This window comes from Sparus aurata, chromosome 18 (genome assembly GCF_900880675.1).
Source record: "Sparus aurata chromosome 18, fSpaAur1.1, whole genome shotgun sequence".
NCBI classification, from domain to species: Eukaryota; Metazoa; Chordata; class Actinopteri; order Spariformes; family Sparidae; genus Sparus; species Sparus aurata.
In genome coordinates this window covers 6,229,853-6,358,798 of record NC_044204.1, presented here as the reverse complement: position 1 = coordinate 6,358,798, position 128,946 = coordinate 6,229,853, and the positions used below count along the sequence as shown (strand labels likewise).

Below are 128,946 nucleotides of genomic sequence, written 5' to 3'. Positions count from 1 at the left end.
CTCCTCTTCTTTTGTATCTCTTTGATGGAATGGAGTCAAACATGGTGCATTACTGCCACCAACTGTGTAATACATTTAGAAATTTAGTGTCAGGAAAGTAACAGAACAGTAACAGAAAACATTTTACCATGTGCACCTTTTTTGAAGTTGCAGTATGTAAATCGTCCCCTCAGAAGCTTTTGGTGTCTTGAAAGACTGAACTTATTAATTCGAAGGAGGAGAGTTAAAACGTATGCATCAGGGCTGTAATTATGTTTCTACAAGCCATCAGTGCTCTGGGAAGTAGATGTGAGAAACTGATGAAGGACGGTCCCTCCCCTGTCACTTGTTCACTGCATAAATTTGAATACGGAGCCTCTTTTACTCATTGTGATGCCCAAATCTGAAAACTCAGAATTTGTTTTCATCTTTGGAATTCATTACAGTAACTGCTGCTGACAACCACAGACTCCTCATTCATTTTGATTTTCAGTCTTAAAATGGTACTTTGTGGATCACCTGCGGATAGAGTTTAGATTAAACAAAAACAAATCACCAACAAGGAAGAGGATTTAAAGACAGGAGAAAGAAGGATAGTCATGGGAAATGTAATTAAAATCTAGACTTTGATTTGATGTCAATTCATCAGTTTTATGAGGTTTGGTATGTTCGTCTCAACGAAGAAGTATATATAACAGCTGAAATGTAAATACAAATTTTGCCTTTTATTTCTTGAAAAAAGAAAAAATGTTGGGCAAAAGCACATGCAAGAACATCCACTCCACTATTTAAACATCATCTTCTCATCACCACCTGAGTTTATCAAGTTTTAAGAGTTTATTTGTTTATTAGGGCGGATACCTCGACCAAACGCTTAAAGTCCCCTTTAATTCACTCAAACCTAATCTGGTATCAAACTCTGTAGCCCTGCATCAATCAAACTTTTAGCTATAAGTGTTTTTAAGGTCACCAGATCTAGAATCCAGATCAGACTGTACTCACTCATACTTACTGTGAAATTAACATAAATGTGAAAGTGAGAAAAATAATCCTGGATCCTCCACAACAGTTAATCCAGACTATTCTTCTGGGCTGAGACCCACACAGTTGACCACGCGACTCCTCCTCACCTGCGTCTCATCAACCTAACCATTCGAGTCTCATCAAACCACCTGTGCCTCATTAATTAAACCATCTATTCACCCTGATTCAATTCTCCATTGTCTTCTCAAAGGATCACCGGCAACCCATCCTTTGACATCGACATCCCATGGCAAAAAGATCCCCCAGAACAGGAGCCCAGCCACGCCGACCAAGACGTGCGCCCATCATGACGTTACCCCACTGTCAGTCTCAACCTCCCTGGTTTGTAGACTAACCAGCCGATCCACACCCCACTCAAACCCTCCCTCTTCATCCACCAACCTCGACCCCTTTCCCTCACCCAACAAGCCTGACCCCCTTTTCTTATACTCTCCAAAACCTTCTACCAATTTAAATAAACTACCTTAACGTTAAATTGTGGCGTGGTCTTGGTAGTGAAGTAGTAGTTTTTGTGTAAGTGTGAAGTTATTTATTCTCATGTTTTGAACAATGAAACTTGCTTGATGTTATACCATGCTGAAATAAAGTAACATGTCCCCCTTGTTGTTTTTTCTGAGAATCATTACTGCTGTTGCCCTTAGCTTTGTCATTAACATGCGACTCAATTTTTTGCGTGCCTCCAGAAAATTATTTTTGATGATGAAATTCAATATCATTAATGTGTGATAGCCATTCGACTCATGACTTGAACCAGTAGTTGACTAGAACGATCATTAGTCAGGGCGTGAGGCTTAAAACAGTTTTTTTTTGTGCATTAGAGTGTGTATTTCACAAACTATTCACTATCTAAACTATTTTGAAGAAGTTAGATGTGACAGATGTTAGGACTCAGCCAGTCAATGTGAGCAGTTCCAAAGTGTAGAGCATTATAATGGTACATTCTCTACATCAGACTAATACTGTGCAATATTGACTTGAATTTGAGGGGCAATAAACATTAACATGAATATACGGGCACAGAATCACAATGTATTATTTTAAGCCTAATCAGTGAGTCCTATTAAAGAATGCTTGCAATATTGGTTTCAATCAAACATGAAATTAAATATGGTGCATTTAGAATGAAGATATTACTGCAGTAAATTAGAGTTTTAATTTCATCACTGAATGAATTGAATTTTTTTTGTGAACATATTACACAAAATTGCAATACAAAGCAGGTTGAAAGAGAAATGGGGATGGAGACAGAGACCATAACAGCAATCCACTTTAACTTTATTGGTAAATAATTCTGAAGCAAAATTGAGCTTCGCGCTGACGCTGTTTGCTTTCCATCAAATTAAGTTTTTGAAGTTTTACTTGCTGAGTCCCGTGCTGGTTTATTGATGACAGAAATTAAAATCATGCGATTAACTCACCAGGCAAATGTAGGCTGCATCAGCCATCAGGAAAATTCAATCAAGAAGTTTCAAAGTTTAGTCCATCATGCTGTACGTGTACTGTTTAAACCACTTTGGAATTAATGTGCCCTTATTACTGACTACAATCTGTAAGATGGCCATGTTTAAAATGGCCACTGTTGCCTGTCTTGTCCTGTTGTGTGTCTGAATTCAGCCCTCATTTGACCTGCTCAGCCCTGGCAGGATGAAAATAACTATAGAGGGAGATAAAGAAAAGCTCATTTCCATCGCTGACTGTGATTTCTGTTTCACTTGTCTTGTCAGCTGGAGGTGAATTTAAGAGGCGGAAACCCATAAATCAATCCACCTGGGAGTGCACCTCAGGACAATGCTTTCACGGCACGCTGCAGTCACAATGCTAAATTGGCTGAATAAGGACAAAAGCTCGAAGAAGATTTAATACCGTTCATGTAGCCTGGGGTAGAGAACAATGCAGATGACACAAGCTTGCGCAGAGCAAAATCCCTCGCAGTGAATGTTAGTCAATATCTAAGACTTTCACTTTCATGGTGCCTTCTGTGATAACAAGATAACAGGTCCTCACCTGCAGATGAAGCCATTTAAGAACCATAAGCATGGTGGTCCAACTCCAAGAGAAGCTGAAGAGGATTAGGGCCACATGTGAATTTCTTTTTAGTTTCTGAGAAAAAAGTCAGAATTCTGACTTTAATCTCAGAATTCTGAGAATAAAGTCAGAGGTCTGCACATGTAAATTTTTTTTGAGTTCTGACTTTATTCTCAGAATTCTGAGAAAAAAGTCAGAATTCTGAGAAAAAAGTCAGAATTCTGACTTTAATCTCAGAATTCTAACTTTTTTCTCAGAATTCTGACTTTAAAGTCAGAACTAAAAAAAAATTCACATGTGGCCCTAATCCTCTTCCGTACACCAGAGATAACGAAGGCGAAATTTTTTTCATAACTTTCCATCATCAAGGTCTGAGGATGATATTGACTGAATGTGAAGTCTGTGGCATTAAATTAAAGTACAGAGGCAGGAAAATGGTGCCAATTGGCGACAAAATCTCAACTGTGAATCAAAATTGCAGACTTCCTGTATGGGTCCAAGAGGGTTTTTTGTGCATCTGGTCATGATACATACACATACTGAATGTCGTGAATGTATGTGCATGTAGGAGGCGGGGCTTCAAGCTTGAAATCCTGTATGTAGCAGGGCTTCAAGCTATCAAGCTTCAAGCCATCTTGTCACTGAAAAGGCTCAGACCCTACATACAAAATGGGAAAAGCCATTAGGGGCACTACTGAGCTCTTGTGCCGCACCTGAGGGCAGTTGTGATATCAAATTAAAGTACTCATGAGTTTGAACCTACGTGCAAAATTTGGTGTGTCTGTGAACATCTTTAAGTCCTCTAAACAGTGTCAGCAAAATGAAATTCGGTGAACGGCATTCAAGATAGCCGAATTCCTGTTTGGGCAAAGAATTCCCCCAAATTAATTCCTCGCTATGTCGATGAGACCTATGAGTCCCGAAAATTTCATGAAGATCAAAGAAGGGTTTTGGTTAGATGACCTGGAGTTAGGGGGCGCTATGGAGTCCCCTGGCCACACCCACACCCAATTATGTTTTCACCAGATATGACATGTGTGCATGTGTCCCTAGGGCGGGCGCGCCACCCAGGTTGGGAACCACTGGCTTAGGCCACCAAACATGCACTTCTTGTTGGACACAAACATTTTGAACTTACAGAAACAATAGGGTCCTCACACTGAGTGCTCAGGCACTAAAGTTGCTGGTTATGTGACGTGGAAGCAGGCAATAGAAAAGAATTGGCCAATAAAAATCTTGAGGTGTCTGGATGGCAACACATTCTGATTTTTTAATTTACTTAGTGTAGGTTAAATGATGATTAATTGTTTCTCCCCATGTGAGTTAAAGAGTGCAGACAGAGTGAGGCTTACAGCTCCAGGGGTCCTGAAATAGTTTTTCAACTGGTGAGGGCTAAAGGTTAGCAGACGGCAGGCCATCATAAAGTACTAAAACCTGAGATTGGCCCCAGGCAAATGGTGGGAGATGCTCAAACGTTTATGTTCCCATAGAGGGATGGGGAGCCCATTTGGGTCATTTTGGGGACAAGACCTACAGTTGACCGCAGCCAGGTCAGATGAGTTAGGGGAGAAGAGTAGGGAAACAAGCCTACTCCTCTTTTAGGCTATTGGATAATATGCCAAAATGACCAATTAGAAGGAGTGGGTGTTTACTGGGAAAGGGGCTCTAAAGGCCGGTGCAAGGAAAGAAACGGGGGGTGACACTTGGGAAAACCTCCTAAGAGCAAAAGGCTGAGGTTTTGAGGGAGCAGAGGGCAGAGCATTTTTTGGCATTGTTTTGTCCACAGATTTGATACTATCAGAACACGGCTGATTCTGACCCGGATCCAAGGCGCTAGATTCTGTTTTAATAAAGATTGCTTCTTCATTCCACCCGCCTTGACTCCGCAGACTCCTTTTATGATCAAACTACATGCCGACACCTTAAAGAAGAGAAGCCCAGAAACCACAATCTAACAAGGAGTGTTATTGTGAAACTACTACATTTTTCCCTGTGGACCAGCATAGCTATTATACATTTTCATGTGAGACTGGGTTGGATTTTTAGCCATGTGTCACATCAGGAGGTGGAAGGGAAGATGATAGTCTTATTACAAGCCAACAAGGCTGCCAAACATTTGACTGCAGCTAGAGTCACACCGCTGGATATTTTGAAGGACACCTGGGGACATTTCCAGCCTTTTTAGTGCCATCATGGGTGTTTTTAAGGAGAGCTGCTAACATTTCCAGCTGTTTGAATAGCAAAAAAAATTTGATACATTTTTTATTATTTTTTAAACTTTATTTAACCTTTTATTTCATTTAGGGGAGATGAAATAGGCTTTTCAAGCCAAACCATAATGTTTTCCTAACCATTACCGAGTGTTTTTTGTGCCTAAACCTAACCAGAGCATAAGCAGAGCATTTTGACAACAGAGAAATGGAAAATTCAACCTGAACATATGTGAAGTTGCAACATAAAGAAAGGTTCAGTTTTAACTTAACCTTGGTTTTGCAGAAACTTGCTTGACTAACATTCATTCTAGTGATTTGGTTGCCTCTTGTACCTCTTATTTGAACAAAGTGAGCTCTTTTCATAAACAGACATCAGTGGCTCAGTACAATTACATTTGGATTGTACAGAGGCCATTTGGAAAACACAGAGTTAGGGTCTCGGAAGCTAACTCCGTGGAGGGCTATAACCAAACCCAGTGGCTCCAAAATGAAAACTTTGGGCGATCCACTGCCCACAAGATAAATTTTTTCATATAGCTACATTAAAATAATTTAGAGGTGCAGCATGAGGCAAAACCCGTTTTAAACACAAAAGCAGTAGACTATGTACCTGCAATGTCTGAAAATGTGCTTCCATGCATTTCCTAGAAATGCAAAACAAAAATACCTTTCTGGTCTCTGTATCTCAGCCCTGGGGCAAAAGACTGTAATTCTCATTTGAGGCCCAAGTTGGAAAGGTTAAAGAGCCTTTGCCTTAGTGGCACAGCCAGCAGGGAGATGGCAGCCCCGTGGTGAGAGTGGCTGCTGTTCTAAAGTGCTGTAACAGCAAGTCAAAATGGAGCTGCTGGACAGTGAAGATGCTTCAGCTGCTAAGCAGACAGCTGTGCTGGATTGGTAGTACTGTTAAACACTACTCACCCTCTTTGGGCAGATACCTGACACACGTCATTATTAACCAATCCTCTAATACTGTATGGTGTTATTAAAGCACACACTTGCGCTATAGACTCTGCTACACACAAGGAATTCGAATGTAAAATGAGATAAAAAAAAACAGACTTACTTTCTCTGAACTTTGATTTGTTGCTTATTTGAATTATTATTATTATTATTTCAAACGCGGACAAATGATTTAGTTCAGCCAACTCTTGTAAAAATGGATTTGTTTTAATTAATACAACCATCACTTCTTGTGAGTATACAAGCATTTTAATGTTTTTAGTTTATATTTTATATTTGCACTGTTCCTACTACTCCTACCTCTACTCCTACTACTACTACTCCTACTCCTACTACTACTACTAATAATAATGATAAATAAAGTTGTGGTTGGTGATAATATTAATGGTAAGCCTTCGAAGCACCAAGTAATCAACAACCACAAACAGGATCCAAGCTGCGACTACACAGATCCAAGACATCAATTCATTATATGCCTGTCACAAGAAAATAAAAGTCATCCTACCATGTTAGGTGAAATGCTTATTTCTCCACAGACCATCCTGAAGGTGCATATCACCAGCAGCAGCACAGCTGAATGCCTGACACCTTAAACTAGCTGCCATCTTGCCATTGTTTTGCTGGACATGTGTTGAAAGATATCATGTGAAAGTGAAGCAATCTGGCACTGCTAAATTTGAGGAAATTGTAATAAACAATCAGTCCGCTGAGTGGCTTTAAAATGACACCTTTCCACACTTTATAACAATATCAGAACAAATTTGGTTGCTCGAGCATTATATTGAACCTTTATTTTGCCTATAAGACACTTAACTAGGTGAACCTGTGGTGACATTTTGACATCATACAGAAATAGGTATTCAAGAAATACTTTTACTTGTTGTAAATGGCAAATAAAAAAACAAAACACAATTGCAATAACAGAAACACACAAGTGCAGCTTCGGTTAGATTAGTCTGATTGACTAATATTAACTAAATCATGTAATGCTAATGTTAATGCATACCTTGCTTCAACAAATCCTGATGTGAGAACATAAATACGGAAATATAAAGACACTATATAAAGAGTAATCAACATTACTCATAGTGATATTTAGTCTTAGTTAGCTAGAGCGAACTAGAGATGCACCGATCAGGATTTTTGGGGCCGATCACCGATCACCGATCACCAAAAGCAGCATCTGCCGATCCCGATAATGCCGATCACCGATCACAGCGTCAAATCCATACATTTTTCTATATTGTTGTCTTGTGTAACTTTCATATATTTAATTAATGATTCTTTTTAGTAAAGTATCATGAATTGACCACCGTTTTATTGCAGGCTGAGGCAATGTGCAATATTTCACACTCTAGAGACTCTCTTAGAGACAACTTGGACTCAGCTTACATAGAGTAACTGTAGCTTACTAGTGGGAATGCATGCAGTCAGGGTGGGAATTTTGTCATTTTAGGGGCAAGTCCATTTGGCCTTCACTTTTTTTTTCAGGGGCACCAAGGCAACATGACAGGGCACAAAGGCCACTGAGTAAAATGTGTTGATTTACCTTTCAGACTGATACCATAACATCCTAATTTATAATAAGACATGGATTGTGTATTAAAACATTTTTAAATACCAAAATCAAGTTAAAGTTACATTAGAAAGTAGTTTTTGTTAAGTAGGGTTAGGGTGAGGTGATTTTTGTGACACCACACTGAATATTAGTGTTATTGAATATTTCTCCCAATAGAAGTTCCCCAAAATTATGGCAAAGCACATTTTTTCCAAACAAAAAATTGTAGAATAACCAGCAGGAGACCACTGATGTGTGGAGTGATTTTGGTGACACTACACTCTGAATAAAAGTGAAGTTATTGAATATTTTTTGTAGTTTCTCTTTTCAGTGCTGCACTTTGTAGACGGTCCCTGCGCCCTCGTCTCACAGACGGCTGACCATAGAGACCAGTGTTAATGTCCAGACGCTCGTTTGGATGAAAATACGGTTGTAGCTCGTGGTCCTCCTTACTACGGTAGGAAAGAGCCGTCGGTTGTGTTTTAACAAGGTTTCACTTATCAGTTATTGATCCGGGAAGTTCGAATCTGTGAATATATTTCCAACTTTACCGGACTAAATCCTACCACATAAGTCAGTTACGTATCATGTCAAAACTGGCTGCGCTCGCTCGCTGTGCTGTAAGTTTCGTTCTTCTGTTTTAAGACGCTGCTGCTGTTTGAGAGGCTTTCATGTGAGATCATCGTGATGATGAGACTCCACCTGCGCGAACCGCGGACTCGCTGAAGTTACTGTGAGTGACTACTGTGCACTCAGGTGGCTTTAGTTCAAGGCAAGCTTGCTACACTGACCGGGCCAGGGGCACAGAGGCCACTGTGGCGCAGGGCAACGGCGGCCATGAAATTCCCTCCCTGCATGCAGTTAATGCACTGTCTTTATACTTAAACGTCATCAGATCGGCCTGATGTGATCTATTTTGAGAACTCCGATCAAAACCGATAGGGGCATTATCAGCCGATTGCGATCGGTTGCCGATCGATCGGTGCATCTCTACAGCAAACATTACACTTCTTAAATGAAAATAAACTTTGTGTAGGCATAATAGTCCATCTATCTCATTGTCAGATGCAGTTTGTGCTCATTTCCATTGTCATGTTGTGGCTTTTGCGTTTGTGAAGTTGCTGTATTTGTGTTGACACTTCTCAGCCACCATACTTTGCCCACAGATTTATGCCTGATATATGTGGTGTTTGTTTATACTTTGGCATCTTGCCTAGAATTACAAATAAAGCTCTGTGGGTTAAACAAGGTCTTACCCTCTTATAATAAGTTTACAAGTAGGGCAGGACCTTCAGATTTAAGAAGATGGGTGCTGTCAACTGTGGCCAAACTTTGTGATTGAGGCTAACAAGCCTGCCAGTGTACTTTTACATATAAAACTTGCCAGGCGCATCCTTAAATTAGGGTTAAAAATAAGCCCCAGCTTCAACACTGAGGACTCTGGTTCCATTCCCTCTCCCAACCCTTATTCTCCTCCGTTATTGCGCTCAGCAAGCTTTTCTGCCTTCGGGCCTTTCAGATGACAGTCGACACCGTGACCATTGATGTGGTGAAGCTAGCTGACTCCCTTGTTTTTTTAAGTGTCATGTGGAGGAGAGAGGGGTTTGAGTAGCCACCCAGACCAACTTAGGATATTATTGCTGGCCTCTGAAAGCCCATGAGACCGTGCAGTACTTTGTGAAAGTCTCTGACAAGCCGCTCAATCAAATCCCAGCATTCTTTGCTGAAGCCCATGAGGGCTAATTCTGATTTATCTGTTTTCACACCTCATTACTTTTTTATACTTCTATGCTCTGAGGAAGAGGACACTCATTTTTCCTTTCCTCTCGATAGCATTTTGATGGGTAGACAAAGAGGAAGCTAAAAAAGTCCATCTTATCCTGGAGGCTATGTCAATGAAGAATTCAGTATACTAAACACAGGTAAGAAGAAAAGTTCGGAGACATCTTGGGGCATGAAGATCTACCTCAGCAGCTTCTTAGCGCAGATGTCTCCTGGAGGTATGAGGTTACAGCAGAAGCTTGAAGTTCTGTATGTAACACATACAGTATCATGCTCGCGGCAATTTGAAAGGACGTTTAATTTCAGCTGAAATATGAGGTTCTATTTTTGGGCATTTTTTCTATTATTATTAGAACCCATATGTAGTCCTTCTCTCTTATGCAAGTCCAATTTGTCAGAATTATATAAAATACTGACGCTTTGGGATGGCAACACGATCCACAATCCCGTGCATCAGTATTTAATGAGTTGGGAATGAGACTCAAAATCATCTTTCTTAAAAGTTGGACCTTTAGAGGGCTCCATTTTGCACAGGGAGCATAATAGCTGGTAGTTGGCTAAATGTCATCGCTAGTTTCTAACCAAGGCCAATGTAATTTTAAAGCACAGCATCCATGTTGTGTAAATAGTCTGTGACCATCTGTGCGTTCATGGTCATTGCTGGCATTTTGTTATCTTGAGGCAGCAGAAAGCCGCTATACCACTTACCAACAGAAACATGCATGGTCTAGAGTCAATGCCACAGTATTTACTGTGCTATTTAAATGTTCAGTGTGTAGGATTTAGTAGCATCTAGTAGTGAGGTTGCAGATTGCAAAAAAACAAAATACCTTCACTTGCCGGTGGTGCTAGCTAAAAGCGTGACAAACGTGATAGTCCCTCTCCAGAGCCAGTGTTTGGTTAGTCCGTTCTAGGCTACTGTAGAAACATGACAATGCAACATGGCAGACTCTGTGGAAGAGGATCTGCTTCCTCTTTAGATATAAAGGTTCATTCTAAGCTCAAAAACCAAACAATTCTTAGTTTCTTAGTTTTCAGGTATACACCAATAAGTAAATAAACCTTATTAATATTATATTCCATTTCTATTCCATTTGGAGAATTTAAGAGGCAGAAACCCATGGCACACTGCACTACGACTATTTTTTCTTTCTTTGCTGAATAAAATGCACTCTTGTACATGCTGTGATGTTTTTAGACTTTCTATTTAGAAACAAGTAACAATGGCCAAAATGCTTTTGCAGCCCAGTTGCCAGGATATAATGGTAGCATTTAACGCTTCTGCAATTTCTGTAAGCATTTAACATCTCATCCAGGTCATGCTACTGTAATTTTAAGTGCTGTACTGAAGGCAACTGGACTACTTTCAGTTTCCCCTATTCTTCAGTTCTAACTAACTGGAGGGGAGTTGCAGGCTTTTAAATCCTGTGTGGGAGTGTCCTTACAGATATTGGTTGATTGGTTTAATCCATGTTATGCCCAAAACACACCAGTGATTCATTAAGATCACGAGTTGTACACGTCCATGACCACATCCTTGATGTACAGTAGAAACAGATACTGGCCTCAATTTGGAGCCAGTGGAAGACTTACAGAAACAGAAACTCAGGATATTGATCTAAACTCAAAAGGCTGTGATTGTATAATTTAGCATGCAATGAAAACTTCTGAAGCATTAAATTGAACCAAATGGTGGCCCAGATAAATCAATCAGGTCTTTTGCCATTAAAACTGTAAGGGGAGACAAAGATTGAATTTGAAATTAAGGATGTTACTGATGCATCACAGATTTGCACACTTACAGATGACCTGAACAGTGCACCATGACAACACTGTGTTGTCACTAAACAACAGCACTGCAGAAGTTTATGAAACAACAAAAGAAGTATGATCATTCCTAATTGGGAGGTCAAACTGCCTTATTGTCCTAAAGGTAGAAAATAAAACGTCATAGAACAGGTTTTTAATGCAAGTTGATTTCGCAAGTCCCAGTTTAAATTCATTGAGAAGGTCTGTATTATGTATCCCTACAGTATCGTTGCATAGCACAGTTTAAGGGCATACATTAGATGAGGTTATGAGGGGTGTAGTCATGGTCAGAGGCAGCCAATATAATTTGATGTGAAAACTCATACACACCCATCCATCTCGCCAACCTCGGCAACCTTTCACCTTTTATGGGTACAGTTCTACATTGGCATGAAACGACAGCACTGGAAATGAATCATGTCCTGCACTATGATCTCATATTTGGAAACTGGATCACGGATCACTGTACTCTTAATAGGATTTGTGTCAATAATTTTTAAATCCTGAGGTATGCTGGGGACTGCTTGGGACAGCACATAGTGTGACGAACCATTTTATTGAATGTCTTAACTGAAGGAGAGTACTTAATAATAGATGTCTTTCAGCCTCAGATCAACTCTAAGATAGTGAAGTTCCATGTATTTTTTAGGAAATCCATGTCCAAGTAGGGCTGCCAGCCAGAAGTATTTTGAGGTTTAAAAGCTTAATTATCATCAGCTCAATCTGGTGGCTAAATCTTCACCTGATTCTCTCAGGTTGACATTTGCACCAGACGTCGCATATCACATTTACATTACATGCTTGATTCATCAGGAGATGAGGGTTAAGGAGGTGGCGATATTATAAACCAACAAGGCTTCTCTGAAGTGAACGATTGGAGCAGAAACCGGAGCTGCATTGTTTTTGTTTTTTTCTCAAATTTTTTTCTGGGCTACATCACTTGTGGTGGTGTCAGTGTTTGCCCTGAGCAGGAGGGGGAGGGGCAGGGTTTATAGACACAGCGCACAGAGGGAGAGAGAGAGAGAGAGAGAGAGAGAGAGAGAGAGAGAGAGAGAGAGAGAGAGAGAGAGAGAACAGAACAGAACAGCCGCTACAGAGACAACATGCTGGAAAGGTGAGAAAATTAGTGACTGCAGGAAACGCAGTAAAATTTGGATGCATTTCTATCACATTGATAATACAAAGGCAGAGTGTGAAAGGTTAAAATCTCATATTGAGCAGGCTCTACAAATTACCTGCATGGGCACATTAGAACTGTGCATCCATCAGTGCAGTTGGAAGAAAAAAGACAAGCACGTGAACCTTCATTAGTAATGAAGGTGCAAGTTTGTCTGCTGCAACTGTTGCTGCTGCTGCAGTGTCTATAGTGTCATCCAGTACACCACCACAACCAGCTGCTTCTACAACCCAGAGCTCCATGAGACAATTTCTGCAAAAGGCTATGACCACAGTAAGACAGAACACACTTGATGAGGAATTGGCAAAAATGATTGCACGTGATTTCCACTCATTTTCAATCGTGGATGACAAAGGTTTCAGAAGTTTGACTCATGCTCTCAATCCATTGTATGTAATTCAAACAGGAACACTCTCTCCCACACAATTATCCCAAGCCTATATGACAGAGGATGTGCTGCACTGCAAGAGAGAGTAAAAAAAAACAAAGGGGTTTGCCTGAGTACTGACTGCTGGACATCCTTAACCACCACTTCCTACATGTCAGTTACATGCCACTTTGTTGACAATTACAAAATGGTGTCCTGTCTTCTCGATTGTTTTGAGTTCTGTGACAGACACACTTCTCTACTAGAGGGGGCCAAAAAGGAGGCGGAACTGCGTCAATTACTAAGGACACCATGTTCTCAAATGAAGTCTTTTTTAACAGCTATGTATCATTTGAGTACCATGCCTTTGTTTTTAGCAGTTTTTAAAAAATTAAAACAAGACTTACACCCCCGTGGAGAAATCCGGAAATCAAAAAACTGAAGAGAAACTGCAGGAGTGCTGAGAAGAGATGGAGAAAATCTAAGTTAACAGTTCACTACGAAATATTACATGGACACCTCAAAATCTACACTAATGCGGTCAAACAAGCAAGAATCTCCCACTTCCAAAAACTAATCAACGACCATAAAAACAGATTCCTCTTCTCCACAATTGACCTTTTAACAAACACAAATTTTAATAGATCCTCCAAAATACCAAATGACACCCTTTGCGAGGACTTTGCAGACCACTTCAGGAGCAAAATCAATGACATCAGATCAAGTCTTTTACCTCAAAAGATTTTAAATGTCGACACACCCAGATCATTGATTTTACCTGAGGAAACACTGGAGAGTTTTGCCCTGGTTGATGCAAGGACACTTGGTAGAGTCTTCTCCCAAGTGAAGCCCAAAACCTGCCTATAAGACCCAATTCCCACACCGTTTTTTAAAACATTTTGTGGATTCTTTGAGGATCAGCTGTTAAACATGGTGAATTGCTCTCTTCGGCATGTGTCTTCCCCACCTCCTTTAAAACGGCGGTGGTGAAGCCCCTTCTGAAGAAGAGCAATCGAGATCCCAACATTTAATAATTATCGGCCTGTATCCAACTTACCATTTTTAAGTAACTTGGAAAAACTTGTTTTTAAATCAAGTAAATGACTTTTTAATCGCAAACAACATTTAGAGAGGTGTCAGTCTGGTTTTGGGACGAACCACAGTACAGAGACAGCCCTTTTAAACATTTTATTCTCTGATCATTTTACATCATCAGGTAGCTTAGATAACCATAAACTCACAGTCTTGGTACTACTTGATCTAGCTGCCGCCTTCGATACAGTAGACCATCACATTTTATGAAATAGACTGAGGAACCTGGTCGGCCTCTCTGGTACTGTTCTAAACTGGTTTGTCTCTTACCTCACAGATCAACACTTCTTTAACAGTATGGATACATGTTCCTCAAGAACCCACAAAATAAAGTGTGGGGTTCCCCAAGGGTCAATTTTAGGTCCAACTCTTTTTAATCTTTACATGCTTCCCCTTGGGCACGTCATCAGGAGGCACGGCATCAGCTTTCATAGTTATGCTGACGATACACAACTGTACATCGCCGTGTTTCCTCATGAAACAGGGCCTGTTGATGTCCTTTTAAACTGCATTTTAGATATCAAGACATGGATGGCAGCAAATTTCCTACAGCTCAACCAGGACAAAACAGAGGTTTTAGTAATTGGTCCTGAAGGCTAGTCTTTAAGTGTCTTAACGGTCTGGGGCCTTCTTACCTATCTGACCTGCTTTTACTCTATCAGCCCCCACGGACCCTGAGGTCCTCCGGCACTGGTCTTTTAACCATACCACAGGTTAGTTAAAAAAAGCACGGGGAGGCGGCTTTCAGTTATTATGGCCCCCGACTGTGGAACAGCCTGCTGGAGAACATCAGGGACTGTTGAGGTTTTTAAAAAGAGGCTAAAGACCCACCTTTTTAACCAGGCTTTTAATTGATTTCTTTAATTCTTTTTAATTCCTTTTATGCTGTGATAGTCCTAGCATTTGTATCCTTTATCTTTTTTACCGTTTTAATCTGTTTTCTTGTTTTAGTCCCTCATTTGTATCTTTTATCCTATTTTACTGTTTTAGTCCTTCATGTTTTTAGCGTCTATGCTTTTTGCCCTATTTAACTGTTTAAGTCTGTCTGTTTTTAGTTCCAGTGTTTAATCTCTGTTGTGGTTTTTAATCTCTGTGAGGCACTTTGTGCTACTTTCTGTATGAAAAGTGCCATACAAATAAAGATTGATTGATTGACTTCTGAGAACTTAGCAGAGGAGCCGCTCAAAAAGGCAAAAGAGTGACACCATTTTATTTTTTCCCAAAATTATGTCTGCACAAGACTGTGAACATGAACATATTAAACTCAAACATACAACAAAAAACTGTGCATGCTGCTTGCTGTTGCAAGGCAACAGTGCGCTAATGCAAGATATTTAATGTCAACATTACCGTCGTCAACGGAGGTCCCAGTGGAGCTTGTTTGACCAGCAGCAACGCAAGCACCCTTACACGATATTACACTATTATTAATAACATTTTTAATTTATATAGTGCCTTTCAGGGTACCCAAGGACACTTACCAAAGTGAAACAAACAAAACAAAGAACAAATGGAGCGCCTGTCAGTCCGCACGGAGGGAATAGCACCATCCTTATAAACAGACTTGCGTCTGGAGGTCCCGTCCAACATCGCCGCAGCCGGGGGAGAGCACAGCAGCAGAGGAGAGCGACAAAGGAGCCAGGTGGTGAATAACCCCGAGGCTGTGGTGGAGGGAGGACCAACGGAGCAACGATGGACAGCCCACAGAGTATTGAGTACATCGGTTTGAAAGTTAGTATTGCTAGGCTAACAGCTGATCGACGGGGCTAACAGCTGATCAGGGGAGAAAGGTGAGTCCATGGAGTCAATTTTTCAGGTGTGCAGCCTTCAGAGTTAGTAGCACAGTCCCAGAGCTTGTAGGGACAACTTGGCTTTCTATCTCTAAAAGAAAAAGCAGTTTTGCTACGAATTGAGAAGCGGCGATATTTACGCTAGCATCGTCTCGCATCCAGGTTGATTGCACTGATCACACACGGCAGCATAGATCGCTTCTTCTTCTCCATGATGCTGCCTCGCGGTTGAAGGTCTGAGTCGTCAGAGAGTGTGACGCAAATGTACCGCGATGCAAAATTTCCTTGTGCAGGCAGGGAAATGAGAGAATCGTTAAGAAGAATTGATAACGCCGGAGGTGTACAATTCCGATGGAATTGGTCAGTTGGAACCGGATTCCCACCCCTAGTGCCAATGCAGCTAACAAAACTAAGGCGATTACAATCCTGAAATAGACCCTCCACCCATGTCTTGCACACACTTTTAACCTGTTTGTAAGAGATGCTCTGAAGGTAATGAAGGCGATAGTGGAATTCTTCCACAGGAGCACAACAGCCACAGAGAAGCTCAAATCTACCCAACGACAGATGGGCATGCCTGAGCTGAGGCTCAAACAGGAGTGTATTACAAGGTGGAACGTAACCTTTCATATGCTAAAACGGATTCCAAGGATGCAGTCATCTCTACCCTGGCTGTCATCAATGCACCTGTCAATCCTCTGAGCCAAGAGGAATGGAAGCTACTGCAGGAGGCATGCACTGTTCTGGAACCATTTCAGCAGGTCACAGTGGAGATCAGTGTAGACAGGTACAGTGTACAAATGTTATCACATTATTATTACTGTTATTATTATTATTATTATTATTATTAATAATACTATTAGTCAATTATTGTTATCATTTTTATTAGTTGTTGTTGTTTCATTATTGGTATGAAAAGCAGATTAGACATAAATGGAAATAAGAAACCAGAAATCACCATGCTTGACCCAAGATTCAAAAAAAGATTCCTTTATTGAAAACAGAGTGGCTGATGAAGCTCTTCAGAGAATAGCTGCAGCAGCAGCAAGATACATCGAGCTAACCCCACTGCCAGGGGGCCAAAAGGGAGAAGAGGCAACAGAGGATAAACAAGAGGAGTCACAAGCATCTGCTGTTTGGAGCAACTGGAGACACAACAAGAAGGAATCCTTCAGCAGATGCAATACTGAAAGTGAGATCTCGAGGAGCCTCTTTTCTAGAGAAGTGCAGTCCCACTGAGCTGGTGGGAGGCCTCAATCTACCCACGTCTTACACATGTGAAGGCATGGAGACTGTGCATTGTAGCAACATCAGTCCCCTCAGAGAGAGTCTTCTCCAAAACAGAGCAGATATTAACAGAGAAAAGAAGCAGGATCAACCCCTCAAAGCTGAGGCATTTGGTTTTTCTTAATGCCAGTCTTCACTAAAGACTAGCTAAAACCATTACCTGGATGCTGTTTTTTTCTTTTTGTTTTACACATTTTCATTTATATTTTGTTGTGTGATTCTCTAAGCTTCTCTATGCTGTTTCACTGTAAATAGCTAAAAGTTTCTAAATATCATACATGCAATCAGAGATTGGATCTTTTTGTCAAATTCAGATGGGTATTTGTTTTTGTACTTTAAAATATTTTTTTTGTAGTTCCATGTTGAGTATAATAAGCCATATAAATCATAAACATTTGATATAATGTACATTAGTAATTCATTTTGCACATAATTTTACATTATTTTTAAGAAATAAATACATTTAAGCAACAACAAATCTGAGGAGCCACTTGGGAGCTGAAATAGCCTCTTTTTAGTGAGCCGAGCCATAAAAAAACATTTTAAATCACTATTCCAAATAGCTGATTGCAGTTTGAGTCTGTGGCAACATTTTAAACTGTTTTCTTGGTGACCAAAATTGGTTATTTTTTTACAGGAAGTCGGTTCATGTTGTGACCGAACCAGGTATTTTTAGCCAAACTATGATATTTTTCCTAACCCTAACCAAGTGTTTTTTGTGCCTGAACCGAACCATTGCAAAATGACAGCATTGTGACAACAGAGAAATCGTCAATTGAAATAAACATAAAGTTGTAACAAAAAAAAACATTTTGAACTCATCTGTAGTTTGGCAGAAATGAATTTAGCTTAAATTTATTCTGGCTCTTGGATCAGTTTTGTGCCTAAACTGAATAAGACCCTAACCACAGCCTTACAACATTGAATTGAAAAAAAAACCTCAACAAATGTAAAGTTTCAACATATCCTTGGTTTGTAGAAACGTCCATTGCCAAAATGTATTCTCGTCGGCTAGGGTGCAACAAATAAAAAGTAGCCAAAAAGTTGGTAAAATAGCTTGATTGCAAAAGTTGACAAGGTTCAGATCTCAGGGACCCCATGGTGTCCAGGATCCTCATCTGGAAATAAAATGGCCCCTTTTTCCGTGGACCATCTTCTCTCAATACCTCATTCAAAAATGCAATTAACTGGGGTCATCATCCATGACTAGTAGTGTCAGTCAACAGTGCAGGTCTGCCACGATTAAATGAGTCCTCGAGGTGCCTCTGTGCTTTCACATCAAACAACTAATTGGGCACTTGAAAGGCAATGAAAAGACAATGTAAGTTGAATGCTGTCTCTCAGAAAGTGAATGTGCCTAATTGGAATGCAAAACAGAAGCCCCAGGAGAGCCATCTCCACCTGAGTGCCTTCCTGGTATATTTATTAACCTTTATCACATCAACAGATGATGAACATGAACTTCTCAGATGACCTTTCAGTGTTATCTGTTAACTATGCAGGAGGAAGTCGGGGGCAATAGTGTTCACCAGCAGCTTTCAGAACAGCTATACGAAGGTCACAAGTTGAATGTCAGAAAGTTTGAGAGTTCCCAGCTGCCTGTGTGTCAGGTGTGGATAATGGCATGTCAAAATTCCCCTTGCACGTCGTTGCAGCTTTTTGGTACCCAGCTCCAATTGATGAGACTCTGTGCGCTCCTCGTTGTGCGAATTAAAGGCGGGAAAGATTGATGCGTCGCTGTCCTTCATGTATCACTGCCTTGCATGCCTGAATGATGATCCTGCCCATCAAAAGCAGAGCTGGACAACAGAGCAGCTGCAGCCAATTTTTAAATGAGAGCGCTTCCTCTCTTGCTGAGTCTTTGATGCCTGAGCAACTTCTCTGTCAGTCTGATGAAACGTGTCAGACATACTTCAGTGAACTGAGGCGCTGCTGTTACCCTAATAAATGGGCATGACTGATTTTAGGGCAGACATGGACTATTTCAAATAGTATTCAGTTAAATGTTCAAAATCCTTCTACAATAATTGATTGCAGACAGTGAGGCCTCAGAGAGGTGAGCAGCAGTGGTGAGCGGCAGCCTTGAGATCACAGAATCATGCTCATGAATCCTGCTGACTTACAGATACATTTCTTCTTCCATAGGTACTGTCACGCTGTGCCATGAATAAGGCATTGCATTATCAATTAAAGTCATTCAACTTGTTTTTGTTTTGTTTTTTTAGCACATTTGTGTCACTCAAAATAGGTGTGATACACTGGATGTTTACTATATTTCAAGCCAATATGGTCCCCAGACAAACTCACCATCTTGTACAAGCATTGATACATAAACCCAGATATACAAGCCATTGCACTAACTATGAAATAAATTGTTTCATTGTCAAAAAAATGACTGTTACAATGTACCATTGCGACTTTGTGATCTGCCACCTCCATGGCTGGTTATTGCTCCATTAGCTAAAACTACTTGATTAAGGTTTGAAGAGGATGAAAACCATGAGACCTAAAAACTAGATTTGCAGCTGAAACAAGTTGTGAGAACAACACATCATCACATTTTAGGATGATGGCATAAACAAACATTTATTTTTAATCGTGTCAGTATTTACTTCCAGTATTTTTCTTGCATTTTTGTCCTAGTTAGCAGTCTTATCCACAGGCCATCCTTGTTAGGAAAAGGAATGTAAAGATTGACTGTGAAAGCATCTTATTACGCAGCAATATTTTAGGCAGCAACTTCTAGTGGCTCTAATGGCAGCAAAGGATGAAGTCAAAGTAGTATAAAGAGTGACAGGTCTGCAGATGGAGGACTGAGACAGATGATTGGGTTAACAGTAATGTAGTTAAATTATGTCAGGTACAATTGTAAGCAAAGTAACATTAATAACATAGTTATTTTAAAGCTAGGGTCTGTAATGTTGTTCAGAAACACATTTTGTTATACTGGGTGAAATGATCCTGCTATCCTGAGAGTAGTCAATACATTATGCATTCAGAAAAAGGAACGAAAATAATCGGACCTCTGTGGCAGCTGTAGGACTGAGAAAAATTTGACCTATCCGGGCTGGATGGCACGGATGGCACAGATCCGCCAGATGCACGGATTGGTCAGATTGATCACCCCGCTAAAAAGGCAAGGAAAATAAAGCCTGAGGCAGAAAAGGCTGCAACGAAAAAGGCTCTGGATAAAGAAAGAAGTCGGACCGAGTCAACATCGGTGTGGTGTTTGAGCGGTGGAGGCAACTGGGGTCATGTGAAGGGCCTGAAAAGTGATGCAGAGGTTGCTCTCTTTCTGTTGGACAGGTAATTATTTGTTTTGTTTCAGGGGGAAGTGTGTGAGGTTTGCCAACTTGGCTACGTTTGTAGTTCGTATTAGCCCAATGCTAACATTAGCTTCTTTGTGTGTTGTTTTTAGCCACGAGAACGGCTAATGAGTCGGCCCGATTTCCACTGGATAGGGGTCCGCTGCGTTGCGTCTCCGATCCGGTTTTGCTCCGCCTTCCGGCAATCCCCACCGGTTGCGGTTTGAGTCCGCAACAGCTGGCCTCACGATGTGTGCTGGTGTCAACACAGAGTGTTTTATTTTGAAAAGCAACCGGATATAGTTTGTTATTTTGGCGCTTGACTTCCTGTCTGCCCCCGTATTAAATTCAGCTGAATTGCTGCGTCTTGCTCCGGCATCTCCTTCTCCCTGCTCAGTCCCACTGCCAGATGCGCGTTCAAGTTTGTGGGGGCGTGGCTTTGGACGGAGCACTGACGCGGGGGGGGGGGGGGGGTGGAACTTAGAGGAGGTGCCACTTTCAAATCTTGCTAGCTCTCTTGCTAGCTCTCCAGGATTGTAGATCCTAGCTTTAAGCCAAACCACAATGTTTTCCTAAACCTAACCAAATAGATTTCTTGCCTAAACCTACACAAACTGCAACTGTAAGTGAAATGACTGTATACAGCTGGTACTCTTAATGGTCATGTTTTCTTGGGAAAATCACCCACTCATTCCCTACTCCCTAGTCACTACATAGTGAATCCAACATAGTGCACTATATAGTGAGCTCAATGGCAGAAAGAAAAACGGACTTTCGGACACTACTCCGGCACCGTTAATGACGTCACGACTGTCACGCAGTTGAAACATGAATTGAAACCTCCGTGAGTTCGTCCGCAGCGCAATGCATGATGGTAAATATTGGTTGGTTAGTGACCATCGGTTGTACACACCTTTTCACGATGCATTGTGGGATACTTTGAGTGCACTATATAGGGTATAATATTCCCCACTAGACATTCGGACAGCACTACAAAATGGCGCAGTCACTATGTAGTGCAGTATATTGGGAGTAGTGAGTGATTTCGGACACAGCCCATGTCTATCTTAGGAGTCATTATATCGGACCCATGCAGACCCAATGAGGACCAGTAAGAGCTGCTTTAAGCCTTTTTGTAACTGTATAGCAACATCATGCCGCCTCTCGTGATAGTAGTTTTCTACCAATGTTTGACTTATCAATTATTTTAATTATGTGACAAGGACAGTCAAATACGTATTTTAACATTTTACAAGTAGGTTTATGTGGAACCAAAAAAGATAATTTAGAACTAAGGAAACATAAATAGGGACCTGTCTAGACCTACAGTATAAAGCAATGACTTCATACCATTTAGTTGGCTGTGGGATACTTTTCATAAAAGAAGAAGAAGAGGACTAAATATTTTACAGCCCCCTCGAGGACTCTTCCACAATGAGACAACATATATTTTAAGAGCCTTGGAACATTAATTTCCCATTTTCCTCTCAATAATATCTCCCTGCCTGTGTTTCGAGTGAGCGTGCTCCATAGGGAATCAATTAAATTATGCATGGGGACAAATTGATACTCTGAGCTAAAGGTGGTCCTTATCATTAATTCACCCCCCCTTCATCCTGTTATGATTTAAATTAATAATTGAAAATTCAATACTGTCACTGTCACCCATCAACATCTCTTAGCCCTTCATTTTTAGGCATTATGGGACGTGATTGGCGAAGCAGCCTGAAAAGAGCGAAGGTTTAGATGGAGCCGCAGTTCGGCTCTTTTCTGTCTCATTACTGATTTTTTCAAATCGGATTTTTTAATTGCCACTGCACTACTATAGTGGACACACTGATCAAGTGATAGAATCTTCATTCAAAGAAATCCCATTAATGTTTTCAAGGCTTTTATTTTGTGTTTGCCTTATGGGGGGTTGCCAGCCTCATAATAATTAATTCTGTGCTTTTTTGATCCAGCACTTTATTTCAGATATACATCCCCACTTGTTTAATGCTAATTGTGGAATTGTGGAAATTATAGAGAAATATACAATATTGATCTCCCATCGGAAAAATAAAAATAGAAATACTGTTTGTTTCTCAGTACAGCTAGACAAACATTGGAACTTCCAAAAGAAGAATATTTAGTTCAGCCTTGCCAGATGGGGAAATATTAATGGTGATGAAGTAAATAATTTGTCTCAACTGACTTCTATTCTTCAGAGCTATAAAACAACAAAACCTTATTTTCATGTGGAACACCACACTGCTCTGAGTTTCTGTTGAACATCCTGCGATCATCAGTGTGTAAATGAGCCGGAACATCATCTGAATGTTTTGAAGCATCAAGGTTGGCATGTCACCTTGTTTTTTTTTTTGGGGGGGGGGCCAGAAGTGACCATTTGCATTGTACCAATACGATCTTTTTTCCCCCCGTCTTCCTTGGCATCGTTTCAAGAATATTTGCGTCCAAATGGATCCGTTGAAAATGACTCAACACGCTGTAGTTCATATTCTAGGCCTAAAGGTTGCATTTGAAATTCACCAAAAACAGGAAAGAAGAGATGGAGCATGTGCATCATGCTTGCGCAATATATACAAACAGACAGTAGAAGGAGAAACAGAACACAACAAGAATTTGGCGAAAAATGGCTCATCGGTTGTCCATAATCCTTTTTCGCAGTGGCAGAGGAGCACAATATTTTGCCCTAGTAGCCCTAATAGGCTCAATATCTGCTGCGGCACGAACACAAGCATGTAGTCCACCATTGTTGTTGTTGTTATTATGAGATGTCGCAGGGTTAAGAGGTCGGAGGCTAGAGGTCGAGGGGTGGGACGATGGCGTCATCGATTCGCAAAGTATGCAGATTCACCGTCCACACAAGAACGCAAGGGCAGCGTGTTCAGATTTTTCCAACCTGATACCAGGTTTCAAAACGATGCAAAACATGTGCGTTTACTCAAAAAAGCGTTTCCATGTGGATGGCCCCTTAGAGTATCCAACTAAGTAGTCAAGGACATGCCTGGTCGCAACTTGTTGAGACTCAGTCAGATCCAGTCGGGATATCCTCCCCAGCTCCACCCTCTCATCCAGGTATGGTCACTGCTAGATGGCAACAGTTGTATTGCCAGACTTAAGGCTTTAAATCAGTGTCTACAAACCAATGGGTTAGGACAAGGTGAGTTTGTGCTTAGTTGGAACGTAGATTGGTTGGTGGGAGATTTACCTTCCGGCTCAGATCTCTCTTTTCCAAGTTAATTCGCTACAATGTCTACATTACTGCTGATACTGATGCTTGGATAATTTAAGGTCTTACCTTGGTGCAAGACCACACTCCCAAATCTGATATAATTAATCCAACAATAATGTTTTACCCTAAAATAAGAGGGTAATACGTACATGTTTACTTCAAGACACGTTTTCAATACCTAACATTGTTATGATGCGTGACTTTTGTCTGTAGTTAGCATATACATTACATCTCAAAGATTGTTATAGATCTGAGATTTGTATTTACAACAGTGGTGTTGTAGTCAGAGGCTGTGGGGAAGCGCCAAATTGCACAAAATGCTAATTTCTACATAATGTTGCTTTAAACATGTGAACTATCCCTTAATTTTAAATGACATTTTTAAATCAAACACTACCTTTGTGTACGTTGAGGCAACAAAAGCCTGTTGGTAAAGTTTGGGGAAAGATAGTGATTTTGGTTAAATGTTGATGAAAAAAAAAGTATAATAAAAGTCTTTCGCCACTGCTGACTAGTCACTGACTTTTCTGAATCAACACAGACCTTAAAGTGAAACTCTCGCCAAAAAGCAACCAAGGCTTTATTTGTGATTGAATATGAGTCAAACCTTCATGTAAAAGCATAATTACGACGAAAGAGGCACTTTTAAGATTTACCGTACTTTCGTTTTCGGGCAAGCTAAATTTTCAAGTGCGGGGGCACTCGTACGCTAGCATCAAAATCGCTGTTTTTAAAACACTAAGAAGGCTTGTAGTATGACCAGGGTCTCTACACATGAACTCAAGCATTGAGAACATTGTTTGTGTACGCAGAGTTTACTTAACCCTCTAAGACCCACTGTTGTAATATTAAAACATTACCTTTAGCCATCCTAAAAAACAATCTGTTATATTTGTTCTTGTTTTTTACCACATTTACATAGTCATTGGGTCCTATTGTTCAGTCTCAAAATGCTATTGGATAGTACATTTGTTTATAAGTCCCGCCTCATGGCCATGAACTCGCACAACCTCTCATGGTTTCCTTCGGACAACATTGCTTTGTTTCATTGTACTAATTCATCAGATTCCAGTAAGTAAAAAGTTCTTTTATATTTTTGTTGTTATTACAACGTCTAGAACATGTACATATGTAGTTTTTGTAGAATAGATTCATCAAATTTCATTTAGAGCTTGTTATATATTTGTTGCAATATTACAACGTTGGGTGAATGTGGTAGTCAAAATAGCAGGCTTGTTGCAGTGGGAACAAACAAGTTGTGTTCCCTCCACTACACCACTGCCTGAAACAGAGTGTTTTTTTATACATGGAAAGTATACATACTACCCTTGTGTTGTGTTCTGGTCAAATTTGACAGATTTAAAAGTTTTATCTCTTAAAAATGTTGTTAATTTGATCAGACTGACCTGAAATTCCACGACTTTGTCCACAAAGAGGATAACAGACAATTCAGTTCTGGGAAAGGTGAACATTTTCCTGAATGTGGATGTAAGTGGGGGTATGCATGTTTTCCTTTTAGTATGATAATTAGAGAGCATTACAAGCAGTATTGTCATGTCAAGGCAGTATTGTGTGACTTAATGGCTGGTGATTGGGATGCACATTTCTTTTAGCATGATAAGTAGAGAGCATAGGCTAAGCCATTTACATTTACATTTAGGGCATTTAGCAGATGCTTTTGTCCAAAGCGACTTACAATAAGCAGACAGTATTGTCTGCCTGGAAAACATTGGGGAATTCATTACGTGGGAACAGCCAGGCAGGTGCGCCTGCCCAACTGTGACCTTGAAGACGAGAACAGCTTGAAGAAAAAGGGGAGAGGAAGCGATGATGTCAGAGTGGAGGACTCACAACATCTGTACTGTCAAATGGTCTGACAACAGGGCCATCACACTTGTGTCATCCTTTGCTGGACCTGAACCTGTGCAGAAGATTCAACGCTGGGACAAAGCCAGCCGAACCTACACTGAAGTTGAGAGGCCTTACATTGTTGGTGCCAACAACAAGTACATGGGAGTTGTGGATTTGTTGGACTCATTTACAGCCAAATAGAGGTCCCCCATCAAATCCCATCGCTGGTACATGTACATCTTCTGGCACACCATCATCCTCTCTCAAGACGTCTAGCAAAGAGACAATGAACAGGAGACAGTTTCCGGCACAGCGAGCATCCTCTCTCATCCTGGTGAACACGTCGCTCCAAACTCCAAAGAGAGGACGACCATCTTCAGGCAAAGGGAGCCAGCAACAGTGACAACAGGAAGCCCTCCGACTCCTCAGAAAAGACCATCCAAGAGAAGTGCACACCTCCCATTGGATGTACGCAAGGACCTAGTTGCGCATTTCCCAGTGAAGACAGGGAGAGGAAGATGCAGACACTGCACTAAAGGATACACTAACATGCAATGCAGCAAGTGTGATGTTCACCTTTGCTTTTCAGAGGACAAGAACTGTTTTTGGGAGTCAGCCATGAAAAGAAAAAAAGGAATGAAGAAGTCACTAGAAAAAGTAGAAAATGTTCAATAATTTTTTTTTTTTTATAATAATTCTTCTTAAAAATATGAATGTGTGATTATTATTAATGTTATATACCTTTATGGGGCTAAGTAAGCAATCAACCCTGCAAATGACCCTTAATTGTTCTGAATTGTTGTTCAGAGAACATGAGAACACATACAGAAATTCTGCTCCCAGCTGAGCCCAACGTTGCAATATTACAACATTTCTCTAAAAACGTACATAAACATTTTTTTTTACAAAAACTCTTTCATTTCTGCATCAGAGGCCTCCTACAACAACATCTGAAGGGTCAAATTTTTTTTTTTTTAGGTTTTTCTATATTTGGGTCTTACAGGGTTTTAAAGAAGGTTTTTGAACAACTCACGTTAGTAGCTGTATCTCCGGCACGCCGCCGTCATGGCAGACAAAAAGCATCGATCCCCGAGTGCGACCTAACAGGATCGGGGATCGACACAAATAAAGGCTCGGTTGCTTTTTGGTGAGAATTTCACTTTAATCTTTGCCTAACCATGGTCAAATGCTGCCGGTGTCGGGGGGGGGCAAAGAGCCAGTTGTCCAATTGTTTAAATGGATACATTTAAAAGAGCCTTAAACATTTTTAAATCCGGATTAAGAGTCTCTAAAAAACATGCCATCCAGTGTAGCAGAGGAAAGGTGGTCTCCCTCTTGCCACCTGCCTGGTATATCACGGTCCTTGCTACACCACCATCATGCCTCTGCCTTCTTTTCCCTCTTTTTCATCCCATTTCCTCTCTGTTCTGTGCAAGTCTCCTCATCTATAACCTTTTGGTAAGGTGGTTGGTACCACAACTCGAACCACGCCATTGGTACCTTGTGCCTTTCTCAGATGCCCAATTGGCGGTTGGCAGTGCCTGTAATAAAAAATCAAGCAGGTCTCCAGGTTCAGGTTATCAAGCAATCAAATGAGGTAAGGGGAGTGCAGACATCAAGCAGTGACGGACAAACCAATTAATAAAACCATGCAATAAAAACAAACTTGTGCAAATAAAAACACAGCACGCAGCAATATAAGATACAGAAAGCAGTCACTTCTGCCCTTTGACACCAGTACAAAAACATAACCGCGAAAAGGCAGAATAATGCTGCAGTCACCGTGAATACATACATTGTCACTTATTCAGAATTAACATTGTTGTGACTTGTCAGGTATGCTATTAACATTAATTAACAAGTATGTTAAAAGAAAATGTAATTTAGTCCAAATTGTATTTCCCTCAAACAGATTTGCTGTTTAATAGATATAGATCTATATAGAAAAGACATTTCTTAATCCATAGATAAGCATAATATCTAGGAGACATTGCTTTATTGATCAAACCCTCATTATGACAGTGCTGTACAGCAGACCCTGTAATAGTGAAGTATCACAGGCTACGCAGAGGCTGCTAAAGGGGACTGATCGATGCCAGAGAGCGGAGTAGCGCTGGTCAACGAGGTAGTCATGCGCTGCACTGCACCAATCTATCATTTTGGGTTTCCAAACCTTTCCCACACCTCCTGCTTATTGACATACTGGGTGATACATGGACACAGGGTACTCAGGATGTTTGATTTCACAACAAAGCATATGGATTTTTTTCTTCATAGACAGCGGCACACGCGGCACCCCTTCTGCAGCGGTCTGCTCAATAATTTATTTACCATCTTTCCTGCGGGAACTCTAGTATAAGTAGGCCAACGTGTCTGACAGCGTAGTGAAAGACCTCCTTCTGCCTGACAGTAGTAATTCTGTGCATTACGACTTCACAGCATTACATATTAACCAGCTCTCTTTCAGCTCTATACCCGTGGCTTTGATGCCAGGTCTGCCCAGCATTTTGATCTCAGAACAGAGAAGCCTGCAAAAGGCGTCACATGGTTTGGCAGGACTGTTCAGTTCAGATGGTGGATTGGGGGAAAAAAAAAAATCATCCCCAATGTGAAGACCCAGAAAAACACACTGATCACAAGATGCAAGGTAGGCTGTTATTCCCAGTTGAGGGAAACTCCTCTCAGTCTGTCTGCTTGTTGTGTTGGAGTTCAGAAATAACCTGAAATTTACATTTTCTTTAGTAGAAATGTAGAAATCAACAAATCTCATAAAGAGACTGAATAATTTCATCATTAATCTTGAGTATTAGTGGTCTCTGGCCCATGAAATCTCTTAAACCTTGGTCCCACAAATGTAAAACAGCTTCCCTTCAGTCCTGTAACATAATTTGTAGCCCACTTTTTCATAACCTGTGGGTTTTATTCAATGAGAGTAATGTGGGGATAATCCTAATGCTGTTAAAAATCATTCAGCACCCACTAATGCCATAATGGTTCTCTGCCACCATGAGTTTAGTCAAGAATTATCCAGCATGATGTGGAGCTAATTTCTATGATCTCTCCAACGTGGCATTCAGGAGGTACAGGCTTCATCTAATTACTAAAATGATGGTTTATGGCTCCACAGATGTCACAGTAGAATCACCCAAACCTAACCCGAAATGTTTGTGTTACAGGAGAGATCAACTTAAGTATTTTCATCTTGGCAAGTTATTTCTATGTATAAGCGAGTGCTAAAGTCCTTATTATCTCTGTTAAGAAGGTCATGAGTTGACTTTACTTAATGCAGTGTTTTTGATTCCACAGATTCAGAGTAAATTAATTTTGTGGAAGCAGAAAAATCAAAGATTCGAAACACTGAAAATTTGCACCAGAACAAAATATTCATAATTTTTTCTTTTTGGAAAGAGAAGTCAAAGCAGATACTTGGGAGCTGCATTTTCATTGCTGTGATCCTTAAATGACATGGCAATGCCGTAGTTAAATCAGATAAGCGCACTCATAGTGAAGATTTCTTGCCCGGCTTCAAGATGACTAAGAGGATTAATTTCCTATCCTACTAGTGTATGATCCTGTTGAAGATAAGGGGAAAACTTTTCCACGGATGTCAGCTTTTGGTCCACGTTACAGTCAAAATGTGGCCTGCAACAGACAAGGAATGGTGTTTTTGCTGGAAATGCCTTTTGCTAAGACGCCCCTCACAGAAACAAAATTCCAAAATGAAGCAGTTGTTGATCACTCGTAACAATACTGGCTGGTTGGGAGGAGCGAGGAGTCAGCAGTCACCAACAGTAAAAAATAGAGCACTCAATAAAATAGTTATTTCTAAAACTGTAAATCACTGCACCTCAACATATATATATATAGTCCAGTGGTGGTGAAATTGTGTGTGGACAGATACACACAACCAAATGCGTGCTGTCCACCAGGAAATAATAAAGGCTCAAATAAACTGGTATCAAAACCGGTCGAGTTGGAGGTTGCTTGACATTTCCCATTAGGAAAACCAAACAGTCCACCGCATCACTGTGTCACTTCCTTCAAAAAGTGCTGCTCTTCTTTTCCACAACAATAAGCCTTCAATCAGTGTGTGACAAGAAAAAAATAGCTGGCAGCTGTCACATATCATCAGGGAGGAGAAACCAGATGTCTTAAATATCCATGATAGAAAATTAATGAGATCTACTCTGTGCGCCGTCACAGTTTTGTCGCAGCTGGACTCGGAGTGGTTCAGTGCCCTCACTGGGGATTTTTTCCTCTAAATATTGTTATTTATGCATTTATTGCTAACTATGGCACATCACATGACTGCAGTTAGCCATATGCTACTGAACCAAATTCAAACAAAATCACAGTGAAACAGTGTTCTGCTCGAAGAGATAGTACTCCAATTTTAAAGCATGACAAGGTCTCACTCTGACAGATTTTACTACACTAGCAGTTGCTGGATGTGACTGAGAAACCACACAGTACCAGGGGACATGTACATGTGTGCCTTCCACATCAATGTTTCAGGATCTGTTCACTCCACCGGTCCCAGCAGAGGCCAAGGCTCTGCTCTCTGCTGCCTGCTTGCTCCAGGCCACCGGCAGACACTCTCTGCTGTATGTAGAGCTAAAGCTGGTGGGAAGCAGGGACCACTGCTACACACCCTGTACATAGCACAGTGAAAATACTGACTCCTTCAGTGATATTAAGGGGATTTTAACATGAACTTACCCAATTATGACAAGGCAAACTGATTCCAAAAACAGCATTTATTTACATCAATTGTCAAAGCTAGAGTGATTTAATCTGTAGATCCTCATCAGCTCCTCCTTACCAGCCAGTTGTTGTTGAATTTTAATTGTCAAGTGCATGCAAATGAGACAAACCTCCTCCTTTTCATTTAAACAAACAGGTCACATTGTTTCTGTTAGCAACAACCTGCTGGTTAAGCAGCATGTTTCATGGTGGTTTTGACAGCAACTGTTTTCAAGTCCAAACTTTAATCTAAACTCTTAAGCCAATGTGGATAAGAAATGCTCAGACATTTGTTGACACCCCTCTAATGCAGTCGTATAAAGAGCAAGACAAGACAGTTTCAGGGGACTATTGGGTCGTTGGATGGGTATTCCCTCCTGAGAGCAGAGTTGCCTCCCGTTTGTTATATTACCTAAGAAAGTTATGAGACTGAACATAGTTATTTTAACCATTTTCTTTCCCTAAACCTCACCAAGGTTTTGTTTGACTATTTCACATTTCAACAGAAAAAAATGTATATGTGATACGTGAATATTTGTCTTATTATCTTATTTATATTTGTCTTATCTTAATATTTGTAACTTGCCCTTCATATGCAAAACTCATGCTAGGGGGTAGGTATAGTGTCACGGTAGCCTAGAAGCTTAAGGGAACTGACCTAGCTGCTTGAAACCTCTTGAACAGCCACTAAATAATGCTTGTGGTAGCATTTTATTCATTCTATTAAGATATATTTCACAGTAAATCAGCTGTTGATTCTTTATGTCTGATAGGATACTGTACATTATAAAGAAGGATGGATTTCATGATCCCTGCAGCACACATGATTGTCAAATGCTTAGTGTATTTTATAAGTCCCAAGAACAGGCTGTCGTGGAAAGACACTTGTGTTAAGCAAGTACCAAATGAAATTTAAATGAGCAGACTAATTAAATATCTAAGAGGACTGTCTTTGTGGGGGCACAGTGTGCTTAAAAACTGTGATACTCCTCTTATTTTACTGCTAATTTAAATGTTTATGCATGTGCCTTGTGCTGTAAAGTCTAGTTTAAAAAGAAGCAACACAAAACCAAATGAGTTTGGATCATTCTTTGCAAATGCTGACTACCTCAAGTTCTCTAAAATTTTGCAAGCAAGTGAACTCAAATTTGAGTCTACATGGCACAAACAATACTGTAGACAGCAGCTCTTCACTCATGCTTGACAGCAGTGTTTGGATAATGAAACAGCAGTTTTGCATTTATATTAGAATACATTTCTAGTGAGCGAGGATCTGTATATCTGTGTACAGATCCCTGGATGGATCCCCTGTGACCCTTCAACACTTCCTGTTTGCGAAACGAGAATCAATCAAAGCAAGTCCAGACATGATGAATAGCAGCCCCAAGAAACAAGGAGCACTTTAATCAGAGCTACGGAGAGAAGCTGGGTGTCAGGTCACATCCAGAGACAGAGGCTCCCCTCGAGGTTAATCTGAACTTTCAAAGAAATCCAATTAAAACGGTGGCACTAAAGAGAGAAACACTTGCGGGGCATCTTTTGTGTGACACCGCTTCTGTACAAGAAAAAATAAGGTATTTTCTCACCATGGCACCTGGGGAAATAGGGCCCATTTGATGCGGCTTTTATAAAAGTCAGCATTTCCTATTATGCGGTGGAAATGTGGAGTCTGCGCTGAAACAGAGGCTCTTTGTTTATCAGCTCAGTTTGTTTTCCTCGGGTCACACTGCCATCCTCCTCTTGAGGTGACAGAAAAGAAAAGATAGAACACAATTGAACCGAAGTACAACTGGACCTGCATTGTACAAACACCAAACCCCTTGTTACTGCCTCCCGCTATGAAAAGAGAAAAACCTTTAAAATGTTTTCTTTAAAGAATGGCAACAATCTTCATGCTTAATGAATAGCATGTGGATATTTGTTACAAAATGAGACAGAAATGTGTTGACAAAAATTGCACACTAGTAAATGCTGATACCGAGTCCCGATCCGATAGCCTTAACTAATATTTTCCTGTATAATATAGCTGCATTATGAAAGAAGTACCTGCATCCAAGCTGTTCCTCAATAGTTTTTTTTTATTTTGTTGAAACAAAGTACCCTCATGTGCAGCCAGCTGAAGTGTGTGTGTATGTTTACCATCTCCTTGATTGCCTGTTTTACATGCTCTGCCGTATGAGACCAACGAAACTAGTACGCATACCGGCACATTCTAAAAGTGGAAAGATGAGTCAATGTAATGTAATGCTGAGATGGTAGGGCACACCGGGGATACAAAAGCTCCATGAAAAATATTGTGACAAAATGTTAAAAACACCCAAATCCCCCCCAAGAGAGGTGTGTCTAATTCACCCAGTGCAGAGAGATATTTTGTCATTGATTTTAATTCAATGGGTCACATGACCTTGAAGCTATTGAAAAGACATTACTGTTTGCCTAAATTGGTTTTGCATTTTTTGTGACCGTGCTCTGAACCAGGTGTAAACCTACCATGAATGGCATTCATTAGTTTGTGGACCACTGTTTTGAAGCCTTGAGTTTGGCATCATGGCTGTTGCCATCTTGGTTTTTTTATTCAGTCAGAAATTACCATATTTGGAGCTGGGGAGGATACACATTGCTACGCCATCATCTTGATTAAATCTGGCTCAGAACGCGAGTACACAGTGCGGTAGGTGGCCACGCCTTTAAACAAATCCTGCTTCATCTTCATCTATTTTACTCTAAATGGGACAGTAATTTACAAAATGAACATCTTGCTGTGTTAAAGAAGACTTGAGACTTGAAGTTGGAATTCACTTTGGGTAAGGCCTGGTAGTTCCATCCACAATTTATACGGTCCATGGATTGAACCATGCATTAGATAAACACATTTATTTTAAGCAGGATGTAAAATTGTCTTTCACCCCTCTCTCACTGAAATGAATGGGGAACAAACTTGATTAATAGTGGAACAAATCTAATAGGAGAATGAGAAATGTCAATCAAGCACAGTCTGTACAATCAGCCAAGTCCTGACAAGAGGTCTCATCAGGATGGGTCACATCACCTGTATAGGTGGACCATGACCTTTTACGGATATTGCTGTCCTAAATATATCAACTCAGTTATATTGCTCACACATAGTTCAACCAAGACATAAACGGAAAATGTGTTGTCAGATGTTTTCTGCTGTGCAACAGCTGTGCAATCTTCCACATGAATGCCAGATAACTCTTTGTGAATTGAATTATTTTGGAAGAAAAAGGCATTGAAACAGTTGGAAAACATATTTCAAACCAAATGTTTCAGGGATTTGGCAAAGGAAATTTTGATTGGTTTTATCTGTTTCTTTCGGCTAATTATGGAACAAGTCATGACGTTTGTGTTCTCTTTGATATTCCCTGTGGATTTATTGGGACTGAAAGCACCATTTCTTCCCTTCTTCCATTTCCCAATTATAACCCCTCTCACCAGTCCCTTCCACCACTTTGTTGACAGTTTAGCAAGTGGAGCATAACTGGTGTGAACCTCCCTCCTACCCCTGCTCAGCTCACACGTTGTAGCTCACTTAATCATTTGGTACAATGCTCACCCGGTCTACCTCTACCTCTATTTTTCTATTTTTAAGTCCAATTTGAACTGTGAGAATGTCCATTGTTGCACATCTGCTGAAATTATTGCATGTGTTTCATGTGCAGTAACCGGAATTTGAAGCATCCGAGCTCTTGCTTGCTGGCTTAATGAGCGATCTTATCTTCACCTCATAGTAAAACCATGAAAGGGAAACTATGCCACTGCTATGCCAAGTTCATTTCGAATTAAAGAAAAAAGATAGTTCTGTCTGCATCATTGTGCCATAATGAAGCACAAATGTAAGGATCATAGGTTGACTGCTCGTACTACCTACTTCTATTATGTTGTACTGTAGCTCTGTGTAACAGAGAATGCCTGCCATATCATCTCCATTTCATCTGCTCTATCATTTCTGGGTGCGAAAATCCACCACGATCCCCGGAAAATCCTCCTGAATATCAGCACAGCCATCGTTTTCACCTTTTGTCAGTTGATTCTTCTCAGAGCTAAACATCCATATGGCGTCACAGATAAGGAGTCTGGCAAAAAATAAAAAGGGTCCTGCTGTCCCCTTTTCATCTCAAACTGGAAAGTAAAGAGAGATTGTAAGGGCCTGTCCTACTTTATAATGAGATATCTGTCTAGTCATGCTTCAGAAAGTACCACATTAGTAAAATCAGGTAACTTTAATCTTCTCTGTCTTTTTGAAATAACTCCGATAATGACTTTTTTCAATGGATGTAGAGCTTTCTGGAGATGTGCCGTGCATCTAAAGGAGTTATATATTTGTCCTCTGTGGACTGAAAATGTCCATTAATACTGAGATTCCTCACAGCATACAAATGAGATAGTATTTCTGAATGTTGGAATTCAGCTTGGTTACCCATTTGAGGCAGAGCGATGGCACATTACTCTTCTTGAAGTAATTGGGAACCTGAATTTTAAGCACACAGATCTCTCAGAATATCATGCATTGACAAGGATCTGAAATTAAATGACCTTCTCTTTAAGCCACTTACTTCAAATAAATATCATGAGTTGCCCAGTGCTCCTCACACAAAAGCCAGCATTTCAATTTCAAAGCTGCCCATTTGCTGGAAGCAGAGCAGCGCCTCTCTGCATAAATCTTGGCCCATCTCTTGACTGTGGAACAAATGAGCGTCTTAAATTAAATTTGAGACAATTAGGCTGCCTGCTATATGTAATTGGTTTTCTGGATGGATCAAACGGTCACAACTCAGGCCTGGATGAGAGGAAATGTGGGCGGAATAAGAGATGCAACAAGGGAACTTGGGCTGAGGAGTCCCAGATGTTTCATCAAACAGTTTGCTAATAAGATATCACAGTGTTTCCACTGGGGCAGTATCTCAGTCTCTCCTTCCATTTCCTCCTTTTCTCTTTTCCCCTCTTCACTACACGGCCAAGGGTTTTGATAGCCATAGAGAGAGTGATTTACTTAATACTGCTCTCTTTCACGGCAGCTTCAGAGTCAAAATTCAGATGTCAGGCTCAGGGCATTACCCTCTGTTATCGAATTTCTATAGACGACTGGCAGTTCAATTTTGCAGCTCAGCAGCATTTAATCCAAAGGAGCGCTCTCTGGGAAGTGAGGCTACAGCTTTGGCCTGCCCGAAATGTGCTGTGATATTTAGAACTTCCTGTTTAAAAGTAATAAGAGCATGCTTAGGAAAAAACCCAAATAAGCCTGTTTACGAACATATCGTGGAAAGAACAGCGTTAGGGTGGGCAGTAATTCACAGCTGAGAGAGAGACTAGTTGTGAACAAGCTGGGAAAATAAAGTAGGGAAGACTTTGTTCCCTGTGGAAGTCTGAAACACTCAACCCATTTATGCTTACAAACTGCACGGCTGGGTCACGCCTTAAATATTAATAAAAAACATTGATGGTACTATGCGTTTAATCTTCAATTTATAAATTCGGTGTCCCCAAGTGGTAGAATAAAAAAAAAAAACCTAGTGAAGTTAATTCATGACTGTGAATGACATGCAGCGTCTGCATGGTTGCTAAGCTTCGTTAGTTTTTCACATTCTGTCATGTTTCTGTAATTTTTTCTTCATTATTCGTTCATGTTCATATTCATGTTTCCCTGTTTCATTTTGAATACTCACCATCAACGTCACCACCAATGTCCTCCCATCTGTGATTGCGTTGACTGGCGCCACTCGTTTCTCATTGATTTTCCCTCCCAGTATTATGTGTTTTTTTACTCCGTTCTCAGTTTGCCACTTTGTCCCAGTACCTAAGGCTAACTTCAGACTGCCAGCCCAGATCTGTTTTTTACATATTCAGATTGTATCCAGACTGATTTGAGGAGGTCCAGACAGCAGAAAAACTACATGAAATCCAATTTTTGCTAATCGGACTCAGGCAGCTCATTAGAATTCAGAGCATCTTTTGTGTAACATTCTGACACACAACAGCGACATCAAACCGAGAGTGATGGAGGTGCCTGTGAGCAGCTGAGCAGCCATGCCCATCACTACCACTGCAAGCCATGCAGATAGGTTGGTGATGTCTGGACCCAAAAATCTGACCTCCGGATTGCAAATGATAGCGTGGACACTCGCACAGATCTGATTTGCGAGACAAAACAGATGTGTCTACTGTTTGAACATAGCCTTAATATCTCAGCGTTTCAGCCTCTTATAGTTTTACTTGTTGTTTTTCTGTTTTTGCCTGTCCCTGACCCTGCCTTTGTCATTTGTTTGCCTTCAGTAACCACCTAACTGTGTGGGACCTCTCTTTCAGCAACTAAAGACTGGCGATCCAATTCCTGAGTGGCACATCTGAGCCCTGTCCGTGGTTCATCAGTCCTGACACCAGTTTTTTATCCAATCACCTCGTTTCTGTCAAACTCTTCAAACCTGTTCTTTACTCTACCGTGATTCGCTCTAATCAACGCCACCCACCTCCACCCCCTAATCCAAATGAAAACACTGCTCAGTTATAGCACCTGGATACATGAGGAACGAAGAGAAAAGGATTCCAACAAAACTGCATTTAAAGGAGAAAAAAAATGACAGAAAAAAAATCATCGATTCAGCTCGTCCAGGTGGGTGAACGAGGTCGACCACACGTTGAGGGGGTAAATAATGTCTTTTCAAGTCAATTTGAGATCTTGGGGCTTCCTTGGACTTGGATAACAGCAGTTGATTTTCCATTTTTTAAAACAAGTCCCCAGCTGTGCTCTGCACCCCTGCTTTGAAGCTTGAAATTTCTGGGTCAACTGTTCTTTTAGGAGTTGGCGCGCTGAACAGGCCCCCTCATATTCTGAAGCACATTAACTGAATCTGCACCACACCTGGCTTCACAGCGAGAACGCTGGCTGATGAGATGTAAGATGACGTCTTTTTTTTGCAGACAGGAGAAGCACCACAACAGAACAGTACAGGAGTGACAGCTTCCCTGAAGGAAACCGTTTTGAGGGGCGGCAGTATTTATAGACACAGCAAAACATCCTGTTTTTTTCCATTCTAATCCTTACGGAGGAACATGCAGTATTCATACTATGTCGTCTATTTGTGAAGGAAGTTTTATATATAATACAGGCTTCTCTACACTGGAGGTTGTGTGGCAGAGACTTATCATCATCATATGCCAGCCAGTGCTTCAGACTCAGAGGAGAAATTCTCACTAATTGAGGTCAGGAGAGCTCTTTAACTGAACTTTTTTTAATCCTTTTCAGCCCATTTGTCCACTCCCTTTAACACAGTGAAATGGAGGAATGTCCCCTTGGGGTCCTGTGCTGAATTAAATGCCTTATAATACGTCAGACCTCTTGTCAGTAAGGTGGATGGAGAAGCAGCTCCCACTTCGGTGGCTGATACGGGTGGGGAAGGTCTCTGGGCTACTTTATTCATTAAATGGTCCTATTATAGCTTCATCTGAGCCGCCGTGGCTGCTGGAATCTCATGTCAATGGACTTGTCAATCAGAGTCTCCCCAGGAAGGCGCGATACCCATCGAGGTCCCCTGGACTTTAAACTGAACCGTGGAGAAAGAGCGCAGCGTGATGAGGGTCAAAAAGCAGTCTGATGGATTTGAAAGGAATCACATTTACCTCTCATGAGTTGATTTGCATATCATCAAAATATGCAAAACAGAAGAGAATCTCGGTGCATATCTGTGCGGAGCATATGGTGTGCCCATTGGATGTACTTTGATGAGAAAATAAACAGCCTATTCAGGGTGGTTGCCTGTCTCTGAGTATTAGTCGTGCAATATGGAAATTCAGCTCCACTGGTCATGCTTTGTTGGTCACAGTGTACATTTCCATCTAAAGCTGAGACCCTATTGTGTCTCACACTGCTCGCACACACAAGCTGTGCCGCATGTAGACGTACTGTTGATAGGATGCTGTTTTTGTTGTCTTTATTGTGTCGTCTTCTAGAGAACACTTTACCTGTAGCTGTACACATGGTTCATGAGAGAAAGCTCGATGGAAAATAGACAAAGAAACTTGATGGTTAAGAGGAAAATAAAAACAAATTCAGTCTTTGCAGATACAATTACACAAAACATTACAGACCATTTATCTGTTACCAAAAATCGATCATATTTTGTCAATTTTGTTAACCTCAAAGCACCTCAAACACACAGTATGCTAAACTGATTTATAAATCTATTTTGGGGGTTCCCATCAACGTATGGAAACCGTTAAATATTAATGTGTGGATAAAAATATTCTGCCTTTGGAATATATGTTTGACCTATGAAATCCTTTATTTCAGCTGGTGTCCAGTGGGACCTGTAGGGTCAGACTGAGCTGCCCTGATTTGCATTACCATCACTAGTTTTTACGCCGAGTTGAGCCATGCCACACCCCGCATGGACCTTCTCCAGAACTTTTTATGGTTGAAGTCATTTTTTTAAGTTTTCACATTATATTTAGTCGTGTTCACTGACCTCCTCCGTCATTCTCTGCCATATTATTTAGCAACTACATGAAAAGCACCATTCATTTGAATAAGATAAATGATTTCTCTGGTTTGAACATTATTACAAACATTCAGAAATATGTAAACACACAACTCAACAAAACATATCACACACTAGTCTAGTCTATGACTACTCTAGTCATTTCCGGACATTTTAATGCAGAAATATTACATATTACATCTTTAGAGGGTAACTTTGCTATTTTTCAACCTGGACTATTTTTTACCACATTTTTGTGTCTAAGTGATCAAATTTGTAATTGGTCCAGTACTGATTGAGAGCGCTGCAGCTGGTAGCTGTGAAATGGGCTGCAGTGTAATCACTCTGGGCAACTGGGCATCGTCAGTATTGGTCATCTTAAAGTGCTGGTGCTATTATGGTGTATGACAAAAGGATAGAAGAACTCCTACAGTAAAATACATTTTTGTTATAGGCATATGTAACATTTCTCTATTTAAATATCCAAAAACCAACAAGACATTTTCCTTTGTATTGTGTTAAGCTCTGTTCTACTATCATCCCAAATGTTTCCAACATTGTTCAGACCCAGGGAAATGTGTCAGTCTACTCAAGGAAGCAGTGTGTTTGATTTGGTTGCCTCCACTATCAGTTCCAGGAGGCAGAGAGTGAGGAAGGAAGTCGGTGAGTGGGACTAAACTTGACGTGAAATAAACCCTCCTCCGTGAACATTTATGCCATGAGTCACATCAGACAGATTTTCATCGGCCATGGTGGCTGTTTAACAAAGAGGACAGAGGCTCAAATGATCCCACGCTACTTCACAACGCCGTCAAACTGCGTCTTTGTTTTGATTTAGGGACCCGTTGCAGCAGAAGTAACATGACATGCATTTAAAGAATAGGATGTTTTAGTTTAACTAGAAACATCTGCTTTATCACTCTCCCCAAATCAACTAGACTCCATTTACAGAAACAATTTTTTTTCAGTATAAAATTCAATTAATTTAATAAAATTTCTTGACAGAAACTAAATAAAACTTACCTAAACTGAAACCAAACCGACCTACCACTGCTTTATTTGGCCTGGTATGACCAGTAGCTTACAGTGGCTAATGGTATGCCGACTGTTTCACTATGGTTTTGCATTTATCATTATCATACAATTGTTGTTGCCACTGTGACTGCTGAGACACACTTTCATGCAGCAACAGTTAATTAAACAACCACCATACTAAGCCGTTTCCAATCGCTAACACATTGAATGTAATCCAGGGGTTTGCAGAATCAGTACAGCTATTTTAAAGTAATTGGCCGAAATCCAACTAAATACTGTCATCTAGATAACAGCATGTGCTTACTTTATTTGGGGCAACAGTGCTATGATTCATAACATTTGCTCTTTTTCTCTCCTGTGCTGTTCTTAGGGTTCAGGCTAATGTCACTTAACTCCACACAGGCTGCACATCTTTCAGTTGCTTCTTTTTCTGTCGCTCTGCATTGTGAAGCAGAACAGCCTGTGATCAATGTTTGGTGTGTGCAGAAGTGCAACATGATGCCACTCTAAATTACTTTTAGCTCAAGCAATGGGAATATTTCTGCCTTCATAGCCGTTCTGAGACGTCAGATCAGCAATTCAGCCATGACTTCATCTGTAATCCTTTCTTGTCTTTATTGTCTCTGTCTGTAATTCTGAAATTGTGATGCAACAGGCCTCTAGCAAATTATAATGTATCAGCAGTCAAAACAGCAGATGGCCACTGATAACGGTAGTTCTGCCCATGTTCTCATGAAGGAAAATATAAAAAAAAAAATCTTCATTCCGGTTTCCAGTTCCAGTCTGTGCACTCTGCTGGTTTATTGGTCCGTTGCCCAGTGGAGAGCAGTTAATTGACATTGACTGTTGCATGTCTCCAGGACACCAATAGAGCAACGGCTCCCCTGCAGCCTGAGTGCTGCACAGAGAGCACAAAGGCAGCTTGGTCTGAAAAGGCTACCTCAGAGCATGAATACTAATGGAATTGATTTATACCTTCATTTCCTGCAGGGAGACTTGTGGACTTTTATTGCCGAGGAGGAGCCAAGACCCTTGTGTGTGCTCAACTGTCTGAAGTGGTGGAAAAGCAGCAGGTCAGTGGGACCCTCCGAGGCTCTGCAGTTCTGTCAGAAACTGAGCAATTTGGTGTCATTGTGGAGCGCCACTGGAGAATATAATGGCTCTCAAGTAGACTGGAAGAAAAAAAACCTAATTGAGATGTTGGTGTGGAAACATGTTAAATTCACCATCACTGAATTTTGATGAATGGGCTGGTAAAGCAGACCTGTGTCCATGTCTGCTTGTGTTTCTCAGGCAAAGACAAAATATCTGTCTTTAGTATAGTCTATTCTATATTATGTATACAACATTGAAGCTTGAAAAGAATCAGATATTCTGACCAAAGCTTAAAATAGCTCATTAACTGGGTGGTCAACCATTAACAAGACCATTATCGACATATATAAGCTTTTGTGCAAAATACACTTGACACACGTAAAGATTTGTTAGCCAAGGAAGATTAAAGTTAACATGAAATCAACCCAGTCTCTCTTGGAATTACATTTAGAACTTTTTTTTTTTCTTGTTACTTCCTGAGCTGATATTCAGCACCAGAGCAGGTAATGTAGTCTACTGCTTAAAGGACAGTTTTACACATGAAGTTAAATTTACACATCACGATTTGTAGAATTCAGGATGGGGAAACTGTGAATGTTTATGTGACTCCAGAAGAAGCCTTTACACATCTGAGAGAATATGATAATGTCATGGTGACGTCATCAGGGTCATTTTTGGCTTGACTGGATGGGAACTGAAGAAAACTTGGATTTAAGAGGTTGTTTGGACAACGTCATTTACAGGCATGGAATATGCCATTGAGATGAATTATGGGAAGTGTAGGATCCAGGGTTTCTTAATTTTGTGTAAGATCAGTACACCCCCTTCTCTGCTCTACCAATTTTCTTTAAAGAAATAAATAAAAATAAAAATAACATGATTCTTACAAATTGGTCCTATAATAAAGTGCCACTGTAAATTGCTTCAGAGAAAACCTTTAAGTAGAATAGCAGAATGTGAGGATGAATAGTTGATGGTGGTTGATGTGTCCTGTATCAGACCAGACAATTCTTCTGATTGATATTTCACGATTACATTGAACTTCCTACCTTACCCAAGCGTTTGAGTTACATCCCATAACTCTATCTTAATTTCAAGAAAGCTGCTAACTAACTGATACTAACTGTTTAAGAATGAGGGGTTTAAGCAATGTGGTATCAGCTATCTCTGCAACTTTACATTCAAGTTTTGGCGGTGCATATGTCAATCCTTCACATTAATGTCTGTGGAGAGCAGGTCTGAAGTCAGATGACCAATACCTGCATAACAGAATTACTTGGTAAACTTTAGAAAATGATAACGTTGAATGTAAGTTAAAACAATTCCAAGTTGTCTTTCAGATGGGACAGCTGTCTCTGAGGGCAAAGTCCTGTGTTTGTTTGACCCATCCACCAACCCCAACCGCCACCTTCATTGAACTCTCTTGCTCTTTATACCATGCCTGACATTCTGTGTGTGGTATTGAATGAATTTGTCTTCGACAGAGTTTAATGGGAAGGATTAGCGCATCATCTACAGGCAGAATTGGATTTCGGTGTATGTACAGCACACGATATAAACTTCTAAAGTTCCGTGTTAACAGTACACAGACAATCGTGACTGGGCTGGTTTTCATTTACGACACTTGGAGAGCAGTGTAAATGCAAGATGCACTGAAGGGTGTTTCTCAGGAGTTCATCATGGCTGTGAGTCTTGATTCTTTGACTTGGGTCTGAGGAAACTGTCTTGAGATTTTGTAAAGAAATTAATTTGCTGTTGTGGACCACCCCATATAAGTGAAAAACCTAGAAGTAGCCAAGAAAAAACAACAACAGATGTATGGCTCTTCATTCAGGAAGAGCGAGGAGATTGTACTTAATAGATAAATTGATAATATTGTTATTGCCTCTATTATGCTACCATGCTAATAATAAGATCCTGTCTCTGGGATGGGGTTGTTTCTGTTGAGAGCACAAATCACGCAACATCTCTGCAAACCACTTGGGCTTATTGAGACAATCTCTCATCCCACCAAGCTGTCTGATCTCAAATGAATGAAACACTTATTTATGTACCAACTGAGCCACTAAATAAAGGAAAGTATTCAATTATTCACAACAAAAGTCTTACAGTTTTGTAGAAACACACACACACACACACACACACAAAAACAAAAAACAAGGAGCCGTACTGCAAACAAGATGTGACATGGCAGCTAACCTTTACCAGTGAAATTCACTGATGTATGAGCGGAAGGTAAATAAAATGACAGGCTTTGCACTGTGTATGCTGAAAGGTGATGCCAGCAACCTTTTAAAGGATCCTCATTTAAAGTCCGGACCAAAACTGAAGCGAGCAATAAACCAGAAATGTCAAAGCATCATTATCAATTAGTTTTGTTTTAATGTCAGTCTCCTTTTTATGCTGGAATCAAATCCAACTCTGAATTCACTGGCACCCCTAATCCTTGGCTTGGCATCCCCTCATTATCTTTGTTTGATGTAAAAGGTTTGACGATACCGATATCACAGACCCACTTATGACAAACACACCGCTGTGACAGAGATGCTATTTGCATCGCTTTGATGTCCCCGCACGGTTTCTGAAAAACCCTCCAATCACGATTTGAACAACACAGTGCATTCTGTTTACAGCCCTTTTCGCTTTTATTGAAGAGATGTTGAAATTCCTTCGGAGAAAAAATAAATGCACAACAGCCATGTTGAGATGAGACACAGGATTGACTGACAGAAACAGCAACATGTGATATACATTGAAGGTCTTTGCACATATACTTCCTTAATGCCATGCAATGGGATGCGAGGTCACGTCTCAGTCTCACAGGTGTTGGGATGGCGTTGCCTCCCAAACGAGAAATTGCACGTCACTACCACTACTTCCATATACTGATTTTTATTATACACAGAAGGAGCAGTAGCCAAAAGCCCGCTGCAGCAGCGCTGTTCGAATGCAGAAACACAAGACGATGAAAAATTATATGAAATCACTTTATTCTCAGAGTGTGCGGTGATTCCATTTTTGCAGGAAAGTTACAGACTGAAATATCTGTCTAAGATGGCATGCAGTGAGGCTAACAGGTGGAGCTTTGAAACACACAGAAGACACGAAAACGATTTTTTTATCAACAACCTTGCCTACATCGCACACCATAAGCATGCATACATTTTGTCAACAAATAGGGAAAGAGAGGGAGAGAGAGAGAGAGAAGGAGGGAGAAGGGTGAGAAGATTACGCAGTACAAAAAAAAATAAAAAAATGCACCAAATGAACATGTCTTTTTTTTTTTTCTTTTTTTTCTTTTTCAAAAATACCAACCACCAGAGGACAAGAGAAACAGGACCGGCTACGGACGAGAAATACAAATAAAAAATACCGCACGAGAGTAAGCATCTTCTCAACACGTACAGAACAAAGACAGATGCAGGGAGAGAGAAACATCAGACAGTTACATTCAAGTCACATCAAAGGAGTATTTATTTTTAAAGTGGACTATTCTTCAGGCAGTATCGTAATCATATTTATGGCTGTATGAGCGGCACAAATGAGCGACTCCCAGCTGAACACTGACTCGGAGTCTACTGGACGACTAGATATTGATTACGCATGACTTGGGCAGTTTGTTTGGGCAGTGGTCTATAAGCCATTTAGAGCGCAATCAATTGGCATTTACAAGATGATGAATGTTTATGGTGGATGAGATGCAGAGGGTGATCTGGTTTCAGAGCGCACCAGTTTGACTCACTAGGAGTCTTGAAGAACTGCACACACTGAGGGTTGTTTTGCTTGAAAAGTCTCACACATGGGTTGACTGGGCAGTAATCATAGCTTTCTGGAATAACCTTGGGCCAAACAAGAGACATGTTGCTGATGAATAAAGGTCGGTGTCCACTTTCTTGAGGCCCCTGGCAATGAAATCATCAAATTTTTAGTTATGCTAAGAGAAGGCTAGTAATGGCTCTATAAAACTGAAAAGAAGAATACCTGAGAATTGTAAATAAATAAGAAATGCAGTAAATTAAAAGAATGAATCCTCTTGTCTAAGTCTACTAATACCAGCACTATTCTTTGGTTTGACTGGACTGCTCTGACGATGGATTTGAGTGTTGACGCATGGTTCCATAACTGTAAACATCAGTTGCTAACTAAATGCTAACACACTGTTTGAATGGATGCTAGCAAAGGCAGTTAACAAGTACAATAAAATCACAAAAAAGTTTAATAAATATGCTCTAACCACGCTGTGCCCTTGGATGTTTTTTTTTTTCATACACTCAACATGATTACAGAGCTCACAAAGCGCTGATAAAAAGGTACATTTCCCTTGTCTATGCCACAGGAAAGCACACGTTCAGCTTTAGTTTTGCCTCATGTTTAGCTAGCTTAATAAAAACAGTGGCAATGTGACAGAAAAGCGGGTTTAGAAAACCGTGAGCTACTGTGCGCAAGTGAATCACAAAAACATTTCCTAACAAAATTGTATCACAAGATTGAACTGATCTCTGCTAACAGCACATTGATGCTTCCCCTAGGGGATTGTTTTTTCTGTACATGGCAGCTAAAATAACTCTTTACTTGGTCGTATTCGATTCATTCTAAAGTCTAGTTCTGGGTTATAACAACATCAAATTTAAGTTATTCGTCGTGATGTACTTGTAGGCTAACAAAGGCATTGACAGTAAACATCTAGCAGTGTTACCAGCACGAGTCTGGTGGAATGTCTGAAATATCTGGAATGTTTTAACAAGACACTGTGGAATGAGGGAGAGATTTAAAAAAAAAAAAAACAAGGCATATGGAGAAACATTTGATTTTATCCCTTTAAATGTGTGCCATTAAATTACCAGCAGGACAGACTGGACTCCAGCAGGTAAGCATATTCTCTTTAACATCATTTCATCGCATTTCTCTGTGTGTTTTTGTTGATGTCTGCCTTTGAGAATCTGCAGTTTGCGATTGCGAACACGAATCCTGGTTGTGCTCTTTGTTCTGAAACATATGACTGAACATTTGTTTTTACGACATAGAACAAATCATCCCACCTTCCCCCTTTCCCCTTTTAATCAAATATGTATGACCTACAAAGGCTTCACTGTCACTATGCAGACACTTGTGTGCCTTTAACATTGACTAACACATTAAGGACACAAGTCTAAACACGCAACAATGAAGATTGTCTGTTATTGCTGATTTGGGACTATCCCCATCAGTTAAACCAACGGACACAGGACAACTTCATTTGGAACAATATATTGCACTAATGTCACTGTCTGTTCACATAGAGTGTGTTCACAACATTGTTGTGTTTGTGAAGTTCTATTTTATATCTTTTTACAAAAAGTTGATGGAAATGTCAAAAAGAAATCAATGCCTGGTTTAAAAACGTACACGTCCTACTGCAAAAGCAGAGCGAGCGACACCTGCCACAGGACATTAAAACTGAACGTTCAAACCACAAACATGTATAGCAAGTGAATTTATAGTAAGAATGTTGTCTAACCGCTTTGAGACAAACTTCATGTATGGAGAACGTTTATAGTTTTTCCCCATGGAGGAACATTTCAGACACAAGGTCAATTACCGCTTACTGTACATGATGGACGAGATGTCAGTCAAATAAAAAAAGAATGGAAAACCAGTTATTGCCTCAAATATCAATGTATTTCGCTTCATCATAACAAATGAAGTGGTATCCATAATGTGTACGTCACTTCACAAAAGTTCACCGCATGCTTAAAAAAAAAAAGGAAAAACAGAACAAAAAAAACTCTAATTTTCAAATGAATTCCTTCACTTCCTGGTTTTACAGGTGACTCCACCAATGCTCATATCATTAAACAGTCACAATAAACCAATGAGAACATGAGGGACAGTTTATGGGGTGGATCCTCACAGTGGAGAACTAATAAAAATGCAAGTCTTTTTTATATACACTTTATGTATCAAATATTAGCAAGAACAGAAAAGGAAAATTCAATTAAATTTTGATATGATTTGGATAATTTCTCAAACGTTAAAAATATGGCTTATACTCTTATTCATCTTGTTATATGTCACATTTCGCTCTTATATAGTTCTCTTTTTTTTTTTTATAACCCGAGGCTATTTACAAACAAAAAGGGTGGATGATGGGTGATATCTGGTCTCATTCTAATTGCTGACATTTTCAAAACATGGTATGAGATTTGCCTTGATGTAAAGATCTGTGAAGGTGATACATACTTTCAAAATAGGATTATAATCACAGGTTATCAAGAGAGATGCTCTGTATGAGAGATTAAAGTACGTATCTCCGTCAGAGATCAGATATTTTTAAATGAAAGGCAAATTCATGACACGTTGCTCAACTCCAGGACACTTAGAAGTCGGGTTGAAGGGGTGGGAGGGCGTGGGGGTGAAGAAAGGTATGACATTAGTCTTGCTTAGATGATAATCACATTTCACCCAAAGCACTGTTACTTTTTATTGAACATATCCATGAGCGGAGTCGGGATGAACTTCATGACCGTATCCACGATGCTCTCCTCTTCCTCCTCGTCGCCACAGCCAGTGGGAACCGCCTTCTTCGGACGGGTCAGGCTGCCCTCGGAGGCCTGCTCCATCGCAGCCGCTGCCTCGGCTTCCTTCTCCTCCTTCTTTTTGATGCCATACTGCAGAGGAGAGAAGACGAAAAATATATATATATATATATGTACTAACTCTGAGTCCAAATTCTAGAAATGTATAGATTGAAAAAAAATCATCAGAAATAAAACTGATCAGTATTAAATATGTATATATATATATATATATATATATATATATATATATATATATATATATATATATATATATATATATATATATATACATATGTTTAATATATTATATATATATATATATATATATATATATATATATATATATATATATATATATACACACACACACACACACACACACACACACACACACACACGGTTACTTTTTAATATGAATGAATTTTTAAATTAAGACTGATCAGTTTTACTTCTGATCATTTTTTTTCAGTCTATACATTTCTAGAATTTGGACTCAGAGTTAGTATTTTAAACAAACCTTTACATATATATGTACTAACTCTGAGTCCAAATTCTAGAAATGAGTCCAAATTCTAGAAATGTATATATATATATATATATATATATATATATATATATGTATATGTATATATATATATATATATATATATATATATATATATATATATATATATATATATATATATATACACACACACACACACACACACGGTTACTTTTTAATATGAATGAATTTTTAAATTAAGACTGATCAGTTTTACTTCTGATCATTTTTTTCAGTCTATACATTTCTAGAATTTGGACTCAGAGTTAGTATTTTAAACAAACCTTTAAAGGAATATTTCAACATTTTGCGAAGGACGCTTACATGCTTTCTTGCTAAGATTTAGATGAAATGATTCAGCTTTAGTTTAACTTAGCATGTAGACTGACAGCAGGGGGAATGCCTGGATGTCACCACTCCTGGACAGATAAAGTTCCAACACACAACTCCCCCCTAACACCACAATTGGTTGGGTAGACTCTTCCTTTCAAGCACTTTTGCCAACATCATGTCCAGTAACAAGCTCAGGTTTTGTTCAAACTGTACTAGTGTCCCTACTTGTAAATAACCAGTTTCTTTCTGTGCCTTAGCTAATAGTCGTTCCCCGAAAGCCACATTCTAATACTTTTTAAGTGGTCCCCGTAACCCAACTGTTTTAAATAGCTCCCAATTCAATAAGAAACTGTGAATTGCAGCCGTGAGGCACCATGACAAAAATGTGATTTCCTTGCACCCTGAACATTGCAAGATTTCTGTGTTTAGAATAAAGGTCTTCCTTCACTTCAAAAGAAAGCAGGTTGTAAGGCGTTTGCTCACTCCTGTGCTGCAGAAACCTGAGATAACTGTGAGTGACTTCAAAATGTGGCACTTTTGAGTCTAAAGATAGGTGCGTGAGGCGTGTCATGATCATTTCATGCATTTGAGGTAAATTGGTTGAAAATGATTACTGCTCTTGCAAAGTAATTCACATTTCTTCATTTGCATGAATTAGCTTCAGGCTGCCTCCTCCTCAACTTTAAGCACAGTGTAGTGGAGCTTTTCAGATCCTGCCCGAACAGCACGACTCAGGCTTTTCTGCTTGTTTTTTATGTGTTTGGGAGTTTTAAGGACTGCTTGGTCTAATTTGACCATCATGGATATTTTATGTTTCAATTACAGGATCTCAGTGGGTGTTTACAATGCTAACGCTTAGCTTCCTGGGCCCCAAAAGAAAAGACCCAGTCCAAATGTCCCTTGCGGTGAACTTGCTTCAGTAAATGTAGTTGAATTCTATTACTGGTCTCGTGTTGCCTCAAATATATTTGCTGTATGTGTGGCTCTGGTTTAAGAAAAATCAATACAGCTGGACTGCAAGGAAAAGGTTGCAGAGCATAGGGAGGTCAACAGGCTGAGCGATGGTTGATTTGGGGCACGGATGCGTAAAATGAGCTCGACTCCTCCATGACCTTTTTGCTGCCTTCCCAGGTGCACATTAATGTGATTCTGCTGCGATAAATATATTATAAATAGACTGATAGTGTCTATTTCCGCTGTGAGGATGTGTGAAGGGGGGCAGGATGACCTGTGTGTCTGGGGTTATTCAAGGAAGTCAAAAAGTATGTGAACACTAAGGCTGTTCAACGTTTATTTTACACTTTATTAGAGCCAGCATCTCAGTAATATCTTCTGTCATGGCTAAACCATACTTTGATATGAATAAGTGACGTCTTCAAGGAAACCGGGAGAAACTCTGGTGGGCTAAGGTCTTGATAAAATGATTTGAAGATAAATAAACAAAAAATAGATTAATCTTCTTAACAGAAGGCGTTCAGTTCAAAAGAGTACGGACAAATAATAGCAGCTGGTATTTGGTCAGACAGCTGCTTCAATTCCGGTCAAATATTTCACTCAACACTGGCTTTGAATGATTCATCTGGCAGCCAGAGACCTTTTCAGCTCCTATGTTCTTCACGCTGTCAGCTAATAAGACCAGACTTTGTGATCCTTGGTCGTATTTTGAGAATGTTTTTCCTCAAGAATAATGCATCAGCAATAAATGCCCAGTTGGATATTGTACAAAACAAACAAAAAAAATGATGCTGCTCGAACATTTAAGTCAGTGTGGGGCAACAATTGATCAGCAGGAAGCTGCAGCAAATAAAACAATCAGTGACAGACAGAGCAGAGATCATATCTGTAGCAGTCCCATTGTGTGTTGTTTTTGCAATCTTTTTTCATTTTGGCTGAATTTCAAAATCCCTCTGGGCTGATTGCAGTGGATTGAGATCACCTGTGTGATCGCGGGGTGTGGAGGCGGGCTCCTGATTAATGAGTGAGACCAGGTTGGGGCATTTTCCTCTTAGCCAATCAGGTCCGTGTATCATCTGATCATTCAATTATTCCATTTAATCTGGCAAACGAAAAACGAAAAAACGAGTCAATATTTCGTTTTTCAGTTTTTCTGTATGCACCAAACATTGAAAAATTGTGTTTATTTTCCCATTTACAGTCAAAAACGTAAAATATAATAAACAAGGAAACCAAAACGAAATAAGGAATCCGTGTGAATCCGTGTACCCTTCGTTCTTTGGTTTTTCCGTTTCAAAACCAAATTAAAAAAACAGAAAAACAACTTTGTTTTTCTGTTATTTTAATTTGGTTCTGAAACGGAAAAACCAAAAGAAGGAAGGGTACACGGATTGGTGGACATGGTCTCATTCTCATTTTTGATTCTTCAGACCTCAACCAAACAGGCTGTAAGCCAGACTCTCTGCCCTGTTTAGGCCCTTTGTTCTTTCGAGTGGAGGGAAATTGTGATTCTACAACCGAGTGACCATCAAAAGTCACCATTTATCTAGGCTGCCTGCATCAGGGCTGGGCTTATTTGTGCAGAATCTTTGAAACCCAAGCCCCTCTATACAATTTCAATTAGTCATTTGGGTCTTAAGAGGCAGTAAAAAAAGTATATTAATTACATGAGTCCCTAAAGAGGCATGTCCTCACAATTATCAGACTATTAATGATGTTGGCACTCACCATAACAAAAAAATATATAAAAAATATGTGTTTATTTATTTGTTTGTTTGTTTGTTTGTTTTATTATTTGTTTATATTTTTATGTTGGCCTGAGGTTTTTAGGCACTCAATGTTTGGTTAAACCTTCAAAATTAAGGCACCAAAACTACTTGGTCAGGGTTGGGTAAAGATCATAATTTTGCTTGAAATGATGCTTATTCAAAAAACCTTTATCTGCTAATGCAAGACAGAGAGGCAGCTGATCAGACTCACTTTAAATCAAACACACATTTCTGCGGGATTTGGGTGAGATACGCAAACAAAGCAGCCTGATTAACTGAATGGTTGAAGGCACTCTTGCGCAACTTTTAAGAAGATAAATCTTACTTCAACACCAAAATTGTTTCTTCCTGACTGTATGACAGAAAACAACTCTGGTGTGATGGGTTGATGGATGTCTCCTCTGTACCTCCTGCTCCCTTGTTTGTTCTGTTTTCCCTTCATGCTGCTCTGTTTCGCTCTCTCGCTATCCGTCTCAGTCGGCCTCTATATCGCTCTCAGACTTGTTCCAACAAAGGCTCGCGTCAGTTGAAGTGAAGACAGTCACGCTTAGTCAGCCCCTCTCCACTCGCTATAATCAAACACTTTCCAAAGATATGCTGTCATATCACCCCGTCTCCCTCCTCCGTCTTCTTTCACAATTGTTTTCAAAAGAATCGCTGGGACTGTGCAGCGCTGATCCTCAAACTCCAAAGAAAGCTTTACACGAGCTACAGATGGTAAAGTTTTAAACTCAGCGTGAGAAAGTCAAATTAAATATGAGCAACATCAAGAGGAATGTTTGATTGCAAGCCGCAGACACTTTGATACATCAATTAACATTTTATTACCAATGAATTAAATAGTAAGCATGAATTTATTAAAGATAAGATGGTCATGTAGGGTCACTAAGACAAAGCTTGTAAAGCTGACTTTCATCCCCAGGAGTCCCGTGCGTGTTAACTGAACAGCAAACAGCATACTTGGGTTTACAAAGCTGCACACTTACAGAAAGTCCCTCCAAGTGGTTTTTCACATGAAAAGTGATACAAATAAAAGATCGAGCATGAGAGAGAGGCTCAAATTCTGCTTATTTTCACTCTAACCCTAATATATATAACCCCAGACTGCTCCTGATGTGCTGGTCGGCACCCTGCATGGCAGCCACCACCATCAGTGTAAGAATGTATAAATTACTGTAAGTCGCTTTGGACAAAAGCATCTGCTAAATCCTCTTAAATGTAAAATGTAAATGACTTTAGGGGCTTTGTAACAGAGTCCAGTCCTTTTTTAAAGTAATGAGGACATGCATGCTTTTCATCAAACAAGTGGTAGTGTTGCCATGAAGAGGTCGTACATTTTTTTTTTTTTTTTTTGTTCCTAAATGTATCCTAAAGCCTTTAGGAAAAAATAACCTGTTATGTAGTTTTCTGTACTGAGGTATGTTTTACCTTATCTCTGATGCCCTGTCGGATGTTTTCTCTCTCTGCCTCCATTTTTGCATATTTGGCCTTCCTCTCCTCCTCCTGTTGCCTTAGTGCCTCTTGCCTTTCCTCTTCTTTTTTCGCAGCATCGGGATCCTTCTCCTCCTCCCCACCAAGCATCTTCCCCATGTCTTTGGTGGCCCCTGTTGTCAGTGTTGAGATAAGAGAGAGAGTTTAGTGGAAAAAAAAATCAAACCAAAGTCCAGCAGAAACCTGTAAAATCGACAGTCATTGCACATAATGGATCTCAGCGATCAGCTGTTGTGAATCATTGGATGTGAGCGGTGCTGCATCGAAGTATTTTGTATTTCAGTCCTCTTCCAGGGTGTTGAAACAGCAGCTTGATCTGCCCTCGACTGAACTAAAGACAATGGAGGGAACAAGAGGTGAACACTACGAACAAGAGCCCTGAGATAAAAGCCATTGCAATTAATTATTAGCAGTTCTCTTGATTGCCTTTGTGCACCTCACTTTGTGCTTTGCTATCTCCAACAGGAATTTACATCCTCATGCAAAGCATCCACTTAGGTGGGATGGGTCAAAGCCCTGAGAACAAAAGGCTTGGAGTGCTGTTGAAAGAACCATAATAAACAGACACTGGGGTGACTGATCCCGCCTATGTCTGTCCTTGTTAGATATGCTAAATGACAGATTACCATGCAGTAAAAAGGTATTTATTATTAAGCAATAACTGCTTTGGTCTGAAAGATGCACCCTGACTTTTGCGCTCCTTATTTGATCACTTCCAATGCTAATGATACCACTGAAGACGCTCTGGATCAGAGCATTGGAAGTGGCCACAGGCACTGGGACAGCTGTCTCAGGCCAAGACATCCTACTGTAACATGAGTTCTTCTCTGTCAGTGTGGAGCATCTGGTGGGAGCTACAGGCATCACATGAGATGCGTCATATGCCAGTGCACAGCTGGTGTGTTTTGCCTCAGTCCGGTATCCCTCAGCATCACATTCACATTGAACATTTACGCCCAGTGCCAACCAATGAACACGTATGCCCTTTATGTTTGGGATGTGGAGAGAGAGGTCACAAATGTTGCGGTGGATAGTTGTGCAGAACATCTGACTTTCCAGCCGGAATAGAAAGAATGTTGAAAATTGATTTTGGAATTTGCTGATAGTGTTACAGCTAGCGAGTAACATTTGCCAAGCCAAAGACCACTGTTCAATATTGCGTTTTAACATTTGTAAGCCTGTGCCGCTAGATACTTTCAAACAGACATCGAGATAATTTGTGAGACAAACGGAATATTTTTGAAGAGACATCAGACATTTTTAATGTGTTAGTGACAACACATTGGATTTTTTTTTTTTTTAGAATGAGAAGATGGGCCACACTACACTCAAAATCTGGTATCTGACGAGACATCAGGTCATTTGTTATTCATGTTTTTTAAAAGACAACAGGACAATTTCCAGCCAGACATGGTTTGCAAAAAACGTTCATTGTGAACATTTGTTCTGCTGATTGGGTTGGACGTGTGGCAGATCAGAGTTCTCATTCAGTCAAAGACCAACTGCTATTTCAAAAAATAAATAGAATTGCAGTCACAATATATTCCTGTCCTTGACCTACTGTAATATGCCACAACCACAGTCGCTCCCTAACATAAACTACACTTTAGCAATGATTTAGACACAAGCGATTTAAAAACGTTGCCTCTCAGCGCTGATCCAAATAAAATCCAAATGAAAAACATGCCGGTGAGAGCACTGCGTCAACACTGTTGGAGCTGTCAGGACTCAGATGGTGCCGTTCGCTCTCTAATAACATGAAAACAACTTCCACAGAGAGAGATGGAGAGTCCTTCACTGTAAACATTTCGTTTTGTCAGCTCCAGTTCAGTTGCCATTTTGTCTTGCTGTGGCAAAGTGTTTCCACAATTGCGATGCGTCCATGTCAGTTACACACACACACGCACAGGAACGGATCCATGAGTCCTTCGAAACAGAGACTCTCTTACTACCTTTATTGTGAATGTTGATGCTTTAGATTCATTGTTAAAGGATAGGTTATAATGAGAAATGTAAAGCAGACAAACAAACAGTTAAGGACTTTAACTGAGTCGCTTCATTTTGCTTCGAGTGTTAAGCAGCAACACCATTGCCGTCTTTGGTGCTTTAGTAAAATCTTTATCAAACAAAATGGTATTATTGGGTTAACTATAACAACTTGAGAGGCTATAGTTCAACTCAGGAAGTTACAAAGACTAATCTCGAGTGTCGTCCTGCGTGTTGAGCTGCGCCTGCAGAGCTTTTGAACATTACCTTTACACGAGGCTCTGGCTGTGAGTTCTCACTCCAGAGGCACGAGCTCTTCCTTCCAGTTCAGTGGCTGGAAACAAGCCGGTGCTCACAGTGGCCCGACAAGCCCTGAACCCAGAACTCACTTCCAGCTCGCAGTAAAGAGAATTGATTTTAATGAGAACTGGACCTCTTGAACCGCACTGGGATCATTCGAAACATGGCTCTCCCTGCCCCGGGTCCAGCACACTTCCTTTCGCTGTGAGCACCTCTGTGTGCGCTCGCCTGCTGCATCGAGCCTCGCAGGCTCTCCGGAGGAACGACTCAAAGACACAACCATCTGCTTCAGCCGTGAAATTGATGAGACAGAGTTGACCTTGAGGTTCTTGGCTGCAGTCCGAACTTGCTGTGTTGACGGACCGGGACGAGCCCCAGCCCTTAGTCATACAGAGCAGGGTGACTGCTAATTAATAAACAGACATGTTGATGCTTCTTGTTTCCTCACTTACTCTTTAATGCGCAAAATACACGACGTGTCGGCGTCAATTATGTTCGTTGTCCCGAGGCGTTTTCATGTCAGTGTAACATGTAAAATATACAGCAACATGACACGCATAGAGGGGCCAGTGGTGCAGAGTTCATCCAGTCCAGATGGAATGCAGTCAGTTGGTGGGATGGAGTTTTGTTTTGCTTCTGATCGGCTGCTTGCATGTTTCTTCACTTTTCTCTTCAAAACAAGGTCATCAGAGGATCGCACGCCAGTTTTCAAAAACTCTCATTATCCTGTTTATGTGTGGCAAGTAAACACTGCACTTTTATTACTTATAAATCATTGATGAAAGTTTTCCGTACCTTCTGTGAATATGTGATGAAGAGAGTCTAAATATAAACCATGTTTTCACCTGAACACATTGAATATATTCATGCCGACTTCAATCAGAGCCGGTGGCCTCGTACCACCCCTGATCACCCTTACCTCCGTCTGTTCGAAGTGTAAAAGACGGCAGTAGATAATGATGTATGAGAGAAGCTGTCAGTCCACGGTGTTGTCAAAGATTTAAGACAGCTGAATGTGGTCGAGGAGTCAGAGGGTTTCCTGCTGTTCTGCAGCTGAACCCTTCACCCTGCTGCTCTGAGGTGAGCAAAGCGTTTTCTTTCAGGCAGCAAGAAGCACCACCGTTACATTATTTACCACACGTGTAGCTACTCTCTTGCAGTAACACAGAGTGCTCCTCTCTGCGCTTTGCCTCAGGCCAAACTGAGCTGCTGCACGAGACTGTAAACTTTCTCTCTGGCTTCGTTGCTGGTAGCTTGGGGAGATTTCCCAAATCTTGTGTTCATACCAGAATTTACAGGGGCTGGGGAGACTCTGATATTCCCCGTCACTTCAGGGATAAGATATTCCTCTTTAGCCAGGCTAAACAGAGACTTTTGAAATGAAAACTAGTTAAACTTCAGAGGCTGCAGATTCGGATTAAAAATAACACGACACGCCTGAGCTGAGAAACTTTGACATATCGTTCTACTTTCTTTATCATTACCAATTCTCACCTCCTCATTAGCACTCACTGTTTAACCCAATCCTGGTAAACAAATATCATGGTCCAGTGTGCAGACGGTCTAGTTCGCAAAGTCTGTCAAATTAGCTGTTTTTTTTCCTGCATGAATCAGCTGTTATATCAGACACATACCACTTCATCTTCGGTCTACTGCTTCTGATTTTTTACAGCTTTACAGCTAATGCCACTTCATCTCTTGCATTTCCCTGCATGCTGCCCCCCTCCTCCCAAACCTCCGCTATACTAATCTCCAAGCTCAGGGCTAATTAGCTCGTCTGATTGTGACAAAGTTGCCGTGTAGCCGAGTGAGACAGTTGTTGCTCCCAAAAGCCTCGGTGTCGTCAAACGCTGCCAGCTGTGGTGTCTGGGAACGCTGAGCAAGACGAGGAAAGCTCCAGAGGAAGAGCTGAGAGTCCTGGCTTCAGTTAGAAAAACACTGAAACACAGACTTAAGTTCTTAATTAGGAAGAACAATGAATAACTCATCCATCGCCACAGTGGCAGAGACTTCCAAGGCAACTCTTTGATGCTTGAAGTTCAGTTTTTTGCAAATGAAATGTGGACATTTGAGTTCAGCTGGACTTTACTGTGAAGAAACCTTCAATTGACATTGACAGAACTTAGGAACGATTAGTCTGTGTGCTCCCTGATCTCTTTGTCAGTCCCCAGTTATTCCCCTGAGCCTGTTCCTGTGTCTTCCTGCTGTACTTCTAATTTTTCCTCCTGGCTTTTCCTTCCTGCTCCTCATGTTATTCCTGATTTGTACTTTGCCCTCTTTAGTTTTTTACTTTGTGTTAAGCTTTTGTGTTGCTACTTTGTATTTTTGGAATTTGCACTTGTTTGTTTTTGGATAATATATTACGGTGTTCAGCTGGTCATTGAAAGCTTGTTTTTTTTTGTTCCTGTTTTTGCATTTGGGTCCTCACCATTTTGCCACACCTGAAAGTACCATCAAAGCTACATACTTTATGTGTTCCTTATATATACATATTATATACCAAGGGAAAAGGTTTGGGCATAGCTGCAATAGAGGCTCAATGGGCTTTATCCTCTGAGGACCATGAGTGTCAACATTTCATGGCAATCTATCAAACAGTTGTTGAGATATTTCAATCTGGACCAAAATGTCCGACCACCTGACAGACAGACATCACCATCCCACAAACTATCCTTCTTAACAAGTCCTCCCATTATTCCACAGAACAAACTCAACCTGCTCAGTGACATACCTGCCACGAAAGCTGGTAAACTGTGCTAACTCATCATGGCTTTAAAAGGACTTTTTGGGTCAGCTGAGTCCTGAGGGCATATTCTAAAATAAGAGTAAGAGGACAGCTTCCACCTCTTCGTGGGAGAAGAGCAGAAACTTAAAAAAAGGATCAGGGACAAGTAGGGAAGTCTTGACTGGACTGGTCACGCAGTGGATTAGACTGTGCAGGGTTACATAAAGGCTGGCTTTTGGTCTGAAGGGTGTGTGAAAACGTGCAGAGAGTGTCTGGAAGTATCCGTGGTGCTCTGAGGGTGTCTATGGACGAGGCTCTGCTGCGTGTTAAAAAAGAATGAGAACAAAATGTGCAGCTCATATAATTCCCTCTATGCATCTGAGCTGTACGATGAGTGTGTCACAGTAAGTGTGCACAGTCCCTGTGGGCTGTCAGAGCAGAGAGTATAATCGAGCGTGTGTCCTCCAGGTGCATTTGGGCTCCGAGAGCGCTTTCACTGTGTGTGTGTGTGTGTGTGTGTGTGTGTGTGTGTGTGTGTGTGTGTGTGTGTGTGTGCTGAAGGATGGGCAAGATCACATGGTCAAGATCACATGAGAAGGGTCCCCTGTGGAGCCCAAAGGCACACGAAGAAGAACAGAGAGAGAGAAGACGAGGGAGAGAGAGAGGGCTGAAAACGAACACGGGAAAACAAGGACACGGGAGTAAGGTTAAGCAGAACGAGAGCAAGTGAGATTATCAACAACACGGCGTATTAAATAGACAGATGGAGGGAATGAGTAAGAAAGAGAGAGACAGGAAATCTGCAACAAGGACGGTGACACAAAACGATGATGGAGAGCACTAGAGAAGAAAAGGTATTGTGGTATTTCGGAAAGAGAAAAAGGGAACAGTGAGAGAGGGAGCAAAGAAACGAGATGATGCTGATGGAAAGATGAGACACGGAGGCACGAAAAGAAACGGATTCATAGAAAGTCAGAGGGAGAAAGATGTAATAAAAAGGCAAGCGTGCTGTACGAGGGAAAAACGGGAGATACAGCAGAAGAAAAAGTGATGGAGAGAGGAAGAGAGAGGAAACAGCGGGACCAGCTCAAGGACTCTGTGTTCCTGCTCTCCCATCTGTCACCGGTCCTCAGCAGTCCCACGGCTGTCGACTGGTGGCTCCCTGCTTCAACCCCCACGGCCCAGCCAGCCGACCCAGACCATCATCATCAGCCTCCTACCCCTGGCTGAGCAAGAAGGTGGTCCCAAACCCCAGTGGAAAAACTACCAGGGGAAGTGTTCCGTTACGCAGAAAACAACATGGCTGACCAATGCCAGGGGGCCGCCTATTGAGGACCACTGTTCCACACACAGGAGGCCGGCCGGCCTCCTGTGTGTGGCCCCCGAACTGTTATTCCTTCACTAATGTGTTTTGGTTGGGTCAGTACTTGTATACCGGGACTTGTCTCCATGCAAACGATACACAGACAGCTGGGTCACTCACTGCTGCGAGCGCAATTTTTAACTTCCACTTTCATTTTTGTAGCAGTAAGAGATTGAAAATGGTGTATTTCAAGTAACCTGCTAAAAAGTGAAGAGTGAAAATCAGCAACTCAAAGAAGTAGGGACTTAAAATTTGCATTCTTTCTACCACCGACCAGGACAAGACCAACGTATATAAGACTGCAACAGTAATTAGCAATTTCCCGAATTAAGATTAATAAATTGTAGTCTGATACTCAATATCTGTTAAAGCGCATGGCGGGAGACAGGGAGTCTCTCCAGTCAAACACCCTTTCACTTGCGGTGCCAAAATTTGTATCATTCTTGTTAAAACTCAACACCATTTAACCACAGAACAAACGACGTGAATTAACCCACAACCATCTTACGTATCATCTTATTCACAAACACATTCACGAACCATAATTACACCAACACCAGCAGAATACCCAAGAGTCATTGCGCCACAGTCCACAAGGGGCGTTACAATATGCCAGGAGAAGCTGTGATGAAGATTTCCAATTTGAAACGACATTATGAGACGATAGGAATTTTGAAGAGACATTTCCTCCTAATTCAGACGTAAGCACAACACAAATAAATGCACTGAAATAGTCATATCAAGCTGCGAGCAGGATGCTTGTCACATCTATGACACAACAACAAACAGCAACAGAGTGCTCACTTGGAGTGGTGTGGATTTTGGGTAAGCACAAGAAGCCGTTCTCAGATGCAGAAATGATAAAATAATGCATGACTGAAGTGATGGACACAATGTTTGAAGGCAAACAAAAAGAGGAAATATTCAACTATGTATTTTAATTTATGTTTAAATGGAAGTGACATTTTATTTTAGTTTGTATTTTTCTTGTTTTGAATGAAAAGGACATTTTGTTTTGAATATTACAGTATTATTGCGCGTGGCCTGACCGACCTCAATACATGGACCCTTGAGTCATTGAAAAAAATCTTTGGTTCCTTCTATACCAGGGGTACTCAAATACAAATCAGGTTGAGTGTGGGTGTTTTTTATAAAGTGAAAACTTGATGTAACATCCAAATCTCGCCAACTTCTTAAAAGGACACGTGGAAGTCATGGTTATATTGTGACGCTTTGAAATCTCTCCGGCTGTGTTTCTACACCTACTCATAAGTTCATCGATGTCAGACCTTGAAAAGTAAAAAAACTCCATTTGCTGGAGCAGCTCTGAGTCACCTTTCGCACTGAGCTGTCTGTGCCGCCCCTTGACATCTATTGACTTTATCGGGGAGACAGTTTGGTTTTTGGAACATGAGTCCTTGGAGGGCTTTTGCAACACTTTGGGTTGGAAAGAAGAGGAGAAGGTCCTGTTCAGTACAGAAAACTGCTTCTTTGTCGCCGTGTGTGATAGGCTGACCAGGGAAAAAGGATTTTATAGCTGAACGGTGCGAAGGTCAATCTCAGCACCCCTTTTCATCTTTTCCTTCCTTCACTCATGTCATTAAGACTGTCTTTCAAAAGTCCTTCTGCCTCACTGAACTTTTCCAAGTGGTTAAAATGAACGCGAGCCTGTTAGCAAGAGGGTTTCTGATCTCTCTAGTCTTTGTGTGTGCTGCTTCCGCTTGTTGCATATTTGTTTATTTCTTTTAAAATTACATTATGTTCTTTTGCAAAATGAGCAGTAGATGACTGCAATGGATCATACTTACTGGTGCATTCACTCAAGTACTGTACATATGTACAATTTTAACGTACTTGTAAGTTCCTTTCGTGGAAATATAAGAAGCATGTCAGTCTGTCCGCGAAGCAGACAGATTGTTTTGACAGATTTTTCATGTGCTGGAAGTGAAATGGAAAGAGGACACTGAGTAGATGTGAGGTGTGGCATCGTCCCCCCCCCCCAACAGCCCACCACAGTAAATCTCTCGGGTACATGGGAAATGGAGGCTTGAGGTACATCAGTCTTGTGCTTCATCACCCGTTCGCAACCATTATCATTGGAAGACAGCCTCACAGAGTCTGGCCTTGTCGATGAGCGAGCAGGGACAGGCCACATTTATCACCCCTGAGGTTGGCATCAAGGACGAGGCAAGCCACACACACACACACACACACACACACAGACACACAAACACGAGGAATGTAGGTCACCACCACACAGATTTACCTGTGAATGTCTTAGTTTATCTTAGTAATATGTGCAGACACAGCAACTTAAAGTAGACGAAGAACAGCGTAAATCTTAAAGACAAACTAAATTGCAACCAGGATAGGATCACTTTGATCAGCCATTTTGATCACGATCATCACTGGCTCATTTAATGATAACTGGTCTTATATGGAGCTTAGGTCTGAAGGCTTCTTCTGGCTCCTTAGATAAGTGCTGGTTATCTGTGGTGGAGCGAGCTCTAACAACCCACGACAGCTCGGGGTGGTGCGTTTGGTCGCGTGCCAGAGATCATGGAGAGCAATCGCAGAACTTCAGGAGCAATTACTCTGGAGTCACTGCAGTAATGAGTCATGGAGGTGACGCTGCGGCAGGGCCGTGCCCGCCACAGAGACATGGGGGAAGTAAAACACAGGAGATGGGGGGGGGGGGGGGGGGGGGGGCTGAGGTTATCTGTATATAATATTTTAACTCCAGGTGGGCACTTTTGCTGAAAACAGATTAAATCTGATGTATAGAGATCAGAAAGCTCGACATCTTGCATTTCAAAAGAGCAGATGTATGAACTGTACGGCACATGACTCCTGCTGCAAATAAGCAGTCAGTTTTCAGTATATTACATTAACAACCACTTTTTTTGTTTTTATTATAAATTAGTGGTAGGAAAAGAAACACAAGTAAGATTTTAATCATATAATCTTTGTCATTAGACACTGCCGTTCCATTTTCACCATTCACAGTTACTAATTAAAAATAATGATTGCTACACTTTGAGACAGTTTAACCTAATTATTGCCCTAATTAGTAAGTCTGGATAATGGCAATGTAGTTTACGATGTCTCATGCTGCCTTCGAGATTGAAATTAGGTTTTTGTTTGGATGCTGCAAGCCTTGATTTAGTCTAATACCTTCACAGAAATACTGAATGTAATATTTGGACTCGTACAGATGAGTCTATGTCTTACTGATCAAATGAACACATGGAAGCACTTTTGGTGAAATGCGTGTAATCCATACTATAACTGTTTTTCGTCAAGCTCAATTACAACGCTCTAATTAACTTATGATCTGATGATACTGGTGAACCCGCTGAATCCATCATTTTAGCTTACTTTTTAGGATTTTCTGATCGGACCCTGACTTGCTCAACCCGAAAAAGAAGCTTAGCCAAGTTTAGTAAACAAAATATTTAAGAGGTTAAGCAAATTAGAAGCTGGACATGCATTCATCAGGTGTCCAGAAACACGAGTCAACTGGGATGCTCTTATTGCTAGTAGTTTGTACATATATGAGAAGTTATTAGATCAAAAGGACAAACTCACAGAAAAAGAAGTCCCTGATGGGCCTGCGTGGTCAAAAATCAATTAATGCAGCTTCAAAAATAGCAACTAGAAATGTGTAATGTAATACTTCAATTACATATCTTATATGTAATTGACTGCTCGAGGTCGCTGCTCTATTAAGACAGATCTGTGTTGGCTGACCCTGACCACCATGTCCCAAGGCACATTGGGAGATTGTTGTTTTTCCTGAAGGGATCAATAAGGTAACAGACAGTACTTTGAAAGCATTATTTTTTCCATGACTATGTCTGGTTTTTCTGATCCCTATGTGTGCTTACATTAAAGGAAACATCTAAAAATGGTCTGCAGACGGCTCATTAGATACATCTGTGTGAGACAAAGGCATTAATGCAGACTTTCCTCACATGATGAAGAGTCGAGCAAAGTCTTTGTTCATTCAAGGACAAAGTTTTGAGTTTAATAGTAATGGAAGCGATTCAGTTGTTTAATTGGTAATATACATTGAAAATCTTCACATTTTACTGGGATCAGTTCTGCACAGCAACAGTGATTTCCTGATCAGAACTGTAATACATTTTAATTTGGAAAAGTGGTTAGAAGGTGATGGGAACTACTTCCTTTCACCTGTCATTTCCCCTGAGAGTTCAGATCTTGCGCATCTGTCTTGACAGTTCAATGAGCTGCATCAAGCTACTGATCGGAGATGGTGCACGACCTTGGAAGTAATTCACATGATATCAGTCTGAAGAAATACCAGAAGAATCGGAGCATAAACGGGTCCACCCTTGGTCTTTTCCATCCTGTCCAGCTTTTCTGTTCTAATGTTACGTTTAGAACCATTTAGCTATCCTCACATCTTCGTGTGATAATGTGCTTGTTCATTATCTGTTCCTCAACCTCGCGTTACTCCATGCTGTTCCTTAAAAACTTTGTCTGGTTGATCGTTTACCTCCGCATTGTAGTGATGTGAACCCAAAAGTAGCACCTGTTTCATCTGCCCAATACGTAAAACAGCAGCTGTTGCCATGGCAGACAATATCTCGAAAGCAGCACCGCATGTTGTGATGGTGGTTACTCAGACCTGTCACTAAATCCAGGATAATACACACTCTACTACTTAAACATAGTACATGTCATGCTAGAGGTTCTGTTGATAGTGTAGAAAGCCAAAGTTCTGATGTCACTTTCTGTGACTCAATGCTACTGATGTTACAGAGAGTTCGGGCATACACTGATTTCATTACTTGCCCACCGCCCCCATCATCGTTTTGTTTATTGTATCAGTGCTTAGTTGGGACGATGGATGCTATAATTACAATATCGCCTGCTCCGAACAGCAGCAGCCGCATAGTTGTAGAACAAAGCAGCAGGAGTAAAATTACGACAGTAAGGACTTGGTTGACTGTCAAGATGATGGCGGAGGATTTTGTTGCCATGACAAAAAGCGCAAGAGCTTATTTGGCGATATTTCCGATTTAATTAAAAATCAGGGATTGTGATAACGTAAATTAGGAAAAAGGAGTTGGGTACCTAACTGAGAAGTTGGAGGTGTGAAGCCTGTTGCCTACAGCTCTTCATCTTACATCATCTAATATCCATTGCTCACACAGACTGCACAGATCTACTCCCTGACATATTCAAACTGATCTGCTGTTAACGAATGCTGAAAATGACCGAGCGCTGTTTTGCTCTGCAGATGCATATTTGATGGACAATAGAGAAAAGGGTCAGCCAGACTTGCTGAACACATCGAATTCCCTTTAACTACTTCACAAGAAAAGCTATTGCTTTGCTATTACAATGCAAGCGCATTTTACCACTTTGGCAAGCTAGTTAGCTTTGTGCAGATGCTCGTGTGTGACAGGAGAAAAGGGAATGCGGGTGATCATCTCTAGAGACCAAGAGGTAGAATCACTTTAACTACACTGTTGATTGATTGAAGCTATCATTATTTCCAGCCATTATTTTGCTACAAATGAGTGGAACTGTACAAAGTCCACAAGTCTGTCAGTTACAAACAGCTTTTTAAACTTTCTAAACTAAGGTTATCACTTTGACGTCTCTTATTAGCGCACGTCAATCAATCGTTTCACTCAGGTCACCTTAGTTCGTTCTCACACAAACTATTCAGGGACTAATTATACCTGGCTTGTTGTGCGCTGCTGTTTGCTTTGTTCTGCCAGGTAGGAGACCTGAAAGCAATTATGTCCACGTCAGATGTGACAAAGATTATTTCAACTCTTTGCAGAGCTCAATTATTGCTTCTGATAATTTGCCTTTGAGAAGATCTATTGAGTGGTAGCAGTCATGATGTCACTAAAGTTATCAAATTTTAAAAGGACTTCTTTTTCATCAGCTTCTGTTGCATGTTGATTAACTTTATCACTCTCATCTCCACTGATTCTATTTATACACTTCCAACATACCTGAGATGTGACTTCTAACACCTTTGGATAACATACCCGAGTTAATTAACAGGTTAACTAATTAACAGATTCCTTCAGCTCCCACTGCTAATGTTCTGTAAACACACGAGCACGGCAGCGAGCATCACACAAGTATATCCGTTGTTTTACGACTTTGTTAGAGATGGGAGCGTTAGAAACTCTTCCACAAGCATGAAATGAACTTACCCACATGACTACAGATGTTAATGTGGCTCTCTCTTCAGCTCCGCAATAAAATATCTCATCATCCATTCAGCCAAAAGACTCTTTCGCATTTAGGACAATAGCAGCTTCTGACATGGCTTTCATTTTACACAACTTCTGGATCCATCAATCTAAAAAAAAAAAATCAATGACCCTGATCATTGCCTTGATGAAACCCTTTCTGTTTGACATGGATCTATCCAAAGGCTGAAAATGCAGCCAAAGATGTCATCTTCATTTGAAATATATGTAAAACCATTACTGGGAGTCATAAACCCGGGGAGGAGAGGTTAAAAATGTGAGCTTCCTGCATTTCTCTGAGCTTTGAAAGAGGATAGAAAATCCTAAGCTACAGAGCTTTACAGGCTGAAGTATTTCAGTACTTCTGAGTTTTTTAAGCAGCTATTAAATTATCTTTTTTTTTGCAAAGTTGTTTACGTTATCGGCGAGGAATTGGGACGCGAAATCTGTCACATGGACTGACAAAAAAAAAAGATCTTCAGGATTTTAGCAAAGGTACACGAAGATTTTAAATTGAATCAAAAATTTCAGTGCGACCTCTGAGGAAAGTCGTCGTTTCAAAGCTTTGAGCTCCTTTGAGAGCACCGTGATGCTGCTGACACCTTCTGAAAAAAAGGCATTACCATGCAAACCCTGTGGAGCCTAACTGGCTGAGAGCCTCTCGGGTATGTATTCTGAGCATTATGCATGCACATTGATCCCTAAGACCCAACGCTCTGCTTCCCCCTCAACCCCCACCTCGGCTTTTAGCTCCAATTTTGCCTCTTTCCTCAATGCTAATATCAGGAACTATGTTTCAGTCCTGTGTGCCTCCTGAAGGCTTTGGAGAGCCTCTGTCTGTGAATTAGCTCGACGGATCCCCGGCCTCCCGCTACGCATAATCACCCTCGCCTCCTCCTCCGCTGCCACTGTCTGAGTATACTCATCGATCACGTGGGGTAAATCTGATTTCAATGATAACTAACACCATTACTCAAACATGAGATTGCGGCGACCTCCGCGCCGTCACCCGTGGCTTGGATTTGTGCGGCTTTGGAGCTTTCTGAGCGTGTGAAATATGAAAATGCTATTCATGCCAATCCCTCTCCCAGCATGAGTGGTCATGCAGGAGGAAAGACGGGCGTACATACAAAGTAGGACTGCGGAGCTCGGCAGGGCTCAGATTAGGGAGCAATTTCTGAATGTACATAATCTAAGTGTGAAAAACACAGAACAATCGCCATCTACAATCTGTGTTTGTTAAATTATATTTACCTGCAATTTATACTGTCAAATGGCTTCACGCACCCACGTTTGAACATGGTGCTCCACCAATGATTGAACCATGAATGGAAAAAAAGCTGTTTAATAACTTAGAAATACAGCTGTCGATACACTAAACATACTGGTGCCCCAAATAAAACGATTATTGCAACTTTATCTTCTTAATTGTTTTTGTATGCACTGTTGCTTTATACAAGTATAAGATCTCATCACCTCCTACACCACTGCATACAACAGAAATACTGCATACAACAGAAATACCTCAAATGATTGTTAAGGAATCTTCATGTTGAAGACAGTGTCAGCATCCTGAACCATCTGTCCTCATAAAGCACAGTTATACCTTCTGTTTCAGCATTTTAAAGTCCATCTGTCAAGTTAGCACGACGAGACGGAAAGACTTCTACATTTGAAAATCAAAATGGGATCACAACTTTTTCCTTGGATTCGCTTGTTAAATCTCCTGTGTTCTTTAAAGGGACCAGGTGTTCCTCATATTTTATACATTCATTGAGACTTGGTGAATATAGCGGAAAAGTCGAAAACGCTTCACTTCAAAGCCAGACCGGCCCAAATATGCAGCACCGACTGGCAGAGGGTGAATAAAGATGCACCACATGTGAGAGCGACACGATATGTTTTAAGTTTATTTTTTATTATTAGATTTATATTATCATATAATTTTTTTTTTTAATTTGAAGACACAAAGCGGGATACAAAGTTCCACTTTTGACTTATTTGCCATCATCCCGTCTGGAAGCGCAGTGACAGATTTCGAGATGATTCATGCTGTGAATCAGAGCCGGCTGAACGATTACAGCCTCTCTCCTTCTTCAGCTCCATAAACTCTCCATTGAAATGATGAGATAGCATGTAATAAAACATATCCAATCCTTTCATATAGGGAGGGTACAATCATTCCCAGTCTCATGAATTTGCAGCACACTGTTAGTGATACAGCTTCGTTGTTATTACTTTTGTTGGCTTAATCAAACGCATGTATGGCTGCATTATAAACCCCGGCTCTCACTGCGGCCTCTCTGCATTTAGATTTGTTTTTCTTTGGTTTTCCATCTCTCACCCACATACAAGAAGATGAGGCGTTTTCTTTGCTCAGTGTGCGAAATGCAAATAAGAAAGTGTGCTTAAAAGAAAGCAAGAATCCACCATCTCCAACTCTCCAAAGTCCATAATACCTTCAGATTTTAAACAGGTTTTGACTCTGTAGTATGTTCGCATTGGGAAAAGTGACTGGTTTGAATAAACACGTACATGTAAAAGGGATGTTTCTGTGAGTTTGTGTTTCATGCACCAGTGAGACGATAAAATACAGTCTGATTCCGGAAATTAAGTTTTTTAGCAGACCCATGAGTGTGGAAGCTCACCAGATGTCTGAAGACACCACCGTGGTTAATTATACGATAAGGAAGGATTTTACAACCCTGGAAATTCACCCGGGTGACTAATTTTATCTTATCCAGCTGGACAGTAGTTTCACTGCTTATGTTATGCAAAGTGACGAACTGGGAATGTGCGCAAATCTGAACATCACAGTACGTTGCCAGATGAGAGCCCTATCGCCACAATGAATATTGGCATCGTATGTTTCTGCAGATGACAAATGTTAAATCTGTTTTTCAATTGTATGTTGTGTCATTGTGTTGATTGTTTAGGCTGTTCTGGTTAGATTTGAGCTCAAAAAAACCTTTAGAGTTAGAAAAAACATCGTCAAGGGGGAAACACTAAGACTGCTGCAAATGGTGGTCTTCACATATCATGGGAAATATACTGTGACTGTGGAATGAGCTAAATAAAATAGCCAAATGACGAGTTTTGCAATCCATCAGTCCGTTATGTTACGTTCCTGTATTTCTGCAGAGAATTTGGTGTTTTTCAAATCCAGACCAAAATAAATGCTCAACCTTTTGGCTCACACCTCCCTCCAAAAAAGACGCAACTCCTACTTGTCACCCTGTGTGAGTGGCAAGTAGGTGTAGCTGAGAGGAATCCAACTGCAAACAAGCAGAAAGGTGAACTTTCCACACACCACAGTGTTTGGTTACACTTTCCAGGCTGCACGATTAAACCTTGGAGGAAGGCTGGATGCTGCAGATATTATGTCAGAAATTGAAGGAAAATCTAATGCATTGTATTTATATAGCCCAAAATCGCAATCTCATTGCCTCAGTGGGCTTTACAAGCAGTATAACGAACGACATCCTCGATTAGATCCTCGATTTGAGTGAGGAAAAACGTTCCGTATTGAAAAAAACACTTAAGACCAACTTTTAACAGGGAAAAGAAATGAAATAAATAAATGCCCTTTGTTTTGCCTCGAAACCTGTCTTGACCTGAAATGTGAGAACCATAGCCATGGCACATCCAGCCAGTTAGGTTAGAAAAGTGTGAGTGGGTGCAGCAGAAAAATCCCATCATGCCTTTCCCTCGACTGATTTTCACTCATACCACACACCCCGGCACAGTCTGAGGCCGGGTTGATGTTCTAGTATTTCTAGATGTCCTCTGATGTTCACCAGGCGACCAGACCCTGCCTCTCACACAGCGCTTTGAAGTTCTTCGTGAGCAAAAAGAGCGAAAGAAAGTGTAAGAAGCGAGCTGAGAATTGAGGTCAGCGTTGGATTCTCCGCGAGTTTTCCGTGGCGGCGATGCACTCAATGATCTCTCTCCGACGCCTTTTCTCGCTGAATTTCGAGAAATATAATCCCCACGTGAGAGAGAGGGAGAGAGAGAGAGAGAGAGAGAGAGGAGTGAAAGTGAAGGAAGGTGAGAATCAGGAAGATGGATAAAACAAAGAGGTGAAAGTGGAAAGAGAGAGAAGGAGAGAAGGGGAAAGAAATTGGAGAGAAAGTAAGGCTGAGAGTTGATTGTCGCAGGGGAGAAAGAGGAAGTAGAGTGTGACGGGGGGGGGGGGGGTGCTGACTCATCCATGCTGTTGACCTTGGCTGGCAGAGGAAAGGGTGCAGTACAGAATATTAATGTTTTTCCACTCAGTGGAGATGAGAAAGTCTGGACACAACTCACATGTTCTTAACCATGTTTGACAAAATATGACAAATCTGGGTAGAATAAGCTTCGGAAAGAATCTCACATCCACATCTTGGTCTATTATCTGCTGGGACATTATTTACACTACAAGGTAAAGATTTTATAAGAAAGAGTACCAAAGAAGGGGTTAAAATTGATGGTGACCTGACTTTCTTCTCTTAAATCAATCCAAGCAAACACATGCTAACTAACCAATGCAAGGGCAAAAGATTTTGAGACACCACAGCTACAGGTAATCCTACTTTACTAATCCCACCATACTACATAGCTAAAGATGCAAACTGCATCTTTCACATCTTAAAATTGATTGTGATGATATAAATTAGATATCAAAACTGATGTAATTTGAGTGAAAAGTGCATCCATAAAATGCTCTCTATTTCTGATAGAAATGTTGATACTGAATATACTACAATGCTATAATAATACATTATACAATAACCTCTGCAGTTTGCTCCATGATTTGGACGCAGCCGAGTCAAAATTATAGACACACTATCACCCGTTCACAGCTGAATACATCCAATATGGCTTCTATTTAGGGACGTTCATTACACACACACTCTGTTCATGTTTCCCTAGCTTGAATTTGACAAATATATTTGGTTCAGCGATTTGGACTGTGGGTGGAGAGAGACCACACTTCAGGTACATTAGATGTGTGAAGGCAGTTGTGTTTGTTAGCATCCATCCTGCTAAAAGCATCCTTCAGCGAGACACTGAATCACCTCCTGCTGCAGCCCTGCAGGGTTTTCTGGTGTTTGACCTCAGAGCGCTGGAAGGGCAGAAAAGCAACATTTTGGGGGGAGCAAGGTGTTTTTTATTTTTTATTTTTTTATAATTGCTTTGCTTGTCTTTGCTATATTTTTGCAAGACAGAGTCAATCAAATCCAATAAAGTCTGTGAGTCCGTTCCAATGCTCTGACCCCTGAAAACAACTATATCCAAACACATTTCAGAGCTCCTTGACTATAAATGGATTGCTGATGTGTTACAGGAGTCTGTCAAGGTGAGGTCAGCGAGGACGCAGTGAGGTATTATTAGACAGAACAAAGATGGATGTTCTGTTCCGGAGCTCGATTCCTCTCAGGGAGAATCATTAACGTTGGTTTATCATTATGAACCTTGATAAAATTATCTTGTAAAAGGGGGGATTTTTTCACATAAGGCAGGGGATTATATGTCGGTATATTTCAGTAAATCATCATCAATCATCATCCCAGTGGGAGAGTGCATGTGGAGGTTTTCTCTGCCAATGTACAGCTTCCCACATATTAACTGTATTTCACTTTTTTGCCGAGCAGTAGAGCAGAGACGAGATCTGAAAAAATGGGAAACGGCAAATTTTAAAAAATCTATCAACGGCTAGAATTATTCTGTTAAAACTGAAGATGCAAATGCAAGGTTACAAAGGGAGTTATGTGGCTGTATTTCAAAATAAAGTCACACTGACAGTTGATCCTTTAACAGAGGATTATTACTGACTGCTCGAGGATGTAACAATAACTGTTAATGATCTTTGTCTGTCATCCGGGCTATGTTTTGCTCCAGAAGAAAAAGACTGAATGTGCCACTCAATTTTCTGTGGAGGAGGAATAAAAGACAGGAAAAGAAAGCAGAAACGGCAGATGTGTCACATTCTTTGTCTCTACACAGTAGGTGTGGATGACCCTTTTAGCATTAGGTGTCCCAGATTCACTTAATGACACTTTTTTGTACTTTTATTGGATACATTCGTCACTAACGCGCCGACTCCAATGCTCATGCTCTCCACCACTGCTCTTTGCCTTTATCACAGCAAAATTAAAAAAAAAAAAAAAAACACTGAAAGCTGCATGTATTAATAACAAATCAACTTGTGTTAAACCTACAGGGAATTATTAACTAACTCCAAAGTTCGGTTAAGGCAGGTCAAATCCCAGTTCACGTTACTTTACCCTTTGTTACTCAGGGGATAATCTAAATTCTATGAGAGCCCTGAAAGAAAGTGAAACTACATGACTTTAACAATAACAAAGGAAAAAAAAAAAGTCAAGCAAAAGCTTTTCCCAAGAACCAGAATAATTAAGTCATCTGAATAAATTAACCAAATCAAACGTAGAATATATTTCTTTAGATCAGCCCTGTTCTGGATATGAGGAGCTCAGGGTTGTGTTTAGCAGATTTATTCACATAACTCAGTAAACCTGCTTGGTGGAAATTAATTGCGGGCAAAAAACACACAAACACACTCAAACATACAACAAAAACACACACACACACACACATGCTGTCACACACTCACAATTCATAATCACACTTCCTGCTGCCTGGTTAGCTGCGGTCGATTTCTCACTGCTCCCCGCGTCGGAGCTGTTCAGCAGCACCAGCGAAGCCGGCGCCCGCTCAGACCTTCTGACAGGCTCGATGTCTGGGAGCCAGCGGCCGTGTGTGACTCACAGCCGCCCGGCGTACATACCAACACACAGCCGTGTGTATGAATCAGTACATTAATGCATATGACAGGAGCAGCTCACTCGGAAAATTAACCTTTATTCCTCTGGGCTGAGCGGGGAATGCTGGTTGGTGGCAGCCTGCGTTAACCCCCGGAGGAGAAGCTTGTGTGTGCCAGGTTTTAGGAGGCTAACTGGACCAGGGAGGTGTCGGATGGGGAGTAAACTGATGTTGGTGCAGCTTAGATCACTCAGTTGGCCGAGGATAAAAGCCTGGCAACGAACTCTAGCTTGGACACCAGACTGTGTCTGTTTATATCACACAGTCAAGAGGCTAAAAGTCGCTATTTATACCCAGCATAGATTCTGGGCTTTGGCGGATCCTAATAGTAGCACTTTTTGAGCAAAGTTTTTAAATGCTTCTTTTGGTTCTCTCGAGTAATATTTCAAACTGTGCAGATAATGATAACTGCCAATAGGACAAATGGCAATACCACCAATACTCTACATCTGATTTCATAAAACAGTGACTTCGGCTTAAAGTTCTGACTTTCAGCTTTGTTTTGAGGATGTTTGAGTCCTGATCAGATGAATAGACGAGGAATTCAGCCCTGCCTCTAGTTGCATCGTTTTCATCTCTCTGTATAAAAGTGGTAACTGTTGACTTGTTGTGGATACAAACACCCACAAATTAAAGATGAGGGTCACCACTTAAAACTCCAGGCCAGTGTTTCATAATAAGTCAAAGTTCAGAACCTGAGAGACTGTAGAGCCAACAGAAATGTGTCACTCTCCAAGTTCTACGTACATACGCATTGTTACGCATTTACGTTTCAATCTATTCAATAGAATATATGGAGAGTTCTTATGTAGAGCGCTAAGTAATAATGACTCAAACATTTAAAGCAATTAATGTGTCTTTTGCATTTGTAGCAAGTAAAGTTTGCTTTATAAAATGTTTGAAACAAACACCCCAACAAACTGTGGCAGGGCTTCCAATGTGACGTGATGAACAAAAAAATACATTAAGTAAAGAAAGAAAGAAAATCCCTGGTGAAGTGAGTGAATATGCAAACTTATAGATCGCTGAATAACTCTGTTGTTCCAACACTTGTTATATGCAATATTTGACTTTGGTGGATATAAAATGTAAGATTCTGCTTGGGCTCAGGATTATTTACCGTTTTGTGTGGTGACAGCAACTCAAACTCATCCAATTCAGAGAAAAAGTTATTATTACAAACCCTCAAACATCATCCAGACAACATTTGACAATAAAGTCTTCCACAAACCCACATGATCAAAACACCACCAGGAAGATGAGTAAAGAAATGTCAGCTTTTGATTACGCAGAATCTCGGTGAGAATATTTTTACCAGTTTCCAAAACAAATGTGCTTTCTTTCAAGTACTTTCAAAAAAACAAGTCTGAATTTCTTTCCCGTTTCAAAATACAGGAAAAAAAATTTCTAAGAGCTGCACTGACAGACATGCAGTTACCATGCTTTGCTACTGAGCTGAAACCAAAAGCCTCGTGTTAAGCAGCCACTGCTCTGAAATACAGTATTCATGAGAGCCATGAAGCTCTCAGTGTCTGTGCTGCTAACAGTGCACAGCAGTTTAAATCCTCTGCACATTGACATCCTGTGTGACTTCAGTTTTTCTGAACAAAAAGCAACGAAAGATTCTTTGAACCTGTCGACTCAAACTTGAATCCCTCTGATGTGATGCCACGCTGAAGCCGCTCGAGTGTTTCCCCTCGAGGTCGACAGGGAAAGGAAAAGATAATTAATCAACACTCCTCATGTCACATGACTAGATATCATCTCTCTCTTCACCCCAGCTGGAATCATCTGTAATTAGCAGCGCTACTATTAGCATATCATCACCGCTTTATTGTAAATGAGCATATTTCTCATTTGCAATCTCCTCATCACATCTTCTTACTCTCATTAGCGTTTCTACTAACCCCCAATTCGGAGCTCGCCCCGACAGGCACGGGCAGCCGGGAAACACACAACAGCTTTCTTCTGCAAACTTTGTTTCTTTTGTGTGAATTAATGTCAGAGTTGAAGAAAACAACTCTTTAGTGCCATACTTTTCCCCTTTGCAACTGAATTATTTACGGACCTTCTCTGAATGTCTCTGAACAGACTATTAGTTCATGAGGATCAAACTTACGTCCAGGCAGACATGCCTTATTAATAAAAAAAAAAAGGTAAAACACAAAAGAAAAAGATGAATAATATATTTCTTAAAACACTTGGCGTACGCCATTTTTCTCTCCACAACAGATGTGAATTAGTCCATCTTCAGCTAGTTCATGAAGAACCCTCATGAGGCATTGTGGGTCTTTACCGAGCTGTTGGATGGTCACGACTTGACTCTGAATACAACCACTGCTAAGCAATGATTACACTTATTACATATAAATATGATAATGTTTCAGGTTCATGGTTATGACTCAGAGTGTTTGAAAAATCAATATTTCCTGCTGTTTTAAATTCATGTGTTTGTACCTTCAACTTTGTGCACTGCAGGGCAGGTTGAACACTGACTGTTGAGTCCAGTGGTCAGATACAGAAATAGACTGAAAATCATATCATCAGGGGATTTCACCAGCCACTCTTCACAGCATGAACATAGCTGTCGAAGCACTGATTATGTGGGAATACTGAGTCACATTGAACATATAAACTGCAGGTTGTATTGTGCTGTTTAAAGCCAGCCAGCTCTGGAGGACAGAGTGGGGTACAAAGCCAGACCTTCTGGAGGAGTAAACACCCAGAGTCACAATAGATTCTGCAGTGATCCAGAGTCGTTTACCGACGGGAGGATAACTGGGATTAAACATCCACTTTTTCATACCAACAATTAGCAGTTCAAAAGTATCTTTGAAACTTTTGGAATGAAAAAGTGGATTTATCTTCACTCCTGTTTATCAACCTGACTGCAGCAGCGATCGGCGGATGCGACCTTCATTGTCTGGTGATTGTGTTCTGTCATGTTGACTGCTGACTTGAGCAGAAGGGGAAACCGACTTTACTTCATGAACACTACGTTACCGAGAGTTCACTGAGAGGCTGACCTAAATTCAAACTCTCTTCACTGGTGGTTAAGAAAAAGGTTATGGTTAGGTATCTGAAATGACTCAGGAACAACTGTTAACACACAAGTTAATGTTTTAAACCAACTCCCTTCCTTTGTCCAGCTTCAAGTCGGGCTGTGACACATTTTATATATTTACAGTATATGATTTACATTGACAAAGTTTCACCAAACACTGCTGCTGTAATCTCCACCATTAGCTGTCCTTCAGCTTAGTCAACAACGGGCTTTTCTTCTGCTCTTTCGGCCGGGGGATGTGTCTCTTTGTATCTCTGTAGCTATGGATTGAGCAGATATCTCCCCCTCATTGTCTTAGAGGACAAAAATGGGCATTGATGTCTGAACTGTGCGCCGCCCTGATAACAAAGCTGCCAATTCACTCTCATAATCACTCTGGTAAAAGAAAGAGCAGTTCTCCTCCTCAGCATGACCCAAGGGCTCTATTGATTCTATCATTTTTACCTCCAGGGAGGCAGCGAGGTGACATGACCACAGCAATGTCACACTAATTCTAAGTGTTATTGTGTGTGAAGCACGAGCACAGAGTCAGTGATATTCTGACAGCTGGACTGACCTTTTACAGCAAACGTTTGTCTGTCTCCACTTCTCTTTTACAGTCATCTAAAATCTATTGCTGCTGTCGTATTCTCCGGCAGACTTCAGGGCATTGAGTGTATTAAATGTCTGACAGGAGGTCGTCTTCCTCGCCCTCAGTTCTGACCCTTTCACCATGACTGAATACATTACCAAAGTGCAGCCCCACCCTGCACCATCTGCATGAAGACACGTCCTACTGTTCAGCACTGCCAACGGTTTCCAAGGGCTACAATGTTCCACAAAGAACACAGACTGATGAGGGGAGAGAGGGAGAGTGTTCAGTTCTTAACATCACACTAACAATACACTGTATGTACCATATGTTAACTGTCATAGAGTACTGGTTTTGAAGTAAGCATACAAGAAATCAATGTTCTTCCCCATTTTCGACCTGCAGTAAATGATGTAATCTGAGCCAACAAACATCAAACTTTGGAATGATGTCGACCATCTGCCACTGTTTCTTTTATTTATTTATTAAACTTATTTTTGAAGCTATGAGAAGGTCCTCCATTTCTTTGTGCACTCAATTGTAAGATCGGATTTTAACATATACACTGAATTGTGAGCGTACTTTGTCACTTTTCCAGTTGCCAGGCAACCAGAGGGGTCTAAAGGAAGTTACTTTTTCCAATAAAGACATAATTTGGGACATAAAACTATTTCTCATGGTAATTAAGGAACTTTCGAGGTGCTGGTAGAAGATTTTGTGACGCAGAAGCTGAACAGTTTTCCGGTTGACCATATACTTGCTCCAACCCTGTTCTTTTAGAACCAAAATTAGGACCTTCCTCTTGCGTCAAGGATTTTCTTGAATGACCATGAAACAGTAAATTTGTGTATGAAGGTATGTATGTATGTTTATATGTACATGTGTATTTATGTGTCGGCCATGTATGCATGTTTTGAGGCACCTTTTTGCTGTTTTATTTAAATAAGAGGTATGGTATGCACACTCTTTGTTGTCAACACCAAAACGTCTTTTTGGCAAGTGGTTATGGGCACCAGGACAAGCAATACACCAGACTGATATTTTAACACCTCTGGAGCTGAAGTGATGGCCTGTTATGCTTTTGTTGTTGTTGTTGTTGTTTGAGTTCTATTAGGTTGTACAGAACTAGGAAACTCTGAATACTAAGCTAAGTCCAAGACCTACCCCAACAACTTCACTTCAACTTGGTCTTCCCTTTAATTTATTCTAGAAGGTTTTGTATCTCAGAAACATGACATCTCTCTAAACATGTCAACACTCTGCCAAATTCCAAAGTCTGTCTGATGAAGAGGTTTGATTTTCCCGGTCTTTTAGAGGTGCTTACAGAAGTGTCGGGTTATGCTAAATCTGCACCTTAATGTCATTTTGGATGGTCGTCAGTGATTCATTAAAAGAGCGATGTGAGCAGGCTAATTTCATGCCTCTCCTCTCCGCTGCCAGTGACACATTTAACCGTCCCCGAAATCGAGGCACTTGCCATCCAATTCACATCTGCAAACTAATTAGAGCTCCATTGTGTCAGCTGGCATCTTTTCCATGTCTGTTTTTCCAGGGTTGCTCTCTTTTCAGTGGCTTGGCGTCTTACAGAAGACATGTTTGCTCAGTTCCATAAACTCGCCTTCAGTTATCGAGTTCCCCCTTTTGTTTATTTGTTTGTAGCTGCTCACACAACATTAGCTTACTGTTTAGAGGAAATGCTATTAGAAAGGACCCAATTCTTCAGACAAGCAAGCTGGCTCACATATCAAAATGTATAAGTAGGACCCCTTTCCTTTGCAACAAAGCAGTTGGTTGAATTATTTTCATGGGGATTAAAATAGCACAGGAGAAAAGCCCCCTTGAAGCACTACAGATATTGAGTCAGAGCCAGTTAAAGGTAGTATCTAACCTGTGACCCCCGAGCCGGTAATAATGGTTCGACCTGGTTTCTCGGATGCACGCTGCTGCTGCTCTTTAGGTGAAATGCTCGCGCGAGCTTCATAAAGCTTTTTAGCAGTCAGCAGAAGTTCACACTCCTACAGCCTGGCAGCCTTTTCTCAACACCCACATCTCCCGAGCCTGCGTACCTTCACAAAGGTTCACACAGTGAGTAACCAAGGCAGCTCTGAGACCTTCAGCTTCAGCACAGGGCTCCCCTATTCATGTTTGATGGGGGAAGAAAAGCAGCCTGTGTTTCAAAGACCCGCAGAGAGAGGTCAAATAGCTATGATCTATTGCAAAGTTCCTTTAAAATTGCTTGTTGTGCAAAAACCCTTTCTGCTGTCACACTATTCCGTCTTTAGAGTATTGATCTAAAGCACCTCTGCGGTAAATTGGAATGCTTTCACAGAGCTCACTGTCAGGGCCTTCGCCAATGTGCCATGTGCTTGTTTCTTTTCCCTTTTTTGTGGATAAAAGAATGTGATCTTTTGTTTTTTCTGCCAGTTTTATTAAATGTTTGCATGTTTGCTCCATACATAAAATATATTTTAAAGAAATAACGTCGTACTGTCCATTTGACAGGAGTGACTCAGATTTTCTCTTTTTTTTGTTGTTGTCATTAAGAAGATTTCATTTTAAAATCTGATACTGCAGCTTTTAATAAATAAAATGTTGTAGACATCATCTGGTTTAAGTTTAATATAGATGAAGAGTAAGTAAAGGGGTTTGTGGCCCAAATCCAAATCCCACTCCCTCCAAAGAAATAACTTTACCAAAGGTAAATGCTGCAGGCGAGCTGTGTGTGTTTGGGTGTGTAGGTGTTTCACTGCACACTAGCGATGTATAAAAGCCCAGACTGGAGCCCGCTGTGGACACCACATTCAGCCTTTGAAAGCTAAGAATCAGTGTCAGGATTGAGTCAGTGAGGCGATTCCCCGGAGTCATCACCTGAGCTCAGGAGTTTCAGGGAGAATCGTGCCATGACTCAGCGCTGGAGGGATATGCACCAAAGTCTCCAGCAACAAAAAATCTCAAAACAACAACATCAAAATTGTCCTGGGAGATTCCACCCTAAACTGCACTTCAGCTCCTACTGAGGGCATAAACATCTGTTAAAAAAAAAAAAAAATGAAGTGATGGAGCAGCAGTCTGGCCTTGTGTCAGGTTATAATACAGATGCACATGAAACACCTACATGATTTAGATGTACAGTGATCTGAATCAATGGTACTATCCCATTAATACAGGGTTATAAGTTTACTTTACCAAAACTAGGCAAAAACAGATGGGATATAGAAATACATTTATTCTCTGATTTTCTGCCTGATGTCTCTTTCAAATCATAGGGCTCAATCAAAGATCCGTTGAACAGCTTAAATGCACAAGGTATATTAAATTGTAGGTAGCCATGGCGACTGTAAAACCCACACATGCTACATTACCACCAACTCTCCTGGGTAAAGAAATCAACATAGACATGGGTATAAATGACAAAAACAAACAGATATTTGAATAAAGATTTCAAGTCAGCCCACTTTTTCTCCTGTGGTCGACCGCAGAAGATGAAATTAATGGACTAGATTGCAGAAATACAACAACAAAAATTGGCATGTGTTGTTTCCTTCATATATAGGACATATCTAGTGTATAGCAGTCTTTGGGATGCAGATATTGGGGTTTACAAAAAGTAAAGTAGTTGAGATCTCCTCCTGTGAAATGGGGCAACTCTTCAAGACCCTCACACATATATATGTCGACATAAAAAGATTCTCTTGTGTTACTGTGTCAATCCTGGAATTTTCACAATGCCATTTACCATTTATCGGACGGAGATAGAACAGCACAGATGCGGGCAATATGTTCACAACTTCATGCTATCAAACAAGTCATCAGATAAAAAAAGAGAAGTGCTTTGTTACCTGGCCACAAATATTAGCTACCTGTGATCCTACTGTAGCATTCTGTGCTGATATTAGAGGAGGGGTACGAAGTGTAGCAACTTCACTGCTGGACTTCTGTTAAATTTTTGACGCCATATGCAAAGTGTGATAATGCAACATTTAAATGCATCAAAATGCAAGACTGTCACGCACAAGTCAGCAATGACAATCAAACGTTAACTAGCTCATTAGATGGTTACCAAAACATCAGCAAACTAGCAGCAATTGTTTTGTGCTTGTTGTAAGGAAACAGACCAAAATACACGAAACGACAGAAACTTCTGATAACCCTCGATTTAAATTGCGCTCCTGGAAAACTTCCATTTGGAGGGCCGTGTAGCTCTAACACTCCACCCTACCCCTCTATCCCAACAAGGATCAGGACACCCTGTACAAAGGTGTACTGAAATTGGGCCAAAATCTGAAACCACTTTGCAGGTATCAGGAATGCACAACAGTGAATAGGAAATGTGGCACTTTTAGCCTCAGTTTAAAAGTGGCTTCCTCTTTATGTTGACCTGTGAATGTTTAACTTCTTGTCACATCTCCTGCCTTCATTTCCGCCTCCTTTCTGGTAGTTTCATGTCCTTTGCCTGTTGCTCTGTTCAGAGCAGTGAAGGAGGAATTTCCCTGAGACAGATGGTGGATGACGTAGCCCCAATCTTATCACTAGAGTTAGGCTAGTATTGTGTGCTCTCTACCCCCCACCTGAACCACCCTCCCCTTGTCCACATGTCCCTCTCCCCTGGAAGTTCACCACCTCCATGCCAAATAATACCACAAGCTATTAATCCAGAGAACCTTGCTATATCTTGAGCGTGAACATTTTCTGCATGGCTTAACCCAGTCGGGGTCAAACCACAGAAACCTTGGCAGTGTTTGGGACTGAGGACTGGTGAGGACACTAGGCATATGGAAACCAGCATGTTGTGAAGCTTGGGCTGAACAGACTGTAAAAAGGGAACACTTACAGTGACCCATGTGGAGAGACATATAGAAACTAACTACCTGTAACACAGGATTATATCTTGGAAGAGCAACAAAGGCCTGAGTGCAGCAGTGATTGATAAAATATTAATTGATTTGTGAATTAAGCACAAACTACCTTATTTCAATAGACTAAAGACAAATATTGCAGAAGTTATCAACTCTGTCTTAAGGATCCAGAGTCCTGCTGAGTTTGTCCTGGCCAACTAATCAGGCTGATTGAAGAGCAAGTATCTTGCGTTTCGTCATGGTTTGAGAAAAGTCTCCAAACTATAAGAGGCATGAGAAGCAGTCTGTACAAAAGTATTACTGATAAATTAAGGACACATTGTATGTTTTGGTGCAATTTCAAACTGGTTCCAGCAGACTCAAGAAAACCCCCACACATGATAATAGTAGTACATTATAATTTGGAAATGAGGAGCAATTATGGTAGCAGTGTTTTGAACACAAGTCCTCAAACCTAAACAACTAAATGTGTCTATTGCCAATAACTCAGAAGATGACATATATGACATTTAGACAGCAACAGTGGTGTAAAGCAGTGGACCATGGACCGGTTTCATGTACAACAAATTTTGGCAGACCGCCTGTGATTCCGCGATAATAAAATTATAGCGGTTGTCCACTCACCGTCCCCGCAGCTGCAGTTCAGCCACTTTAACAGCCAACTTCAATACAGTTGTCCATCTCCCTCTTCTTCCGTCTCATCTTTGGGCCGTTTCCTTTTTTCTTTGCAAAGGAGCTCTCCAAAGACGTTTGTTTTCCACTAATCTCTGCTAGCTTGATTGTTTTGAGCTTGAAAAGTTATGTTGTTACCTGATGTAACTTTTGATTTCAAAAGATTCTGGGGCTTTTCGGTATCTCCTGGATGAAAGCCTTGGTGTATTGAACCATCCATCCACTTGGACCTCCTCCAATTCAAGCCTGTGTTGCTCTTTGTACAACCTAACCTGACTTCCTCCTGTGCTCCTTCTGGTGAGGGTGGCTGTTTGAAGAATAACGCAGCACCAAACTACAAACTGCAGCATCGCTCTCACACAGGCAAACATTTGCTTGACTTAAGGTTGATGTGACCTTACCTCTTTCAAAAACATATATATAGATATGCATCCTAAATAAGTTTAAAGAGATTGTGTATCTATTCTTGTGTCCCTATGTTAATTGTTCAAATGTTTCTGAGTACTGAGTATTTTATAAATGTTTTTTATTTCTTCACGTAAAATGTTAAATGTATTTGATAATTCATCTTGAGCTTGGGGTCAAATGCATTAATGTTTTTTTTAGTTTATGTCACTGTAGAAATAATATGATATGAATGTTGGAATAAGCAATGTCGTAACAGCTCTGGTTTCAGTTAACACAACCTTCAGGCCTAGAACAATCCTAGTTACACTGAAGACAAAAGCATCAACCTTGGTGTAACCTTGAGTAGGATCACAATGTCTCCAGACTCTCCCCACCTTTCTATCTCACAACGAACCACAGACACCTCAGGATGAACACGTGTGCATGATGACGATACACATTCACACCTGCAGCGACAGTTTGCAGCAGACAGTAAGAAGCGTGCTGATTAATGATCCAGCAGACCACACGGAGCAACACAGTTTAATGGACCTACAGCAGCTCTGCCTGCAGTTGACGTAATTGATGAGCCTTTTTGTTTGGTTTTCATGAGTGTGTGTGTGTGTGTGCGTGCGTGTGTGTGTGCGTGTGTGTGTGTGTGTGTGTGTGTGTGTGAGCACACAGAACAACTTAATGGGAAACACTCTTAATCCTCTAAGTGTTTGTTGATGACAGCATAATTCAAGCAGAGGGGCTGAGGATCATTTTATGCCAAGGTGACATATTGAAGAGGGCGGCCATTTTGGATGCCGGTCAGGAAGGTGCAGTGAAGGTCAGCTGTTGCTTTTTGCCCTAGCCAGGAAATTGCACATTGTTCTCATTGGGCAGAGCAGCACAGCATGTTCAATCAGAGAGCCAAGTAGAAAATTAGTCGTTATCTAATCTAATGGAAGACGTCACAAGAGTTATTTTGGGCAATAGTGGTTCCTTTAAATAATCTAAAATCTGACAAACAGAAATCAGCATGGACAAAGACTTTCAGTGCCCCATGGCCCAAAATGTACTCACATACACATTGTTGTGAGGGTAAATAATATCATAAATATTCCTTGTGTAGTCCGGACTTAATAGTACAACCATTAAATACCAGTGATTTGATTTGCATGCTTTTGAACATATTAACACATTGGCTGTAGGGGGCATAGCAGGATATCTAAAGCCATTTTCCATACGCAAAATAACATATGTAAATTGTTTATCCTAAGACTCCTTCCAGTGTTTCTATGTTGAAGGTTGAAGAGAAAAATTCTACTGGAACAAGCAGCTCCCTCCACCTTTACAACCCCATTACCGATTGGCCATGAGCTAACCTGCCCTCTGTAGTTAGCTCACTCCACCCACTCACCCAATTGGATTATTTCTGCCATCAGAGCATCAGCCTTAAAAACTGTTTATAAAACCTCAACAATCCAACTTTCTAATTGCCTGTCACTTTATAAAGAGAGGCCTGCTGAGAAGCCTTTTAGTAACTGTCACACTTGAGTGGCTGAGCTGATTAACCACAGAATGTTTTGTTGACTATGTTGTTTCTAATATGTGGCCCTGAAGTTACCTCTGTTTTCTATCCGCTCAACTCTCCTGACCCAAACTAAACGGTGTTGTCTGATGTTAAATTGTCATAAACGGACAGTGGAGGTCGGCGCAGTGAGGTTGCATAATGTAGGTGCAAATATTCAGGCCAAACAGATGAGTCATTTCCTCGCAGCACGGTCACTGCAGCGGTAGAGAGGGAGCCCATCTGTGGTGTGCATGTGTGCGACTAATGTGCTGCTGTGTGTGTGTGTGTGTGTGTGTGTGTGTGTGTTCATTTTTGACTCTATGTCTGTTAACATGTACATGTGTATCTGCTCTTTTTCATCTGGCAGCATGTGTTTGTATGTGCTGTCAGATTTGCCTGTGTTATGTATTTGTCTGAATCTTGTTTATGAATGCACTTCCACATATCGTTATCTATGTTTATGTTTATACGTCGTTTTTGGCGGACAGGCATATGTTGGCAAGTGTATGTTTCATCATTATAAACAGAGCAATAAGTTGATATTTGCTGCCTGTTTGCACAGACTGCCCCCAGTACATCTGCAGGGGTTGTTGAGGTTGTTGAGCAACAACGGTGACTCAGTTATTTCTTGGCCATGTGCTCAAAAACTCGCTTCAAGACCCAACTTGTGTGGGAGAAAACAAACTCTGCAGTTTTCTCCCACTCCTGTAGTGGTCATTGATAACTTCACGCCCCTTCGTGTGTCAAAGCAGCAGGCGGCGTCTCTCCGCATCAGGATCCTCCCGGCGGCTCAGCAGGCCACAACACATCACTGATTCCTCCTGCCCTGAGCTTAGACAGCCCTGCCACTGCCAATATGTGTGTGTGTGTGTCACTGTATGCGTGTGTATGTGTTTGCACGTCAAGTGTACAGCTGCTGACCCCTGCAGAAAGCTCTGGATGCAGATGGGTTGGCTGACCTGCTGGCTTGGCCAGTTCTTCTGGCTGTGTGCTGGTGCAAAGTCATCCTAAAGCCATACTCATTCAAACTCTCACACTGGAAAAATGACAGAATTAAGTGCTCTGCACAGCTTTAAGGGGGGAATTTTGAAATAGTGTCGACCAATGAGATCTCAGTAAAACATTTTTAAAGCTCCTATATTGTAGACAGAGTAATTTTCTGTCTTTTTTGACTATATAGCAGATCTAGGTGCTACATGAAGACTGTGAAAGTATCAAAATGCTAAATTCATGAAGAAATCCACAGATCTGGGAATCAGAAACTATGCCTCTTATTGAAAAAATCAGACTTCTGTAAGGTTGTGAACTGAGCATTCAGACAGTGGTGAAAAAAAGGTTTTCCGACAAACTTTTAAAGGCTTGTACAGATGGCTGAAATAGGGAACCTCAGAAAGATACTTGGGAATTCATTCATAAAGAAGAAATTAAAAAAACAAAAAAACAGTTTTGCATACCAATTCAGCCTGTTTGCTGTTGTCTAACTAGCCAACATTCAAACTGGTTATTATTATGACAGAGATTTTTAAAACATTCCAAAAAACCTCTTTACAAGTGTAGTTACCACATTTCTGTTGCAAGAGTTTGAAGAATACTTGTTACTTGACTTACAGGACTAACTGCACAAAAACAGATGGCTACCTATCATCTGCATTACCGTATATATTGTTATTAATAACAAAAGGGACAGTTAATATACATTTTTCTTCTTTCTGCTCCTGTTTTGTTCATTAAATATGTGACAGTATGCTAGGTTAAAGTGTGTAATTTGTCTTTTACAACTGTTTTTGGAAATGATGCACTGAAATGACCATGATAAATCAAAGATGAATGAATAAATAAGTCTAGCTCTTCAAAAGAAAAACCTGGGATTATAACCAGTTGAAAGGATAACTGACATTACAGGTAAACTCACTTCTGATCCCTGTCCAGCTTTGTTGTTTCCAAATCTCAGCAATCAAACTGGTGAATCACAGCTTTGGTGTTCAAAAATAAAAATAAAATAAGTTGTAAAAAAAATAAATATATATGTTTTTTTTGTTTGTTTGTTTTAAAAAACACATATTCCTTACATTTTCAAGAGCAATCCTACTCCCCCAGTTAATCCCATCCACCCACCACCAAGCTGGCTGGATGTGACTGGAAGGATGCCAGCTTGTGTCCTTATAGATTCTTGGCATCGATCTCACAACTGTATGGGCTGTCAGTGTGCTGCCAACAAACATGTGGGACACAGAACGGTTGACTGCTCAATATATTTGAGTTTTAAAGGGCTACTGCCACATTCAAACATGAAAAACAGCAACAATCATTATACACCCAACTGAGTAGAACCTTCAATGTCACATAACTCTACTACTAACTTTTAACTCTACTAACAGATGTATAGATGGCGTCAAAATTACAACCGTAACACTATAGCCGGAATTTATATTACATTTGAAAATGGCCATTCAATAGCTGTGAAAACTTGGATCATAAAAGCATAACTGCTGGAAGAGCACTGAGTCAACTGCAATTGTCAGTGAGAAAAGCCAAATGAGAGCAGCAACATTCCAGCAGAATAATGACACACTAAACACTGTATGCATGTGCAGCCACACACACACACACACACACACACACACACACACACACAACACATACGAACACAATCGAGAGGGTGCTCCATAGCGCTAATGTGTGCTATCCAGTCATCCCTCTCACCACAGTGTATAGTTAAGTGTCATGCAGCCTCAGCGTACGCTATTAACTGCTTTCTAGGTCAAAGCGTGAATCTGTAATAAGCATCAGTGGCGCTCATGCAGCACCGCGTCTCTCAGCTACCCGTCAGTGCAGGTAGAGTGTTCTGATTCCATGAACTCCCCACCAAGATCTGAACAGATACAAAAAATCCATTTGGAGACGTAATTAGCATCGAGAAGCAAACAAACTGTTTGTGTGTTTAAGTTCAGAGAGGCTCATTTGTCTGCAAGGATGACTGGGAAGCAATTTCATGTGGTTTCAGTGTGTGTCTGTTACTGTGTACGTGTGCCCGATGGCGGTATGGTAGCGGCATCTAGCCAGTTGAGATCAGTCACCGGTTCACACAAGGTTAAAGCCATTATCTGCATAATTAGGTATCAGGGAAATAAGAAGGCCACAAAATAACAAAATGGAACAGAAACTCTGTGTTATTGAGGCATTAGTTCTGACCATAATGAACACAAAATGGAACTGGGTACATAGTACATTGGTTGATATAACGGTGATTGAATTAATGCAAGTGATTTTTTTTTTAATCAATAAATAGCTTATTTGTCAAAAAGTTAATTAACAACAAAAGTTATTCTTAATATTAGCATGAATGGCTATTAGGATATATTACTATGACATCAGTTTATTTAGCTAGCTGCAAAATTAAAGGAATTACGCGAAGTGAGGAAATCACACAGAATTATTATCTGACACAATTTTTTTTGTTTCGGTTTTACCTTTTTGTTTTGATATTGGCCTGTGGCCCATACAGTTAACTCTCAATCGCTTCTCTGACAGCAGCAGTCAAATATTTTCCAGTGAAACAGCAGACCCTCCTCCCTAAAACATGGCTATATAGGTTGTCTCTGCAAGCAGCTTATTACGACTCATAGTATGTTTATTGTTAGGTGGTGACCTCTTGTGGTGGCATAATAAGACGGGAACGAATGAGGAAATCTGATGGCTTAGCGCCAGATCTCTCACCCAGGATGCGCTGTTTTCATCCTGTGTAAAACAAAGTTTAAGGCTGACTTAATGTAACGTAATGCAACGCAACGCATCGCAACTCAATGCAACTGGTCAAATATGCAATTTTGGCATGAATATGTGTTGTAAAAAAGCTTTGATAAATATGTTTCAGAGTTAGAACTAGCTAACTAATCAACTGTTGTTGGGTTAGCTTCCTAAGAGCCAGAAATTTCCCATGGCAGTTGGTGGAGACCAAAATAGAGTTAAAAGAAGGGCGCATATTTGACCTAATTTCATTATAGTTGCCAGAAACGCATCTCCAAATGATACTTAATGTTACTCCATACAAGGAGAGTGTGTGTGTGTGTGTGTGTCTTTAGGCAGTGTTTGTTAACAGACAGTATGTAATTTTTGGTTATAAAACATCCATGTTGTGTGTACAGTTTGTTTATGTTTGCAAGGATAGGCTTCATTGATATCTGCCCCCCAGAATAGCCCGAACATACAGACATGTAGCCTTGGAAGCAAGTGCTCCATCACACTTTTGGTGCAATGGTTGCTGACATTCCTCATAGTGAATGAATACAGTCTGTGTTAAGGTTGTCCTGCCTGTGCAGCTGTTCACAATTGCATAATCGGCCATGGATCAACCAAAACGCAGTGATCACTAAGTCTGAAGGAGTGACTTTATCTGAGGACTTACTTTAAATTTGGAATAGACTGATCCTATAAATTCACATTAAGATATAACTTCCATGAGAGGTTATATTACGTCATGAACTTTGTTCGTTCGTTTTCTTTTCCGCTTTTTCCTTCAGGGTTGCGGGATGTTGCCGCTTTTTATCCCCCCCGTGGGGGGTTGCGGGGCTTACTGGGGCCAAATCCAGTTTAACTTATGGGCGAAGGCCAGGGTACACCCTGAATGAGTCGCCAGCTCATTGCAGGACCCTTACTGATGGCAGTGGCTGCCCTACAGGGTGCCAACTGCACATCAGGAGCAATTCTGGGGTTCAGTATCTTGCTCAAGGATACTTCGGCATGTAGCTCGGTCCCACCCCAGGGGAGCCGGGGATTCAAACCAGCGACCTTCCGATCACTGGTCCAAATTTAATGTCATATAAAAAGAGAACATTTTGTCTTTTAATGTGTCTGGTACAGGTGTGCATGCAGCTATTTCATGTTGAAAATAAAAGCACTTGATTGACAGCAACATCAGCAGCATAGGGATTCCCTCTGCTGTTTTTAGGTTGGCCGCCCCCGGCAGGCTGTTGCGGGGCAGAAATCCCCCACAGATTGGAGAATGTCAATCAATTGCCATTATCATGTAAAGGAGAAATTAAGCTCAGCATTGCACAGAGACTGTGGAGAAGCCTGCATGTCAAATGTTACAGATTTGTTTTGATTTGGATGTTGACTCAATTTTGGCTTTTCTATTTCAAGTATTTTTCATGATAGATTCTCATATGTATTTTATTCCTTTCAGTAATAAAAACCATTTAAAGATGACAACTATAAGGTTAATTTCCTATTTATTCTTTTACTGGGTGTTGCTCTATGAGCATTATTTTTAAATTTAGACAAAATCGGAGCCTTTTTATTACCTGATTCTGAATGGGACTTGACAGGCCTTCATCTTGACTTGGTTTCAATTCTTTTAGCAAACAGGAGTGAAAGACTGTGTCTATACTGTTTTTTATTATTTTAATATGCTGTGTGCATCTGTGAGGATGACTCACATGGACACTGCAAAAGAGCATGCATGTCCCAAACAGCCCAGACTGACCAGGATTAAAAGAAAACACTTTCCTTTTTGTTCACTTCTGAAAATAGTCCTGACCGTCAAAAGCCTCAGGGGGCTGCATAAGTTGCCAAACTAGACCTTTTGGACATGGCTGCTCCTGAAGACAGTGGTCTGTGACTTGAGTTTCAGAAAATCCCTGCAGGTTGGGTCGCTGTCAGTTCACTATGATTATAACACAAGCGCAGCACACAGTGTGACACTGAGACCTTCAGGGTGAGTTGCTGGACCATGATGACAAATAAAAACATCAATACATCAATCATCTACAGACTGACACTTTTTTTAAATTGTCCCCTTCAGTAGAGCAGGTGGAGGACTGTTGTTTGGGGAGAAAAAGAGTATATATTCATTGCTTTTTTTTCCTTTTCAATGATGCAAATGTTACAAAAGCATCATTTTAGGGCCATATTTCACAACCATGTAGCTAGCTCTTTGTAAGAGTCTGCAAAGAGAACATCTGGTATAAAAACATGTGTGATTTTTAGTCTAACTAAGTTTTGATAAAGTGCAGAAAATGAAATGTAGATGAAAAAAGCCATTGTGCAGACAGGAGTTAACAGAGTGTGATGGATATATTGGCCGGCCTATATTATCTTGCTATGTATGCTTATCACATATCAACCCAAATCACCTGCCAATGCAAAGCACACATGTTAAAACTGTTTCTCTACATTTCAATTGATTCATTTCATGCTGTGTAAAAACACTGTGCTTTAAAGTCTTGTTGGATTCTGGCACAAATGGACAGAGGGATACCAGTCCATTGCAGAGATTATGAAAGTCTGGATGATAGACACAACATTTAAGACAAACAGGTTGAATTCTTACTTGAGCATCTCTATCTGAATGAGCAGTTTGTTTATTGAAAATACGGTCAATCTTAAAAGCGGCGCTTTTGTCATAATTATGCCTTTAAATGAACGTTTGACACTGGTACATTCACAAATAGACCCTAGGTTGCATTTGGGAGAGAGTTTCACTTTAAGCGATTAAAACACTCCTCATTTTCACAAACACTTACACAGGAGGGTTTAAACTTGCACTTTTATGTACTTCAATCCAACACATCAATAAACCTTAAAAAAGTTGAATGGGCTTGGCATTAGTTGAACTCATTCTTAAATAAACTTTAAGTTTATGTCATTTTCAGAGCTGTTTATGAGTCTTATCTGCAGCTCATATTTTTGAACCCAACCACAGTATGATATTATTAACTTAACGACTACATTACCACTGACTGACCTATTATAAAATGGGATATAAATTTGGCCGACTCTGCTGTTCGCTAATTTATTTTGATATCCAAACATACTGAGAGTCTGGCACTGAACTGATTCCATGTTAAAATGTTGATGATATAAAAAGCACAAAAATTAAACAAAATTAAATATTTCAGTCATGAAGATTAAAAGTCTCATCAAAAATCATAGTCAAGCCATTAAATGCAGCAGGAGCCAAGTCTGTTTTTTTTTTTTTTCCATGCTAAGGCTCAGCACACATAATGATAAACACCCACTGTGCTGTGCAGAGGAGGTGTCTTAAGAGGGCAGATATCATTACTGCACATCAATTTATCAGGATTACATTGCCTTCCTTCTTGGCTCATTTCTCTGAATTGGGTTAAAATAGGTTGATATCCGCCATGAAACATTATTCGTACATGCCAAGTCAGCTGAAAGCCAGTTAAGTGTGAAGAAACTCATTTGAATTGCTCACAGAGCCGGCCCACCCATGCGCAAAGGTTTTATATGAAATCCAGCAGAAGGCATGTGTTATATGGAAATTACATGTCATGTTATCTAAGCTTGTGGTTAACTCTTGTGAGATGTGCCACCTATGTGCATTTTGCACAGATTGTGGAAAAAACTAGGCAATATTTGAAAACGCCAGTGATTCTGTGGCTGGAAGGAGTTAACAAAATGTTGTAATATTAACGTCACACTGATTGGACCGCCACTGCATGAAAATCCCGTTCTAGCTTCATGCAAGGCCACGTTCCCACTCTTTAAATCGAAGCTTAACGGAAAAAGGTTGCGATTAGGTTTTTGCAATCAGTTCCCTTCTAGCCGTACAAAGGCTGTGTGCATGAATCTGTTCCACAGCTCTTTGAAAGACAGCAGGGGAACAGAGGCCGTGCCTGTAGCGCTTAAAGACGCCGCCCGTATCAGCCTCATTAGCTGAGTGGACAGAGCAAGATGGATAAAATGGAGGGAGGAAGAGAGGAAAAAGAGATAGGGATGAGCAAAGCGGGTCAACATGCAAAAGAGGGCATGACAACGCCAGTGATTATAACATCCAGATCAGCACTTAGTCCAGTGTGATAACACTAAAGAAATCCAGACATCGTACAAAAAATTACAGACGGGTCACTTTCTTGTCTTTGAACAAGTAAACAAATAACAGCCCATATACCTGGGAGGCTTGGTGAGGTCACACAGGAGCTATATATCTTCATATAGCCATATATCCTCCAGGGTTTTTCAACTAATCCTAATTAATCCTTTAGGATAATTATGTTTTATCTCCTATGTGACTGCACAACCACAGCACAGGGAATTGGCTTGTACAGAATACCGCGTATTACATTTTCACAGTTACACTATCAATATTAGTCGTGCCACTCAACAGACAGTTAATGCACGTTTCCATCACTGGAGGGACTGAAGGACCACCTTTGCACATATACATGACCTATTACAACCACATTAGTCTCCTCCTCTATAAGGATTTTATGGAGAACATTAATGTGTTATGGCTGTGTCTGTTGTAATCACAAATACAGTATGTTGAGAATACCAGTACTAGAGTATTACTACAGTGAATTGTGATCTTTTTGGTTATTCAACAGTGAAAAAGACAGTTTTCAGAATCCCCACGTGCGTTTCCAAGTGGCACTAATCACTGTCGCAAAGACAATTGGATTGTTTTCTGTTTTCCCACAGCACAGTAGTCACTGTATTTCTTTCCACATTTCGTCGAGGAAACAACCAACACAAATTCTGAAATAAGCGAGAAGAAAGACGACCCAATCGGCATGATACATTTTAGTTAAGTACGCAAAACCAAGATAGGTTACAACTCGTCTTTTCTCTATGTTGCAACTTTATGTTTCGTTAGGTTGCAGTTTCTATTTCTTTCTTGTCACAGTGCTGTCTTTATGACTTCTGACTCCTGGGGTTATGGCCAGAAAAACATCATGGTTTGGCTGAAAATATCTGTTTTGGTCACCACAAACACGGCTAGGAATGGTCCAAGGTCTCCTTAGAAATACCTCACAGTTGGAGATCATCCGACTTCCAATGAAACATGTATGATTTTGTCAGCCAGAGAGACTGTGGCGCCGTGCTTATGAATGTTAAAATGCACTGGTCATCAAAAACAATAAACCTCTAGCTACTTTTGACACTATTTATCCCTTCGTAAGAATTGATTTCCTGACCCAACAAACACCAAAAACATTTCAAATTCAAGCTCCTGCTCTGTTATTCCACTGTAATAGCAGTATCATCCAAAGTCTAGGTCAATTCAAGTCCAGTAGAGTCCATTCTGCCTATACTTAAAGGGCAGCTGTGGCCTCAAGGTTAGAGAAATGTCTTGTAACTGATCCCAGTTCAGTTATTCACTTCAGTTCACTACAGCTAAGGTGCCCTCGAGCAAAACAATCTACCTTAATTCAGCTGACAATTATTTGTGTTCAATAAACCTATTCAGAATAAATACAGTTAATACCTATATGTCCTTGACAGATGCAGCAATTGTGTGTTTGCCTGTAAGGGAAAAGCATTTTCGCTGCACCTTCATAGGCAGCGGTAGGGCTCCAAATATTTGGTTTTAATTTGAAATAACATCAAAGATTCTTGAATGAATCATCCCCCCCTCTAAAACGAGACGGTGCAGCTTTGGCACTGCTGCTTCGCACAGAAAATGAAGCCATAAGATGTAAGTCACGAAGCAGTATTCAAATGTGAAGGTGATTGACAGCCGAGTGACTTTGCCTTTGTTTTGGTCCCTGGACTCCCCGACTCGGTGTGTGTATCTGTCAATGCATCCTGCCCAAACGCTCTGCAGCATATCCGCCATTATTCGAGTGTGTTATCTTCTGTCGACACGCACTGAAGTTTGTCTACCTCCAGAATGTGTACGTGTTTGTCCAGCAGATGTGTGTAAAAGGCTTGACTGTCTGCGCTGCCGGGTTCCTCCAGAGCTCCCCCAGCGCTCCCCCGCTGTGTTTTTCAACCGAGCGAGAGGTTTGTCACATCCCACTGATTACAACTTCCTGTGTGTGTGTGTGTGTGTGTGTGTGTGTGTCTGTGTGTGTGTGCGTGTCAGTCAGTTTGAAGTCGGTGTTTGTGTCCTGGTGGTGTGTATCGCTTTTCACGTCTGTGCATGTCGATTTTGTTTTTTACTTGTTTGTGTCAGCATCATTTCCACTTTCCGTCGTACTTCTAAGGCACACACACACACACACACACACACACACACTTACACTTTATCATCTAATGCCGACTACTCAGGTCCTACCCCAGTCTCTCCTGTCACTTTGCCCCCCCCCCCCCCCCCCCCCCCCCCCCCGCACACACACACACACACACACAAACACACACACACACCAACACAACACCCTAGTTCCCCCTGTGGCTGCCTGATTGAGGTTTCCTCGCCTCGCCCTTTTTAGATTTACTGTAATGGACAAAGGAGGGAGGAAGGAAAGAGAAGGAAGGGAATATAAAGGTAAAGGATGGAGGGGCAAAGAGATGGGCGTGTGATGGAGTGAAAGGAGAGAGGGTTAGGGAGCTGTGCAGGGAGGAAGAGAGGGAGGTGGCGAGGAGCTGAGAGAATTGGTGGAGGTGGGTGGAATAAAGGTATGAGGCACCACGGCTGGGAAAACGGGGAAGGCTAGAAGGAGAAAGGAGTCGAGAAAGACTGATAAACAGAGGAGGGAATAGAAGAAGCAGCGGAACAAGAGAAGGAGAGAATCTCAGAGGGCACGGAGGACAGAAAACATCTCCCATTAAACGGAGATTACAGCTTCTGCCGGTCCTGAGTGCAGCGCGACTTTACAACCTCTGCCGTCAGCCGCTGATGATATAACACCCACTTTTAAAGATCAATTTGTCACTTTTCATCTCCTCCTACACCTCATTCTCCTCCTCCTCATCCACCGAGTCCGAGGGCAGCGATGCCGGAGGAGGAGGAGGGAGGAGGAAGATGGAGCAGGAGTTGCAGCTCCATCGAGAGAAAGAGATGAGAAAGCTGACTTCTCTTTACGAGCACTTTTGATGATGTCATACGCAATAAATCCTCCCCTCCCCCCATGGTTTCCTGTTCTTGCAATAAAACGCGCACACACACACACACAGACATGCAGACTGAATCAATTCCTCATTTGTCCCCACTTTACTCCCTCATGATAGGCGCTGGCCAGTGTTGCTAAAAGTGTGGTTCAGGGACTCCAGCAGTCTGCAAAGTGTTTCTGTGGCGGTCCAAACCAAATAAGAGGAGAGGCTCCATTTTACTTTGACTTCATTGTTCAGAGACCAGACAGGTGTTTCTGCAGATTTCAAACATTTATCTTCAATTCACTGTATACCATTTCATAACACTGACTCGATGATTGTGGATAATTTCATTAAGGATTAACTTTAGTGGTATTGTATCGACATTTTGATCATCCATCAGGTCGCTCCTAAAGGTTGGCTATGGTTGTGCCTGTCTGTGAGCGTCTGTGGCCCTGATTTTAGCAGTATGCACCGTTGGAACTGGTTGGCCCTTGTCGGCCCCTGTTGGCAGCTAGGTAGAGTTATCTCCTCTTAGGTGGGTGCAGAATGTAAAAGCTGGTTGGCCGCCGGCCGTAGTCTTTGCAACCTAGTTAAAACCAGCTCAGTCGCTATCAAGAAAGCTGTGTTGATGATCACCGCTGGATGTGGTCACATGGGGTCTGTTGTACTGGTAGCCACACCCAGCTGCTTTTGCAAAAGCTTGCTGTTACCACTACAGGCAGCTGCAGTGAATATTATTTGCTTGTGTGCACTTCCACTTGAATCCACATGATTAGAAGTTAACAGGCGAAAACATTCAAAACAGCCAGCATGTTTTTATTCTCATACCCTGGTACAGACTGTTAGCACTCTCTCCAGATTAACCTTCATCTTCTTTCGGGCGCTGACATGACAAACTTTGGGGACATTGATCTATGACGTGCATTTCAAAGGCTCATAGGGTCGCGGGTGACAGAGGCGAGCGTCTCCTCGGTGTCAAGTGAGACGACCTTGCTCCTCAGTGTACAAAACAGACAGAATACAAATCACAGCCTAGATGGGAGCAGATAGAGTGTGAGTTTCTCCTCACAGCGCACAGAGTGAGAGAGGGAGAGTCAGAGAGACGTGAGATAATAGCCCACAGCTAATCCACTGCGTACTGAAAACTCATTACTGCTTAAGAAGAAATCTGGAGAAAAAAAAGTGCTCCCCAAGACGGAAAGAAATACTCCGCTTAAGGTGAAGACCTTGGCACAATCTGCCTGGTTTTCCTCATGTGTGAAATTTCTTTTATGCACAGTTCAGCGGACTTGACTCGTTGTCTTTATTGACGAGCGGCTTTGTGCGCCGCTCCCCAGGACTACAACGAACACACTCACCAGCAGTGAAACACACACACACACACACACACACACACACATCTGACTATATGATGAACACAGCTACTGTACCTATATACACAGAGACGAGCAGCCTTGGGGACACATGCCTGTGTGTTTTAGCTTCTTAATGTCATATACCTTCTTCCTGACTACTTTTTTTAACACATTAACATCTGAAAAATTTCATAGCTTCTGGTAACTACTGATTTAAATTCATTTTGGTACCATACCACACAATGTACAATCAACAATGGCACGAGCATGATAGCAAAACATGCATCCCAGGTCTCATGTGACCACTTTACAGCCAATCATGCTTGGTTTAGGGCTCATTCTAAAGTGACTTGAAGGTTTCACTAAGGTATGCAATGCTCAATTGGAGTTCAATTAATTGAACCAGTTAGCCCAGTTATTTTATATGAATATGTTAAATAAAAAATAAAAAGAATTACACATTTTGCAAATATGCACTCATGGTTAGACTCTGGTTTATTATTTCCTGGTTTATCACGCAACGTGGCTTTGGCTTTTAGGTGCCTCCTGGGAAAAAAAAGGTCTGCACTACACTACAACAATGATCGTCACAAATCCGATGGCTACCACAACTCAAGAACGTTTTCAAATGAGCTGAGTAGTTTGTTTTGAATATTGGTTGGTTGCAATGTAGGTGTACGCGTTTTGTAGTCAATGTGTTAACTCATGCAAAATGACTGTTTTGCTCCTTTTTCTAAAATGAATTTAATTCCCATTTTACATCATATTATACTGTAAATATCTTACAAATCCCTTATCTCCTAAAATACAAATCAAATTCCTGACAGTTTGAGTGTAATCTATGGATGTTAAATGTTCCTGGACGCAAAAATAAATCATATTTTAATGGATCTAGATCTGTCCTAGAGAAGTGTGCAAGCATTTCTAAAATAATAGTCTGTAAGTATCCATGTGCAAATGCAGTTTTTTTTTGTGTGTGTTGTTGAATTGTTCAGAACGCCCTCAGTGGATGAAGACAGAAGAGGAATGAGCAGGCCTGTCTTGTTCTGTGAGAAAATGAACATTGTAAAAACAGGAAGTAAGCAAAAAAAACACTGCAACAGCACTGTGACATCACTGACATAATGCAAAACACCTGTCCTAGTGACAACATGATGAGCTCACTCAGCATCATCCAAAAATATCACCATCGAATACGTTTACAACGAGTTTACACCAGAAGTCTCATACTGGACAGCACTTTTAATGAAGTAAATGAATGAGAGGAGGTGGTTTCATGTCCATATCTGAATACAAAGAAACCGCGGGGAGAGAAGCTGGAACGTCACATTCAGCAGCTGTCTAATGAAGTGGATCCTGTTCTTCCTCATCCTTTAACATCTCTACCTGCTACACTGAACGGATTTACTGTGACATACTGTCCGATCTGCCATCACCTCCAGAGGAAGCACTGTCGACTGCATGTGCACGCTACATTAAGTCATGTAATGGAGAACAGGTAGTTGAGAAGTGTGTGTGTGTGTGTAGCTTGGCACAATTACATTAACGCCTCCCATCTGTTTCCACACCATTGTTTTCTACTCATTGATCAGATAAGTCTACATAGAAAAGCTTACTTTTACCTGTTAAAATAGCCTGTTGTCATATTAGGGCTTCAGTTTTAGCTTGTATTTGTGTTTGAGCTATGCGATGACTTTAGACGAAATTGAAATCTTAAATCCTACTGATTTTGGAGAATATTTTGGTGCACTGAATCAAACTGGAAACTGAGAATAAGCGACAAATAGCAATTTGGCAAGCCCCATTCAAATCAAAAGGAAACAATGACCTGAAGATCTCAAGAATCCTCAAAATTCTCCTTTACATCTGGCTATCAGGTTGTACATGCACGACACTGACAGCTTCTCTACAACTCTCATGATGCGCTTTCACCTCTTCATGGCATAGTAGTATTTAGCGAGTTACTGACCAAGTGACGATTGTTTGGAACATGCCTAACCATACAGATCACTAGGGGATTTGTGCTTTATGCCTTGGGAATTGTTTAAGAAGTTTCTGTGGATGTTTCTATGGACGTCATGTTTCAAGATTTGACACTCAAATAGTCAGTAAAGTATTCTTTCAAGTTTATATGGGAAAATCCTCGTCATGGTTAAACGAAGCCAAAGATGACTGTTGTTAAGAGGTGTTAACCCCTGTCTTTAGTTTCAGAGTTACATCATCCCATGTCTCTTCATGTTAAACATATCCATGAGATCCCATGCACACAAGGTTTTTTACAGAAGTGTGAACAGTTTGGATTTTTCCCGTCTTTGCTGGTGTTGACTGTGCTGTCCTCTCTAGCTTGCAGTGGGTGGGGCTCATTTGGTAAAAACCTTACACCACAGACTTCTGTGTGTAAATCAGGAAGTCGCACCATTTTAATCCAAATGTAATGACAGGTGGTTGGGCTTTTTCTTCTGTGGCCAGCCCACTATCAATCCAATCTGATCAATCCACACCCACGCAGTTCTAATTCATCTTAGACTTGACCAAACTTGAACTTTCATTGGGACTCCAGTTTTAAGGGGCATCAAAGGTCTATTGTGTTGGATTTAGAGTGATTTGGGAGGATTTATCAGCAAAGATTGAATATAATGTGCATAATTATGTTTTTCATTAGTGTATTTTCATCTGAAACTAAGAATTGTTGTGTTTTTGTTACCTTACAATGAGCATTTCATATCTACAGAGGGAGCAAGTCGTCTTCCCGTGGATCTAATGGGTTCTTCTGTATCTTATATCCATAGAGCGTACAAACTAAATACTTCCACTGGTCGAGCAGCTAACTTCCGGTTAAGCCCTCTGCTGACTTACATGGGAATAAAACAGTTAAATGGTTTGCTACTTCTCAAATTTCGTACTGTTATTGGACCAAATGGTTTAAATTCTGATAGAGAAACGAATCATTTTGCAGGGGTTGAGAAAAACATGTAGCCACCGTCTCACAGCTGCTTCTGTAAAAATGTAAGCTTATGGGAAAAAGTCTTTTGGGGCTGATGAACAGCATGTGACATTGTTATTATTATTATTATGTTTAACTGACTTCAAAGCCCGGTGCTGTTCTGGGGGGCTTTCCTCTTCCAAGGAGACTGCCATGTTGCAGCGCCATCTTTCATAAGGCAAGAACAGACAAACCAAACACTGACTCTAGAGAGGGCCTTTGTTATTTTTATCGGCCATCATGGGCGAGCGCAAGGCAAGGGGTGTTCAGTTGGTTGCCACTGTAATCTCATCAGTAGATGCCAATAAATACTGCACGCTGAACCTTTTAAGAGAGTTACATCAGATTCCTTTGACCCTGAGGAGCAAAAAATATATATATATACGAAACAGTAATAATAAAATGGGTATAATGTTTAAAATAGTAAATTACTTGAACAAGAAGTTTTCAGGGGCTTTAATGCTCATAAATACTCTAAATTTCTGAGGTTTACAGAGGAATTTCAGCGCAGATGCATCAGAGCCGGATCATCTCCTGCAGAAAGCAGCAGCAGCAGGCCTGGGATGGATTCCCACTCTGCAAACATTGACTCAGGGAGCCCACAACAGACAGATCACCAGGCTGTGTCTCTGCTGTGTGGAAGCCATTTAGGTCTTTTCACCTTCCACTGCACCGTCTGCATATTCACATATGAGGACAACTTCATATTCCTTCAAAAAACCCATTACTCTGTTATGATAATCTCATGTCCGGGGAGTCATGGCAGCACAAGCAATTAGAAAACCATGCACATCACATGCCTGCATGCCGGAATGAAATCACTGAAGATTAGATTCTGCCTTGATTATCTTTCTTTCCCCTTCAGGTGGAAAATGTGTGCTCAGCATGTCGAGATAAGAGTCCAGTCAAGAGGCGCCTCCACGGCCTGATTAATGCAAGACAGAGCCGCGGTGGAGTCCTGTTTAAACACCTCTTTGTAACCAGGTGGAACTCACTGGAACATGAAATGCCCCTTTGGCCACAATAACGGCTCAGTCAACGTTACAAATCAGCAGCCTGTTACAGTAAGCTGTGTGCTCAGTGTGCCCCAGGGGCCAAACTGCACCGGCACCGGAACGCATTCAAGAAAAAAAAGGAAGGAGAGATGAATTGACCGCCTCCACTGCAGCTGCCGCACACTGAATAATGATGTGTGACTTCAGTGAATCAGTGACAGAAGTTTGGGGAAAAAGACCACAAAACACGTTCATCTTACCTCCCAGCGCTTGTTTCATAACGAAATTCATGATGATGGCTTTTAATTCCCTGCCTTCCTTATCCAAGCGATGTTACATTCAATAGTGACGGGAAAGTAGAAGTCCTGTGTTGCCAGATCTGGAAGAGAAAATTACAGAAAGAAAAAAAAAAAAATCATTAATCTTTAACTTCATCATCAGCAGAGGCAAAAACTATCGATCCTGCGTACAAGTGGTATGATGAGGTCACTAACAACTCACTTTGAATACTACAACCACGCTGCTTATTAAACATTCATCACACATATTAAACAATAATTTATTCAATGACTATATTTAGCTCCAATCACTGGTTGCACGTGCCAACAGTCACGCACGGGCTCGTAGAAACAGTGCTTTTGTGTCCGCCACGGTTTTTCCTCCACTGCGCCAACTGAAGGACGCCAAGGTCAATGGTTCACACACGCAACCCGAGAACCCGAACACCGTCACACCTCTCACACCCGCGGACCACAATCAGCAGCTATACGGCTATCCTCATTCACTCACAAACGTGGCGCTTATTTGAAGGATCCCTGTCTGGCTGTGACTGGCGGGAGGAGGCGTCACGACCAGCAGCGTTAACCTCTATCCGCCCGCGGCAAGGCGACTTTTGAGAAAGTGCACGGTGCGAGTCCCCGAGCCTGGCAGGACGGGTGTGCTGTCGTGCATGTGTGTGGACCCCGGACTGAACCAGTGCTGTTCATTTTTCCTGATCATGTGGTAAAACTTTCCATCCTCCATTGGAGGGTCTTTGGAAACAGCCATCCCACTCCGGCATCGGAAAAAAAAAAGAAAAAAAAACGTACAGTGCGTTAACGAGGCAACAATGCGCGGCTGATGCGTGTATATTTACATCTACACATGCAGTGAACGTGCAGCCAGTGTGTTGGAAAAAACAAAACAAAAAAACGACCTAATTGTGAGGCAGAAATTGCGGACACACACAAACACTTCCTCGTCTGATCGGAGGGCTGCTTTCAGCACCGCCGCGGCTGGACAGCTCCCCCCGAAACCAAAACCGTGGAATCGCGCCGAAACAGCCGCATCAAAGCGTCGATTTACCTCCGTCCGGCGACTGGCTGGTGTCCTCCTCACACACTCACACACACACACCGAGCAGGGGGATCAGAGAGCAGAGCTTCAGCTGCAGCACCCTCCGGAACCAAGTTGTTCTACAGCAGGCAACAGCAGCACGGGCTAATCTAACTGCTCGTCCCTCGCATCTCCGGCTCCCGGGGCTTGGGAAAAAAAAAAAAAAAAAAAAAGGACGTCCTTGGTGCCTCCTCCTGCCTGCCGCTTCGTCTTCCTGCACACACACACACACACACACACGCACACTCACTCACTCGCACACACTCACACTCACGCACACTCACACACGTAGAGAAGGAGGAGGAGTAGAGGGGGGGTGGTGGTGGAGGTGGTGGTGGGTGAAGCTGTTACCGTTTACACCGTGGTGGGGAAGGAGCGCCTGAATCACATGGAGGGATGGGGGGATGGAGGGAGAAACGTCCCGCTAACGTCCTCCTGACCGAGAGAGAGAGATCAATTGACGCTGGCTGGCTGCTCCGTCCTCCAGCCCGCCCCCCCTCCTCCTGCAGCGGGGAGAGGGAGTCACTTAAAACGGTGGTGCAGAATAGAACGGGAGTGGGTGAAGCATGTTGTCTTTGTTTGCCTGCGCTGTCTTATTTAACGTGACACGCGTCTTCTGTGTGGTGTTCCTCTCATGTTGCTGTAAAGCCATCCTTATCTGTCCTCCAGCACACCGTTCTTTATTTTGTGTGACTTGTTCCTTTATGATATCCCTCTCCACCTCTGCTCAGGTGTGTCAGGTTAACCCTTGCTTAGCTTTCTTTTGGGTTTCATAATCTAGCAGCCTGGCTAATGGCTAAAGCCTGGTTTATGCTTCTGCGACCCTACGCCGTCATTGAGCATTCGAAGTTCTGCGTCGAGGGAACGCGTTGTTCTGCAATTCACCGCCAAGCCGCTAGGGGGGTGTGGCTGTGTTTGTTTTTGGTTTCGGGGGGTTCATATCGGATTCCTTGGTTTTCTTCTGGTCAGACAGTAAACAATGGCAACTGACATGGAGCGGGTGTTTTTGGAGATGGAGCTCGTGGATATTGAACAACAAATGCTGTTGTTACAAATGGCGGTGTTGTTATGCTGTTGACCGGAAAAGCAACTGCCGGAAATGACGTTCTGAGCGGACCAATCACAGTCCTTGCCGTTCGCGTTTCGACACGTCGACGTGACGCGTAGTCATGACGCGTAGTCAGGATTTTTTGGAGGCGCATGTCAGGCTACGGCGTAGGGTCCACGTAGGGGTCTGCGTCGACGACGTAGCTACGCCGTCGCTGCGACGCAGAAGCATAAATCAGGCTTAAAGCAGGGGGTTCCCAACCACCAGCGGGACTACTCAGTCGGACCTAAGTGGGCTGATGTAATTGCCATATGTACTGTATGTAGCTAGGTTACATATCACAAGGCAGTTATTACCATTTAACATTAAAATGTTCAAGAAACTGATTTTATTCTCGTCACACTTAACTGGTTACGTTACGTGAGGGTCAAAGGCAAGTTTTTATTTAACAGGACTGTAGGGGGGGAAAGCCTGCAGACAGCGAGGAGAACAGAGACACAAAGCAGAAAAAAAGCTAAAGTCAGAGGAAAATATGACCACGGCTGCATAAGATTAGTTTTTTTGGTGACTGGGGATGCAAAAGCTCCACCCTACCCGAGTCCATCAGTACAAATGATTGCTTCATATCTGGTCTGGTCAGAAAGGTTGGGAAACCCCGGTCTAAAACAACACACTTAGGATCATAATTTGGCCAGGAAACACCGATCTCATCTCTGCTATTTGATGATGATTCGAGAAAAAAAACAGCATCTAGCAGATTTAAATGTTTCACTTTTCAAAATTGGATTCAGCCGATGAAAGGTAACTTATTGGGCCTTGGCAGATGTATGCCCTCTACAGAGTGCCATTCTAGTTATTACTGAAATGAAGTCAAACTCAGACTGACTCTGTAATCTAATCTATAGCAGGAGTTTACAGGGCTCTCCATTGATTTTACACATGGAGATCTGTTTACTGGTCTCTGGGAGGCCTTGCACAGCCCGTGGAACAGTTTTGTGTTGTTGTGTCTGAGAAACTGACTCATCCTGGGCTTCGAGACAAAGGTTTTGTAACAGAGAGCCTGCAGTACAAACTGCAGCAAGATTGAACGACGTGGGCATTTACCACAGATATAGGATTCCACTTTGTTTGTAACTTGACCAGTCCTGGAGGCTAAGGGTCTGCATATCCTGATCTCGGTTGCATCAATTTGCACTTCTGTTTTTATTGCTGGAGTACCCATATAAAGGCAGAGCTATTGTTGAGGTCTACATGATGTAAAGAATATTGCATTACCCAGTGAATGATGTGATTTTACGAGCTTGTTTTATTCTTTAATGCTGCTTGAGCCCCTTTTGTTCCCAGTTCATAAAACTTATCTGGATCTCATCATCCTGACAGATGATGTGTTCTGCAAATTTATGCAAAGCCGGGACACCAAATTGTCACATCTTACACCCTTTGAGCTGCTCCTAATTTACCACCTCATTCAGCTTTTGCCAATGTTCTCTGGTTTGTGTGATTTGTATGTAAAATCGGGCCAACATCGGGCCCTTCACTAGTCAGCTGTGTGGCAGGGACTTGACATGTTTCCTGGAATTAGGCGCCATGTAGAGAATTTTAATCCCCCGCTCTCATTTTATCTCACCTGTTCACTTCATTTGAGAAGTCTCGATAGCAAAAGGTTCAGCAGCTTGCCAAACTGACGTAATTAGGCTTCCTCAATTTTCTCACCGAGGTATTTTCCCCCAAATCCTGTGGCTTAGATGGAGATAAAATCGAGTCAATTCAAACAGGTTTTAGCTCTGCAGCCGAACATACATGAAGCCTGAGTTCAGCCGCTAAGCTGAGTTCACAGATATCCCTACCAGTAAAACATGATGTTATAAAACCAAAGGGTACTGCAGAGTTGTGTGCAATGTGTTTTGTTTAAAGCAGCAGAGGACTAGATTTACATATCGAAATACACTGAGTTCTAATCTTATAGAATAGTAGGACTGCAGCAGAGAAGGGATGAGGCTCATTAGCCGTGTGCGTTTTGGTCTGAGGAATGTGTTTAATTCCAACAGTAAGAAGACGTCCTCTCGTCCCTTTGGTTTCTTTTGACATAAAAGAGCAACTGGTAGGATTAGCATCAACACATAGTTCATGACTCACTGACGTCACCCTTCAGCATTTCTAGAATTCCTTAAACCAAGGTGACCTCCGCTTTTCATTTTATACAAAGCTGCTGAGTGCAGCTTTCATACAGGCCACGCACTTTACTTTTTTCTGGTTCTTGGTATAGAATAGAATAGAATATTCGTTTACTGTCACTAGACATATGTACAATGAAATTGTGAATGGCTCTCTCCTCAGGTCAAGAAGAAACAAATAGTGCATGGTGAGTATGATGGTGGTGGGGACTACTATCAATGGTCACTTCGTCCAGAGCACATTACAGTTTATTTTTAAAGCATCAAGAGAGAAATTAGGTCATGCCATGCCTACTCGCCTGGAATTAAGAACTGTTCCAACTTGACATCATTTAATTTCCTTGGAGAAATGATTCTTTTCTGTTTAATTCATGGGACCTTGCAAAAAATTAAAAAAAAAAATGTGTTAGCAGTAACATTTCTGCAAATCAAGAATAAGTCCATGTGTACGTAATGTGTCTTATGACTTTTGCATTTATTACCTGCCTGTCATGTCTGGAAAAGGAGGAAACAAACCAGTGATCACAGTTTGAGTCTGCGTTTCAGTATTTGTCAGCGTCGAGACCTCTAAGAAGACCTCGGGACAATTTAGAGCCATGTTTTTGGCAACAAACCAGACATTTGCAACGTCTATTCATTTAAATAGTTGTTGCAGATTAATAATAATGAAATTAACAACGATAAATCATCTAATGAAGAATCTTAAATTGTCAAAACTAATATCGCCACCAGTTTTCACAACTAAACTTTGATACGGGTTAGTATTAATGCAGTTCCATCGTATCTAGAGGGTATTTGATCCTGCATTAAAAAATAATTGCCAGAGATCAAATAGCTTTGGAGCTAAAAACACACACACACACACACACACACACACACACACACACACACACACACACACACACTTTTTTCCATCATTAAGCAGTTTGATGGGTTGATGAGGTCATGTAGCCCTGCTTGATTGGAGAAGGCTGTAGAAGAAGAAGCCAACTATTACAAGACAGGCTACACTAATGGAGAATTTGACATTTTATTTTGAGCTGATTTGGTTACTGATAAAACATTCTGCAACGACCATTTACATTAATATATGTTGTAAATGATATCAATGGGTTTTTCTTTAAATGTTCTGTACAAAATTTCAACCGAATCCAGTGAAAAACAAGCAGCTGGTGAGGCTGAGAGACAGAAAAAGAATCACAAAGGGCAACACTTGAAACAATCATTTCTAAAAAAAATTATAAAGTTTAGCTACAGAATTATGTAAGGTCACAACAATCAATATGCATCATTAACATGAACTTGATATGGAATATTCCTTGTGCAAAAAAAAATCTGATATAAAACACATAATAAGGTGTCCCAGTAGTCCCAGAAAACAGGCCTTAGTAGAGATATCTGCATGATCCTGTAGCTGCTCTTCATTCATTTCCATTAGCTTCACCTGTCAGACTGCAGCACTGCTGGTCCTATAGGTTGTTCATGTCTCATCAGGATGGCTATTGGCTAAGTCAGAGGTCATCTGCATCCAGCCACAAGTCTCCATGTGTGCCCTCCGTCAGCCTCTGAGATGGCCATCGATCAACAGCTGAGATCAATAGGAACTCACATTAAGAGATTCTTTTTCAGTGTTGTGCTGCCACACAAACTTGGAATCAGTTTGATTTGATTATGTCTCCTAATTGATTTTAATGATCAGTAACAGTGTAATGCATGTACGCTGTATGATCCTGCAGAATTAAGACTGAACGGGTTTCGGGTTCATACATTGTTGGATACATTTGTTATAAGTACACAACACGGCCTGCTGTTGTTAGTGCGTGCCAGTGGCACGTTGTTTTGAAAGAGAGTGACAGAAAGACCACAGGATGAATCCCAATGAGGTAATGTAATAATTAGGGCTGTCAAACGATTAATTTTTTTAATGGGTGCGGTGGGCTCTCTGCATCTGCCATGTGTTTGGCTTGCAAATGATATTTGAGACTCAACGTACTTCAGTGGTAACTCATTTCATGTCGACAGTAATAACGTTTAACCTAACTTTTGTCCTATCGACCGAACCATCTGGCAGTGAAAGTGAATTTGCCGTTCATAAGTCCTTTCTCCGTTTCCTTTCACTTTCGTTTTTCAGTCCACCGTGTTTTTCCCGAACGCCAACCCTGCTTCTTCTTCTTCTGATTCCCTTTCTTATTCTTCTGCCACCCTCTGGATCAAGACTACAGGTGCCACCGACGGCCATAAATCAAACAATGCGCGTTTCCTTTTTTTTTAATACCAAGTGTTAATCGCGCGTTAAAAGAATTAACGACGTTAAGAGGATGTTGCGTTATTGACACGTTATTAAGTTAACTTTGACAGCCCTAGTAATAATATGTCATTTTATGTGATGTATGTAAAGGGACGCGAGCACAGGCGTTAACAATAACTATATAAAATTAGCAGTGTTTTCGCTGATGGTCTCGTTTGCTGTTAACTTAACACTTAAAAGTTCGTTGTTGCAGTTACCACCACAGTGCACAAAATCATGCCGGAATAGATCACAGACAAGAGCGAGACACGCTACCCGCAGTGCAAGTAGATATCATGATAATATCATATATATTTTTTGGCCAAGTCAATCGTGTAGTGAATATAGTGACAGCCCTGTTCAGGTTTGATGAAGCAGGTATTCATTTGAGTAACATGAAACTTGTTGTCATGTTACACCCCCCCCCCCCCCCGTCGTCAGAAAGGTTTTGTTGTTAATTCCAATACAAATGACTTGTACCTCTTTACAAACACACCTGTCTGTGTAATTTTCCATTACCTCCCTCATTTTAACAATAGTTGTTTCATTGTCAAGGACACATTTTTCATGTCCTCAATTTAAATCCAACCTTTGCCATGAATGTTACCTGATGCAACGTCCCTGGGAGCTCACTTAGTTAAAAGGAGCAACAAAATGAAAACCTCACTTTCTCCTGGGCACACTTTTGTGGCAAGGACTAGCAGAAGGCCAAAAACACACACATATACACACACACATACACACCGTCATATGCTCCCCTCTCTCACACACATACAGTACTCCCTTGACGTCTTGTTAATGCAACTCAGGACCACTTTAATCTACTATTTTCTCCTTTCCCCTCTCTCTTGCTGTGTCTGGGCTTTCTTCACACACGTACCTCCACACACAGTAGTTGATGGTACGTCTTTGGCTATCTGAGCAGGAGGAACAGTGATGCCTTTACTGACACGCTGACATCAAAGTATCCCCGGTGACCTGCCAAAGTTGATGTGTGCGTTTAAGTGGCGAGGTGGCCTTTAAATCAACATGGGAAGCCTGCGTGACGCCATCGACATATTGCATTTATTCCCTTGTGTGGTTTCCGATCTGCGCTCCACTCACACATTTCCCAAGAGGATGAATGGTTTGACCCGGAGGTTAGAGGACGAGGCCGGGTAATGGTGACTGTTGGTGTTTGGTTGCCATTTCTGTGTCTCCTTGATGAATGTCTTCCCAAGCACAGAAAGAAGGGAAACTGCCTCAGAGGTGAGGATATATCTCCATTCTAAATAAAGGTATGGTTGTATTACACATGGTTGTCCCTGAAAATGGTTGTGATGTTACAATTCCAATATTTATCCCAACCACGAATAGTAAATGCACGAAACGTCTCATTAAAATGACCAGGTGGAAAATGTCTCAATGGTCGGTAAATGTACCTGCTTAAAGTGGTCTCAAACAGAGATTCCTCGTTCCACCACTATCTCCCCCTCCTTCTGATAAGAAAGTCTGCTCACATACATCTAATCTGAACATGGTAGGTATTGCAGAAATGTTGTACAGACATATAGTGTATCCTTATTTGCAGAAAAGCACAAGGCCATCATTTTATTCTGGCGACTGAGTTGACACACATGCATCCTTCAGCAAGAGGAAAATTGATAGAAAATCAAACTCATCAATTACACAGAGCCGCAAGTTACAGGTTTACCAATAGTCAATATACAGAACCTGACAATTCACCAAAGATAATTACTGACAAATAGTTCCTGCCAAGTCATTCCCATTGGTGTTGTTGCTTTTAATTGTGTTTTAAACCTGTAGGAATTGATGCTTTATTAATATGCATTCACAGTGACTGAGCTTGCATGATTAAATTGTTCACCATGAAGTGCTGCCCTGTAGTTTGGGGTGTTTTTTCGTAATCAAACCAAATTGCTCAACTGGGTCATCTTATGCCACCCAGATGCCTCGTTGAGATACAGATGTCACGGCTTTTGGAAAACAATCCATGCTATCCTCCACCTCAACAGATTCCAGAGCTGTTATTGTGGAGGATGAAGTTTGAATCCTGGCAGATCAAAACAGAACTGTAGTCATAAATTCTTGTGGCCGGTAGCTTAACAGTTGAGTCACAGAGCCATGTGGGTATACAGCCTGCAGAGCGAGAATCGAGGTGAAAAATCACATTTATCATTGCTCTTACATTACTACATTTCCTCAAATTCATGGAAGTTAAGTTCTATGCTACTCTCTCAAAGGAGACCCCGACAGCAGCTTAACCTCTTGGGTGCTGCGTACGCAGAAGTCAATAACTCAATCTCAGCAACTCCAGCAATTGGAACCAGAGTTGGAATTGACTCTAGAAATGTAGCAGTTGTACTAAATCACCTCTTTAGTCTGACAGCTCACTACAGCCAAAGGGAGAGCTGCAGAAACAGAGACAAATCTGCTCATAGCTCGTTTGCAATGAGTCAGTAGTACATGCCCCTTCATTTCACTGGGATCGGATGATTTTTCCACTGCAGGGTCGTTTTCAGCATGGTTATGGCAGAGGGGCTGAAACTACACCAAGAGGACTCCCAACACATTTAACACCTGACCTGAAGTTATGACTCTCTCTCCGTAAGGTGTGAACTGTTATGCTGAGACGTTTTTCTCACCAATGGAGGCAGCAATACTCAGATATAAGAAATGTGTTGTACTGACCTGCAGTCTGATGTCACAAACTTAGATTTTAGGTGACTGTGCTTAGCGACAGAATCATGTGAGGTGGTATTCTTTAAAGCCTGGTCCCAATCCTGGTCCTGGATTTTGTCTATCATTTTGTCAGGCATAAAGCGTGACAGTCCATAGATTGAGGAAGCTCGTATGGATGGACAGATCCAACAAATAAGATATCAATCCAGGCGACCTGTGTTCATGTCCTGTGTCAAACCAAAAGTCAACATTGATATATTTCAAACAAATGTAATGTAATAACAATGGATTGGATTTGTATGGCGCTTTGCTCGGTACTCAAAGCGCCTCACAGGGTTCAAGGTTCCATTCATTCACACACAGTCATACTGGTGGTGGTAAACTAAGAAGTAGCCACAGCTGCCCTGGGGCTGCCATTCAGCGCCAACGGCCCCTCTGACCACCCCCTCAAACATACAGCAGTCATACACATTCACACGAGGCAAGGTGGGTTAAGCATCTTGCCCAAGGACACAACGACCATGGCACAGTTGGCAGGGGCGGGGATCGAACCGCCGACCCTCCGAACATAGGCTGACCCGCTCTACCACCTGAACCTCGGTCGCCCAATGCTAATGTAGCGTACTTATTTACACCCAAACCATGATATTTTCATCAACCTTATCAGATTCAGTGCTGATACAGCGCCTGTTCCAGGGTTTCCCTACACGTAGCATAGTGTTTTACACACATAAATGTTTATGTGGGAAGGTCATCCAGGTCCTGTAAATGCACCCTGATTGAAATGCAGCGTTCCTATTTAATATAGTCCTACTTATGCCATTGTTTTGGTACTATGCTAATCTGGATCGTTTCGATAACAACAAGCCTCCACCAAGTGGTTCACCTGCTGTTGCGAAAGGAGGAGAAAAATGCAGGTGTGACTTTACAAAACATCCTCCTGACGTCCACAGACACAAACAGGGAGAGAGAAAGAGAAAGAAATTAGCTGGTGAGTGCACAACAAAGCGACTTCAGCTGGAGAGAGAAGTGAGGGGAAAGCAAAGTGAGCAGATCAAAGTAGTTTGTGAGCTAACTCTATTCAAATAAAATGGAGAATTAAGTAGGCTTAAATGCTCAAATAAGAAATAACCCACAAGAGATAGGATGATATATTCATCCAGACATTTATATAAGGACAAGTTACGCTATCAATCTCACATGCATGAACTGTTGTTGACATGATGACAAAGGTCAAGTACAGACTGTGATCTTTTCCTTTGTGTCCAAGACTTAAAAGGAAGTAGCATTAAAGGACACATGAAAAGCTTAAAACACGTGACATGACACACAAAATGTTCTGATAAGCAACATGCTATTTGTTTGCTATCTCATGACTTTTGGTCAGGAAGACTGTTGGCTTTTTTTTTTTTCATGCACTGCACTTTTTTGTGACTCCTCACTCCTCTTTCAGTATAAACGTCTCCTGCATATCAAAACTGCTAAACACACATATCCTCATCTGAACTTCTTTTGCGGTCCATGGACTTGTCAGCTTGAGCACAGAAGCCCAGTGACACAGAAACCACCTTCATCCGTTAACTGCGCCTCATCTATCATGTTCAGCGCTCATGAATCCATTTTCCCTCCTGGACGTCTGCCTCTTTTATTTCTGGGTCAAACAAGAGAGCACAGTTTTGAACACTGGTGCAAATATCATTAATTTTACGATCAAATTCTGCACCCTCACACTGTAATTACAGAAGAGGATTAGACAATCATCTGTAGATGTGTACTGTATAGGATGATCTGTGACATGTATCTGCTTAATTTTTTCCATTACCATTACCAATTTCTTTACGTTCGGCCACACAGCCACGGCTCTTAATGATGAGGAAATGAATCATGGGTAATAATGTTCCATGGAGGGAAATGGGCTGCTGAAATGAATTGTGGTCATCATGTAGAATGGGTTCAGTGTTGGGAGGATGTCTTTGTAATTCACATGTGAATGGACGACAGATGTGGTGATCCGTCGTGACAGAGAGGGGAAGTGTCGGCTGATATCAGAGGATAAAACATCAACAGTGATCAAAGTGTGTTTCTGTATGACGGCTGATGTCAGACAATTGTATCTTCACACGCAAAATGATTTTACTGAAGATGTACTGTAAGTTGAATATCACAGTGGAACCTGCTTTAGTCTCGTTGGCCTCCTGCGTGTTGAAGAGTGACCGCGGTGGCTGCAGAATCTCTTTCCACTAATAAGTCACTAATGACCCTGATGAATTACGTCTCCGCACATTTATCACATTCTTTTTCAAACTGAAGGGGATGTTTCTTTGGAAGCAGATGGGGAGCAGAAATTAATTAAGCGCTCAAAAACGACTTCACTCCCAAAATAGGTGCAATGTAATGGTCCATGAAGCTGCATGGGAAGAAACAAGCAAGCCAGCAAGATGTGCAACTTTGTGGTTGCAAACTGAGAGCTCCACATGTTAAAGAGACCAATTATACTACATGGAGGAGAATAATCTTTGGAACTTAACAGTAAAAAAGATAAAGCCTGTATGTGTGTGTGTGTGTGTGTGTGTGACCTGAATACCTGAATGCAGACAGGTGCACTGAGCCGGGGCAGAGCAACTCCAGCTGCATCTGATCTCGTCATCAAGACTCGTCATCAGCACTCAGCTCGTCCACATCCACCTCACCAGATCAGTCAGTCTGTGTGTCCAGCCTCCACCCTTACCTTCTCTGCCTACTCAACTAAAACTACCTCCGGACTTGGCCCTGTTTGCATTCATTTCCTATCTCTCTGTGTCCAGCACTTGGCCTAACCTAACAGCTGTAGTCTTAAGTTGGTTGTTCACCAGTGCAAAAAGCCAATCTGAAACGTTTAGAAATGAAGAACCCTGCCTGTGTTTCCTTTAGAAAATTATGTTTTATTTCTCTGATTGGCTGCTTTTGCCTCTTGACCACCGCTTGCCTCTTAGTTGCAAAGACTCTTAATAGGGTGTTAATTTTTAATATCCAGTTTTTATCCTTAAAAGCTGCTTTGAAGTTGTATCTGACAGTGTAGCATTTTTTCGTACTAGGGAATTCCAATGCTTGGTTGAAGCTGTAGGATGTTTACATTCAATAAAATATTCACAGACAGTATTCCATGTTGTATAGGGCTGCACCATAGTATCATATAGTAATATGTCTCTGTGAACTATTTCATACACGCTTCAGGCGAATACTCCTTGGCCAAGGCACTGGCTGTGTGATGGCTGGCCACTGATGCTTGGGGGTGGGTTAAAAGCAGAGAAGACGTTCAGGATCTTTTTATTCAGATTTACGCTTGATATATTTGGTGTTATTGGAGACTTTGGGATCTCTCTAGACCCCTGTGCACACTACTGTCATCACCTTCCTATACCACTAAAGACAAATGTGCTTTCCTCTGTGGTGTGAAGAGGTTTTGTTTTTAAAACTTCTCCCTAAAGAGCTAGTTACAGTCAAAACTACTGTAACTTGCTCTCCCTCTCTAGCACCTCTTTATTAGTCGTAAATTGCTGAGTTATTTTTTGCCACCAGGCAAAGTTTCACAAACTTTCTTGAGACCAGCTCGAGAAATGCAGGACAAGACAACCAGTACATGATTATGTGGAGAACTCTCCGGGCCGCTGGGAGAATCCCGCTCCTCTCTCCTCCATCTGCAAATGTCCACCGTCTCGAGAGGCATTTGATAAACAACCAATCTTTCGGCCCTTGTGAGCTGAGCGTGGGGTGTGGCGCGGGGGTGATGTTTATTAGGAGTGTATGAGGGGTGTGTAATTGGCTCCTTGTCTTGAAGTGAAAGAGAGGGTTTGGTAAAATCTAATGCTCTTGTGGGAGTCTCTGAATAGGTCCTTTTGTTGGAACGATGACGAGTCATCAGTTATTGTGGGCTGCACAAGAATAATCATTTCTGCAGGGAGCTTCCACAGCATGTACGCTCACACAGAAGACAGGAGAGACGGAAGCTTGTTGATATCAGTGCAGTTAATTATCGGTCAGTCCATCTGCGCAGGTCTATGTCAGGCTGACGACAGGCTAAGCCAGATAGCTCTAGCTGCATGGGAGGTAGAGCTGGTTGTCCACCATCGCAGGGTTGGAGGTTTGATTCCTCGCCCCTCCTGTTGTTATGGGCGTGACAGGAAGTTATGAAAATTAAAATGCAACAGAGACATAGTTAATTACAGTGACAGTTGCTTATGAGTTTGAATCACATTGTTTTCTCTTGGCCTGGTGACAAGTGTTTCTTGACCCAGTAGAGATCTGCATCCACAGGAGCTGAGGGTGTTTTCTTCCTCTTCTCTCTTTGGCTAAGATCTGTCTGTACCATGATAACTGATGGCTCCTGCTGACAACCAACATGTCTCACTTTTCTGGTTTGCCAACAATGGCCTGGTCCCAGTGTTTGTTTGTATGGATTCAGACTTTGAAGTGTATTCCTAAAAGTCTGAGAGGAGAGAAGATTTCCCCTGAAGAAATCAGTGTGCTTTGTGGGAACTAACGAGTGGCTGAACATCAGCAACCAGTCACATTTCCCACATGCAATACAAAGAAAAAAATACCAAATATCAATTTACTACATGACAATCTCCAATATCCACTGGGGACATATCATATGCCATACCATAAATGGAGCTAGAAAAAAAGTGACACACACTCTGTATAGTCACAAGTGTAATTTTACTCCAAAATGCGTACATAAAATTAATATATTCGAATAAAATCATGGCATTCTCAAAAAAAAAAAAAAAAAAAAAGACATTCCTGAAAATATTGCAGGTTACATTTGAGGATGAACCTGTAGGGGAACAATTTAAAGGAAAGTGGAAAAACAAACAGCCATTGGTATATCCAAAAGATGCTGCTGCTTAATTTCTGAGGAAGTTCCCAAAAAGAGAAAGTTAGAAAGGAAAAATAAGCAAAGAAACGTAGAATAGTGGTGATGGAAGGCTAAAAGAAATCTGGAAAGCTGCACAAATTCTTAAGAGTATATTGTTTCTGCTGAATCTCACAGACTGCAACTTCTACAACAGTAAATGATTATGGAAATAAAACCTATTTTTGCAGATGTGATGAAAGTGTTGGTCAATGTTTCTAAATCATTTTTCTAATGTCGCTGACTTGCAGCTAATGATGAAAAACTGTCCCTTGTCCCTCATTACTGCTCTCTCCTATGACTCATTAGTTTGTTAATTTATTTACAATGACAGCACACATTAATCAACAGTCTTATAAATGTGCCAGTGTCAGCCAAGTGGCTATTTCTGCCAGAATTTCATGATTCAATGAAAGTTCACACTGTTTCTCTGGTGCCATTTCCTGGCAGTGGTTGTAACACCCGTGGCTTAAGAAAGAAATTAACCCAAATAGCACAAATGCGTTGGATTGTGTGTGAGGAAGGTATTCAAAGTACATGAATGTTTTATTAGGAGTGATGAAAATAAAAGTAGACACAAAGAAGGCAAAGTTAGGGTTCTATTTAAATATGTTTATTACAGAGTTACAGTGAATGGGGTTTGTTTAATGGTGGCTAAACTTTTGACCAGATCTGTAATCCAGGTGTTCATATTTATATCATTTTAATTCTCATGTGAAGGCCATTCAGACTATAGTTAAGGCCAGAGGCGCAGCTTGTGAACAGGCAAGGCAGGCAACTGCTTGCGGGCCCCGGCCGATAGGGGGCCCCCGAAGTCTGACAAGCTATACCCCACAACAATATATATACAATGATAAATAATACAGTCTATGCTTGTAGACTGGGGCCCCCACTCCATTCCCAAAACACGATTTACAATGACATGTCAGTAGGAAACCTCCCTGAAGGAGCCCCACCTCATCCCCGTCTAATTTGGATGACACGCGTACGTTGACATTAACGTCAGTAATCGAAGTTGCCGTCCACGAAGAAAGAGGAAGAGGAGTTATCTCTCGGGGCACGAAAAATGAAAGAGAAAAAACGAGAAAGAAGAAAAAAGAAAGCAAGACAGTGGTAAGTGTGGAGCAGATAATGACGATTAAGTGTCAGTAACGTTAAATAACTGAGTGCTGGTAACTTCAGCCAAAGTAGCGTTAGTTAGACTAAATGTTAATGGCGTTTATTCGTTTACGTAACCTAGCTAACGTTAGCGGACATGCCTAGCTAGCGGACATGGACGCGGTCACGGCCAGCCGACTGTCTGCTGGCCGTGACCGCGTCCGCCGTGAGTGACCAGCGCCAGCGGCCGTTACCGAGCTCGACTTTGTTAGCCTGTTCCAACATGTCAGTTAATGCTAGTTAGCTAACGAACTTTCTGAGTCACTTGCTAGCTAAACCTAGCTAAGCTAGGTAGCAAGCAGAAATGTAAACTTGTACCGTACATACATTTGCTTATCTATGGTATTGAATTCTACACTATTAGTTTTATCAAATTAAAAATGTAACCAGACAGAGAAAAATGGTTTCAAGTTGTCTATCAGGACATATTTTGTGTGTTTAACGAAAAAACCCTTATGTTTTCATTCTTTAAAGGGTCATTGTAACTGATAATAATGATAATAAAAATTGTGTAATACCATATACCGTGATTTCTTTCTGCGAGGGTTAACCTTATTGTACTGTGAACATCTCACACCATTGCAACCCTAGCTATGAATACTATACTAAAACTATAACTAATTCTATAATGTGAAATCATTTTTAATTGACTTTATTAAAATGCTCCTATAACAAGGATCATATACTATATCACTTTGTTATCTCTCCTCAGGATCATTATTTAAGTTTTTGACAGGAGCAAAAGAGAAGGATGAAGAGCCTCCTCCAAATGCTGATAATGAAAACTGTAAGTACATAATTCCACTTTAATTGTTAACCTTTCTTTATGCCATGCCCTCAAAATATTCTTTATCACAATATCTGCCCTGCTTTTTTGTTTTTTGTTGGGGTTTTTTGTCATATCAGTTCCGTCAAGACAGGAGAGGAGAGAAAAGATGAGGAGAGACTTGGAGATGAGAGGAGGAGAGACCTGGAGAGGAGGAAAATGGAAAAGGCAAATATCAATTTATTTTATGTAATTATTACAATTCATGTATTGATGACTAAATGAGGTTTTCTAACTACATCTCCACTTGTCTTACATTTGTCTTTCAGAGAGAGGAGAGGAGAAGAGAGGGACAGACTGGGAGAGAGGAGGAGAGGAGAGGGACAGACCTGGAGAGAGGAGAGGAGAAGAGAGGGACAGACTGGGAGAGAGGAGGAGAGGAGAGGGACAGACCTGGAGAGAGGAGAGGAGAGGAGAGGGACAGAACGGGAGAGGAGAGTCATTTATTGTTCTGGTTTTATTGTCATTTATATGTATATTTTGAAAATTCTAGTGAAATAAAAACATTTTGAGTTTTCTTAAAAATGTTTTGATGTCAGATTATTTATAAAATAATGGTGATGAATGCTGGTTGAAGGTCCCCGGGTTTTTTTTTTGGCCTAGGGCCCCAGCAGACTGTCGCAGCACCACTGGTTAAGGCACTTCAGCTCTGACCTTTTGCACTGAATATTAGTTGCTTGTAATGCGGGTCACAAAGTAAATGAAGTGCCAAAAAGATATTGTAGCACTGAAAGACCTCAATTCTCTGCAAGTAAGTGTAGTTATTGTCCAAATTGCTTTAAGAAGTAGAGTTTGGTGATTCTTTATTCCCTTCAGTTGAACCTTTCTGTGATCTCTAAAAATCCACTTCTACTTTTTAATAGCCCTGTTGCTCTCAGTGTAAAAATTTAAATGGACAATGTTAACCTTTCTCAACCGTGGCTAAAATACCCTCTGCTGTAAAAGTGCCACCGTATTAATATTGCAGTGCTCAGAGAGTTTCATATTTCATATCTCGGATGCTGCTGAAGATTTTCGCTGACAGACGGTTCACTCCGAGTTCACCAAGGCACTGTCGCTGTGTCACCGCGGATCAGATGTCTCATCTTCTGAAGGGAAACACTTCAGGAACTGAAGAGTCAAGCTCGCAGAGCAAAATGAACAAAATGAACAGCTGTACAGGATGAAGCGAGAGTCTCCCAGACCTCATTTGGAGAAACGGCATGAGAATCTCAGAACAAAAGTTCTGTAGAAGCTCCTCCTATTCTTACAATGGTAGAAAACTCTAGGCTATTACATTTGGTTTTGTTGTTTTACAGTGATGTATTTTTACCACACTGTTAACAACATTTAAACTACTTTATCCATGCTGGGGATCACTCCTCTGGCCTGTCAGGAGCAGGATTTAAACGTAGTATTCGAAGCTATATCTATATGCACTAACTGAAAGAGAAATTGATTTCCTTCTCCAGACACACACATGGGTATAGCAAAGGGATACGTTGCTGCTTCACATAGCTGTGTGGTCATGAGAGCAGACATATATTCCATTAGATCGCAGATGCTTCTGTGCCACTATTTCTGGCTCTCTAGCTTGTACAAGTTTGCAGAAAACTAAAGGAAATAAGTTATCCCCTCTCTGACAAGCAAGTGGCAGATTTTCTTCAACAGCTGAATAAAAATGATCAAAGGCAATCAGACCTGGGATCAGAGCTCTGAGGAGGTGTCAGGCTCTGTTTTTTTAACTTCTTGATTGTAGGAAACCTTCCTCCGCTCCTCATTCATGCCAGCGTGAAACCAAAGAGGCTGTCGCTGCTCTGCAGTCAATCTCAGTTGGATGTGGGGCCACTGATGGTAAAAATAAAATGTTTGATCAGGGCTGACTCATTTTGGCTGATTTCCAGAAGAAGACAGAAATAGTCTTCCTGAGGAAAACTCGCAAACATTGTGGAAACTTTTTAGGAATTTTAAATGTGATTTCAAGGGGAATAGAAATACAAATACAACAATGATTGAACACCTACTAAATATGTAAATGTGTTCTCTCCTAGACCCCCACACTCTGAACGTGTGTGTTGTGGCGTTATAAAAAAGGCAGCTTGTGAAAAAGCTGCAGTCAGTTTCAGCAGTTAAAAGGCCTGGAGAAAGCTTTCCGCACAGATAACGAATAACCAGCTACCCCATAATGCAATGGTGTGCCTTTGTCCCCAAGCCAGTTTAATTAAAATGATCAATCTGGATCACAGTGGCGGTTTGCCTTTGTTTGCATGCTATGCCCTCATATTGCATTAATAGAAATGATTAATATTTAACGCCAGCTTGTGTGGGCTGCCGGGGAACTTTGTGTGGGCCACAGGTGTGTGAGGGAAAATCTGAAATGTTTAATTTTTATCTCATTACACCAAGTTTGGGAGAAATTTCCAAACTCATCACAGACTTTTCTCAAAAGTTGTGTTGTTGTATCATCAGTTGCTGTTTGTGGGCATGTTTACAGCCTGATCCAACATTTAATTAATAGAAAACCATGCCAATTCCAATTATCGGCAGCCCTCAAATAGATCAGAAAGCAGTAACAATTCCTTTTCCAAGACTAAAATACAGATCTTGGTCCATGGAGAGGATTTGATGCATGAGGGACATAACAGCAACATAACAGAAGTGGATAGTGCATTATTTTCCAAAGGTGTGAATGCACTAACACCTGCGAGCTTGACATTTAGGAGTGCAGACATCTGATGAACAGAGCAGCAATCGCAGTATCACCTTGCAGATAATATTAGTAATAAGAAGAATTTTGTTCACTCCGGTTCTGCTTCCTCATCACTGCGTTTGTCAGACCAATCTCCCTCCTGAAATATGAGAGACTGGAACAGAAACACAATGTGCAGACGATAAATGGGCACATTATGTTAAACAAATTATGTAGAGCTTGAAAAGTAAGCAGGGGTTTGATGAACAACAGTCGTTTTCTCTGACTTTTTCCATTTACAGAACATTACAATCTGGATATGAGCAACCGCATCCTGAGATTCAGGCAGACAACATGACCTCAATACATAGCAAAACCACAGAGACGCATCATGGGAGCAGTGAGTGGGTTTGAGGTACAATAAAATCCACAGCCTCCAGCAAAACAAAGGGCTTCAAAGTAAAAACTAAACATGTTGCAGTGTTTTAACTTTCTAGACGGCTGAATGCAGCATGTTTGACAAAATGTCAGAGCTGATGATCGTATTTTACCAAAACTCAAACATGACTTCATATACGGCTCAAAGTTGGACCAAACATACGTGTTCCTGTGAGAAATGTGTCATACAACCTACATCTCTGGCGTTACGGACACTTCTATTCAGAATGCCATCAGTGGTTTGTCTCCTTTCTAATAATGTTTCTGGTCATGAATCCGATTTAACAGTGACATTAACACAAATTACATGTAATGGATGCAAATCGCAAAATTGTGTGAGTTGTTGAGCACGTAAATAAACTTTATGAAATGCTATTTCATTAAGTTATTTTCGTCTTTATGCAAAAAAAAATGTGTCTTTTCATCCCAGTGATGTACATGAGATCTGATCACTACAAGTCAATGACCCAACCTTTTGTTTTGCCTCTGATTGGCTTATCCTGATATTCTTAGCCCAACCCCAACCAGTCTCACACCTCATGTCTAGACTCCATCCTCCAAAAAAGACTCAAGACTTATTTGTTCAGACTTCATCTTGGCATGACTCCCATAGATTGGTTGTGTAACACTGAAGGCAACAGCTCCCACGAACCCATGTCACTTCCATCTTTAGTTTTATTTTGACCGAGACCCCAAGTGGCCGAAATTCCAGTGCTGTGTTTGATGAGAACCCGTAGATGTTATTTGATCGATGATGTTATTTGGGCTCTACCTCTCCATACACATTGAAACGTTCTACTCCTCATCAACAAGTCGGCACACATAACATTCCACAGGACGTCTACCAAGACCACACAAATCCTGTCAGACACACAGAGAGAGAGAGAGAGAGAGGGGGGCGGCAGGAATTCAGTCCTGACAGATTCATTAGGAGCCTTAAGGTCACCTAGGCTATCATCACACAGCCTTTATTTGATTTGGACAGAAGGGTGAAATCGTGTTATACCTCCTAATGAGCAGAAAATAGTAGCAGAACCCACAGAGAAGGCAAGGGCCCGTCTGGCACCTTGCGTTGCTGACATTTTTTGTCCCTCCTCAGCATCGGAGGAATAGACAAGGACGAATTTGGGGACGGAGGAAGCGTGCAGGGTCGGTCTCACCCGAGCCGCCCCGGAGGATGTGTCTTCCCGTGCTTGTGTTTTTTTTTTTTTTCCCGGTGAGATGACCGGCAGACAGCGAGTGCGGGCTGCTAATGAGGGCGAAACTCTCTCACCGTGACTCCCAGCTCGCTGTGAAGGTCGCTGTCGTTACCAGAGCATACACTGAAATAAGTGAGAGAGATGTGCTGTTGAGGCAAGTGAAAATGATTCGGTGTCGCAGTGAAATAAATGCCATCCATTTTTTTTTTTTTTTAAAGACAGAGGCGGGAATTTAATAACCTATTTTCAACTTTCACTCATTAGTACACCAGGACTAATGCAGTATCTCCAGAGTCATAGAGAGCACTGTCTCATGGGAGCTCGTCCAGAAATTATTTACACTCCAGTGGTTTGCTTACGACCTTGAAGTGTTTTTTTCATATCTTTTTACAGATAGAAAAGGTAATACTGCCGACAGCACTCTGAGTGGGCATTCTGAATAGGATTTTAATGTTCTTTACAATATGAACAAATTGAATAGATGCTTTGTCGGGCTGGCTAATATATTCCATTAGTGCTGAAATGAAGAGAGAGAGAGACCACATGAGATAAAACATAAAAACTGAAAACAGTAGAAGGATAGACGGCTGCGAATACTGCAGCTTTTATGACTCGAGGTGCAATGGATGTGTCGTGTCATACATTGAATTTATTAATTGGAAAAGTCAGCAGGGCAAAATAAGGTGAAAATTATATATTACAGGGTCAGTTACATGATATACAACATACGTCGCAGCATAATGAATAAGTGAATCAGGGATTTATATTAGATCATATAACAGCTGCTCATAATAATGTCACCTTCTTTCTAAAATCTGTTTGTATGAAATCTTTTTTATTGTTTTGTATATGGTAGCACTTGAAAGGCTGTGAAGGCTTGCTAGAGCACCAAATGCGTATTTATTCACCACTGAAAATAGTCCCCCCAAAGATGCAATATTAAAGGGTTACTCCACCAACTACTGCGATTTATCAGATTACAAGCATTTTCCTCTGGAGCCACACAATGCTTTATCCTCCTGTTTTCATTTTTGCAGTAGTACTGTCCAAAACCTGTAAACACATTATGTGTAAAATTGGTGATTTTCATTGATCTGTGTGTGAGTGATTTAAAAAAAATGTAGCTGTTTTAGGAAATTAAAGCGTTTTTACAAATACGACACTTAATTTCTGACTGGATTTTATGTTCACTTCTGTAGGAACGAATGGGCTTGGGGCTGAGTGACTTGTATACTTCCTCATTGCATTTGTTATTTTGGTCTTGCCATGTGATGTTTGTTGCCAAAACAAAACAACACGAAACCGTATCTATAGTAACATAAAGTACAATATCGATTAATACCAGTTTTATCATTGACTAGCAGCACAGAGACAACCAGTCCAACCACAGTAAATGCTTCGTAAAGCTCCATCATGTACTGAACATGAAAGCACATCTTCTGCTTTCTCCTCTCAGACTTGTATCATGCAGGAGTAACATCCCTCATCTGGACTGCATTTAGATCTGCTGGAGCCGCATCTCTCAGTAGCTGTTTTTTATACTGGGCAGGAAGCCGCCAATTTGGCTGTCCTTTTTGTGGCTAGGTCCGCGGATTTAGACAGAGGGCGGTATATTGGGGGTCTGTTTTGGTCCGCCAATTTGACGCCTCGGAGGGTACACTTATTTCCACCTCCAATGCTATGTAAATCCGAGCTGTCGATGTGCCGGCAATTGTGTGAGATGGGCAAAGGTGTGGTTGACCTGCACTGTTGTGCGACCCACAGCCAGGGAGTTTTAAAACCAGGAAACAGCTGATCACAGCGGTATCTAAACGCGACTGTGGTGCTGGTACGTGACTTGTACCAGGTTGGTTATTACCTTCTGTCAACAGCACCCAAACATCTGTAACATCTGTTACCTGCAGCCTCACATTGTAAACATTTGACACTGATGGGGTTTCCGTGAAGTACAGGAACAATAATGAGCTGCATTAATCTGTTGGTCCTGCCAGGTTTAGCCTGTTTGATCTTTGAGACTGTGGTACAAGCTTATTACTATAAGTCTTCTATAGTACAAGGTCTTCGGGTAGCATCTCGCAAACTTCTAACATGATTTCTCTTTTCATTAAAAAAGATGCAATATTTTTACCCTCTCAAAATATGTAAGCATCATCCTGCAGATGCTATCAGTATAATAAAGTGATGTGTGTGAGAATATTGGAGATAAATGCGATGGAGAGCCTGACAGCTGTGTCCACTACCTTCGTTTTTACATAAAAGGCAGCTCTTTCCTCATGTTAAACAATGATGCTTCATTAAACAGTGGGGTTTTGTTGCGACATATTGCCACTGAAGAAAATCTTCTGCACTGATACAAACATCATCTTTAATTAAAATCAGTGCATTAATTCAAAAGCTTTTCATGCAAATATTGAAAGAGCTTCACTTTTCAAGCAAGCCGAGACAAGCATCCAATTTTATCACAAGGGTAGTGACGCATATTTGTAAAAAGGATTTTCAGTGTTTTTGCCCATCGGCTCTACTAGAAAGTGACATACGAGGAGGTTCCCATGGAGATGAATATTGTCATAGCTTCTAAACATGATATTTGTAGCCTGTTTGTTGATATCTTTTAGAAGTTTTTGCAGTTGTGTCACGTCTCTTTGATAGTAGAGATTTATTTCAGAATTAGTCTAGTGCAAATTATGGATGAGGAATAACTATAACACAAAACATGTAATACATGAACTAATAAGCTACATGTAATGATGTAAAGAGGAACCTAAAGAGGGTGTTTTGGTCTTTGGTCAACTCAGTAACATCTTCATCCTTTATTTAGCCCTGCTGTGCATTTCAATAAAGCGTCCTTAGTTCCCCTTGGAACTTACAATTACATTTTGCAATATTATAATAATTGTATACCTTCAGAAGGGACTTGATCAGTAAACTAAATAAGAATGGATGAATGTGTGGACATAGTTACTTTGCAAGGAAGCTGGATTTGTCAGATCATGTGATCATGTGATCTGCTTAAAGCAAAGAGCTTGTGGTGGAACACAAATGCTGTGTCTCAATTCAGGGTCTGCATCCTTCAGAGAGACCTTCGAAGGCTGTGTCAACAGGCGTTAAATGGGACGGTTTAGCCTTTGGAGCATTTCCTGATTGTGTCACCAGATGATCCCGCCCTTACCCTTACGTCGCGATTTCTGCCGCCCAGGCCTGCGAAAGTGACGATCTATGCTACGCGATGTCACCATTTTCTTTCTTCCTTTCTTCTTTTTTTGGGCGTGCAAAGAATCTTGGGACATGTGAGGCCACAAAGGATAGTAGCCGTGCATCCTCCGAAATGAGGGCATTTGTGGGGATGCATTTGAAGGAGCCTTCAAACTGGGACAGCCTTCGGGCGGCATTGTGATGTAATCGGCCTTTAAATGCGGCCTCCGAAGGACGCAGCCCCTGAATTGAGACACAGCAACAGTGGTTCTACCAAACAACAATGGTGGCTCCTCAAGAGGTTAGTGTAGCTGCTATAGTATCAGTTATATCAGAATTGGACAGTTTATGTCACTGAAAGAAACAAAGAATGACACCGACGGCTTTACTCAACTGGCTTCAGTAAGAGTTTGCAAGTTGCACCCAATGTGGTGATTGTGACTATAATAAATCAAATAGTTGAATATTAAATTATAGTTCAGTTTAATTCAGTTCAGTTTTTTATAGTGGTCATACAGCGTGATAGACATTTTTGGAATCATACCGATTTTAATAATGAAAATGATAATATAAGAAGTTGCTGATGGGCAAAATGCTACACACACCCCAGCAAGAGTGTTTTGTCTGTCCTTGGCACTTACAAAATGTATCCTTGTGATTCTTGCTATTTTTGTAGTTTCACTGAATCCCTTTGGACTGATTGCAGTGGATTCAGATCACCTGTGTGCAGGTGTGGAGACTTGCTCCAGATTAATGATGAAAGCAGTTTGGGGTGTTCCCCTTATAGCCAGTCAGGGTGTGACGATGCTCTTTTGTGATCTCAGTCTGTCGGATTCTCATTCCGATTCCCTCCTTGACTCACTGCAGGCCTCGGTTTTCTTTGGACCCAAATGCAAAGAACAGAGACAGAATAGTTCAGAAAGCAAACGCTTTATTTTGCAATGATGATCCCCGGCAACACGGAATCGTGAACCAGGCTGGCAGGTGGACAGGCTGACAGGGTTTGCTGGGCTGGTGCGGAGGTACTCAGGAGAGCCAGCAAGCAGGAAGCAGAGCAGAACAGCACCCGAGGTTTCTGCAGGAACCAGCAAGACACAGGCATAAGCACAAAGGAAAAACACATAATACAAGATACTTAAATAATCAGGCAAACCCACAGAGCAGCATTACATATCGCCATACAGGTAGTATTAATCTGGCGCTGAAGTGGTGGAGAGACGGGGGTTATATAGCTGGAGGGTGATGAGTTGATCAACGACAGGTGTGCCACTCTGCTGCCGCTGCTGCCACACACACGGACACACACAGGGCAGAAGCAGGTGAGGGGGAAAGGACATCTGATCATCACAAATGCTTTTATGACATTTACAGTAAACCAATGAGGCATCGGTGCCATATGTTTGTGTATGTGTGGATTTTCTGTTCGGTTATCTCTCATTTTTTTTGTGTCTTTATGATTTCTTTGATGGTGGTCTTGTGGGGTGATACTAAATACACATCCAGCTCTGCTCGGATTAAAGTGTTCTCTGTGTTGTTCTTCTGAACAGCCACAGCAAACACTTCGAAACACAATGCGACAATTTGCATAACACTGAGTTGCACTGATTGCTAAACCCCACACATTTAGTCCTCAGTGCAGGTCAACAGAAGCTAAGCGTTATTATTATGCAAATACTAATTCACCCTGCCTGTCTGAGGTACGAGCTGCGCTGACTGCTCTTCCAGCTCTCAGGCAAATGTAATTTTACACAGACGTCTGCAGGCATCGCGGTTGTATCTGAGCCCACTAAAAGCCTCCAATGGACTCAATTATGCTTTCATCAGAATGAGTGAACCCAAATGTATTTCCCTTATCTCCCTTTGCCCGAGGCATCCCTCTCCCTCCAAAGAAACTCACATAAAAACCTCCAAATGCAGCTTCCACAGAGATAACATCCATACAGGGCAGCTGCAGTCACATGGTCAGAGATGGGAAATGAATACGAGCCACCAGCCAAAAGATGTAACCAGAGGAGTTAATAGTAAGGTTCCTGCTTCATAAAACAGCTTGATTATATGTTTAGCTTCATATTAAATGTTATATCGAGCCTGTGTTCATTTGTGCCAGATGCTCAATTGATAAGACTGTTTCATTCTCAGCACAAAAAACTATGCAGAGATAATCCAAGACGACATGTGCTGTGAACATACATACTCTACTCAGTCGACACATTTTCGCAGTATAAATATATATCTTTCAGTCATGCCTCTAAATTAGTTATTTCAGCGGCGATGAAAACCATGAAACCAGATGATGAAGAAGAATATCTTAGTTCTCTTCTTCCTACATGCTTTCTGTGTCTCTGACATTAGAAAGGCTTCTGGAGTGCTTCTCTCATCAGGTTTGCCATATTCCCTTTAACAGAAGAATTTCACTTTCATATAAAGAAACAGACACTGTCACAGTCTTTTCAATGTGCATTTCAACTTTCAAGTCTTTTGAACTTGAATTGTCACATAGCCAATTCCTGTGGTCAGGCGCGTCGTTAGACCGAGGCATGCGAGGCTATAGCCCCGGATGTTTTGGGAATAGCCCCGGATCTTTGTGCCTTAAAAATAAAATAGAAATTAAATATAATTGCCTAATGATGAAAATAGCCCCAGAGCTTTTTATGTGGTTGCATATCGAACGGCCAGCAGCCACAAATGCAAAATTGTCAGCAGCGCAAATTGTGCAGAAGCTGACCTGGCCCTCCTTATTGCATATGCCCATATATGGGCAGAGTCAGAATCATTTGTTGCAAATTCATCATCAGTGTTGTTCTTACCAAGTTGACACACTACAAAATGAACTGTGACCATAAAGAATTTGATTCCGAACAAAACATATTTGAAAAAACTAAATATGTTGTAAGACCGTGCATATGATTATTTTAAGAGTTTAAGAGTGAACCACTGATACTGAAACAGACTACTGTTTATGAGTCACATGACCTGACCTGTGCAAATTTTCACCCCTTTAAATACTTTTTCTCATCTCTAAAAATGCAGCACGTTAGAAAGGGAAGTAATGGTCGCTCTACAGAAAATATCAACAATCCTGCAACCATCAGTCAGCTTGCCTGTATGCTCGCTCATTGCTCCTCAGAGATCCCTACCCGCTACTTGGAGCAGAAATAAGAGCTTCTTCAGAGATTGCTTGCAGGATGGCACACGAGACAGCTTCCGGTTCCTGAGTGGATCAAATAAATATCAAAAATGAGACTTGGGAGGTACCCAAGGGATGCTATGGGAGATATTTACAAGCATCGCCTTTGGAAAGCAAAAGACCCTTGATTATACTTTTAATACAAGTTATATGCAATATATATACAAGTTTTATGTTAAACATAAACCGCATATGTTGTTTCAAATTGTCTGTCCTGTGTTGGAGTGACACATCAGATGCTGTAATGTCAGTTTGCCATCCTGTCGGCTATTCTGGCAAATAAATAAAACTCACTCAGTAAATCTCTGACTTCATATATAAGGTATTCTTATTTCCTATTTATTTTAATCGTTTTGCCTGAAGTATTTCAGGTGGTAACAAGAATGACATGACTTTTCACACACACACACACACACATATATAAATGCATATATGTACATACATACACAGTAGGATATAATGTGGTTGGACTGCAGTTGCTGCCTGAGGTCTGCCATGAATGAAAGCAGTATCAGGAAGGATTGGTGTATAGTGATTGTTGCAGGCAGAATCATGTTATGTTTGCACATGAGCAACCTCTGCAGTAGCCTCCTGCCCCACGTGGTGCCAATCACAGTCAGATGAATACATATCATATAACCTCACGCACAAAGATGAGAAAATCCATTACAAAGCGTGTGTCATGGGAAATGACAGAGGCTGCAAGGAGAGATTGAACCAGTAGTTTGTTCCTCTTTCTAATGCAGTGTTTCCTCGCAGGCTGTGTGTACTGCATAGCGGATCAGATGAAAAGATAGAAGCTGTGTGTACACTGATGGGCATTTCTTTGTCCACTGACCCTTCTGTTTTCTGCTGAGGAGAGCCTGTTTGTTTCAGAATAAAATGCTCTGAGGAATATTACAACAATACAATAAATCTCTGTAATGAAAACGGTCATTAATCTGCTATCTCACAGCAGTTTGGTAGTCGTGCCTGTGCTGCGATCTGTTATGAATTTATTAGAATTCATTTTAGAGGAGTCACCCCAAAATGTCTGAAAAATGTTGCTGTGACTTCAGTGCGGATAATCACTGAACTCATTGACAAAAGCATTCTAGTAAGTTGAGAGCAGTTAGCTTTTGATAAATGTAATTATCTAGGTATAACTGCTAAATATTCTGTGAAATCTTACGTTAGTAAACCTATCAATCTAACCAAGGAGTTTTGGTGCTTTAACCTGACCAGTCTGTGACAGTACAGGGCTGGTTCGTCCATTGGTGATACGCTTCAATGCTAATATCTTTTTGGGAACATAGATATATGTCTCCAGTTTCAATGTTGATGTACATATACTGCAAACCAACTTTACCAAGTTTCTTCTTTTTTTATGACAACCCTACGATTTTGGTCTGGTTAGGTTTAGGCACATTTTGTTTGAATTTGGAAAAGATCATGTCTTATCTGGCTCTGTTGCCTCTGTTAAATTGTCTTCAAACTATCTGGCATTTTCAAGCTGACAAATGTTGAAATGTTGAAATCTTGAAAACAGTCGTTTCCCACTTAGCAGTACTTCCCGTTGAGGTGTAACACATCCACCATATTTATGTAAAGAACACATTTAACACATCCATCATTTGCAAAAAAAAGTACAATGCCAACATTATATTCTGGCGACTGGACTGGCTGAGTACGTCCACACCCACCATACCAACCTTATCCCCTTTACTTTCCACTTGACTAAATATATAAGTCACACTACTTTGTGCACTAGCACTAAACATTAGAATTTGATATGCCGTTAATTTCAAGGTGCCGAATAAAGGCTTTCTACCAAGATACTGCGCTGTGACATAAAGCACAAGTTCAAGCCGAACCGCCTCACCTGCCCACCATCTCCTCCTGCTCTATCATTAATCATGTCTCTTTGTTATTGTGGGCTCCCAGCCTTAGATCAGATCTCTGCCTTGAATTTTTAATGCTTTACCTGTCCTTACCTATTACCTACTCCCTCTCTGGTCCAGAGGTCGATCTCATGAGCCCTTCTGTAGGCAGCAGAGCCAAAACCAAACTGTATTAAGACTGTCTCCTACCACATGCATGCTTCTAGCTGCATTCTGTCTACAGTGTCTCTTATGATCTGCGTTTTTGATCACGCACATATGCAGCTAGTTTAAGTAGTCATTTCATTTGAATGGCAATGTTCACGTCCATGGAGGCTGTGTGATACAGAGAAAAAATAAGTCGAGGAGATCTGGATGGTGAAAGGACCTAAAGCATAAAGCATACGTTCAAAACTGAAATCCTGGCTAACACTCCAATCTCATACTGGAAGCGTCAGGCTGGTTTTATGATACACCGTAATCTTTCACTAATCTGGACAATATGATGCCCTATCCATATATTGTGAGAACATTTAATCGACAGCACTGGAAATGAATTCTTTTTACAGAAAAAAGTATAATCTAAACTATCATTTCAACCCAATTTGGATTTAGTAATTTCATGTTTGGGCTGGTCGGATAGCTGCAGGATACCAAAACTTTAAAGTATGAATGCAACTAAAAAGCATTTGAGATGGATTTGAAATTCAATGTTATCTGATTGGAGGTGGCTTGAAATGCAAAGCCAGATGTTTAATAGATGCATACTGTACATGTACAGCAGAGACTTTGGCTGACCAAACCATTGGCCC

At 41.1% G+C, this 128,946-nt stretch overlaps 1 protein-coding gene across 6 annotated transcripts; it reads right to left on the bottom strand.

Moving 5' to 3' along the window:
* Nucleotides 1-43,808: 43,808 nt before the first annotated feature.
* Nucleotides 43,809-101,011, bottom strand: LOC115568585 (complexin-1-like). Of its 6 annotated transcripts, none has more exons than XM_030395986.1 (4): nt 100,874-101,011; nt 99,409-99,527; nt 52,425-52,600; nt 43,809-47,486 (listed from the first exon to the last, which is right to left on the bottom strand). In XM_030395986.1, the coding sequence occupies exons 2-4, from the start codon at nt 99,437-99,439 to the stop codon at nt 47,292-47,294; spliced, it is 402 nt and encodes a 133-aa protein (XP_030251846.1). In that variant the 5' UTR covers nt 99,440-99,527; nt 100,874-101,011; the 3' UTR covers nt 43,809-47,291. The 6 variants fall into 6 exon arrangements, with proteins under 6 accessions (XP_030251846.1, XP_030251844.1, XP_030251847.1 ...); XM_030395984.1 differs by lacking the exon at nt 100,874-101,011 and adding an exon at nt 100,493-100,698; XM_030395987.1 differs by lacking the exon at nt 100,874-101,011 and adding an exon at nt 100,376-100,397.
* Nucleotides 101,012-128,946: the final 27,935 nt, after the last annotated feature.

Coding starts and splice junctions, on each gene's coding strand:
- LOC115568585 (XM_030395986.1), bottom strand. CDS start 99,439: ATGAATTTCGTTATGAAACAAGCGCTGGGAG. Junction 52,601..99,408: donor TATGAAACAAGCGCTGGGAG/GTAAGATGAACG, acceptor CACTGACAACAG/GGGCCACCAAAGACATGGGG. Junction 47,487..52,424: donor GACAGGGCATCAGAGATAAG/GTAAAACATACC, acceptor TCTCCTCTGCAG/TATGGCATCAAAAAGAAGGA.